General features: G+C 36.8%; 2 protein-coding genes across 7 annotated transcripts in view; both read left to right on the forward strand.

The window, feature by feature from the left end:
- Positions 1-7,251: 7,251 nt before the first annotated feature.
- On the forward strand, positions 7,252-99,948 carry smoc1 (SPARC related modular calcium binding 1). 6 transcript variants are annotated; one of them, XM_030126702.1, is made up of 15 exons: positions 7,252-7,628; positions 36,557-36,722; positions 37,630-37,707; positions 45,474-45,580; positions 45,846-45,945; positions 50,410-50,460; positions 51,075-51,122; positions 54,917-55,006; positions 55,668-55,748; positions 66,439-66,631; positions 68,015-68,097; positions 75,629-75,734; positions 78,205-78,449; positions 82,344-82,397; positions 96,690-99,948. In XM_030126702.1, the coding sequence occupies exons 1-15, from the start codon at positions 7,527-7,529 to the stop codon at positions 96,704-96,706; spliced, it is 1,521 nt and encodes a 506-aa protein (XP_029982562.1). In that variant the 5' UTR covers positions 7,252-7,526; the 3' UTR covers positions 96,707-99,948. The 6 variants fall into 6 exon arrangements, with proteins under 6 accessions (XP_029982562.1, XP_029982560.1, XP_029982563.1 ...); XM_030126700.1 differs by having other exon boundaries at positions 82,344-82,377; XM_030126703.1 differs by having other exon boundaries at positions 82,344-82,377; positions 96,693-99,948.
- A 10,747-nt stretch (positions 99,949-110,695) lies between these two features.
- Positions 110,696-114,454, forward strand: part of slc2a1c (solute carrier family 2 member 1c) — a 12,039-nt gene continuing 8,280 nt past the window's right edge. The window contains exons 1-4 of the mRNA XM_030127449.1: positions 110,696-110,710; positions 112,056-112,154; positions 113,493-113,653; positions 113,736-113,976. Of these exons, the coding sequence (XP_029983309.1) occupies positions 110,696-110,710; positions 112,056-112,154; positions 113,493-113,653; positions 113,736-113,976 (516 nt within the window). The remainder of the gene's footprint in view (positions 110,711-112,055; positions 112,155-113,492; positions 113,654-113,735; positions 113,977-114,454) is intronic.

The raw sequence follows: 114,454 nt of genomic DNA on the forward strand, positions 1-114,454 counted from the left end.
CCCCCGGCTGTCAGATCTCTGGGTGGCCACGGTCCGGCTCCGTCTGTTTCTGCGTCTACAGACACCTGCTAATTTTCGGCCGTATGTAGTCGCTGTAAGCCGGCGGGGAGGGGTTGGGGGTGGGGGACAGCGGCCGGGGGCATCTTTGGAAGAGCCGCTGCAGTAATTGGGAAGTACATTTCCTTTCAGCATACCCATTCATTCCTTTTTTGTTTTTGTTGTCAGGGGTTTTCTTTCATGCACGGCCAAATGACAACAGAATTAAAGTGTCGAGCCATGCTTTCCCTACAACAGCTTTACACCCCAGAAAACTTTGTCTTCTTTGTTAGGGGTGGAGGGTTGAACTGAGAGGGAGTGGAGGAACAAAAAAAAAAAAAAAAAAAAAATGGAAGAACAGATATAAACTGATCTCGTTAACATTCCAAGAGACTCTCCTGTGCCCCCTCTCTGCTCCTCATCCTCACCTCCCACAGCATTTCACAGAGGTGGAAGTTACGGACAACAAATACTTCATTACTGTACTTAGGTGGAATTTTCAGGTATCTGTACTTTACTGCAGTAGTTATTTTTCTTGCAACTTTGCTTTGACTTCCAACATTTTAACACAACTATCTGTACTTTCTACTCCTTATATTCAGCCCACTTAGCTTACTTTTAACCCATAAAGACCCAAAATATCTACTGATCTAAAATGTTTCATAACTTCTGATCAACTAATCCAATCAATACATGTAAATAATTGGTGTAAATGCAGTTTGTCATCTTTTCATGGTCATCAGATATGACCTGTTTGGACTCCATAGCCTCCGTAGTGAACGTGGAAGCACCGTCATCTTCTACAACATTGATTCACCAGTAAAACCCATGGAGTTGGATCAATGACAGCGGATGGAGACACTGGGTTTATGTTCAGTTAATGATAAATTTTGCTGAAAAAGTCGCTTTTTCTTCAGTTTTCTTTGTTTTTGACATAGTAACACTCAACTTTAATCTGAGCTTTAACGAACATCTACATCAGGGGTGTCAAACTCATTTTTTTCCGGGGGCCACATTCAGCCCAATTTTAATTGAAGTGGGCCGAACCAGTAAAATAATAGCATGGTAGGCAATAAATAATGACAACTCCAAATTGTTTTAGTGCAAAAAATAAAATTCAATTATGCCAATATTTACATTTACAAACTATCCAAACAATAAGAATGTGAATAACCTGAAAAAAAATGAAATTTGTTTAGAAATATAAGTACAATTTTATCAATATTATGCCTCGACTTATCATTTATACATGTGCATTACAGATGAGATCTACAAAGGCACAAAACATTTAGTAACAGGCAGAATATTGTTAAAATTGCCCTTAATTTTCTTTAGACATTTCAGGTTGTTCATATTTGTTCAGGTTATTCACATTTTATTGTTAAAGGACACTTTGTTAATGTAAATATTTTCATAATTTAATGTTTTTGCACTTAATCAAAGAGAAAAAAAAATGGTGTTGTCATTATTTATAGGTTATTATGATATTATTTTTGAGTTCGATGCCCTAACTTGCACTTTGCAAATTCATCCCGCGGGCCAGATTGGAAAATTTGGCGGGCCGGTTTTGGCCCCCGGGCCGCATGTTTGACACCTGTGATCTACATGATCAGTAAATTATTGTTCATTGATTGGTTTATTTTGAGCTTGTGCACTCTATGTACAATGTTGTTTCAATTTCACAACAAGACAGAGACAACACAACATCCACATATTATAAACATATTACCACATGCAGACAAATATACATAAATATATACAACAATTCACGACTAATATACTCCCCCAGCAGCCGGAAAGGGAGTGAGAAGAAGTAAAACATATTTACTCCCACCCCCACTTCACTTTTACATTGTATGGTTGCAGTTATTTTAGAGAAATTAAATATAGGAAAATACCTGATGTTCACTGAAAAACACAAAATACAGAGGATTTTGTCATAATAAATTGTGATAAATCACTTGAGAAAAGTTATATTAGAGAAAAAAAATATCTTGGAACTAGCACAAAAGCAATACTGAGTCTTTATGGGTTAATACATTTGAAAGGGATTTTAAAAAATCTTCTCAACATTGAGACTGATTTGAACCTAAATAACAATAGTACACTGTTGAACATTAAGTTTAAATAAAATATTTGCCCTCTTCTGATGAAATGATTGCGACAATGTGATTTATTCTTGATAGATAAAGTGTAACTGGGGCTCAGTTTGGAATCATTGCATCTGATTGAAAGTGATTATTGATGTATAGAAATAGGGATAAAAAGAAGAATGTGTCTCAAAATAAAATTATTCCAACTTAACGGGCAACAGAATACTTGCTCATAAGTGTCACAAGAGAAAAATTAAGTCAAATTAATACATACTGATACTCACACCTTAGCTTTATTAATAGTTACTAGTTATTTTTTATGCCAATTTAAAACCAGAGATAAAATCACTCTATTACACAAATACTTTTGTTTTTCTTTCCAGCCCCTTTGCATTTTTACACACATAAAGCAGTTTTCTAACAAATATTTCTACCACAAGATGATGTTGTCTGTTCACCTACTATCAATAAACAAACATGTATGAAAGCTGTGCATGTGTGTGGGACTGAGGCCTATGAGATTGACTCCTCATATATTTAAATTTACTATCATATAACGAGACCTTTTGATACTTGATAGTACAATTCAGTACAATTCAGTTGTTGCCATTAAAGTATTGAAGTTCAGTGCTCAGCCCACATAAAAGAGACTGAAAGCTGCTTTGCATACTGTGGTGAACATGATGATCACAACACCAGTCTATGAATTATTGATTTCAGAGATAAAATATGCTAAACGGTTGGATAAAATGAAATACAAGACAAATGACAAAAGTGTTGGTTGTTCCATATATACAGGGGTTCATGTATATTTAAAGAGTAGATTTAAGTAGATCTTACACTGGAAGGAACCAGAAAAGTGAAGGTATTCTAATGTTTTTAAGTAGAACTGGTACCTTGGAGACAAATATTTCTTTTGAGTAAAATACATTGTGTCACATAATGCATTTTTATTAAGAGAATTTCACATTTTGACTCAATACTGAGTCTTGAAACCTACAGCCAACTAGTACTTTTGACTAATATTACCTCCAAATGTGCTGTTTATTTTACAATACAATAGTTTAACAGGTCAAATTAATTTATATACTTTTGTGCAGAAAAAGCTGATGGAAAAATACTGTACTTTTTACTTCTACACTTCACATTTCAGAGTCAGTACTTTAACATATGCTCCCACTGTCTGGAACAACTTACAGAAGGAGATTAAACTGAAGGATCTGGTCTTTAAATACATACAAAGTCATTTTAAACGAATAGAAAAAGGATAAATTTGGACGTAGAAGTTTTTCTAATTGATCGAATCAGATGCTTTTAACCCATAAAGACCCAGTGCTACTTTTGTGGCAGTTCCCAAATAAATTTAGTTCTATTTTTTAACCTTTCTTAACTGACTTATCACCATTTATTCTAATATTATGCTCTGAATTTGGCATTTTAAGTATAAATCAGGTATTTCCCTATATTTAATTTACTGATCATGCAGATGTTCATATAAAATCAGATTAAAGTTGAAGAAAGTAACATTTCCATCAACACGAAGAGGAGATGTTTGTTGGCACTCGCCTCCTGCAGGGCGTTGAAGATCAAAAACAGAGAAAACTGAAGAAAACACTTTTTTTGTAAAATATATCAATAACTGAAGATAAAAACTAGTGTCTCCAACCACAGTCATTGATCCAACTCCATGGGTTCTATTGGTGGATCAATGTTGTAGAAGGTGATGGTGTTTCCACGTTCACTATGGAGCCTCTGAACGTCCAAATGGGTCATATCTGACGACCATGAAAAGATGAAAAACTGTATTTTACACCTATTATTTACATGTATTGATAGGATTAATGGATCAACAGGTATTAAACATTTTAGGTCAGTAGATGGTTTCGGTCGTCGGTGGATGTTTGGGTCTTTATGGGTTAAGGAACACAGTTGTGTACTTTTAGTACCTTTTGAAATAATGGTGGTGTTTTATATGCATGTTCTTATTTTGGTGTTTCGCGTATGGTTTTAGAACTGACTTATTGTGTTTTAAGTATATTTTTAGTGTGGATGTATGGCTGTATTTTCTATTTTGTGTAACTTCTGCTGCTGTTGTCTTGGCCAGGACACAGGATTTTTTATTTATTTATTTATTTTTTTACTTTTTTTTTTTTTTTAATTGAACACCACCACAGAAAAATACATGTTCCAGTTGTTACATTTGTTTTTGTTTTTCACATTCTGCTAGATCATAAAACAAAGACAACAATGACAATGTAGAAGAAACTATTTTTCACAGTTTCTAGCCCCGATGTAGAGATTGATAGACTTTATGGGTTTTCAACCCTCACCTAACCCCATTCCTCACCTACCACCTCCAGCCATGGTTCCCATCCATCCACAAATTGTGTGTTTTGGAGTCTCAACATTAAAGTTATTTTTTCCATAATGAAAATTCTCCTAACTACTGACTGCCATGCAATAAATGTGGATCTTTTTTAAGCCAGTTTAGAGTAGGACACAGGATTTTTAATCTTAATGAGCTTTTTTCCTGATTAAATAAAGGTTATGATTTTTGATTTTGATTGATTTAGTGATTTATTCCGAACATGCAATGAAATTTAACATATATGCGAACAAGCAAAACATACATAATAATACAAATATCAACAATCATAACAATTTTAGACAGAAAAACAGCACTATAGTTCCATTTACATGTCTGAAAAGAGGTGGGAAGAAGTGCAACTTATTCAACCCCACCCCCTCTCCCTAAAATATTATTAATAATACTTATGTCCCTCTTCCTGATAATAATAATAATATAGAATCTGTGCTTGTACTTGAGTGAAGAATGAGTGTACTTTTGCCACCTCTGGCGTTTCTCCACTCGGTGTGGACTGGCTGGCACAGACCAGGACGTCGAAGGGGGAGGGAAGGCCCACGGGTGGGAAACGGCACCGGAGCCGGGCGCATCCCACCTCTCACAGCTCTGATAATGATACTACACTGACGCTTTGCTGTGAATCCAGATAATTCACTGCTTCTACTTCACTAATTTTTCTCCGACTGCCCCTTCCTTTTCTTCTTCTCCCGTTTTGGCCTGACCCTCTTCACAAACTCTCTCCATCCTTTCTGTGAAAATACCCCTTTTAGTAAAACCGCCCGGTGCACACACAAATCATTAATGCTGACCCTAATTGTGCCAATTCCAGCAGCTCAATAGCTCTAATTACAAGGCTCTTCAATGACGCACTCGAAAAGCTGCTGAACTGTCATTGCCAACAATTAAAAAATATCTATAGGGACAAAGACTGAGAATAGGGGATTGGAGGAGGAGGAGGGGGTTACCCGTTTTACCAAAGAGTGACCGGATGGCCCTTTTCAGCTCCTAAAAGCCTGGTTTCTGTGGATTGAAGGGTTGCTGAACTGAAGCTGGACACCTGCACTCAACATTCCCTCACTCACCCTCTTTGGTCTCGCTCCCTTCTGTTCTCAATAAGTCTCACAATTTATCTGAAAGGAAAAAGATGAAGAACAGGAGTTTGTAGGAAAACTGTAGCGTGGAAATATGAAGCATTTTTGATTTAGATTTGACTATTACCTGATTTTATTCACATTTACTTTAGTTGTTACTATTTTGTGATCTTTTTGGATGTTTTTCTTTTTTCATATCTTGTTTAAATATAGCTACTTATGTATTTTGATGATCCCGATGCAGCTCAAATGAGTTGGTGTAGCTTTTATACACGTTACATGCTTTTTCTTCTCCATGCACTTTGAAAATATGTGAAGTGGTGCCAGAACTTTCAACTTAGTTTTAAGTATCCAGACAAAATGTCTAAGTAATCAACATTTAGTGGATTTTTTCTCAGTGATGTGATCGCAACATGATGCTGTTTTCTAAAATATGTAGCACAGATGTAATCAAACATGAACAAATCTAGTGGTTATTCTTCATGAGTGAAAAGTTGCATCTGATGTAATGGATTATATTAGGTTGATTCAGTGTTAACTGTAATTTTAATACATTTGAGGCATATAAACACCTGTTTTAGAGAGAAACATTGATGCAAAATAAACTATTCTACATGATATCTTTATTTTATTAATTTTTTTTGATTTTATGGTCATTCTTGTATCCCCAGATTTTGATTTTTACTGCCATTTCATTCACTCTGGATACACTTTCTTTCATAATTCTTATGATGCACATTAATTGTATTCTATTCTATTGCTTGCTGCATAAATGCATTTGTATACTTGATATACAGACAATGGGGTAAAATGAAATTATATCTCTTTAGGTCCAAATAGGGTGGAAACAACACAGACTAGACAGAACAGTGTGCTCAGTCAGAATACGACAGAATAAGACAGTAAATAAATGGCAGGATTATTACAATATAAAGTCCGTTTATCATAATCTGATATTATGTTCAAGCTTTTCTTTCTGTCTTGTTGCCAGAGACCAAAAAAGGAAATGCAGGTATTTTTATGGTTTACAAAAACATGTTATTAAACACAGATTAGGACAGAATATAAGTTTTTCACACAACACATCCTCTAAATAATCACCCTCACTTATGAATGAAGTGGTGCAGACAGCTTTCCTTCCCAATCTGCCACTCATTCCACATCCTCCACACACACACACTCCACACACACACTGCAGATCTACAAACCCAGGCCGCCCCCTGCAGTGTCTGTGACAGCTATTGACTTTACTCAATAGATGTTTTCTATTGTAACCCAAGTACACAGGTTAAATGTCACGGCAGCAGGATACTAGGCTATTATAAAGCATTATCTGTCTCTGAATGGGGATGAGAACCTAAAATTTGACCTCACAATTGCTCGGCTATTGTTCCCGTTCTCAAAGACTGATGATAATACACTGTGTGTCCCTGCAGCTGCTGGTTCTGCTGCCTTTCTCTCCTGCTGCTGCCAACTGAACAGTTTTTTCTTGGCTCTGTAAAGTTAATCTTGAATTTTTTTTTTTTTTTTTAAGGAGGAGGGGGCGTGGCTTTAAGGCGATCACTGGCTGCCCATTGGACAGAATTAAGTGTCAATCAATACTGCGGTTCCCACCTTTGCTTTTAAATGAACTTGCAATGGATACAAGCTCAACTCAACCTGTGGAAGCGCAATGAACAGCTGATCCTCCCGCAGTGGATAAAACCAGTCACAATGGTCACAGCCAAGTCATGATTTCTCATCCCACGCGTGGCACTATGTGATTAGTTATCGGAGAATTAGGAAAGGAGAAAAAAAAAAAGGAAAAAAGGAAAAAGGAAAATCACTACCAGGAAAACAGTGGAGAGAGTTTTTGGAGCGTTTCGTGTTTTTTTCCCGAGTGGACCTGTTGATCATCAGTCTACCTGCTGCTCCCTGCTCCGCGCGCACCGACGGTCAATTATGTTATTGTCAACCTTCCTTCTTTTCACCTTCTCTCACTTTTTGGCGCCTCTGTTTTTCTCTTACCTGCCCCACGTCTCCGCACAGAAACCTGGCTCACGGGTGAGTGGATACCTGAGTGTCTGCTGGATCACACTTTGGGGGTTTATTCTCGTCTTAAACCACACGCAGCGTGGAAAAAGCGCAGCGCAATACCCAAAATACGCAGCGCTTGTGCGTAATTTCTCAGATAAGAGCTTAAACTTTTACACTTCAGAAAAAAAAATCTCTCTATCTTTTTAAATTTATCTAGACATAACATTAAACGTTGTCTGAAAAGAAATATAAACATTTGATTTGATTGATTGATTGATAATATATCGACTAATATGACTTTGGCATGTAATGCGTATTAGTGAAGTTGTGATCCAATTCAAGGACTTTCCAAACAAGCTCACTGACTCAAAATCACATGTTGTGGGCGATAAATGTGAATATTAGGCCAATTCAGATATTAAATTCTAATATTATTAGTGCTTGTACTGCTTAAGTAGGTCCAGTGTTGGTAAAATTCATATATTTAAGGGTGCTTATGATTCAGCCTGTTCATTTGTATGTGATTTAATGATTTGTGCTTTTCCTTTAACTCTCAACTATAGATAGATAGATAGATAGATAGATAGATAGATAGCCTGTTTTCTTAGTTCATGAAAAGTTGGCTCTGTAGATATATACTGAATGTAGCTCTTGCAGGACAGCAACACTACAAACATATGATGTTATGGAATATGATTCATTTCAGTAGATAAAACTACAAAGAATATAAGGTAGTTGAGCTGAACCTTAAACATCTACAGTAGTAAAAAGTAACATATCCATGAATGCAGCAGCAATATCTATCAGATAGATAGATAGATAGATAGATAGATAGATAGATAGATAGATAGATAGATAGATAGATAGAGGGTGGGGAAGCAAAATTTACAATGAACATTTAGTTGTTTTTTCTCAGCAGGCACTACGTCAATTGTTTTGAAACCAAACATATATTGATGTCATAATCATACCTAACACTATTATCCATACCTTTTCAGAAACTTTTGCCCATATGAGTAATCAGGAAAGCAAACGTCTTAAAGAGTGTGTGATTTGCTGAATGCACTCGTCACACCAAAAGAGATTTCAAAAATAGTTGGAGTGTCCATAAAGACTGTTTATAATGGAAAGAAGAGAATGACTATGAGCAAAACTATTACGAGAAAGTCTGGAAGTGGAGGAAGCAACAAAAAACGTACCGAAGTTTTTATTAAAGCTCTCAAATCCAAAAGCCTAAAGGATCCAACCAAATCCATGAGAAAAATGGCAACTGAACTGGAGGTAGACAACAAGACCGTTAGAAATGCAGTAAAATATGATTTGAAGTTAACATCTTACACAAGAACACCAAAACACTTGTTGACAACAGCAACAAATCCCAAATCCAACTTTAGCAATTTTTGGGAATCATGTTTATGGCCGCCTTCTAGTCCAGATCTAAACCCTCTGGATTATGCTATTTGGGGCATTTTAGAACATGCTACCAATAGAACATCACACAGCAATGTTGACTTTCTTAAAGACACTATTAAAGGAGAATGGGAGAAGTTGTCACTCGAATATTTGAGGAACACTTGCGCAAGTTTCAGGAAGCGTGTGAAGGCAGTTATTGAGAAAGAAGGAGGACACAGAATAAAAACATTTTCTATTATGTAAATTTTCTTGTGGCAAATAAATTCTCATGACTTTCAATAAACTAATTGGTCATACACTGTCTTTCAATCCCTGCCTCAAAATATTGTAAATTTTGCTTTCCCACCCTGTAGGTAGATAGATAGATGTACTTTATTGATCCCAAACTGGGAAATTACAGACTTCCAGACTATGACTAAAACACTTTCAAAATACTTTAATTTTGCATTTATTTCATAAAATACTGCTTCAGCTGGTTGTAAAAATGGATATCGCGGGAGTTTTGTGGTGTAATTTCTCAATATTTTAGCTGATCTCTTGCAGTTAAGTAAAGAAGAAACTCTAGTAGAACTTAAATCCATTTAATGCTTGACTTTGTTGTCAATATGCAACTATAGTATGAGAAGTAATAAGATGAAATGTTCTTTTCACCAGGTGTTTACTTTGCATTCACTTCACTACATCATCTCTGCTCCCCCTCTCTTTATTTTCCATGGACAGATGTTAGTTACTGTCATGTTAAACCCTCTTAAACCACGCTGCTTCACTTGTTTCGTCTCCTGCTGAAGCTTTACTATTTTGGGACTGTTCAGGCAAACATTGACGTGAGTGATATGAAACTAAGGCGAATGGCATTGTTTTACTGTAATATGTGTGGTCAGAGAGAGAGAGAGGTGGTGGTGGTGGTGGTGGTGGTGGGGGGGTGATGCGGGGGTGATGCGGGGGGGTTGGATATGTAAAACACTCTCACATATTGGAGCTATTTCACAATGAGCACCCCCACCCAGGGCTCTAATCAAGACTGGTTGATGGGAAAGCTTCTAGTGAATTAAGACTTTGCATATCTTTGTCAGCCATTTATTAATTGTTTTCCTCGTGGCCTAATAATACAGAGATCCAAGAGGTGTGTGTTGTTTGACTGTGGTTGTGTTTTCTGGCTGATTTCGACTGTGAATGTGTGTTTCTAGGGTGCTTGTACTGCAGTCACAAAACTAAACACAGGCCTGTTTTCTTAGTTCATGAAAAGTTGGCTCTGTAGATGTATACTGTATGTAGCTCTTGCAGGACAGCAACGCCACAAACATATGATGTTATAGAATCTGATGCATTTCAGTAGATAAAACTACAAACAATATGAGGTAGCTGAGCTGAACCTTAAACATCTACAGTAGTAAAAGGTAACATATTCATGAACGCAGCAACAATATCAATCAGATAGATAGATAGATAGATAGATACTGGGAAATTACAGTTCTGTGATTTCTGTATGTACATAAATTACATACTTTAACTCACATACAGTTTGTATTGTCCTTTTCTTTGACTGATAATCAACCTGACCTATCCAGCTGTAGACATATTTTCCAGTCGTTCTTGTGTGACTGTATTTATACCTCTAATTTGCATTTGAATGAAAAGCAATGGAAACACTCTCAAAAACAAGGAGACAAATCTGCGATCAAGGCTGTTTCTGCTTCTTAAAGAGATGACGCCTAAAAGACAGAAACATCCAAACTTATCTCAGCTATCGTTAATGATGTGAGCATCTTTGTCAGCTTTATAATGTTTCATTATATTCTTTACATGCTGCCCTTGTGGCACAGCCTGGGCACTTCAGAGAAATGGTCACTCTTCCTGCTGTACACCCCCACACACGCCACAGTAGATTCTTTTAACATTGCTCACAGCTGCTGTAATACCAGAATTCACACCCCCACTTTCCACGTTGATATCAGGGATAAAAGCCTGAGCTAACTTCACTGCATAGCACTGCTCCTTTCTCATTTCCCCAGAGGCTTCATGATGCAATGAGCGCTCAAGTCCAGCATTTCTCAGAAGTGGGAAATAGGAGTAATTGGGTGACTAAATAAAAGCTTTAGACAAACCAAACCTCATGCCTCGTGGCAAGGTTTGGCTCATTTCATTTTCATTTTGAGGCTATGGGAAGTATAAATTTCACACCTCATTTATTGTATTCATAATATATTTACCGCACCACTGAAATGATAAGGATGTCTGATAATAGTTAAGGATTGTGATCCCACATTTTATGATGATGTAGTGTTTTTCAACCTTGGGGTCACCTGGAATTCAAATGGGGTCACATTGAAATTTCTAGTAATTGATAAAAAAACAACAACTTACTAATAAAAAATATATGGTGAGTTGACAGAGACAAACAAGACATGACAAACTGAAGCTGAAACTGAAGCACTGTGGTACTGTTTATCTTTCAAATGTTCTTTGTGGTCAGTTTCAGATGCTGCAGCGCTTTCATAATTCATAGTTTGAGTTCTTGTTTGTTCAGTATTAATTGTCAGCCTTGTAAATCCAAGCTGGACTGACTGTACATATCCTGACCACGGAAAATCAAATTCTCACTTTGTGCAGTAATCTACACTTGGATTTTCTGCCTCCATTCATAATAATATACATCATATAGACTAAATGTCGTCTAAAATGTTTAATGTGTATTTGCAGCATAGTATAGCACACTATTACATGATCAAAAACAAATTAATTCTAGCAAAAAAAAAAGGCCTCTGTTTTGATTGTCTGGGGGTCACCTGAAATTTGTGATGTTAAAATGGGGTCATGAGCCAAAAAAGGTTGGGAACCACTGATTTAGTGCAAAATATAGTTATGCAGTTAAAAAATTCCAGGTAGAATTATTTAGTTTGGTAAAGAAAAGAAAAAAAACCCATCTCATTTATTTTCTGTTAATCTTTGTCAACATTTATGCTGTCAACATTCCAAAAGGATTAAATATCACATAAACTGAAGCGCTTAATGACAGTAACTAGATATTATGCAGTTGCTTATTATCGGAAATGATCTACCTAATGAGGCAGGTGGAAGGCATCGGGGCAAAGTCTAGTTTCCTCTAAGTCTTCATTCAAATAATCCCAGATGGTGTGCATGAAAGTAAATGAGGATGTTGTCCACTCGCACATTTATACTTAATCCCCTTCATCAAATCGACGTGTTAGTGCCAGAGATGGGAAGTGATGAGCAGCCGGCTGCATACTTCAGTGACAGCATCAGTGAAGCCTCATAAAGTCACTGAAAAACAAACATAAACTGCCAGACCTGACCAATATGCCGTCCAAAACTGCATACCTTCAGCTTGGGAAAATGGAACCCTGGTTGAAAAGCAGGAAAGCCTTTTTATTGGTGTGAGGTAGATCACAGCCACGGTGCAGGTGTGAGCGGTCTGCATGTGTGATGATGCATGTAACGTATGGCTGCAGGTGCATGTATGCGATTGTTGCACGGTGAGGCAGTGGGGTTTAATTGTGCTTACAATGCACAAAGGGTTAGAAGGTGGCAAGAGCTCGTCTTTTTGGTCCCATTTTCCACGGAGGAACGGAACATGTTTTGTTGACAGGATATAACTTGTGCTTACGTAAAAATATGATTTGATTTTACGCTGCTTTTCACTTGTACTCTATTACATCTCAGATGCAAATGTACTTTTAAAACTGCTACACTTGTCTGACAGTGTTAGTCACTTCTCAGATGATTTCAAAAGATTTTAGAATAGAATAGAATAGACTTAATGTCATATACAATGGTTATACGACAAAACTGGGTAGACCTTACCCTCTTCAGTGCCACAAAATAAAAGGATGAATAGCAATAAATAAGACATCTAATAAAATTAAAACATCCAATTAGATCAAACATCCAATAAAATGAAACATCCAGTATAAACAGACATCCAAATAAAATCGGTGGGTCAGTAAAACATTAATTTTCCACAATGAACAATAAATCAAGCTTCTAAAATATAACATATTTTACAGATATAATGATATATCTGCTCCTTGAATCAAATCCGTACTTTAACTTCAATATTTTAATGACACTTTCCTGCTAATGTGTTTGTGCTGTTACATAAGTAGGATATCTTGAGTGGTTCTTTTACTTCAATAAATGATCTAAATACCTCATTCTATCAGTGGTAATCAGTTCATTTCATTTACCCGGTGGTTGACATTAAATGAGTCAAGGAAATATACAGACATGTAAATCCTAAAATAAAATGTTTGTCCTCTATTTTACCCAGACTCTGTTGAGGTTTAGTTTTTACCTGTTGCATTTTACAGACCTCAGAGGGTTTTTGTCTGTTAAGGAATCCTTATTTGGGAATTTGTTTGAATTATTGGGAACAGCAAGTCCAGAACACCTTAAAAGTATAGTCAGTGATGAAAAGATCCAGATATATTTACATAACATAATCCCATGAAAAATGGCCATATAAGGTTCTCTAAATCCTTTCTGAAATCACTTGAGCAGAATATTTTGGAAAGAAAAAGCCATAATATGAAACATTTCTGCATGAACACACTATGAAATATTTTGCTGTCTTTTGTACTTATAATTATAACAAAAGCTTCCAACAATGTTCGCATTAAATCTGTAATTTCATTCAGTCAACAATTTGTCAATGGTGTCACACTGTTACAAACATTACTTTTGGCTATTTTATTTGAATGAAATGACATAATATGAATACTCCACTACACATTTTGTGAATAAAGCTTTAATACATCATCTCTTCTGCAAACATGATTCTGTTTGAATATTGTAATATTGTCAGATAAATTCTCCTCGGTGGTGGTGAAAACAACAACTTCCATGATGTTATGCTTCTTTACAACTGTTCATGTTATGTCTTTTAATTCTAAAGAAATATTTAAGAATAGGGAGAAGATGCCATTGTCAGGTGACCAGAGGAAATGGGCTGCTACGATGAATAATATTAAAGATTTATATGAATTTGAATATTGTTGGTAACATTTGATATAATGTAAGAATGTAGTGTAAGACAACAAAATATATTAGTTAGGAAAGGTCTGCACAAAAAACTCTGTGAGGTGTAATACTTCATTATGCAGTGATAATATGACATGAAGTCCAGATTAGCTATACAGGTCCTATGTCCTACTATTTAGAGTAAAAAAAAAATCCAATTAATTAATATCCTATTATTTTTACACAAATCCTACAGTGTGCCTTGGAATATTTTTTGAAATCTTGCATGATTATATGGATTTTTTTTTTTTACTCTTAATGGTAAGACACACCAGAAGTTTTCAAAGAGCACCTGTGGATAATCACCAAGAAGACCCAGCAGCACTTCCACTCTTTTGGTTTACAGGTCCTATGTCTGTCTGCTTTTATAGGTACAGCAATAACACAGACCCAAACATTGAACAGCCCATGCTCACCGATTTTAAAAAAAAGTATATTTTCTTATTCATTATGATTTGTTATGCAAGTTTTTTGTTGTGCAATTATCATAGAAGGTCAAGAAAATGTGAGTTATTGATAAGAACTAACACAGGCCTATATGCATTAAGATATTAGCCTCACATAGTCAGACCTGTATTACATAAAATTAGCATATCTTTGTTTAAATAAATAAATAAGTTTGGAGTTTGTTATTTCTTCACATTGTAAGGAGAACATTAAAAACAGTACCATGCAGATACCAGAATTGAGGACGTGCTTATGAAACAGTCACCCAGGGGCAGGGTTATTCCAGCAGGGTACATCCTGTGAACCAGACTTTTAATATGTTTCAATGTAGAATGTTACATGTTATAGCTCTTCTGAGGACAAAGACAGGAGGACAGTGTCCATTGACCTTTAAAGGGGTGATGTTTTGCTTTTTTAAATGTAATTATGGATTTTCAAACATTTCCCTGTGGTCTACAGAAACTTAAAATGCTATACTTGGGTCTGAATTCTTCATTAATTCAACTCCACAGGTCCATCTTCAATCCTATTTCTGAGTAATGACACCAGAAAGGTCATTTTGAGCGCTGGCCCTTTAAATGCAAATGAGTCACTTGACGCCCCACCCCCTCCAGGTTGTTGGCTGTGCTGCTCTGTTCCGTTCAACCAAACAACTGAACATTTTAGGTAATCGGCTCAAAGTTTGGACATATTTTCAGTATGGGCTACAACTGCTGCTGCTGACAAACAATTATGTCGTACTCGGAGAAATGTTCATTGGAAGTCTTGACCTTATATGCGCAAACGTCATGACGTAACTAGTTATAGACGTAACAAATTAAGCAGGAATTGAAACGGGTTGTAGAAATCCACTTGAATTTAGCCAAAATGAATATAAAGATAGCTTTGCAGCACCTGGAGGGTTCAAATTCAAACTTTTTGAACTATTAGGGTCCAAATACACAAATAAATGTACCAAAGACTAATAAAAGTGGGTTTAGCAAAATATAACCCCTTTAAAGCATTGAGGTGCTCAAAGGAGCTGTCGACCATAATCACACAGATGTGCTGTACACATTTCTCTCTTTAGTCTTTATAGGGAAAAAAACATTCTTGGCAATGTAATAAGGTCATAGTTTGGCATCACCATCGTCTGCAAAAAGAAGTCATGAAGTACAAACCTTTTAGATTAACTTTGTCCGGATTTTCTGCTCAGCAGCAGTTTCTAATTAGCTTCTAAAAGAAAAAATCCACCTAAAACAGTTATTGGTAGTGACGCCAGTGGTTTTGGGTTCTTTTGGTGTACGCTGGTGTGATTCTGCATAATGATGCAACACAATGCATATCATTTCACTGTTCTCATAACACTGCTGCCAAGAACCGTAAAATAACACGACATATAGGTCAGGGGTCACCAAAAAACATGAAAGTACTGTTTCACGTGGGAAATTTGCTAATTTGTTTTCTTACATAGTTACATCCACAGATTGGTTTTACTGTTGTGCCAGCAGCCACATATTGTAGCATAATGTAATTTGTAAAATGTAATGCATTGAATTGAAGAAACAAGACAAGTCAAATATAATAATAGTGTCGCTAACTCCTCATTATATGATGTAGTTTTATTGCATACAAGGTTGAGGTACTTGTACATCACCTCAGTATTTCAATATTAAGTTACATTATATTTCACTCATATACTTTTCAGAAGGAAATAATGTACTTTTACTTTGCTGTTAAAGTTACTTGTTACTTTAAAAACATATGATATATGTACAATGCAGCAACAAAGTAGTGGACAGAGTCTCTAAAATCTACACTGACAGACTACAACATTAAAATACTCTTAAATTTACTTGTTAGTTATAAAATAGAATAATATAATGAAATATGAAACTACTAATTACTTTTGATACTTTAAAGTACCCTTTATACATTTATACTATGCTTTGTATAGTGAGGTATTTGTTCTTTTTCTGAGGTAAAGTATCGGAACACTTCCTCGATCCATGTTCACAAACTTGTGTCTTATAAAACTAGACACCTACGTTATTTGACTTCAATTCTACTGGACACTGACAGATGGCTTTACGGGCGTCTCCACCAGCATCCAATCAAATTGCTTACATATGATGATTCCCTCTGATGACTGTATGATCAGCAAAAGGATTTCATGCTCAATTTCGGGGCTTTCTAATCAGTGTAATTAAATACAGTCTGAGTCGAGCTTTGTGATTTCAGGCCAGTGAGCTCCGTGCACGGATCACTGCCACTTCATCCAACCTTTCTTTTCCCCTTCAGATCCTCCTGATAGCTGTGGTTTATGAGGTGCATTTACATTTACGTAACTGTCTAGTCCACTATGTCTACAATCAGTGTGTTAATCACATGCCCTGGCTTTTGTTTCAGATTATTACATCCTGTTAAAGAGTTACTATGCTTTTTAATCCTTCAGATTATCAGGAGAAAGATCCTTTCCCATATCACACCAGCTCTGCAGATTAGCCTCTGCACTATCACATATTTAAACATTTTCCTTTGATATGAACGAGTGTGTGGTCTCTGCATTACGTCTGCAATGGAGGCATGGAATCTATTGTAATGTGGGACACACACACACTTCCTGGGAACGGCAGAGACAGCCGACTGTTCTGCAGCCAGGATGTAGCATTAGTGACAAACAAGGAATGTTGTTAATCAGATTTAGGACCATTTCCGAAAAGGAAGAACGCCCTCCTTTCCCACTAACTCACTCACACTTTCATTTGACTTCTGTAGAACACTTCAAAAGAAAAATAAGGAAGTCTTTATTCTCATTAATCTGGTATTTCATCTCTAATGCTGACTTAAGTTGGGTGTGAAAGCGACGACTCTTTATCAGATTAATTAAATAGCTGTAAATCAGTTTCCTTTTCCTGTTGGTGTTAGTAAACATTATCAAGAATTACAGAAGGGAGCTGATTTATTCCCTCATGAAGGGACTCATTTATTGTTACTCATCTCAATATAGATTTTATTTCTTTGTTTATCTTATCACAGCTGGGACTGTACAGTAGCCACTCCAAGCTGGGCATGTGCTCTACTAATTTGAGACCATAAATTAAATTTGATATCATAATAAACTAAAACATTTGCCAAAGCTGTACTGGTCTATATTTATTCAGAGTAAACAATCACCAGTTGCACCAGAGAAAAAAACAAAGGACATGAGTTACTTCTAACACCACATGTTGACAGTGAAATGCAGTGTCTTCTGTTCTGAGTACAAAAACATTGCTAAAAGTCATCATGTCCAGGTTTATTTAAATGATCAGTTATTTCTTGTCAAGGATGTCATGTTTATAATTGATATCTCAGTAGGATTACACAAAAACTACTGTACAGGATTTAATGAGACATAATGCAAGGTTAAGGCATGTGATAAGTAAGGAAAATGTTGGAGTAAATCCATAATGAAGGGCTCGAATCCTGGAAATCTTTGGCATGCAGGGTCCTTTTGTACATTCCCATGGTCCTTCTACCATTATGCCATTACACCCATTTGATAAATTCTGAATTCCATCTTCGTTGCATACTATATTGTTGCCTTTACGTATTTTATACACATACACTTGAATAAGATGAAGATCCCTTTCGTTAGCATTGGACACTGACTTTAGATTGAAAAAAGAAATCACACTTCTGTTTGCCTCTTAAATGTGACCATGGCAATGCAGTAGTATTTGTTTTTTATACTAAATCCATGATGTTAATGTCAATAAATGATCCAGTATGATCAAGTATGGGGGTAATTCTCCCCTCAGATGCCATTTAACCCAACGTGTCTTCCAATGAGTAGGTTGATTTCCAAAACAGTATAAAAGATTAAGACAGAAAAACAAGTTGATTAGGAACAGATTGTATTTAGAGTTAAAATAAGAAAGTTAGAAATAGTGTAATGGCCTTTAGAATAAGAAACACACATGATCCAAAAGTCACCCCTAACCTCATAGCTATATGTTTTGAGTGTCGCCTCTCTCTCTTGGTTCAATCGTACAATTATTCCCACACGTTGTAAAATACTTACAAAGAAAAAAAAACATGGCTACTCCTCACAGTGTCAGTCTCATTCCTGTGGAATATTTGATGTCCTTCATGTGTATCTGACCTGGTCTTGGTCTTAATTTGGTCTCAACTGGAGCTACACAATTAATGTCAGCATGTGCAATTACATAATTGCAAAAGGCTGCGATTTTAAGGTGAAGTGTGTGTCTGGTGACGTGTTGGAGTCAGTGACACTGAACAGACGTGTATGATGTATGAAATATGCAAAAGGAAAGTCAGGACTTTTTTCAGTTTTAGGGTTTTGGTATTTTTTTAAACAGTATTTAAATATATCTGCATTAAAAAAAGCTAGTAATCACGTTGTCCATCCTAGTCTCAGTCCCTCATAGTCTTGGTTTATGTTTAGGAAGGTTCCTACATGAGAATACACTGGATCATCCTTTACCAAAGAAAAATACATATTTCTCTATAGTTCACTGCAACAGCCAAGTCAGAAAACCAAATAGGTTAACTATGATAATGTTGCAGAACTTGGTTTTAGTTTGCCTCAGTCATTTCCTCATTTAGTTTATTGTTGTTTTGTATCTTTTATCGGTCACTCAGTCTCAGACACATTCATTATATACATAAAAAAAAAAAAAAATCCAAACCTAAACTGTAAAATCTTTAGTGGGACGTCAAATGCAGCCAGAATAAGTATATTAAGGTGTTCGAACAATGTTCATATAATTTTTTTTTTACCATATAAACTTAAGAATGATTAAATGTACAGTTGTAGATTTGTAGCTTTATCTTTATCTTGCATAAACTTTTCTTTCCTGCCAAACTAGTAGTGTATAAACATTTTTATTTCAATAACAACCTTTGTAATGATGTGCTATTGTTCACATTTATAACATTTATTAAATATCATAAGAATGTGTGCAGTGGAGTACTTAAAACACAGCATCTGTAGTACATTCAGAACATCAGTTCCATACAGCAAGCTCATGTTTGACCAACGTAGATGTAGATGGTGATTCCAGGCATCATATCATTTTTTGAGTTGTAATTAATTATCCTTGACCTCATGATATGTGCTATTAGGATAAAGGAAAAAGAGAATATGATTGGATGGACTGTTCAAATGCAACTGTGACCTCGATAAGCTCTGGTTTTGGTTGTTATTACTTGTTCTTGGTTTGAGTCACTACCCAACTCAGCTTGTAAAAACACGAAAATCAGTAAAACCCTCTTAAAACGGAAGCGCTGAAATATACCAGTAATTAGACAAAGAAGTCACATTTGAGAATAGTGGGTTAGAGGGAGTAGAGTGTACTGTTTAAGCTCAGACTCCGCCCCCTCACTAAGTGCCACACACATTTTACACCTTTTGTGTGAAAGTTGTCCGGCTCCTTGTGCGATGCCAGTTCACAACATGCTGCATCCCCGCTTTAAGGGTTACTTTGAAATGTTAAATTACAGGTTTCTTTTTAAGACAAAACCCAATTAGACATTTAAAGGGATTAAGGGGGAGGAGAAGAAGGGGTACATGTTTTCATACTTTCCTTTTTATTTTCTTCACTTTTTTTGTAACCCGGTTAAATAAAGTGTGCTAATTGAAACAGTATGGGGGATGGCATTCGCTTTATAGATTTCCTGAAAACTAATGCTAATTATCGGACAAAAGTGATTACCTCGCCCTGTTAAATGCACATAACAGCACACAAAAGCACACATTTAGCCCTGACTTTGGTGGACAACTTTCATTGGCTTGTTACCTCTGCGGTTGGCTCACTTTTATCCCCCTTGAACTCTTTTTGACTAATCCACTTGCAGGCTAGTGGGGGAAATGCCAAAAACACTTGGTGATTAATGACACAGGGATGTCTTAGATGACCATACAGGCCTCTACGTATGTATGTGTTGGTGCTGGTTGCATTGTTTGTTGTTTTTGTGCCCAAGGGGATAATGAGCCCATCACACGTTAGCATGGAGCTGGCACACAGAGTTCCAGTCTATCGGTTTCACACACATATTGATGTAGTCTGGCCTGTAGTGAATCTCCAAAGGCTTTTCCGTCAGAGCAGTGATGTCATGCATGTCAAGATGCATGTTCTTCTTAGTTAAACAGAGCTGACATTTCTTTTCCCCCTTCATCTGCAGGATTTAATTTAACCATCCCTTGTGATATCAAATCAGGGAAAGAGCTGACATCAGTACCTGTTGGAGAAAAGTACAAGCAGAGCCTCTGTGTTTATTAAATGGAGATTCAGTCCACTGAAAATGGGTGCTTCTATGAAACTGATATCTAACAACAGAACAAGATGTAGACTAATGTTATGAAGCAAGTTTGGAAGCACTTTGGGTCTATTTTAAAAATAAATATTTACTGAGATAAAAGAGAGACTATTTTTCAGATAAAACACATTTTTATATTATTTTTTTTACAAAAATTTGCATGTAGCACGGTAAAAAGGACAGGAAAATTATGCTTTACTATTTTTTCGAATATCTTTTTATTCTCTCACAGGTACATTTTGGGAATCGAACTAATTACCGTACTTTCCGGGCAATAAGCCGCACCTGACTATAAGCCACAGGTGTCCACGTTGTAACATGAGATATTTACACAGAAAGATGGTAAACAGAAATATTATTTAAATATTTATTTCCATACCTTCACTGCTTTTTTCCAAACAGTGCCTGTAACATGGCAGTAAAACGGCAGTAACATGGGTGGTTAAAAAACTCAGAAAAGTCATTGATCACTATCTTCATCTTCCTTCTGCGCATTGAAACCACTGCAGTCGTCTTCTTCAGTGTCGGAATTGAACAGCCTCAGAAAGGCTCCGTCACACACCTTCTCAGTCTGTCTTTCGTTGTCGCTCTCAGTGGCACTTCCATGCAGCAGCTCTATTTCCTTCTTGGACAGACACATCGATTGCTTTTAAATAAAAAGCTGCATCATATGCATTTCTTCGAGTATTTTCCATGATGAGGGTTTGTTCAAAATGATTGTTAAAAGTTAAGCGTAAAACTTCTCTTCACATTACCTCTTCCACGTGTCTGATTCGCTTTTGCGCTTCCTGTTAGAGCGCCCCCTGGAGGCCGTTAGCCTGTAAAAATCTATACTCGAGCTGCATCGTTGTATAAGCTGCAGGGTTCAAAGTGTGAAAAAAAAAGTAGCAGCTTATAGTCCAGAAAGTACGGTATGCAAGGGAGAGTGTTTCACAAAAATGGCTGCTGCTGCAAAATCTCTCGCGATTTATGTGTGTTTAAATGGGCAGGTTCTGCATGTAATGCAATTGGACATGATGGGTTATGTGCAAAACCTGGAATGAGACTGCCGATTCATGAAAAACCTGCATGTCTGGATTAGAAAAAACACTAGGATGGACAAATTTAAGACAGTGTCCTTATTTATAGCCGAATATAAGACCATTTCAAGCCATGTTTTGCAGATCAAATGCATGGACACTTAGGTAGCTTATCATGTCCCCAAGTTCAGTCCCATTTTTGGCCCCAATATTTTATTAAAAATTCATTAATTTTGGGATGGCTCAGAGCAAGAGTATAATTTTTTTTGCAATTATCATTAGGTACATCCTGGGGGGAAATATGTCTAAATTTGATGATATGATATCACATTGCTCCGAGAGTACAGATGTCCACCAAAGCCCCACAGTGCTGTAATTCACCCAGTACACCCAATTTTCATTCATGACGAGACAATTTGAAACTTGAAGGATTGTGTGATATGGGCAAACAATAAGATCACTGTATTTTTTCCATGTTGACTGATATTTATCATGATACATGATTTGATAACACTCTCAGATGGAACAGTATGGTAATAAAGCCAGAAGAAAGAGGGATTATTACTTAACATTTAGAATATTACCAGAAGCCTATATTAAAAATACAGGCAATAGTCTGTGCGACAGATGTAGGCCTCAGTATTACTACTACTACTACTACTACTAATAACAATAATAACAATAATAACATCACTGTTTTAAACAACCTTTGTAGTATAGAGTTCTGAGTTAAGAGATAAACTTGAATAGACCAAGAGGAGCATCATGTTTTCCCATACAAAACCATCTAGATTTCAGATGTACCTGAATGCATCATACACCTGCAGTCCTTGTTCCTGTTGTAGCCAGATACACAGATATAGCCCTTATATGAACACAGATACAGTGGTCGCCTTCAGGAAGTGAAGCTGAAACCTTTCGGTCATAAATGTTAGTTTATGATGTTAGTAAATGTTAGTAACATATCCAATAATTTAATAAGTTGACTGATGTAAATCTATCTGTCTGATGAGTGTGGCCTATCAGATGGCTGTGACTGGACTTTATTTTAACACAGAGGGAAGAGGCAGCATTATGGTATCCATGTTTATGTACAGTTTATGACATAAAGTTAACATCATACCTGTAAATGTTAACAAAATACAGCAGAGACTTTATTCAGTATATAATTATTACAATATAAATATTAACCTGCCAGTGTAGCAGACAGTCTTCCATGATTTACTCTATGTGCACTGGACACTCTGTGGGGTGTAGAGATGAAACATACAGTAGAATACAGTACAAAACATACAAATACATCAACTACTTTAACCTTGATTTTGTTTTGATATTGTTTGATCACCCATCCCTAATCACAACTATTTACAATGTCCTGAAAACCTCCCACTTTACAACAACATGAGGGATGGTGTTCATTAACAGTTTTTAAAGACATTCAGTTCTGAGTAATCCTGAATGATCCTGCAGACAGACACAGACGTGAGTGATCATATCAGTTACTTGGTGGACGGAACAATCCACAGCATTATTTCAGTGTGTGTGTTAACAGTGTGTATCATTACACTTAGAATAGGCAACAAAATACAATGGGCCACTGAAAATTCTCATAATTATTTAAGATGTCAAATCACTTTGCATATAATCACTTTAAAAACCAAAGAACCCCAGTGAAGACCGTACATCCATGAAGGTCTCCATGCATGATCAAGATCAATGAAACTGCTTTTCTTGCAATATTAGAAGCTGCAAAAAATAGGATTATCCTCTGCCCCTTTTCCTGAAACTGCTGTCCCCCAAGGCCATGTAAACATGTAGGCAGATATTTATAGAAACAGATGTCCCAGACTCCATTTTCAATTATAACATCATACACACCAGATCGTTTTCACTATCAGATTGACTGTTATCATGAGTTAGGGTTAGGACGGTCCCACATGTGACGTTGATGCATTTTTTTTTTCACATACTGTGACATTTGGGACCCTAAAACTCCATTTCCCAGTGTCCCCCCGTTTTCCAAAATCTCCACTTTGACTGGAGTTTTTAGAAATAATTGTTTTCAGTGACAGAAACCAGAGTTTTAGCTACGTACAGTATATACATGGCATGAGTTTAATGAGAGTATTTGCTGTCATTTTTGTGTATTCCTGCTGAAAGACAACACTACAAATGCACTGTTAGGACTTATTCTTCCAGTTACATAGAGATGAGAAGTTCTTCCAGTGACGGTGAGATTCAGGAGTACAGACCAGACTCTGCTGTGAAAGAATCGGTGGAGTTTTGAGTTTTAACAGTGGCAGCCTGTTATTTAAATGAAAGATTAAACTAAGTCCCAGTCTGTCAGTCTTGTATTTGTCCACAGTGACCACAGCTGTGTTCTGTCTGGGAAATAAATCATAAGTAGAACTTAGCACGCCTGTTCCCTACCAAATGGTGGCTGGTAACTATAGTAAAGGTGAAAAGAGGATCAACTGTTTATATTCTGTCCAAAGAAATGAGCGTTTCCTGATGCACATAAATCCAGTTGGAAAGCTGCAGGTTATTACACATACTGTAGGAGATGTAATCTGGTAATATTTACTTACATGGATTTGTTTGTTTACTACCTTTGTTCACTTTCACGTAGCCTGTCCTCTCTGTCAGCCTTTTTATATAAAAACAATTATTTTCGAGTCATAATCTTTCCTCTTGTTCCACTGCTGCGGTCGGGCTGGAACTGATTCTCTGCCAGTGACGGTAAATAAAGACCATTTTGTTAATGCTGTAATGGTTGCACAATAGGGGTTGCATTTCACTTATTTTATGAGTGGTGCAGAGAGAGCACAGTCGTATGCTTCTGGCTGAGATGTGTGTGTATATGAGTGTGTGTTTGGGGGAATTTGGCTTGTTAAATGTGAGAATCTCAGTGCTCCTTGTTTCCTGATCAAGATATCAGTACAAAAGAACCGTGCAGTTGTCCTGGTGTTTTACCTCCAGCTCATCCTGGACTTCACCTCTGTGGTGGGCCATCATTCAGACAGGATTACTCTGCCCTCACAACATTAGGGGATTTCAATCTAAGCTGTTTCTTTTTAAAGCTAGGACAATATCTTCTTTCTTGGGCTTGTGAAGAGTTGTTTAAGTGAAACTAGCCAGGTTTCCACTCTAATATACTGCACACTTTAGGAAAATCTGCAAAAGAAAATGATAATTTATGAATGGATTTGGTTGTAGAGTTTGACACTATCAGGGGGGGAAATCTGTGGCTCCAGGGCCACATGTGGCTCCTTTAGTCCTTCTCCAGTGGCTACCTGTGGGTTTCTCCAGGGACAAAAGTAAGCAATAGTCTACTTACTGTTAATTACTTTATTTTGAGTGATTTTACCTGACCATGATGTAAAAAAAAAAAGTTGTGATTGTGTCATTAACTGTCAGACAATCAAGATGAAATGCCACAGAACTGAACAGGACCTTAACAGACTTAAATGAACCTGAATCATGAACAGGTTTAGCTGAAGTTTCAACATGAAGAAAATTACTTAAGGTATTGATTCAACTTCAGGTAAAAGTAGGGATGTAATGATTACCGGTATAACGATAAACCGCGGTAAAATTGCAGACGGTTAGTATTCCCGTTTAAATTCTAATTATCGTGATAACCATGTTTGATTACCACACTTTTAGGGGAAAAAACGCCTATCTAAAGATCTGCTTTTATGTCATATATTTGAGTATTGTTTTAATTGATTACAATTTCAATTTTATATACCTAATATTTGGAACCAATATTCACTTTTAAAGTCTTTGAAAAGGTTCGTTAAGCATCTTTGTGTTATTTATGCAATAAATTACATACATTTTTCAAATCGGATTTTATATATTTTTTTGTGTTTTCTGTCCTTTTATGTTGATATAGTAGTTTAAAGTGAAAAAAATAATAGACAGATGATATAAATGAAGTTGTGCTGAAAAAAAATATCCCAAACATGGGTATAGTAAACATTTCTTTATAGAGCATATGAAGGCAAAATCAAAAGGACTGAAAAATGGACAAAATAGGCTCAGACCCCTAAGGGTTAGTATTTGAATGTTTCTGCCAACAGAAGGTACATTCTGCCTATTATTTTATTTTACTTTATTTTATTTATTTTTTGTTTTAAATACAACTTGGTTAAATTATTTTGGTGTGTGTATTAGTACTTTTTGAACATTTTGAGCACAATTTCAACAATACCGTGATAATAATGATAACCGTGATAATTTTGGTCACAATAACCGTGATATGAAATTTTCATATTGTTACATCCCTAAGTAAAAGAAAGGAGATAGCCTGCACAAACTCTTTTAAACATTTTTAACCCATAAAGACCCAAACAGCCACTAACAACCTAAACCATCTACTGATCTAAACTGTTTAATACGTGTTGATCCACTAATCCTATCAATATATATAAATAACTGATGTAAAATGCAGTTTTTCATCTTTTCATTGTCATCCGATATGACCCATTTGGACGTTCAGAGGCTCCGTAGTTGCCGTGGAAACACTGTCAACTTCTACAACATTGATTCACCAGTAAAACCCATGGAGTTGGATCAATGACAGTAGATGGACACACTTGTTTTATGATAGATTTGCTGATAGTCATTTTTCCTTCAGTTTCTTTATTTCTGATAAAATAACCCTCTACTTTATTTTGAGCTTTTTTGAACAACTACATAATCAGTGACTTAAATATAGGTAAACACATGATTTTTAATTTAAAAAATACCGACGTAATATTATAATAGATGGTGATAAAACACTCAAGAAAGGTTAAATAGACAGAAAAATTCATTTTTGTAATTGCCACAAAAGTAGCTCTGGGTCTTTATGGGTTTAACATTTCAGCTATCATTCTTTTAAGCCATTTTATTAACTTAAGTGTGCATGATTTGTCATCTGTCACTTATACTTACACTAGTTACTGTAATAGTTATGGATAAGACATGTTCATTTATATTTGGAAACATACATAACCACTTTCATTCATTCATTCATTCTCTGAACCTTGTAACCCTTCAGAGGGTCACAGGGATGCTGGGGCCTAGTGTGAAACCAAGGTACACGCTTGATGATAGAGACAAATACTGAACAAACATTTAGTGTCACACTCAAGTCTACAACTCTTCCATTAAGGTCTTTAGACAGTGAGACAATTGCAGTAGAACTCAATTTTAGTGTCAAATTTTCAACTTAGTGCAAAACTGCCTGTAGGCTGACTGTCAAAATTAGAGAAGTACAATTTAATAATGTTTCAACAATATTTATTCAGTCAGTTTCTGCATTGAACTCTGCCAGAATCATAAATATACTGTAAATGCTAGTAAACAGACATTTTTTTTCTCTCATAGTATTCACAGACTATCATGCAGCAGTACTGTAGTTGTGGCATTGCACAAAATTACAGTATTGTGTCTAAAACTCCAAAGTCGGACAATTTTGGATTATCTTCTTTTTTTAAAATTAACAAACATTAGAACATCAGATCTGATAATTGATGCATCTCTAGTTGTTTCACTGAGACAAACAAACTGAAACAACTATTGATTGCTATTAAACTCCTGTCGTTCAATGTGGGTGCTTCTATGAAACTGGGTTCATTTTGGTACCTGGTACTTTTCCAGTTTTTTAGACCCTATGATAAAAGAGAAATTTAGACATATTTCCTCCAGGATGTACCTAATGATGACCTCAGATAAGTGCGACAAAAATTATACTTTTGCTCTGAGCCATCCCAAAATTAATGAATTTTTAGCAAAATATTTGGGCCAAAAATAGGACCCAAATTGGGACATGAAAAGCTACCTATAGGTGTCAGTGCATTTGATCTGGAAAACATGGCTTGAAAAGGTCTTATATTCTGCTATAAATAAAAACACTGTGTTAAATTTGTCGATCCTCGTGGTTTTTCTTATCCAGACATGTAGGTTTTTCATGAATCGACACTCTCATTCTAGGTTTTGTGTGTAACCCATTGTGTCCACTCACGTTACATGTGGAACCTGTCTATTTAAACACAAATAAATTGCGAGTGATTTTTCAACAGTGGTCATTTTTGTGAAACACTCTGCCTTGCATAATTAGTTTGATTCCCAAAATGTACCAGTGAGACAATGAAGAGAGATTCAAAAAAGTAGTAGCGCATAACTTTCGTGTCCTTTTTACCGTGTTACATGCAGATTTTTGTATAAAAATAATATAAAAACATGTTTTATCTGAAAAATTGTTTCTCTTTTATCTCAGTAAATATTTATTTTTAAAATAGACTCAAAGTGCTTCTAAACTTGCCTCATAACATTAGTCTACATCTGGTTGGAATTTTTAGTCCCTCTGTCCTGTTTTTAGGGCCCACTTTCAAAGAAGCACCCATGTTTGATTCATCATTAGTTAATGGGATATGAAACAAATCAACTTCTTGTGAAATAAGGTTGTGTCAATACAAAGCTGGCTTTACATATAGACAGATGACAGTCCTCATCACTATAGCCTTCGATCAAAGTCTTCCACATTTTGTCAAAGCCTTTGGTAAACATTTTTTCCTGCAATTCTTCACACATGGGTGCTTTGCCGCTGTTTTTCATCTAATATGGTATTTATAAGTGTTTCTTGTATTAATTCAAGGAACAATGCAGCCTCCTCCACACAGCAGACCCACATTTAATCACATTTAGTCATCATTTATCTGCTGAATCTGTTTCCATTGTACTTATTTGCACTCACCTTTTATCAATCAACATTTAACCACCTCTCTTAAAGCATAACAACATTTTGCAACATTTCAAGATTTATTTTTTCCTGGCATTTCCATTTTTATTTTTTTTTAAGTCAAAATGTGCATCAAAAACAGCTGGGTGGAAATGCATTTATTGTTCCCTCCAGTGTGCGTTCAATATTCTGTTATGTTGTTGGCACTTGGGCTCTTCTGTAGATCTTTGATGTACAGTTGTGGTGTGTTGTAAAAATGTGTACTGTGTATAATCGTCAGCAGGGCAGAGTCAATACAAGTTTTGGTAATTAATGCTATTCTGAGCAGCGCAGCTCCTGTTACATGTTGAGTTTAGGTGTATTTGTTTGGTTTTGATTATAGGCAGGTCCAGACTCAGCCACTTTTGGCCTTACAGAAGGAACTGTTTTCCCTCAGGAGATGATGCCAGCTCCTGTCACCCTGACCAACATTACAGCAGCTGATTACTGTCAAACAGACCTGGCAGCGACTGAGAATAACTCAGAGGTTTGTTTTAAGCTCCTTCAGCCACCGCATGGGTGGGGTTTACCACATCAGGACACTTTGAGATGCTTGAAACCACAGAAAACTTTAAGAATGTTGTCAAATACTTTGCTGATTTGCCTGAACTAATTTGCCCGGTGCTAAGAGACAAACCACATATATCTGGTTACCTTTCAAGTAGAAGTGATCCAGGGTTACTGTCATTTATTGTTGACAACTGTATAAATACTCAGCTATTTTATTTCGGTTTTTAAATGTGATCCATGTACACTTTTGTTGTAGAAAGAAACTGATGTCAGCTGTTGTCCCAGAGACTTCAGAAACTCAAACCTGAGATGTGTATTCATGCTGATATATTAGAAAGTGGAAATATTATATTATATTGAAGGTGAGTGTGATGCAGATAAGGGAGTCTGAGTCAGCAGATTAGATTAGATAAGGTTTCAGATTCCAATTCTGTCTACGTTTTCATTTTTTCCTCCCTCTTTCATTGTGTAAATTAGATTTCTGGAGTGTGTGTTTTTTACTATGACTCATAAAATTCAGATTACATTGTTGTACACGCAAGACTGAGGTTTGAAAGGGGTTATATATACTCTGTTGCCCATGAAGTTGGAATAACATATTTTTATGTCATGAAATGATTATGACAATGTGATTTATTCTTGGTAGATAAAATGTAACTGGGACTCAGTATGGAGTCATTGTACTTGGTTAAACATGATTACTGGTGTGTAGAAATAGAACTAAAAAGAGGAATGTGTCTAAAAACAAAATTATTCCAAGTGTAGTATTGATATTCCAAACTATCAACAACGGAGTGAAGTTGCAGAACACACTTAGGACTAACACAACCACGAACTACTGATGCTACATAACCACAGACTGTATCACTCACTGAATAAAGTATACAGCTCATTGTTTACATATATCTGTATTATGGTATTATCAAGTTTTCTCCTTTAAACAAAAACTTGTAGCTGATTATTTTGGCAATCTGTCCGAATTACACTGTCTTTTAATCTTAACATGCTGTGTCAGCTGATAGTTTCCATTATAGCTGTTAGCTTAGCTCCGTTTTAGAAAACACCACAGTAAAACCATTAATCACCTCTGTTTTCTGTGTGGTTTGTGTCGTTAGTAGCTGCACTAAAGATCTGTTTGGAATCGTCCAAACAAGGTCAGAACTGTCACAGTTTAGTCTGAACCATGGATCAGAGGAACGCTGCCATTTCAGCATCAAACTCCATTCTTTTCATTCAGAGCTGTGTTCATTGCATAGCTTTTATCACTTTGTCACTTTCTTTGACTTTAAAAGTTGTTTCTTAGTGGTTCTCATCACTTTCTGATGCTTCGGTGCTAGTTTTCCCCACCATAGGGGCCCAGCAGAGTGACTCACTACTCCCTCTAGTGGTCACATAAATCTGCTGGACTGTCAGTGAATAGATTCAGTTTATATCTCTACAATCCACTACTTTGGCATCTTTATTCTGAACACTCTAATGATAATTTTAGAACATATTTAGATATTTTACAGTAGACCTACATATAGCACTTTCAAAATTATACATCACGGTTTTCCTACAATGTAAGTACATTATACAATTTTAAAGGGATTGAATAAGAAATGGTGTCATTAGAAGAAAAGGAAAGAATTAAATAGGGATGGATGATGATATGTCATCTAATCTGCTCACCTTGTTGACTGCAATACACAGTTAAGTGTTTTTAATACTGAGGAATTTTTTTGAGGGCACTTTCACAAGTAATCAATTATTTGATAAGTCAACTTTTTTTTTTTTTTTTTGGAAGAATTGAGTCATTTTTATTTTGAATGGAGGTGGGAGTCAAAAGAGCTTTATGTTTACTTGTTAGAGATATGGAACTAATATTTATGGTGCTGTTGCTGCCAGAGCACTGCATATACAGGGTGACACAAAAAAACGGGAACTTTTTAACAATCCAATAAAACCAAGAGTGATGGAAGAAAAATATTTTATTCATAGTAATTGAAACCTTAAAACATGCCATTTAAGAAACAACGATGGAATTTTCATTTTTTAAAAATTACTTCCTGTAGATGGCGTCCTCCTGTACAAATGCATTCTTGAAATCTGCTGTTGAGATTCCTCATTGACCGCTGCAACATCTCAGCTGGGATACTGTTCCACTGATCCATGGTTACTAAAATGGGGGTGTGTTTACTTGCTCAAGGTCACTGTCTCGCAGTGCTGCCACTTGCTCATGTCTGCCAATACGCACTTCAAAAATTCCCGTTTTTTTGGGTCACCCTGTATATGACGTAAAACATTCTAAAAAATTAAATGGTACACTCGTGGTTCACTCATGTTTTGTTTGGCCTGTTTGTTTTTCATTGTTATTTATTTTGTTTAGGTTGGGTGAATGGCGCATGTTAAAAATGTCTTGACTTTTGTCTCCTTGTTACAAAGTGAGAATAAATAGCATGAAACAAAAATCAGGTATTATTCAGCTGTCAAATTATTATCTTGAACATCTGCAGTGGCACAAAATTTAATTGCATTTCTAGTTATTTATGTCCTATAGGCTAAATACTGTTGTCTGTGTATAGTAATAAACTTCTAAATTGTGGAGAGAATCTGATATAAATGTAATACTTCTGACACTAATAACACAATAACAGTTAAACAAAACATGATGCATGAAACTAATGTGATTCACTGATTACAAATCTATTAAAGCCTTTTTAGAGGCACATGAAGCATTTAAAAGCTCAATAATTAATAGTAATGTTCCCATCAATGTTTGAATCAGTTTTTCCACCACTTTTATAGGGAATTTTAAAATGTTTTTATCTCCATTTCAAGTAAAACAACTCCCAGCTATAAATTGAGAACCTTCTCCTGATCCACACTTTAATTTGCCGGAGTCTCTGGTTTCACCTTTATGGGAGATGAGTCCGTGGGTGGGACGCTGTGACTGAGAACGGACTACGTGGGAGACGTGGCAGGAGTGTTTACTTCCACTAACCGGACAATGCTGCCCCAAAATCTGTGATTTATTGCTTTATTATGACAGCGGAGGTAGAAGGGCTGCATCCATTAGGGTTGTGAGTCAGGGATGGGGAGGATGGGTCAGTCTGTGGGGAGAGGCCAGACTCTGTGGCTCTCAACCTGAAGGAGTCACAGGATAAATCTAAATCACTTGTTTAAAATCGTTTGCTTTGGATACTGATTTACTGATTTAACAGATCATCACAAAGTCAAGACAAACTGCTTTCCATCCACAACACTTTGGCTCAGCCCAGTTACATCTTCATAACTGTTTCTGCTCTGTAAAAGAAAAAAAATGTAACTCTTTTTCTACAGCAACTGAATAAAAGAACAAAATGAGGACATGTTCGTGCTGGGGTGGAAACTAATTAATTTAATACATTCAAGTGTCAAGTGTATTCGACATTCTGAACAGGATTTTTGTGATGTACATGAGTTATATTTATATTAAGGTAAATCATATAAGGTTATTAAGGTGGTAAACTTCTATTCAGTAAAGAAGTGGCTTTATATTTTACAACTTTATACTTAACTTCCACAATCCTAAGGGAAATATTGTACTTTTTAACCTCACTGCATTTATTTAAGTTTAGATGAACTATGATGAAAATTTGATACAATAAATATGACACAATAAATTCTTGCTGCCAGTTCCTCTTTCAAGGCGGCTGCAGGTTAGATGTAGTGGTTTGTTTTCTATCAATCTATCAAAAATCAAGAAAATCCAAGGAATAAATGAAGATTTTCAGTTTTACAAGACTGTGAAGCTTCAACTTGCTGGATTATTTTAAAATAATTTTGAGGTTTGTGGTATTTTTCATGACGTGCATACTGGATTCCTTAGAATCACCTGGAAACAAGATATTTTATCCCAAGTACTATAACAATCAAAAAAGATATGATCCTTTTTTGCCTCCTATGTCTTACTAAAGCAGTGTGTAATGTGTTTCTATTTCATAAGCCTATGGGTTAAGTTTCACCAAATACATACTTTTTTTCATTAAATGTGAAATCATTAAAAGTCTCACCAAAACCAAAGTGAGGAAAACCAAAAACTTAACACACATTTGTGTGTCAGAACTATCTTCTTCTCTCCACCAATTATGAGCCCTTACATTTATATCTGTTTATAAAACTGGATATAAAGTAGTTAGAAGTAGCACCAAATCCATTAAGAAGCTGCAACAATGATGATGCTTCACTATGAATAACCTAATGATATCATATATAATAATATATCAGTGAGAGTGGCCAAACAACTGTTTTAACTGAATTTTGCTGCTAATGCGTTTACACTTATTCATGCAGAAGCTTTACTTGTACCCAAGTATTTTTTTAACTTGTTTTATTGGCGCATATTCTCCGAATACTTCATCATGTTCGTACACTTCTTTACTCTGGAGAAGAAGATACCAATGCTTGGTTTGTGTCTGACAAGGTTGAATTATTCCAGTCCTTCACCTAAGCCAAAAGGAGGACACGCAAGTTAAAACTGAAATGATGTGCTGCGTTTTCCTCCTTGTCTGCACTTTCTCATAAAGAGGCACATCATGATTTAGTTTTATTCTGAGCTGTCTGACATGCGCTTTTCTTCTGAGACCCAGTGCCAAGGCTGAAATCACATTAAACTGTCTGGCTTGTTCTGGACATATTGTAACAGCGAGGGAAGTTGGATTTGTGTCCTATTGTATTATTCCCTTTTGTTTAAATTTCCTTTCACCTTGTTATACAAGGGGTTTTTGTTTTATTCCAAAGGAAGTATCAACATTTCACTGGAGGAGGTAAGGCAGCCAAAAGTGTTCCTCTGTGTTCAGTATTTTGCTGAAAACACAGTGTTTTATTTGGGGATTAAACCTGTGACCGTCCAGTTTGAGGACAAACCTCAGACCACCCTGCCACCCCTGTACCTTTCCTCCTAGGTTTATCTGAATTTACTGTATCGTTTTCTATTTCAGAAAAAAAATAATCGAATCTCTCCCATGGCTCTTTACAGATAACAGAGTATCTGCTTGTGCTGACAGCTGGGACAACTGTGATAATTACTGTAATATTACACCCTACTGTAAAAAAAAAAACCCAGCCTTCACTGCCTATTTGATCTCATATTTAGTTGTAAAACTTTTATTTTTCAGACACTATTATAATATTCTGCCTGGGGGTGAAATAAGTCCACATTTTTTCCATTGAGGCTTTATTGGTTTCAGTTCACCTCGCTAATATCAGCCCCAACTATGTCTTTTGCATTGGACTGCAGTAATATTAGCTCAACAGTTGGCAGATTCTTTTAAAATCTTGAACTGTTTTGATTAAATTGTAGGGATTAATTTAATGTCCATAACTGTCAGTGCTGGCAGCCACTGTCTGGTATCTGTGGATTAAAAACCCACTGTGGACTGTAAATAGATGATTTTCTGACCTGCTTCTCATTTGCCTTGCCACATTTTGGATTTATAATTCATCCTATAACAAGTTTAAACTCCTGTGGCATTTCCACAACTCCTGGGACAAAGATATTAGCCAGAATATGACAAAAGACATTAAACTGTACTAGCATGAATATGCTGCTGCTGCGGTTGAGTTTTCATCATTTTTTTTTCATGCCAAAATTAAAACTGTGTCAGTTTATAGTTTGATCATTTCTCTGTCCAACATATTTATCGACACGCCTTTAACCCAAAGTACAACTTTTCAGTAATGAACTGCGGGTAATTAGTTTTTAGTCAAATTTTCCAGTAAAATAGTGTCACTGGCCTACATTTCAAGTCTGATTTTACTGGCAGCTGTAACAGGACAGGATGGGTGAGAACGCAGAGGATTCAGACAGGATGATTTTTGGGTTTCTGGGAAAAAAAAAAAAAAAACTGGCTGTTTTACAATAATAACTAAAATAATACCAATGCAAAATAACAGATGGAAGTGCAGCGCATGAAGAAAAAAAAATAAGACTGCCATGTAGTTAATCTGTTTAGAGCACTTTAGATGAAAACTTGTGGTGATTCATTTGTATATGCGATCCAGTTGTACACCAATTCATTCATGACATCAGGGCTTTGGCTACGTTACCATCTACACTTTGTTCAGGTCTGTCTGATTACTCTTTATATGTTCAGAGAAAATCTGTCTCCAAGCAACATGTTTGATGTTGTTCAAAATACAGTTTTTTTCAAGCCAGACATTTGAGATGAGAGAGGATGTGGAAAAAAATTGCTTGTATACATGCAAACTCCTCACATGTATTTCTACCGTTTTAAAAATGGCTTCAGATCGTCTGATATGAGTTGGCAAGTGAGTGATGGAAACTGTGCCCTTCATTTTTGGCTGTGTTTCATTTTCCACCACCTTTTTCCTACCATTTACCTGCCCCTAATGAGATCTCCTGTGTCAGATTCAGAGCTCCAACCAGCACTCTGGTAATTACTTGAGGGACCTTTGGTGAGAAATACATTTAAAAAGGATTTACCTACTGTATTTTGTGCTTAGTTCTCATTTTCTCTTTGCTAAACAGGTGTTTAAGCACCACATATGTATCATTTTCAAGATAAAACAAATCAAGTGCTTGGTGTGTTTTGTTAAATAGTTGAAATCTTTTCAACAAGACTTGGCGCTGGTCTTCTGCTGGGACACTTTTCACAGCAGAGGATTCTGGTGCTGCTCAGTGCACACCTACTCTCTTCCCTCACTAACCCACAACTCCATCTTTTTGGCAAAGTTTCTGCTCCCCTGAAATCCTTCAGACCTTCGATATATTTGAGGCAGCTGGAAAGCCAAGAGCCATTACTGCTGTCAGAGAGAAGGCTGCCTTCCAACAGTAGAGCACAACTGAAATCACTAATAGATCACAAGTAAAGATCTGGGGAGAGGGAGAAAAGATGCAGACTGTGGTTTGGCGCCTTTGAACCTCAATCAAGGTTCAACCTGTCTGCAGCCAAAGATCAATTAGATAAATTAGCCTCTAGTTTAAGCTTCAGCACGGAGCAGCTCACACTCACATAACAGTAGCTTTAACAAAGAGAGGCAGCGGCCGACAAGTGTTTAAGAAACATAGAAAGGCTTTGAGCAAAATGGGCAAGTGAACCATAAGTCCAATTTGTATGTTAGTTTGGCATCACCTAAGATTCAGCTGAATGCGGCTTTTGTTCAGAGAAACCAAAAGACAGACAGACAGAAGAGAAGGAAGACAGAGTGAAAGAAAGCAAGAAAAAACAGACAGAATGAAAGAATAAAACACTTAAAATTGAAAGAGAAAGGAAAACAGAAAGTTAAAGACCAAAAAAGGAAAGCCAGAAAGAGCAAAACAAAAGAAAGAAAGAAAGAAAGAAAGAAAACATCTCTGATTTCCCTTATCTTAAGGTATCTCAGTCTGTTATAAACCTGTACCAGACCTTCAGTAACGGTATTTCTAATGTCCTGTGGTCCTTAAACTGACGCTGCTGCTGTGTTTGTGGTTGCAGTGGCTGATAGGAGACAGGGACAGTCACTGTGGGGTCATCTGCTCACGGACACAGGGGAAGCCGGTGTGCGGTTCGGACGGGCGGAGCTATGAAACCAGCTGTGAACTGCAGAGGGCACGCTGCAAAGACAAGACACTGACACTCGCACATCGCGGCAGATGTCGAGGTGAGAACTGAGCGTGCAAGTTTTAGGTTCTTTTCTGTAAAGCTTAATTTCAAGAAAATATTGTACTGTCAAATCACTACATGCATGGACCTGTTTGTGGTATATAAGACAAACAGACATAGAATGGAAGAACTGGTCCCTATGTTTCACAATATACTTCTTTTTGTGCAACATTCTTAAATTAAAGCAGTGTATGGCTTTCATCACCAATTTTTTGTCAAATTTGTAAAAGCTGAGTGATAACCTCATTATCACTAATCCATTATAAACACAGTCTGTTTGTTTACATAACAAACCGAAACATCACTCGGGCCTTTTCGGAAATTTTGTCATGGAGTGCATTGTGGGAAAGGGAATTCCATGCAGCAGCAATTTGGCCGTCTCTTTGTGAGTGCTGAACCCAAATGTCACCTTTACCTCCATCCACTGACTAAACTTATTCTTTAAAACAACCCTGGTGGACTGTATAATTTTATGTTGCAGTGATCTGGCTCGTTTTCTTGGCGAATCTGTGAGAAACTACTATCGCTTCCCACAATGCACTTCACGACAAAATTTCCAAAAAGGCCCATGTGACGTTTTGGTTTGTTATGTAAACAAGCGGACTGTGTTTATGATGGAGTCATCTTAGAAGTTGTTCACTGTAAGGGGAGTGATTCAGGTGTATAAGCACAGAAAGACTAATGGATTAGTGATAATTAGGTTATCACTCAGGTTTTACAAATTTGAAAAATAATGTGTGACAAAAGTCATTCACTGCTTTAATGAAAAACAATAAGCCCATTTGCTGCCACAAATGTTACTGAAAATTATGCCATCAAAATAAACAAAAGCATGTAAAATGTGTGGTACACATTAACCATGGAATCATCCACAGGCCTGACTGTGACTTTTTTTTATCGTTCAGGTAAAAACTGGGTGAGAATTGATCAAACAGCAGTGGCACCGACCTCCACCTCAGAGGGGAGAGACCTGGAGCTGAAAGGTAAAGACCTGGAACAACAAACCCAAAGCAGGGTTCCCAAATCATTATATGTTCACATGTGGAGCAGGATCCTAGTGGTGATGTTTATCCTGGTTTTGATCATATGTGAGACATGGCATTTACACAGAACACAGAAATCCGTCTCCCTGTAGACATAATATCACTAGTATCTTGGCGACCTTAAAATGAACCATGATAACCACGTGTGCGGTTTCATATATAGTGGATTTAGTTCAGATTTACACTGAAAATCTTGAAAAAAACCCAAATATCTCTATACCTCTATTCTGCTCCTCTACAGTGTTAGCATTAGTTTAGAAATGGAATCTGCTTATCTCAACACAAGCTTCACAAAAGCATATGCAACCGTTGCACATAGTGCATGTCTAAATTAATTTGACTGTAGCTGTTGAAAATGAGGCCTTTTTCCCACCCAGTCTCCAAGGAATTTCTAATTCTTTCATTACGTAAACCCTAAACTCTTTATCTCTTCCTCACTCCACAGAAGAGATGCTTTTGCTCCTGCTCATGTTTGTGTTACGTTTCTTGACTAAAGTTACACTTGTGCCAGTAGTCTGCAGTGTTCAGACATCAGGGTAGGTGATAAAATGCAAGGCAAAATTATTCTAATATGATTTATATCATATCACATTTTATTTAAATTATCTTGTCATATTTTTCCTTTTCTTGAAAGCACACAAGGACATTCCATAAAATATAAACAAATAATAAATGTCTCTGAAAACACTGTTGCCTCATGCTGTTTCCAATCAGGGCAATTATTTGATGTAAAAAAAGCCAAAACCTTTTCTTCCCTGGGTCTCAGGAGGATATATTAAAGTACTTTGCTATTTTACTCATGCATTTTTGCCACGACAATCATTTTAATTATTTTGAATTTTCTATTCTTAGATTTCTGATTAGGTTAAAAAAAAAGTTTAAAAGCACAAATAAGTGTCCGGTTTCTTCAACTCTTGCTCAGGACCCAAAATCTTTAAGATTCAAGACCGTTATTTGTCCCCGGGTAGGGGCAATTGTTTCTGCCGCAGTAGCAATTAAAACAAAAACAATGACAACAACAAACAGCAATGACAAAACAAAGTGAAACACATGACAGCAATCCCATTAAACATGATAATTACTGATATTCACTACGATGTATACTATTTGTATCTTCTATTTGTATGTATTGCTTTATTTATCAAAAATGTAAAAAAGAAAGAAAATGTCACAAATAATCCACAACATTTATAATATTCTATTCTGGTTTCTTTCAGCACACTACAGGTAGTATGGTCCAGTTTGTTTATACTGGGATAAGAACATATCCAGTTTATGCCAGCTTGTCATTGTAAATGAGAACTGGTTGACCTGCCTGGTTAAATAAAAAAATAAAAATAAAAGTTTGTGATGCACAAAATAAGAACAGGAAACTCCACAAGCTAAACTTCTGTGTATCACTATGTTAGCATTTTAGTAGAAAATGGTAACATAATGATGCACCCACATCCCCAACAAATGATGTAGTGTAAACATAATGAACTACGTCTACTTCATATAAACCTAAAGAAGTGGTTTATGATGTTGCAGCTCCTGAAGTGAACACCAGAGCAACAGGGGAAAGTGGAACAGAATGAGAAGATGTCTTTCATTTTCCGCCTTTCTGTAGGCGTGTAAGTTTTTACAGACCAGGATCACACACTTCTTCAGTCTCTGGATGCCAGCCACTCAACAACAGCAGAGATTGATAGGTCTAGAGTCAAGGTTGGAACTAGGCATTTCCAGCCCCTTTTCAGCCCTCTGTGTTCATTAGGAAAACAGCAGACCTGCCTAAACCCATTTTTGGAGTGAAATCTGTTCCCTGTATGGTAATACGTGGTTTTGTTTCATAATATGTGTATTGTGTGCCAGGGGAAGGAAAGCCGGGCAAAGCTCACACAATCTGTGCAGATGGGGCAGGCCTGTTTTCTCGTGATGAAAACGCTGGTTTATTTAAGCAGGCAGTTCATGAACTGATTCTTGTTTACGATGACAAAGTCTGGCGAAGTCAGGCTTATTAAGATGTGCGTGAGATTCAGATTAAACATAACAGATAAATTTGACTACAATGCATATAAACTGCTAGCAGCAACAACAAGCAACCACAAACAACAACAGATGCATAACTACAGTGATTAGAACAGGGAGGTCTGTTTGTCCATTATTTAGAAAGAAATCGACAACAACTTGTAACAAATTAGCTCATCATTTAGGCGTTCCCACATAAACACGTTCGGTATAACCTAGGAGAATTGCTTTTTTAGGCGGGTACTTGCGATGTTTGAATAAAATATATAGATTTAGCTGATGCAAAAAAAAAAAGACATGCAGACTTAAGGCCTGTAACAACTAAGAAAAAACCTACACAAGTCACAGGCACAACAAACCCCGCCCTTCGCATGTATTGTAGCTTATTTTGGCATCGATCCAGCTGATGTCATCATGTCTATATGTGTGCTGATGTCAGCATATCAGTTGCCTCTATATATGTGCCACATCTGAAGTAAATTGAAACAAAATTGATGTTTTTATAGACATGTGACATTTTGCCCATTATATGTAAATGGGGGAAAAAAAGATGTAAAAAAAAATTCATAAAAAATTTGAACTTTGACCTACTTTTCCTAAAATGTAATGACATCTATTCTGTGTCACTGGCAAACTATAACCCAATCTGGTATGAATTCAACAAACAGTCTTGCTGCTAAAGTGTGAACAAACAAAGAAAGGAAGAAACCGAACCAAAAACAATTCCCCTTGCCTCCCCTTAAGGGGCAGGATAATAAATTTAACTTTGAACATAAAGCAGTGTGCTGCAACTAAAGATAATTTTCACTGTGAGATTCACCGTGACCTTCCTGAAGTAGAAAATGGTTAAAGTGTTGATCAGTTTTTCACAAAATCTAAGAGGGCATCCTTTGGTTTGCAGTTACAAGACAGAAGAAATCAGAAAATATCCCTTTGTTAAGCCATGATGTCACTTAGTACTTCCGGGTCCAATTCTGCTTATTCCTCTGTGTTTAATTTGCTGTAGTACTGTGTCCCTGATTCCATCAAACACATCCACTTGTCATTCTGTCACTTTCCATGTGATGATAAAGAGCAGAGAAAGTAGATGAGTGAGGCTAAGTAAATAAGGAAAGCTGTTAACTAAAGGTACAAGTCTAAAGCATTAGCTCCACTGCCTCTTCCAAACCAGATCTTGATGGATGCTGTTATAGAATAAGACTTTTATGAGATGTGCAACAACTTCACACTTTGTGTTTTGTTTGTCAGACCTTTATCTGTGTTGTACAGTATAGGGGAAGGTAAACAAACGTACAATTTAAGTCAATACACAACTGAGCATGAGGTGACGCAGTGCACTGTAAATGCACCTGCATCGTAAAACAGAATTTAAGACACTTAAAGTTGTTATCCACACAAGGTAAAAAAAGAAAAAAAAAAGACAATAAAATATTGCTCTAATATCTGTATTTGATTTAAATAGATGAATTTGGTCATTGGAGCAAACAGATGGACCCGGGAATAAATTGTATGTCACTGTGACATCAGACGTAACAACATAAAAATGCTAGGAAACTGAATCTGAACTGGAGCAGAACATGAACTGAAAAATGATCAATTGTCAAACCAGGTGTTGATTAATTTAACTGTTAAAAACGATTTCATTAATTGTTGCAGCTCTATAACGTAAAATCTAACTTAGTTCAAATGCTTCTAAAATTTTACGATTTTCACCTGCTGCAATAGTTCCATCATAGACATATGCTAAAATCTCAGTCTTGTTGGTGTGAAGTTCTTCTGTGGCAGTAAATAGCATGTTGTTTTGAAAGGTGGGACACACAAACGAATTCAACACAGCATTATATTACAAGGCTATACGTTATATAGGGTAACTTGAATAAATTAGACACTAAACACTAAAGTTATCTTGTTGAGAAAGCAAATATAGAGGGTGAGACAGCGGTTATTTAATATAGAAATGTTAAAAGACAAGTATCTACAAAGACAGTACAGTAGTAAACACTGCCTTTTACTGTTTGGCTACAGGAGGTAAAAATGTCCTTGAACATTATACCTCTGATGCAACCAAAACATCTTTTCAGTTTTAGCGTTAAACATATCATTTAGTGCATACTTTGTTCACTAACTTAAGGCAGTGGTTGTGTAAAGCTGGTGCAACAACCACTGATCATTAAGTAGTTTTTACATTTCCATAAATCTTTTCTTTGCCATTTTAAATGTGTAGTTGGCATCTTTAAAAGGACACTGGACAGCTTCTGCACTGTCTCAATGAAACATGAGCAATGCAATGTTTAATGAGCCCTGGTGCTGCATAAAGACTAAATATAGTCAAAGTGCAGGTTTATAAATTCACCTAACCATGTCTGTCCCGCTCTGTGACATCATCAGCCAGTTGCGGCCGTGTCCGCGGCCGCTATGGAGGAGACAACATGTCTGTCTCCTCTCAGGTCCAGAGACAACTTTAATCAACTTTTATTTATTCAGGGACAAGGCTTGCCAGAACTGGAGGACTGTGGTGGCCCCGGTCAGCTCCCTGGTGTGAATGTGTAGACACGAACAGTTGAACATGACGCTCAGTGAGTGGAATAAAAACAGTAGCTGCTGATGGGACTTTAAACTGGTGACCAGCTGGTGTGAAGCCCACTTTATTCTTTGACCTTTCAGCCACTTCCATCTCTGTCCCTGGAGAGCAGCTCTGGCTCATCAGAGCAGCAGGAACACAGTTTCCACTGACATTTCAAAATATCAACATACAGTAAATGACGCACACTTTACAATGAGGTGCTCAGACGGAGGAATGTCTTGTTTTAGCTCTCTGGCATACTGTATCTGTGATGTAAAGGATTTATAAAATTAGTCTGGATGGAGAGTTAGAGGCACCACTGCTCACAATAACTTACAAAAGAGGCAACATTTAAAGCTACAGTAGGTAGAAATCTGGAAAAGAAAACAGAGAACAAAAAGACTGGCTCCTCTGGCAGCTTTTTGTCTTGAGACTGAATATAAAGATGATGTTGTTTCATGTAACTAGTCATTACAGTTGCCAATCACCTCACCCACTCTGAAAAGACCTGTTATTGAGCCAAGAGGAGGTGCAGACATTGAATTAACAAAATGCTGAGAGGGCGTTGCAGGATTTTTTATCAATGACAACTAAAACCCCCCACCCCCCACTCCCTTCCCCTCAAGGAGCCATTGCTCTTTGATCAGGCTGCATTTGTAAATAAGAATCTGTTCTTAACTGTTTGCCTGGGTAAATAAAGGTTAAATTAAAAAAAAATATATATATAACCCATTGAAGCTTTAAAGGGGTCATATTTTGCTAAACCCACTTTTATTATTCTTTGGTACATTTATTTGTGTATTTGAACCCTAACAGTTCAAAAAGTCTGAATTTGAACCCTCCAGGTGCTGCAAAGCGATCTTTATATTAATTAAGTGGATTTCTACAATCTGTTTCAATTCCTTCTTAATTTGTTACATTTATAACTAGTTACGTCATGACATTTGCACATATAAGGTCAAGACTGAACAGGGGAAAAAGGCCTTCAGGTATGCAGCCCCATTCACCTGGAATGAACTACAAAAAGGCCTGAAACTGAAGGATCTGGTTTTGTTGGACACTTTTAAGAAGATGTTGTATGACTTAGAGAGGGAGACATCTGGCTGCAGATGTTTTACCTGACGCACTTTGTCTACATTTCATGAGCACTTTTCGCAAAGTTGACTTTGGAAGGTTTAACTTGTCTATGTGCTTTTTATGTATTCGTTTTATGTATGGAAGTCTGTAACTATTTAATGTACTGCTGCCCGTCTTGGCCAGGACACTCTAGAAAAAGAGATTCTTAATCTCAATGAGGTTTTCCCGGTTAAATAAAGGTAAAATAAAATTAAATTAAAAAAAAGACTTCCGACGAACATTTCTCCGCCATAATTGTTTATCAACAGCAGCGGTTGTAGTCCATACTGAAAATATGTCCAAGCTTCGAGCTGATTACCTAACATGTTCAGTTGTTGGTTGTATTAACGAACCCAAGTGGCTAAATGGGACAGAGCAGCACAGAGGGTGTGAAGTGGCTCAAAACGACCTTTCTGGTGTCATTACTCAGAAATATGGTTGAAGATGGACCTGTGGAGTTTAATTAATGAAGAATTCAGACCCAAGCACAGCATTTACAGTTTATGTAGACCACAAGGAAATGTTTTAAAATGCATAATTCCATTTTAAAAAAGCAAAATATCACTCCTTTAAGGACAAAAAGATATCTGTTGTAGCATAAGACATGGAAGAATCTCCAGTGAGGAAACACTATGTGCAGGGTTCTACCATTAACTTTATATAAAGATGAACACTGAGAACACTTCCAGTTTAGTGCTTTAGTAGTTTAGTACAGCACTTTGGCCACAGTAAATATCAAATCAAAGTAAATCCATGAAAATGACTTGACCATGAAAGGTCTTTGGGATCAGTTTGTTTTCTGTAAGTAATCTGATGTATTGAAAATGCAGCTGTTATGACTTATTGCGTTGTGTCAGAGGTGTGCCCAAGAACCAGACAGGTAGGTTTACATTTCTATTGAGTAGACTCTATTCTGGCAAAAAAACCAAAAAAAAATGAACAATATGACTTTGGTGATGCTATCAGTGTGAATACAGAACAATACTGAGTACTAGGTAACGTGGCTATTTATGGTGGGTTAACATTTTTTACTGCCTTCCCTACAACACGATGTTCAGTACAACTGGCTTCAAATCCATTACTTTCAACAGGCTTCACATGAGAAGTGTGCTGTTCTGGTGTACATATTGCTTACACTTAATTGTAGTTGATAGTGTTAAAACCAAGGATTCAGTGGTCTGTAACGGTCTAAATCTTTACTCCACACTCTACAAAATGAGTTGAAAATATGCTTCCATGTCTCATAATGACGTGACGGATATACCTAATAATGACCTCAGATAAATGCAAAAAAATTATACTCTTGCTCTGAGCCATCCTAAAATTAAGGCATTTTAAATAAAATATTGGGGCCAAAAATAGGACCGAAATTTGGACATGAAAAACTACCTAGGTGTCCGTGCATTTTATCTGGAAAACATGGCTTGAAATAGTCTTATATACAACTATAAATAAAGACACTGTGTTAAATTTGAGGATCCTATTGGTTATTCTAATCCAGACGTGGGGTTTTCATGAATCAGCAGTCTCATTCCAGGTTTTGCGTGTAACCCATTGTGTCCACTCGCTTTACATGCAAAACCTGCCCACATATATACACACATAAATAAATCGCGAGTAATTTTGCAACAGCGGTCATTTTTGTGAAACACTCTGCCTTGCATATTTAGTTAGATTCCCAAAATGTACCTGTGAGAAAATAAAAAGATATATAAAAAAAAAAAACAGTAGGATGTAATTTTCATGTTCTTTTGTTTTCGTGTTACATGCGGATTTCTGTATTTTTGTCATGTTTTTCTCCCTGCCCCATTACCAAAACTTTGCCTATGAGCAAGGCATTTCAAAGTCAGTGCACTTGAGCAGCTCAGAAGCCAGCAGAAGTGAACTGTGGTTATTCTAAGCAGCTCTCAGGTGTGAAAAGGGTGTTTCTGACAAAGAACATACGTGGTCAGTAAAAACAGCGCTGGCAGAGGTTAGCATGCAGTGTATGAGAACAGACTGTCCTGTCCATATGTTACAGATGCAGGTCAGTCCAAGTGTCATGTTGAGAGGACCCAGGCTCTGGAACAAGCCAGAAGACCTCAAGAGTTTATCCCAGAATGCAATGAGGATGGAACATTTGCACAGGTCATTGTTAGATCATTCACAGCTTTTGATCCCTTTGAATCCATCCATCTCCTTCTTAACTCTTCTGTTACTCACTCTTTCATTTTTCTTCATTTCCTTCACACAGTCCAAGTTTTCTTTCCAAAGAGTGTTATTATTAAGTCTTTGGCATCATCTTGTGTTGTTGTTTTTACATTCTAATATACCAGCTAATAAAATAAGTATTATTAGTTACTCATTTTTTTGTATTTTCTTACCTGTTATTATGCCTTTCTTGCCTCTGCAGGTCCAGTGCCATACTATGACAGGTTATTGTTGGTGTGCCAACAGCGATGGAAAGCCAGTGAGTGGCTCCTCAGTGCACAACAGGACCCCAGTGTGTTCAGGTACTGGAGGGCGAATGGCCTGGCAGCCTGTGAATAAAATGTACAGCGTTTTACAAAAAGAATCCTTAAACCTTTGTTCCACACCAGGTTTCTGATGTCTGAGAGTCTGTGGCCAACACAGCCTGCATCTGTCCTTCATTAGTACCGTGAACATTAGTGATTAGAGTTTTAGTTATTTGTGCAATCAGAGCAGCTCCACTTCACAGGAGCGTTCAGCAGGATGTCTGACCAAAACTCAGACCTGGTATGAGGGTAGGATGAGTACTAATGATTCTTTACTAGGATGGAGAAAAAGCAGGGCCAGCATATACAGTTCTGTTGGCTGGATTCGTCTGACTTTGGAGCAAACAAATGCTTGGAAACCAAATTTGGTGTTTGAGCCAATTTAGTGTCATTCACTTTAACATTTGGACTTTCACTAAATTTAATAAAAACAACTGGGAATTGAGTATTTCTAGGCTTCAATTTGTTTTTTTTTATTAAAGAAATGGCTGAGAATGTCTGAACAATCATATTAGTTTAGTATTATATATGGTAAAATGCTGTGCTTTTCACTGAATCATTGTGCATTGTTTGACATATGAATACAGTGGCGGGGCTGCTATTTGATTCCATTGTACTCATGACAGTATACATAAATGGGTCAAAACATGGTATTCGAAATCTCTCTGATGGGACATTTTAAGGACAATTTGACAGATTAGTGTTGCTAAATGACCCACATTTTTACTTTTAAATTCATGTTTGCTTTAGTTGGACCATAAGGGAATAGCCAAAACAATGAGCTACTTTATATTGAAATAAATGTTGGAATGGCAATCAGTTAAAGTTCGCTCTCTTACGGGACATTACTGTGTTTTGACCCAAACCTAGATGTCTGGGTATCTCTAGATGCATAAATACGTAGATTTCTATTTAGTTATGTCTATCTAAAATATCAGCAAATATATGCTATTTCTGAAAAACAAACAGACAAACAAAAAACAAACAAACATGGAAACAATTTATGCTATACAGGTTCATTGTAATAAATGTTAGTCAACAGGTAATAAGGTCATGATAAAGAGGTGAAGTCCTGTTTCTCCTGACAATTTAATGGGTCAACAAAGCTTGAATTTGTCATGATGATAGTAAAGTAACATCTAGTTTAGTGTGAAATGGTTCAGTGGACTATATCTCTTGTCACATGCGATAAATGTCACCAAAACACACCAAAAAGCGTGTTTCACTTAAGTTCTTGGAGAATCAGGTGAAAAGGGACTATAAGAAGTGAAGTTTACAACAAATGTCCCAAGATCTTCAGGCACTCTGTGGATCATAATCTTGCGGATTATGATGATGTCACTTCCATTATTTTTGGTAGTGTAGTCTTTTTATTTATGTATTTTCATAGTCTGATACTTCACCAGTTTTATAGCAAACTGCGACTTTCATAACATGTACATTGACAAACATGTATTGTTGTGACATAATTCACATCAGATCAGAAAATTAATTGTTTCTTGCATTGTAATATGATTGGTTTCTGAAAAAAGCTCCTGACTGGCTCAACTGGAAGGGGTGGGACTTCACCTTATTATAGACCCTCATTAGATGCTTATAAGCATTGTGTTAATTAAACTATGTAAGAATTAATAACATAAAAAAAGCTAAAAAAAACCAAAACAAAAACATTTAGTGGTTACCACTTTAAAGAAGATAATAATATGTTATAAAATTTGTATGAATTTAGTTTAATTGTTTTAATAGTGAAAAAATGTAGGTAAATCTATGAATGTATTATGTAACCGTTACTAAGATTTTTTTCTTTAAATTAAGTTTACACATTTTATTTTGTCTTTAATAGTAGTTATTATGCTCTTATTACCAGTCAAAGATGCTAATAATACTAATAATGTTAATTACAGCCTTTTTACTTAAGACCTCTTACAAGCAGCTTAATGTGAAATGTGTAGGAAGCCTAACTGTGCTGTGGTAGAAGTAGAGGATACAGACTGAATAATACCTTTGAGATACAATTAAAGGCAGTCGGTTTGCAAACAGGGCGTGTTAAACTATGGGCACATGTGCATTAGATGTCATGTGCCATATAGCAGGTGTAAGGTCAACGAGAAGGCTAATGGCCATACATCCAGGGGCCTCTCCGCCCTCCTGCCCCCCCACTCGTCTAACTGCTCTCAGCAGGCTGCAGCAGAGAGAGCACAGGCTCTGCACACTCATCCTGGATGGGAACACTTTATGATAATCACCGTCATTTTCCCTCAGAAGATAATACACAGGGGTCTTTGCCAGAATTGGATTGCACAGTCACTAGAGCATATGGTGCAAATTTTGTGTGAAGAGTGTGGTGAAAGTGGTCGCATGCCCCTCTGAAGATCCTCAGCAGACTGCCAGAGGCTTCCCGATCCTTCTAAATGTCTCGTCCTCTCAGCGTTTACCTCTCTTTGCTTGGGTCTTTTGTTCTCTCTGTGCTCTCTAAATTTCCCGTTTATGCCACTAATCACCCGTAAGGCTTCTTTCAGCACCTGCTGTGTGTCAGCCCTTTGAACAGAGTCAGTAAAGTTCACCAAAGGAGCAGGACTACACGTGCATTTTAACCTGAAAACCTAAACCTGAACGCTCCACAGAAGGAGCGATTGTATGAGGTACCTATCTATAGTCACTGTATCACCTACAGTAGATGTTGGCCAGCATGACCTGACTTTGGACGTGCAGACAGATTGGTTTTAACCACCCAGGAATAAAAAAAAAAAGTCATTTATTTTACCTCCAGACAGCCCTTTCCAACAGGGAACTAAAGAGCTGATATCACTCTGTCCAATGCCATAAAACTCCTACAAAAACAGTCATTTTACCTCATGGTACGCAGGAGTTTCTGGTTATTGTGTTCAGCTTGCGTTTGCTATCATTTGACTGTGATTGTTTAACATGTTACTTCTGGTACAAACTAACTGGTGGAATAATGCACATATTCTGTGAGATAAAATTACTGCTTTTGTTAAAGGATTGTGGTGGTTTTGAAGAAAGTGGTGAAAATGTTAATACAGTGACCACCAACTACTGTAGGTAACACACTGACAGTAGATACCTCATAGCAACCCCACTTTAAAAAATCAGATATAACCCTTTAAATGAAATAAAATGAGTGATATAAAGTTATACAAAACACAGAATGGTGAGATGGGGCATTGCCACAGCTACCACATAGCTCCGTTCAACTTTCTTTGTTTACTCCTCAGTTCAGTCGTTGACCAAGAAAATTTTACTTTGGCTGGTAAAGGTCTTTGCAGGGAGACGTGTGAGGACAGAACGTGGGAATTGGCATTGATATGTAAATGATTCTAGAAAAAGTCCATAAAAATACTTTATTTTATATCATGCATTGTATGATATGAATACTATCGATGCACTACTTAAGTATTAATGCACAACAAGAACAACACTAGTGTTCAAACAAAACAAAACTGTGTATTAAGTATAAATAGCAAATTGAAACTATTCCAATACAGCGCAAAAGTTCTGCTCTGTAAAAAATTACATAATAATTTGCTTCTAACATGGAATGAGGTTGAAGACTAAAACATGTTTTAAACCAATTTTGGTCAAGTTATTGTTTCAATGTGTTGAGAAGCTCGTAGGCATAGAAGCGGTTTGTTTTTACAAGGACAGTTTTAAGGAAACAAAAGTTCAGGGAACAGCTGGGGGGGGGGGGGGGGGGTCGAGACTCTACAGTAGGGGGTGGGGGGTATCCCTGTAGATCTACACCTGATTCAACTCAAGATGGTTAAAGGCAGACAAGTGTAAGTATGAGGTTCATTATTGTTGAGCTCAAAAGTAAAAACTCAGCACAGATTTACTTTACATCTGGAGAATCCACTGATGGAGGCGATTCAACTGAAATTCATTTGTTTCAGCCTGAAGTCAGTGATTTACCCCTGAGTATGTACAATTGAGACTCATTCACATTTTGTCATCAAGTAGACATAAAAAGCTGTAACCAGTAGAGTTGTGTTATTAAGTAACACCTAGGCTGTGCTTTTACAACAGCAAGCAAGCAATGTTTATTTTATATAGCATCTTTCACAGACAAGAGAAGCCACAAAATGCTGCACAAAAGACAATAAAATGCAAACAGTAAAGTGCAGTGAGATGCATTCAGAGTATTTTACCAGTCTTCAGTAGAACACACCCCTAAATAATCAGATGTACAGTAGTTCACAAAACAACAACACAGTGTCTACCTGTCTCTTGCATAAGATCCGATATCTTCATTGTTTCTTGCAAAGGTATGTATGTACACTTGTGACGGCCTCAAACTGATACTGGGACCAGTATCTGATCATACAGCTGCTTAAGGTTCTTCCCTTACAGTCCTCTCCATCTCAGACAGACCTTCCTTTACTGACATGCTCAGACGCCCCTGCACACTGTGACCCAAATCAATCATCTCGCATACATTTGCAGGAAACTTCCGTGAATTTATGGGAACTCATGCTGGGACAAGTGGATTGTCAGGTAGTAAATTTCCTTCTAGTTGCCTTCATTCAAAATGCCTCCCTCTTTTTCTTTTTAATTCCTTAATTTTTTAAAATTCTAATTGGTTGCATTGTCTAATTCTGCTAATTCCCTTCATGCATCCACTTATGACCGATTACCTGCATGTACCAAAATGAATGATATTTGAAAGTGTGCAGCTTGACTTTTAGAATATTTTTCACAGATGTTGCAGATTATTCAGGTTTGCATTAGTCTGTGTTAAGATAATACAACAAGCCAAGTGTGTGTACTATGAAGTACTAACAGAATGTACTCATCAAACTCTAATAAAGCTCAGCATTTAACTCTAACACAAGACATGAGTGGGTTGGGAAATCTGTAGGAGTGTTGTTTTTTTTTTTTTTGTTCGCTTGTCTTTTATTGCACCAGATCATTCTCTAAATTAAAGCAACACAACAGGTTATGAAACTCTTGAAAAATAATGTATTTTCAATTCATCATGTTGCAATAATTACTAGGACTGATCTTAAAAATCAGCTTTCCCTTTACTTCAAGGTGGTGGAAGTAACTCTCTCTCTAAGAGTGTTTACTGTCCAGTTTTTGCCGACATGCAAGTTTTTTTGTCTTCGCAGGGTCAGTAACCGATAAACCACCTGGGCCACCGAACTCTGGTAGAAAAGGTGAGTTGAGATCTGCTGTATGACGTGTGTGTGTGTGTTTGTTTGTGTGTGTCTGTGCATGTGTGTGTGTCCAGCTTGTGTGTTTGTGTGAGAAAAACAGAGCAAAAGTTCATAATGTCTTTTGACCTGGTTTTGTCATCTGATCTGTGCACAGTGTACAGTCAGAGCAGAGTTTATGGTTACGACAAGACTTTGGATAAACAATAACACAGATGAAAAAAGAAGTAGAATCCAAAACAAGCATATGATTTTCTTTCCTTTTTTTTTTTTTTTTTTTTGCATGTTTGCATGATATTGAGCTTCCTAATGAAAGCTGTGTTAAGATATGATACAACCAATCCTCAGCTGTCTGTTAAAATAACACTGGACAAAAAAATGTCATCTGCCACTGATGGAAATATCATCTCATTTGGAATAAATCAAAATCTGGAACCAGAATTTCTCCAGCCTCAGGACTTTGAGTTACTTGAACAACAACAACAACAAATCAATCTTATGCCAGTCTTATTTGTGATATTCTTCTGATGCCTTTACACTGACTTGTCCATAAATCAAAATCCTGACATGCTGACAAAATTCTGATTTCATATTTGGAATCATTGTGCCTGGTTTATTTAAAATCAGGCATTTTTTTTCCTGATAGCAAAATCATTGCTGACCAGGGTTATACATTATGTTAAGACATGAAATTATGTTAGTATTTAGTACTGTACTTAAATAAACATAAAGGGCTTCATGCAAGAACATTTTTAAATTTTAGTTGAACTGTTTTTTAAAATGATGTATGATGAGCATTAGCGTAACCATGCATAACCATGATGAATGCAACTGGTACCATTAATTTGTCACAGAGAATGTCAATAAAGTATGACATATATCAGTAATGAGTTACGAAATATGCAATAAATCACTTGAATGAGGCCTTATGATTAAATCCGGTTGCACGTCTTTGCAGTTGTGTTATATGTAACTATACCCACAGATGTCAATCACACCAAAAAATAAAGAGGTATTCAACATATTTCTCACTTAGTCAATTAAAGAATTTATTTAAATTAGATAAAGATGACCAACATCTCTGTGTTTTTATGATAAAAAGTAGTATAGTATCTGCTTGGTGGAGGTTATATAGTAGAGAGCAAGGGACCGGTCTGGTATCTGTGTTTAACATGTTTGTACCATGATTGATGAAAGTCACGGCACAAAGTAAAAAAAAAAAAAAAAAAAAAAAAAAGAAAAAAGGAAAACATTACAGTACATAACTAGCTTGTGCTGAATATTCTGTTTAATGGAATGTATGGTTGGCAGCTGTTTCCCTCCTGCTGAACCTACATATAACAGATATATTTTCTCAGACTTTTATAAATATACATATAAATATAAATATATAAACTCACTGATCATCGCGCCTCAAAAATAAAACTTAAGATTTATTTTGTGTAATCATGTAAACTACTGATCTTTTCCTATTTCAGTGTCCTTCTGTTTATTGTTCCCTCTGTCTTTTGTCCCTCATCAGAGTTTTACCTTCCCTGAGTTTGTTTACATGCGCACTAATACTTCACTATTATTCTGACTTAGGCCTGTTTCTGAATGAAGAATTATCCAACTGGGACATGTGGGATATGCTGACATTGTTCCAGTTTTATGAGGATTCTTTGGACATGTATGCAGTACATTAGGAATATGCATCTCATTTGCGGGTTTTACCGCAGGTTACAACACAAGGCCACCGTTTATGGTGAGCTGGGATAGACACAAAGATCCTCCCTGGTAGAGAGGTTCAAAAGAAAAGCCCACATTTCCAGTGGGAAGAGTACACACAGATACTTTTAACATTATGAAACAGGATATCAGTGGGTTTTTGGATATGCAAAAATATCAAAAAGTTAACCTTTACAAAAAAAACAAAAAAAACAAAACAGTGTTTGATGGAATGAAAGTACAGATGAGTTTGCACAATGGGATGTCTGCCATAGTGGAAAAATGTTGAAAACTCCCATTTTTTAGAGCAGCTGCATGTAAAAATTAAGATATTATTCATTCATTCATTTTTTTAACCCGCTTTATCCTCACTAGGGTCAAGGGGGTCACTGGGGCCTAAGTTAAGATATTAATGGAATAATAATTTTCATTAGTCATTATCACAGCTTTTAAGGGATTTTTTTCTTTTTCAGAAAAAAAGGCAAAAATCTGAATATTCTGCACATGTAAAGATACAGTAGTGATTTTCAGCTTTATATTTACAGTGTCAACTCTCTTTTTTTGTATTGTTGCAGTTTTGACACAAACCCCTTGTTCTCACCTATTATTGCCTTGTGGTCGTTATTAAGTTACACCTTTGGTCGACACAGATACAGATACTACAACGCTGGGCATTCACTACCAGTTTACCGACTAAACAACAAAACATGTTCTCCAGTACAAACATATGATCAATGTGTACAATCTATTAATCCTTTAGGAATCAAGTAAATTTAACCAGTGAGTATTGAATGGTCATGTGCCACTGAGTTGAGTTTTATTGTCTAGAATTCTTAGTTTCGTGTGGTATTTTAGAAGTGTAGAGGTTGTGTTTGGATTTGTTTTTAGTCTAGTTAGATCAGATCATTTTGAGCTCAAGTGCTGCTGAAATGCCATCTGATTTCAGTAATCCAACTCCTATCAAAGTTCTCTGTGGCTTGCATGTGATTTGATTATTTCCTAAGGAATGTTCCAGATGCTACAAAACTGCACATGGGTGAGTATTGTAGGTACCGCATTCACATTCAATCACCTAAACAGAACCACGATTCTTTTCTGTCCCTCAGAATATTTTCTTCAAAATTTTTCATGAATTTTTTATTTATTTATTTTTAAATTTTTGCTTCTTGATTATTTAGTAGTATGGATCATTTTCTGACAGGAAAAGTCTCCCTTCCTTCTTAATATAAATGTTTTTAATCCATTTATTCTGCTCATTACAAGAAGTGTCAGGAATCTAACCGATTACTTGACTGTTCATTTTCAGTGAATTTTTTTTTTATCAATTCAACAATTTCTGTAAAGCCCTATTAGGTGACTTTGCTGTGATATTGGGCTCTATAAATAAAATTGAATTGAATAACAGTAATCATCACAAACTTAACTTTTTAAGACTATATAAAAAAATTAATCTTATTTCAGCTTTTATGATGATTTTTTAAGAGTCAGTTGCTATTGTTTTAGCTATGACAAGACTGCAGTACATGAAGAATATGTTGTTTTCTCTTAAATGTATCCATTATTCTTTAAATTTTTTAACAATTTGATACTTTTCCACAAGTAACTATATTTTTAAGTGACTTTCACCTGCCAGTTGAAAACCACCCGACATATTCATAGCTGAATATCATGATTTATAAGAATGATGATGTTTCTTTTGTCTAATCGGCTCTGATTTTGGATTGCGGATGTTAACGGGCCTTTCTATCCCCATCAACACATCCTTCACCTGCACTTCATTCATGTGGGCAGGAGTAAGAGGATTCTTGATGGGAGGAGGGTCTTCTTGTGTGACTGTGAATATGGATGCATGTTTTATTTATATATTTTTTTACTTTTTACTCTTAACAGTATGTTTGTGTGGGAATGTGCTAAACGTACAGCCTGATGTGGGTGGTGTGTGAGATGTCAAGCCACATGTAGGTGGTCATGTTTCTGTTATTCACTCTGTCTATCTGCCTGTTTTTCTATCTTTCTTGGCCGGGCCATGTGCAAATCCCAACCATTCAACAGTTCTGGAGAGTAGATTGTATTAACCTCAATAATGGTAGTCTCTTTCCGTTTCTTTCTCACTCTCAACCCAGATGATGGCTCCAAACCCACACCCACCATGGAGACTCACGTCCCCCCTGAGGGTGATGGTAAGTCACCTGTAAAAGTTAAAAACCCACCTGTCAAATGGAAACTGTTCCAATTGGCAAATATGCACAATATTTATTCATGTTTACTATTATGGGTTAAACTTGTTGATTTTTAACCTTGTTGCACAGACTACTCTAAACCACAGCTTCATCATGAAAATTAAATTTTTAAGTGTTGTTTTTTTACATGGCTACATGTGTCATCTACACAGGTCATCTACGATATAGGACTGACTCTCACATCACCCAGCCGCTGTCTAAAGCATCAAAATCAGACTATTTGTCCACCACCACTTTTTCCTTCACAGTATTATTTGCTTGCGTTAACACATTTAAATGTTGAATGTAATTGTAAGAAGTGGATTTGTCCAATATTGAATATTCCAACCAAAGATCTCATTTCTTAATAATTTACCATTACATCATATGGAAAAATCCAGATGTCAAAAATACCAGATGACATATTTCATATTTTTAAAAATACTGGCATCTTGGTTTGATTTGTGGTAAATCTTGGCTGTGCAAGTATGTTTGAAATATGCATCTACAAGATGATCCAGGCTGGCTGACAAGACTAAATAAACCTCAACTGTACTAAATTATCTGGAGATCATCTGAAGTGCAAAAGCTGCTGAGCTATTCTGTGTGCTTGTCGTTGCAGAGATAACAGCTCCGACGCTGTGGATAAAGCAGCTGGTTTATAAGGAGAACAAGCAGAACAGCTCCTCGTCCAGGAAGCAAGGTAAGACAAAGAGGAGATGCATCATAAATGAACACTTTCTGTTGCATAGCTCGCTGTCATCAAAAGTAACCGCCGACGTCCAACCATCTGTGCACCTTGATAAGTTTTCTTCTGTTCAAGCACCACAGATGGAGATTGAGTTCCTGGCTGTGGTTCTGTTGGTTTTGTGGTGAGCTCAATCAAACACATACTGGCAGTGTTTGTGAGTGGGAAGCCAGCGGTTGATCATACAATCCTTGACCGTGCTTCTGATGGGCCCTTTCTTCCAGTGTGACTCAAATATCACCGCTGCACCACAGAGTTTTCAGGATGCAGTTTTTGACAACATACTGAAAAAATTACTCCTGAGATGAAAACTATACCGAATAGTAGCTTGTATCCTAAATGCAGTGTAGACTTTGGAAGTATCAACTTGGCTTTAGTATAAGTGATTTCAAAGCCACTAGTTTCAAATGAAATGTAAAACATTTCCAGTTTGAAGACAGTCCTGCATTGCAGGGATTATGTTTCCTGGTCTCTTTCCTTTGGTGTAATTTGTTTAGCTTTCTGAGTCTCCTTTCCAATTACTCTTCGACATGTTTCACTACCCTCTGGGCAACTGACTGCTTTCACGCTTCTGCAGCTAGTCGCTCAGTAAATGTGATGGGGGTGTGTGTTTGTGTCTGTGTATAAGGGTTGGATGGACATCTTTCATGATACATGAGATGGATGTTTGTATTGTATTGACAGTCAGCTTGTTCAGTTACATGCATGGGAGACCACATGTGGAAATGCAATGGAGAGTATTAAGCTTCACCTCTTGTTGTGTAGAAGTATTTCTAAAAATATATGAAAATCCACCTTTGGGACAGATTTACTAAGGAGGGCAGAGTAGTGTGATGCTGCCATCCTAAAAAGCATCAATAGAGCAGCTATTTTTGCATGTAATCTTTGAAAAACACAGACTTATGAATACAGATGTAGTCAATGCAATGCAGTCAAATATGAAGAGCGACAGTTATTATATGGTTGCAAACAAGAAAACCTGATGAGGATGTTGGTGTTCTATCACAAGGTGTAACTTACTGTTAAGGTGCAAAACGTAATATGCTATGGAGCACATTCTACACATGCATTTCTCTCAGGAAACAGCATGGTAACACAAAAAGAAGTCGGTGGAAAGAGTTTATTTGAGGTACAACCGGTACAATTTTCTCCATTTTATTGTGTTGGTCTTAGCGCCACTGCCATATCAAAGGCTTCATTGGTGTCATATAATGTTGCACTCAGCAGTAAATTGATTATGTGTCATCATGAGTTTTTTAATGCTTAATATTTCAATGAATCTCATGCCCAAAACATTTTGGTCTGAAACTCCTTCAAATACATATGCACTTACACCAGCCACAAAAATAACTGTCCACATCTTTCACACACCCCTGGTTTTCACTGAAAATGTAGTAGCAGATTCTGGTGTAGTAGCAATATAATAGTGATTACAGTCACCCTACACAGTGCTCATGTTTCTACCATGCATGCCATGGTGCGTTGAAGAAATGTTAGAAATATGGACCTTGTATTTATTCTTGACGGATGTTGACTCAAGTTTCTCAGGGAGGATAGAATGAGCAGGGAGTCAGATAACCTTGACAATGAACATATCAAAATACTGATATGAAATAATTATGAGATTACTGTATCCATCCCTGTTATTTCTAACCTAACTTAAGTGTATCCACTCTGTCTACAAGGATACAACAACAGACCAAAATAAAAACAAACCATCAAACCACTGAGTCTACTTTTCTATGGTAGCAGCATAAAAATCAAACTACTAACAAAAAACCTACACAGGACACAGGCACAACAAACCCCGCCCCTCGCACGTGTTGTAGCTTATTTTGGCATCGATCCAGCTGATGTCATCACGTCTATGCATGTGGTGATGTCAGCATATCAATTACTTCTATATATGTGGCAAGTTTGAAGTAAATTGAAACAAAATTGATGTTTTTATAGACATTTGAAATTTTGCCCATTATAAGTAAATGGGAGAAGGAAAAATATTTGAAAAATTCATAAAAAGTTGAACTTTGACCTACTTTTCCCAAAATGTAACCACATCAATTCTGGGTCACTGGCAATGTATAAACCCAATTTGGTATGAATTCAACCAATATTTTTTGCTGCTACAGACATTTGAAATTTTGCCCATTATAAGTAAATGGGGAAAAAAAGATTTAAAAAATTGATTAAAAAAAATGTAAACTTAGATCTACTCTTCCCAAAATGTAATGACATCTATTCTGGGTCACTGGCAATATATAAACCCAATTTGGTATGAATTCAACTAACAGTTTTGATGCTGCAGACATTTGAAATTTTGTCCATTATAAGTACATGGGAAAAAAAAAAAGATTTTAAAAATGTATAAAAAATTTGAACTTTGACCTACTGTTCCCAAAATGTAATCAGATCAATTCTGGGTCACTGGCAATTTATAAACCCAATTTGGTATGAATTGAATCAATAGTTTTGCTGCTAGAGTGTTAACAAACAAAGAAACAAACAAACCCAACCAAAAACAATACCCGTTGCCTCCCCTTTGGGGGGCAGGGTAATAAAATGATCAAACTTTTAGCAAATCCCGACAGTAGAGTTTTATCCAACAGCAGATTTTTAAAACAAAAATAGCATTTCTGCTTCTGCAATCTTAGTGTTTTATCTGGTTCTTTATTTTAAGATCATATGACCCCATGTTTCCTCTTGAGGGCATTTTAAGAGTACGACTATTTGAAATTCACCTCATACACTTATTTTATATTATATAGTCAGGCACAAAAGAGCCAACAAATACTTGATTGCGGCATGAGGTTTCTCAGAGTTTTGACTGATGGTGATGTGGCAGGGGAAACTGTGGTCAGGCAGCAATGAGGGTTATATTTGACTGGAGAGAGATTCACTGTGACAGTTCTTTGAAACCTCTGTGGAAACACCAGCTTCCTGTTTCCAATTAGCATCCGGTGTCCTCAAAGGACAAGCGACAAGGCCGAGGCAGGGGGAGATGTCATCACGTAGGAGTCATGAGAGATGTGTGTGTCTGAGTGCATCTGTATGTGATTGTGTGTTCATGAAAGCAGTACAGTATGTTGTGTGTTCTGTGTTTGATGATGCATGTATTTAGTCAAGTACATACAGTATTCTTTTCTCCTATACACCTCCATAGTACTACAGATGGAAGCATATTTTATTGTGCTACTTCTCCATTATAACTGTGGTTTTTAGTTTCAGCACGATACATATATGTATATATACTGTATAGGTACACTGTCTGTACCTGTTTCTACCTGTCTTCCCTTTTCAAGTATGATTTTGATCACGTTTAAGTCTATATCATGGACGACATTGAATGCTAGCATGTTGTTTCTTTCTCTTTCTCTTCTCTGGTTTGTTGATTTTAGCGGATAGTGGCTATATGTTGTAGGTCTATTACTCTATAGAAGTACAAGAGAGACCTTGAAGATGTGAGGATAAGGATTTTTGCAAGAAAACTAAAGGGCAAGGGTCTCAGCTCCAAAATGAAGCTAATGTAGAGCCAAAGTTATAAGACCACTGGTGGCTGCTGGGTTGGCTCCAAAAAAGTCCAGGGTCCAAAAGATTTACATTGTACTCGTTTCTAAAAAAATCATGCCAATATTTTTTTTCCACAACCTATTCTAGTTCATTAATTCTGTTTGGATCCTTTAATAAGTGATGTGGTGGTCCATCTTTTAATCGTTAATCAGACCTTGCAGGGCTTTATTTAACAGGTTGGTATGGTAGCTTTCTAGCCTACCTAGGTGGACTTCTAGAGTTTTGGTTCATTTAATAAAACAAATATTTCTGACAGCTCAAGCTGATAGCTGATAGCTCAACTGATGAATAGATTCCACTAACAGGACTGAAAAAAGACTTTGTTATGCAGTGCTTGTTGAAGTTTTTACTGTTTTGCTGAGTCAATAAACTGTCATTGAACATTAACTCACCTCTGACCTGTCATGTTCCACCAGCTGACCTTCTATTTCCTAGACATGCTCACTTTCAGCTGCAAAAGGTCAACATGGCGATGGCTAAATCAACAGCTGACCAGCTCTTGTTGGCTGTGCCTAAAGCCAGGCTCAAATCTAGAGGAAACAGAGCCTTTTCTGTGGCAGCACCCAGACTGTGGAATAGCCCCCCTCTGTCTATCAGGTCCTCTCAGTCTTTAGAAGAATTTAAGTCGAGACTGAAAACCCACCTCTTCACCCTCACATTCAAAAACAAGAAAGGCAGGATGTCTTGGTTTACTTACTATATTAGTTTGCATACAAGTGTATTATGTTTTACCCATTTGATATGCTGTTGTGTATCACCGATTTTCATTGATGTGTTTCTGGAAAGCATTTCAGTCAACAGAAGTTGTTTTTAAATGAGCTATGTAAATAAACTTGAATTGAATTGAATTGAACAAACAACTGGCTTTGGAGCAGCAGTTGAGACAAAAACCAATGTGTGACGTCAAAGTTCTTCCATCGACTGATTATTGAGCAAACATGCCCGAGTCCTCTAAATCAGAGAGACAAGGTCCTTGTCAAGGTTCATGTCCAGGAAGGGGCTATCCCCAAACTGTTCCCACAAACTTTGGACCATGAAATTGTCTAAAATGTCTTAGTTTGTTGAAGCATAATGAGTTCCTTTCACTAGAACTAAGGAGCCAAGCCCAACCCCTGAAAAAACATCACCACAGCATAATCCCCCTTCACCAAACTTTACACTTGGCACAATACAGTCAGGCAAGTACCGTTCTCCTGGCAACTGCCAAACCCAGGCTCGTCTAACAGATTGGAAGACAGAAGATCACAATTTGTCACTCCTGAGAACAGTCTCCACTGCTCTATGGCAGTGCGCTTCATGCCACTACATCCAACACTTTGCACTGCACCTGGATGCAGCTGCTCATCCATGAAAACCCATTCCATGAAGCTCTCTATGCATTGTTCTTGAGCTAAACTGAAAGCCACACAAGGTTTGAAGGTCTGTAGCTATTGACTCTGCAGAAAGTTGTCAACTTCTGTGCACCTCAGCATGCACTGACCCCACTCTGTTATTTTAACTGGCCACTTAATGGCTGAGTTACTGTTGTTCCAAATTGCTTCTAATCTGTTACGATACTAACAGTTGACCGTGGAATACTTAATAGTGAGGAAGGTTCATGAATGGACTTATTGCACAGGTGGCATCCCATCACGTTACTACACTTGAATTCACCGAGCTCCTGAGATTTGACCCATTCTTTTACGTGTTTGTAAAGGCAGTCTGCATGTTTAGGTGCTTCATTTTACACAGTTGTGGCCACTGAAGTGATTAGAACACGTGAATTCAATGATGTGGAGAGGTGTCACAATGCTTTTGGTAATATAATGAATGACGAACACTGTCAATCTTTTAAAATCAGCATATATGTTTTTTTGAAGCAAGGTCCCATGGGACACACGGGAAGGTGAGGGGACTATGTCTCTCTAAACAGGTTGGTTTCATGTAGGCAACTATAAAAGCTGCTTAGACATGAAGTTAGTTAAGGTCAGCAAAGGGCCGGTTACCAGCACAAAACAAACCCCAACTTCAACTTTATGATACATGAAAATCTAACCTATTAAGACTTAAAGCAAAGACATGAATTCATTAGTCTCTTACCATATAGTATGATAAAAGTTTTATGTTAAAACTTAAGGTGTCTGAATGTACTGTATGTGCTGCTTCCTGAGATTGTTACTGAGATGATTTGGTTCTGCAAGTCCTCCATTGTAAGAATCAGAACCCCTCTGTTTCTCTCTCCCCTCTCTGGAAAGCCTTACTGCTTACGTAGCAGGCCTCCTGTGTGCACATACACAACATAATTTATTTACTGGCTCTCTGTCTCTGGATACCCCATAATCATGATTTAAAGTGATGCGGCGATTGTGTTAGCGAAGCGTGTTTGCTTAGGCACAGCGATGCAAAGTCCATTTTTCAAAGGAATGCTTTGTTGCCAGGCTTTGACGTTGTGTTGTTCAAATGTCGCAAGGAGGGGGAAGCGCTCTGTCATGCAGCTCATTTATAAAAGTGTTTGCAGAACCAAAAACTTGCAAACCACCGCTGTTCCCTTACGGTGAGGCGAACAATAGAGAAGCGAAATGCTGAATGGGTATAATGCGATCATGTCGTCTAGAGGCATGATTTTGTATAAAAATCTGCAGCCATAAATTTGCCTTTTTTGGGTGTCTACTTTGGGGCCACATGCACCTGTAGTATACTTTACAACACGATAAGTGATGACAATAATGAACGATGTGTTGAAAAATTGATTGCACAATTCTGTTGAGATGTGGGTTGATTATGACACACCGTATCCCTTTTATGAGTGAACTCTTCAGTGTTTTTTCATTTTAGTTGCACTGCGGGTCATAAATACACACACATGCACGGACATACCTTCTCACAGAGTTCCCCTATTACTAACATTTCCGCTATTTTAACTGCGGAGAAGGCGTACTAGAGACAATATTGCAGTGATTACCCCACAGCTGAAAGCTATTGGAGTGAAGCGAAGAGGAGAGGGAACTGGATGGGGGAGGTCCAGAGAGGAAGGTAAAGAAAAAGAAGGCAAGGGAAAGGAAAAGAAAAGTGAATAGGCTGGTGGAGGTGGATTGAAAGAAAGAGAGTATTAGATTAAATGAAAGAGAAATAAAGAGGAAAAGATGTAAAAATATTTTCTTTTGGCTGGCAGCCTGTAGGACAAAGCACCAAAGTAAAAGTAAAGAAAAAATGGTGCAAGTCTGTTCTCGTCAAAGATACTATGGTCGGTCATCTTTTGTCTATTATCAATCTGCCTTGAACAGAATCACCACAACAATGAGCAAATTGTTACGACTGTTCCTGACATCCACTTGTGTGGGTTTCTATCCTCTTTTTTTTTTTTTTTTTCCAGAACAATATTTGTTTTCTAAGGGTTTGGGTTTCAAATCATTCACTTCCTGCCAAGGAGGATAAAAAATAAAATTGTAAAAGAAACAAAAACAGAAAATAAATAGAGCACAAATGTAGATATCCAAGACAGGCAAAGAAGTCATAGATTGGATTTCACATTGACACAAAACTGAGAGGACCACATTGCGTCCAGCCTTTTTCCATTTACATGTATAAAAACAATTTTCTTTTGGGAATCCTAGTGCCTGGCGCCAGTATAACCTCTGTATAATAAACAGTGCTAAATAATTTGGATGTGAAGGAACTTTGGCGAGGACCAGAGGCACGGTGCAGCTAAGAACACTTGAGAATGAGTCTTCACAGGAGAAAAAGTTGTTTAGTGCAGTGACACATTTAGCAGTCATGCTCAGAAAAACACAGCACCTCTTCACACACAAACCAACCACTGCAATATTTATCATTATTTTTCAGTTTTTCTAATTAAACCCTTAACCTTTTCACTCCAGCACAGTGGTGAAAGAAAGAAGTATTCAGATGCTTAAGTAAAAAAAAAAAAAATCGCACAGAGACTGTTCTCCACTACAACTAACATTTGTACAATGCAACTCTTATTTAAGTAAATGTATTATGTGTTAAATGCACAGCAGTGATTGTCTATGTTACTGTTTAATTATTAGTGATGTTTTTGGATTCATATTTTTACTGTAGATGTTGATCATTTCAACTACTTCATATGCTGTCAAGTGATTTCATCTATAGAAATATAACATATTCAGTAACATCATCATATGTTGGTTGTGTCAGTTGGAACACAACCAACATATGATGATGGGGTCAAAAGTTGTGAGCTCATAAAAAAAAGGCCAGTTTTCAGCTTTGTAGCAATATTTTAATAATAATTTTCAATTTTCCTGCAAATTCAGGGGAGTTAATTCAGTTGACTCAAGAAGAGGGAGAATTTTCTCAAACAACAAAGTAACTTTTCATCCGTAATTTTATCACAAACATTCAAAATCAGCAAATTTTCACTGAACAGTAACTAAAGCAGTCTGACTAATGTAGTGGAGTGAAATACCCAAGTACAAGTACATCAAAATTGTACTTCATTTAGTACTTACAGAGAGCCAACATATCACTCGCTCTGGGTTTACCTCATAGGACCTTATTTTAGGAAAAAAATCGTATTACAGTGAGTGCCATCATTGACACATATTTGTCAATTTAAAGGATAATTCAGTCCATTGAGCAGTTTAATACAAAACTAAATTGTTCTTTACCATCTGTCTATATCACAAAGTTCTTGGCTCGTAAAATTATCTTTTAATTTCTCGAACATCACATAAATGTAAATGGTGGCAATACTATGCCTCAGCTTATCATTTATACATGTGCATTATGACTTATAGATCACAGTGGATTTACAAAAGCAGAAAACATTTAATAACAGCTATAATACTATTAAAATTTTGGAGTTTGGAACTAAAATGAGTTTCTATGCTTTACGTGCATGTGAAAACAGATGCTTCTATTTCAAATGGTGTAAAAGTCATGACCTTTATACTTCCAAGTGTCCATTGCATTAGAATGACAGCCTACTAAGTATACATTTGAAGGACAGAATCTTTAGACATATGAATAAATAATGCAGCAGTACATAATAAGATAGATTTGGTGTCTCAGATTATAGCAACATCTAGTTGTTAACATTTTCTCTGGCACTTTACTTCTACTTTTGAAGGATCTAATGTAGGTTAGAGGATGTGTGTACACTCCCAGATCTAATTTCACAAGCTCTTTTCCCAGTTTTTTTCGTGAACCATGCAACAACTGGCCCTGTATTTTCCTAATTATCCATCTGGATCTGTGGGAGCGAGGCTACGTCTTGACTGGGCACTAATCAGCTCCACAAAGTGAAAAAACCACATGTCATCACAAACGGTTAGCCTGACCCTGTTGTAGTAGATTAATGCCTCAATGTGCACTTGAATTGTAAATGAAGAATGGATCGGAGTGGTACAAGCACACTTCATCACCACGGCAACGGGCTTAGCATGAAGCTCTGTTGTAGTTGACTTAAGAGTGAGCATGGACTAATGGATGTGAATGTAATACAGTGTGGAGAACAAGGTTGTTGCAGCAGATCTTTTAAGGACGACAGCGCCTGTGTTGAACGGATATTGAGGAACTTGGTGCATAAAGACATACTAATATAACCGCAGGAAGAGGTCTGGACATAGAGTCCTGGAAAAAGTTTTCGGACACCTTTAAATTTTACACAATCTCAAATATAATAATGAAATATCTGCGGAAAAATCTTTTTGGTTTAAAAGGTGAAGGTGCATAAACAGACACAAACAAATGCAAATTATTCCTTTTGTTCATTGTTAACAAGAAAAAAAAACTCATCAAAATGTCATGCCCTGGATGTGTTTCATTATCTTGCTGAAATATCCCAGTTTATACCTCGAGGAATAGAGCATGTGGGTTTTTGGAGAATGGTATAATACTTGGCAGATTTCAATGACTTCAGAGTGATTCTTAAAACAATATATCACAAACGCATGGGGTGTCCAAAAACATTTTTCCATCTCTGACTCTGACCACATAACATGCTTTTCTGCTTTTACATACAGACATAGTTAGTTACTCTTGAAGTATAACAAAACAACAGCCAAGTCAACAACATGCATAGTTAAAACTCTCAATATGCAACAGTTAACATGCGTTTATAATAACATGGAATATCAAATAACCACATTGTGAAGCTGCAAACCATAGATGTGTATAATGTCAATGTTTCTGAATCAAAAGAATATTTAATGTCAGCATTTCTAGATAGTCTACAGTATGTGTGTCAGTGTTCTTGACATGAATGTAAACTGTTCATCGTAAAGATAGACTATTATATCAGTATTAGCAGTTGGCTGCCCGACAGTAGCTGATATCTGGAAGCATTGACTCTGACTCAAAAGGTAAATATTTTTTTCTAAAGTTAACAGTAGTTTGATTTATTACCCTTTTTTTTTTTCTTTGCTTGCATTATTTGGTTTATAATTAAGTCAGATGCTGAGATGCATAATGCGTTTCCAGTGTCGTCAGGTTTGGACGAAGGTAGGGATGAGATCAGAAGATTAACCAACTATTAGCGTTCGCCTTCTCCAAACTAATGTTATTACATCAGCCTTTAAAAATCCAGTATCAGTCATCCTCTGGTTCATAGACAACAGGTTGCATTTCTTTTCCACCAAAAGAACTGTCAGGTTGATTTATAACAACAGGAGGTAGTGACAACAGTCATAGGTTCGGGGAAAGATTCCAGTACTTGGTTCAATACAGAAAAACTCCATGTATTTATGAATATTTAAAGCAAACCACAATCTTTTTTTGACTATAAACAAAAGACTTATTGAATGAACCTAAAAACTTACAGGAGCCGGGATGTGAACTCTGCTTTCTGGTTGCAATATCCTGGATTTTGTGAATGAATCATCCACCACAACCTCTTCCTGTCTATTGAGGGAAGGCAAAAAAAGCAGATCCTTCAGTGATAAATGATGTTCATGTTAGTTGGAAGTTGTAAAAACTCATCCACACCATCACCCTGAATTAGGATAATAATGATAATAAAGTGTGCGACAGCCTCTCCTCTTGTCACTTATTTAACCTCTTGTCAGATTATGTGTTTCTGGTTGTGTTTCCATATTGAGTGTGTTTCTCATGGTTTTAGAGAAGGTTCCCTCTTGTGACCAGGAGCGACAGAACACCCTGGACGAGGCTCGGCAGAATCCTCGTGAGGACATTTTCATCCCCGACTGTGGACCTGGAGGCCTTTACAAACCGGTCCAGTGCCACCAGTCCACTGGCTACTGCTGGTGTGTTCTGGTGGACACGGGTCGACCCATTCCTGGGACCTCCACCAGGTAATCTCACTGAAAATACTGTTCCTAAATGGATTTTGTATCATGCATCTACAATCTCTTGTCTGTTTTTGTCATGGTGGATATTATCATTTTAGAATTTTGTAATGGTCTACTTTCTTGTCCCCCCCCCCCCATGTTAAAAAAACAACAAAACAGTACTTTAAGTTTTTTTCCATCCAAATGTCAGCAGCAAATGACTGGATTTCAGATCTGTGGCTGTAAAATCTCTGTATTCTACTGTTATAAACTACTTTTGTTGGAATCTAAGTTTTCTTTACAGTTCACTTTGCAGAACAATTTTCTCGAAGTCCTGATGGAATATCGGTTAGCTGGTGATAAACACTCAGCGTTTGGTATGAGCTTTGTTTTTAGTGCAGTCGCTACTGTTTATATTGCTCTCAGGGAAATGGAAAAAGCAGAATGGATCTTTTTTGCCTATTGCTCAGGTTTGTGGATGTTTAAAAAATATTCATGACTTGTATTTAGAACATGAATATTACATCTTGAAACGCAGTGCTATAAACAGAGACAGAGATTGGATGTTTAAAAGAATATAAACATGGACCAGTCATCAGATGAATCGTTTTTGCTCCTAAAAGGCCATCATCGTTCTCTCTCCAGTGGTCTTACACTTTGAAGGATGAGCTTTTATCCTAGAAAATCTTACGACAATATCAGAAAAAAACAAACAAAAAAACAACAATCTATAGTTCTGAGACAGTGAATCATAAAAATAAAATCTTGAACATTTTGGACAAGATCTTCAATCCCTCAACCCACGTTTTCCTTCCGGATAAAAATGTGCAGAGTTGTGTATCAGACATCCCGTTTGGGATCAGTGACTCTCCAGACTGTGAAAAAAAAAAAGATAATTTAGTTTTACTGTGAAAAAAAAGAGGCAAATGAGAGACACATGCTCAGTTTTCCATCCCGTTCAAGAAGCACTGATGGAATAGCCAGGAGAAAACGAGTCATGCCACGAATAATGTCAAACAGTTTATGTCTCTGAAACAAAGCTTTGTGCATGTCATGTTATTGAGAGCTTAGAAAAAGGTTAAGCACTTTCAATAATTTGTTACAGATCATCAGAAACACAGCCTAAAGCAGTCGTTTTTGCATATTTTCACTGCTCCAGTAGCTCCTGGTTTTCCAAAACTGCATTTCTTAATAAGTCTTCAGGTTGTTCCAAGGCCTTTTGTGCTGCTTTTGTGTTTTTGACAGCTTAATTTTATAAGGTCGATTTGTTAACATTTTTATTGGTGATTAAATTTATTCAAAATACAGACGCTCCTCATTACAAACTGTTGCGTGTCTTGTGCAGCTTCATATCTTCTTAATGTGTCATACACCTCATTGTGGTGTCGTTTTGTCTAAATCTAACAGGTACCAGACGCCGGAGTGTGACGGTGCTGCACGATCTCGTATCTCAGACATAGAAGATCCCTTCCAAGGCAGAGACCTGACAGGTTGTCTTTACTTTTTTTTAAATTAACTGTTATGCTTATATAATGCTTAGTCTGATTAGAAAGTATGATGGCATGATGATTGACTGATTTCCACTTATTGCATACAGTGAATGTTAATACTGACAGATTAACAGTGATGGAATAAGTCATTTAAAGTCTAAAAAGTTGCAGTCTCTGGTAAAACTGTTTGAAGTATCAGATGGTGAAATAACTTAATGCAATAACTACACACCTGAACATCACAGAGATGTCGTCATTGTAACTGTCTCTACACAATCTACTCAAAGTCACTTAGGATGTTTCTGCAGCGTCATCATGACGAAACTCACCTCTTCACCTCTCAACACTTCACTCTCAAAGAGTGAAAAAAAAAAAAAAGTGTTAAGATAGCTGTCATTTTTGTGTTAGTGATGTGTATCGCCTGTGATGAGAAATGCAGTCCATTCAGCTGTTTAACATAAAACTAGAACTTTCTTTACCATCCTTTTAATGCATCATATATGTGAATAGTAGCACAATATCGCTCTACATTGACTGATGTTCATATTTTTTCTGATGTTCCCATGGGGCACAGCAGGAGGGGTGGGACTCTCCATAGTTCATCCTTTGGAATAGAATAGAATAGAATAGAATAGAATAGAATAGAATAGAATAGAATAGAATGGATCTTTATTGTCACTGTCACAGGAACATTGCAAATCAGTTTAGCAGCTCTGTTCTGTTAAGCAGCAAAAAACACTTAATGCAAAAAAAGACTGTATAAAAATACCATGCAAAATACTAAAGAAAAATATAGGCATGTGCAAAAAGCTACAGAATAAAATATTAAATGTACATATACTACTAGAGTACTACTAAAACTGCTGAAATATACAAAAGCTAACTATGTACTACAGATGGGAAATATGCACAACAAATAAGGGTATATACAGGCAGTATAGGACATGTACTGGTAAGATTAATAAAAATATGGTGCATGTGTTGTGATTATTGCACTGAGGTAGGATGAGTATTACACTGTCCATTAGACTGGGGGCGGTGGTTGTTCAGTTAGTTAGTTGTGAGATTGTCACAAACATCCAAAATAAAAACATTTGGAACTAGAAGCACTCGGAGAGCGCAGACCTCCGCCAAGGCAGATTAGTGCCCCGGATTTGGATGAAAATTTCAGAAAATGTTGATACTAGCACACGGAACAAATGATTAAATTTTGGTGGTGATCGGGGGTGGGAGGGGTGGGGGGGCAGGCACTGATCTGCCTTGGCGGAGGTCTGTGCTGTTGTTTCTATAAAAACACTCGTAGAGCACAGACCTCCGCCAAGGCAGATCAGTGCCCCCACCCCCGACCACCACCAATATTTAATCATTTATTCCTTGTGCCAGTATCAACATTTCCTGAAATTTTTATCCAAATCCATCCGTAACTTTTTGAGTTATCTTGCACACAATCAGACAGACAGACAGACAAACAGACAAACCAACGCCAACAAAAACATAACCTCCTTGGCAGAGGTAAATATCTGGTTTTCAATTGACAGTCCAGGGATGAAAATTGTAATCTGAAAAGGAATTACAGTGGTGGATAAAAAAGTTTTTGGACACCCTGTGCATTTGTGACATATTGCATTAAGAATCACTCTTAAGTCATTGAACCAAATATTGTTCCAGTCTCCAAACCCACATGCTCCCTTCTGGAGACAGTCAAAACTGAGTATTTCAGCAAGATAATGCTCCTTGACATGATGAAATTTATTTATTTTTTTTTTTGTTAAAATAAACAAAAATATTATTTGTGTTTGTGTCTGTCTGATGCAGCTGTACCTTTTGAAACACAAAAAAGATTTTTCTGCAAACAAGTCATGATAATATTTGAAACTGTGTAAAATTTTAAGGGTGTGCAAAAACATTTTTCCACTACTGTGTAAATAAGACAAATACAGCGGAGCAAAATGTACAATATCTGTCTTGAGATATATTGAAGTAGAAATCTGCATAAAAGGAAAAACTAAAGGAAGCGTTTCAAATCTGTACTTAAGGGGTCATATTTTGCTAAACCCACTTTTATTAGTCTTTGGTACATTTATTTGTGTATTTGGGGACCCTAATAGTTCAAAAAGTTTGAATTTGAACCCTCCAGGTGCTGCAAAGCTATCTTTATATTCATTTTGGCAAAAATTGAGTGGATTTCTACAACCTCTTTTGATTCCTTCCTAATTTGTTGGGTCTATAACTAGTTACGTCATGGCATTTGCACATATAAGGTCAAGACTTCTGACGAACATTTCTCTGAGTGATGGAACAGAGCAGCACGGTCAACAACCTGGAGGGGGTGGGGTGTGAAGTGGCTCATTTGCATTTAAAGGGCCAGTGCTCTCAAAATGACCTTTCTGGTGTCATTACTCAGAAATAGGGTTGAAGATGGACCTGTGGAGTTGATATTAATGAAGAATTCAGACCCAAGCATAGCATTTATAGTTTATGTAGACCACAGGGAAATGTTTTAAAATGCATAATTCCATTTTAAAAAAGCAAAATATGACCCCTTTAAGTACACTTTGCAATAAAAGTACTCAGTTATGTACATTCCACCACTGTAGATTGGACAGAAAAAGAATTTCCCAAACTAAAGGTTGTGGTGTTGGATTCCTTGGCAGCAGATCAGAGAGTCGGCTCCAAACCAAAGGTCGTAACCTCAGCTCATACTCCTCTGCCCTGTTACTGCTCACTAACTTTAGTTGCCCCTCTGTTTCCCCATCATTTAGGGCTGCATTGTAACTCTTATTTAATTCCCCATCTGGTGAGTTTACAGAGTCAAGAATGACTCCTGACTGTGCAGCAGATGTGTGGTATGTTTTATGGAAGGTGTGAGTGTTGTGGGGTGTCGTGCTGAGGCTGTGGGGGGCTGCTGAGGGTGTCAGAGACCACAGGGTGCTGAGTGGAGATATTTTTATGTACTGTAGTGGGATGTTCTAAACCACCACAACAAAGCACAATATATCAGGGGCGACACATCAAGGCCAAAGGAGAAAAGAACACCAGATTTAGTATTTATTTATTAACACAAAGGAGCTGCAGGTTCACATTCCTACTGTGGCCAAAGTGACTGTACTGAAACACTAGTCTGCCAAACAAAGGAACGACTACTGTCCTCACCATGTGACAGTGGTAAAGTGGCAGATCAACAACTAAAGCCGCAACTATTTTTTAATCAGTCAATTAATCCAGCAGTGGTTTTCCTCATTAACTTGTTGATTATTTTTTCAATTGGTCATTAATCTTGTAACCTTTTATTCAAGATTATCATAAAATAATTACTCACACATAAAATATGACAACAAATTCCAAGGTTTAAAAGGCATCTATCACAGAATTAATTCAGCAATCAAAGATTTCTGCAGTATAGACGTAAGAATGGTTTTATTCGCTGCCACAGCGTTGGGCGTCACAGGTGGCCAGCACTGTCGCCTCACAGTAAGAAGGTCCTGGGTTTGATTCAAACACCAGGAACCTTCCTGTGTGGAGTTTACATGTTCTCTTTGTGTTTGCATGGGTTCTCTCTGGGTACTCCGGCTTCCTCCCACAATCCAAAGACATGCACTAGTAGGTTAACAGGTTAATCTAAATTACCCATAAGTGTAAATATGAGAGTGATTGGTTATTCGTCTCTCTATGTCCAGGTCGTTATTGAAAATGAGAATCAGTTCTCAACTGATTTACCTGGTTAAATAAAGGTTAAACAAGTGGTGCCAGGCACAACAAACCCTGCCTCTCACATACTGTAGCTTATTTTGGCATCGATCCAGCTCATGTCATGTCTATGGATGTGCTGATGTCAGCATATCAGTTGCCTCTATATATGTGCCAAGTTTGAAGTAAATTGAAACAAAATTGATTTTTTATGGACATTTGAAATTTCGCCCATTATAAGTAAATGGGAAAAAAAAAATCAATTTGAAACTTTGACCTACTTTTCCCAAAATGGAACCACATCTGTTCTTGGTCACCGGCAATCTATAAACCAAATTTGGTATGAATTCAACCAATAGTTCTGCTGCTACAGACATGTGAAATTTTGCCCATTATAAGTAAATGGGGGAAAAAAAAAAAAAAAAAAAAGATTTTAAAAATTCATAAAAAATTTGAACTTTGACCTACTTTTCCCAAAATGTAATGACATCTATTCTGGGTCACTGGCAATCTATAAACCCAATTTGGTATGAATTCAACCAATAGTTTTGCTGCTAGAGTGTTAATAAATAAACAAACAAACAAACTGAACCAAAATCAATACCCCTCGCCTCCACTTCAGGGGGTGGGGTAATAAAGTAATCTACTTTCTCACATGAATTACAATGTAATATTAGTGGAAATTTCTGTTTAGTTTTGGTCTAGGTTTGTTCTATATTTGGTAAACAAACTTGCATATGTAGTAGAAACCAGCAATTATCTATTAACATCTGTTCTAAGGGGTTCTTGTGAATGTATTTCCTATGCTTTAGGTAATCAAGTACCAGTTTTTCATCTGATTTTTGCATGTTTTGGAGCTGGAGATGAGGGATGGGTGTGAAAAGTGCAATGCGTCCACACATTAATGTGACTTAAACACTCCAAAGCTTTATGCTGTGTAACATTAAACTGTACACTCAAGCCACACTTTATGTCCAAAGTTTACAGACTTTATGTCCATACAAATACACAAACTCCTTACACAGTAAACACAATGTACAGGGCTGTTTGTGTGTTCTGTCTGCTGTCTGGTTTCCTTATCCATGTTTGTTTTGGGATTTATCAGGAACATAATGTTGACCGAACCAGCTGGTTTGTGATCAGTTCACACTCAAGAATGAAACAATATTGTAGACTTAATTTTCTATAGTTGATAAAGGCCAAACTTAGCAAAACATCTTAATTTATAATAATTTGATTAAATAGGTAGATATATTTCTTCTGAACAAAATTCTATATTTTAATCTGACTTTCTCTTCTATTTGCTTTTTAAATTCATGTACTGCATCTCTAATTAATTCAGGCGTTATAATCTTGGATGAAAAATTATGTTTAGTTTAACCACTCAGATTTTAGAGACAGAAAACAATGGGAATTAAAAAGAGATTTCAGTAGTTTTAATTATCTGTCATCCATCCACCTTCTACCAGGTACAGAGAAAATCACAATTTAAAAAAAGTCAGTGTAGTAAGGACATACTGATATTTTGTTTTTGTTTTGTCAACCTTTTTGTTTGAAAATGGCAAGGTCATATTAGGACTCCATTCAACATTTGTTATAGGACACTCACTTAAAATGATCAGAGCCGGTTTCTTGATGATTATGATCATCTTGTGCTGATGCAGAAAATTAACTTTAATGTCACAAGATATTCCAGTTGTCCCCATGTGGCTCACTGCTCTTCTGAGTCTTATGCATTTTTTTTTAAAGACAATATTATGAAATTCTATGATTATGACTTTTTCTCAAAATCTTGCTTTTTCATCATTGTTGATCTAATATTCTGTTGTAAATGCCAAATGAGGCGCCACAGATCAACATTGTTAAACACGGCAAGAACATTAGTAATCACTGATAGACTGATGTGGAGTTCTTAGTAAAATAGATGAGATATTGTACCACGGGGCCATAAGGGGGTGAAAAGTAATGACAATTTTAAGGGCCCCAGAAAATAGTAGAACATTAGTAAATTATTCACCTTGTCTCACACTGTACAAATAATCATATGTTTTCTTTGTATTAATTTTGTTTGTTTTTGGCAAAAAATAATATATTCCAGTCAGCCTCCCCCATCCCCCTCCTTATTTCATGATATGGTTTGATCCAGATGTGACAGCTCCTAGCTAATGCAAGTAAATGTATTTCCATCCAAAGAGTAAAACTGTATTTTTTTTGTATTTATATATCAATGAGAAAAAAATGTAATACTGTTATCATTAAAATTATCAAAGATGGCTTGCATCTTTCTCATCAATCTTGCACAAAATCATAAAATATTTTGTAAGCAGAATATTGATCAATTTCTGCATAGCGTTAGATTTTTAAGGTGTTTTTTCATGGGGTTTTAAATTGCTTGTGCTCCCCCTTGTTGTACCATCAAGGTATCTGAGCAATTTTCAGTGTGATTTTTATTTTTTTGACTATTTTTTCCCACAAAGTCAGTAATTCCAGTTGCTATAGTTTGTGAAATATCCCATGATTTATTTATCCCTAGCTGACGTTCTTTACAGTCTCAAGATGATAAAATATGTTCAAAAATCATGGTAAGGGATGCTTCTAGGGCCCAAAAAAAAGAGTTTATTTGAGGTGTTTTTTGGAAAAGGGATTCATAAAGTAGATAACAAACAGGAAGAAAACTCCAAGGCACTCTCTTTAAGCATTAAAATGCATTTATTGTCACGCCATGGTAATGTGTAGACCTTAAAAAACACTTTCAACGCGTTTCAGCTTCAAGCCCTCATCAGGAAGTCAAACCTGACTTCCTGTCTACACATGACCATGCCGTGAGAATAAAGGCATTTAATACTTACAGAGAGTGCCTTGTAGTTTTCTTCCTGTTTGTTATGACAAAATGTGTTGTTTTGGACAAATAAAATAGCCTGTTTCTGTTTTAAAGTCCTTCAGAGTAATGAGATGAAGGCTCAGTGGCACAAGGTCTCGCACCACACTGTGCCCTCAACACCTCGCTACATAGGCCACATACAACATAACGGTTTGCGCTTCATAACATCCCAATTTAACACTTGGATTAAGGCGCAGCAAGGCAGTGCTTCTCTGAGCTTGTCGTGTTGTAGGAAATGCTAATTGGATTCACCTGGCAAGGGCAGCGGACCACCTCCCACAGCATCGACTGAGCCAGCACAAAAGAATGAAAAGAAGTGAACAGAGCAGAGGACAGGGAGGGCACCGACGCTGGGAAGAAGGGGAGGAGGGAATCGGCTGAGAAAGCTTGAGAGAAAGTGAGAGAGGGACTGAAAGAAAAAAAAAAAGACAGAATGAGAAAATTAGTTTACTATGCAGCTGTGTTTGAAGTTTCCCTTTAAGAGACACAATTAGGAGGGAAAAATTTGCACTGGTTTAGCATGCTATTAAAGGCATACATCTGGGCAATTAAAAAGAGCTACCCAAGGTGTTCTGAATTGTGTCATAAAAGTTAACAGGTCTGCACTGCTCAACAAAGCGCTCTCATCACTGCACACTTCTGTTCCACCTCTCACCATGTGCCTCGGCTCTGCTGGTCTGAACCCTTACAAAACAACAAAACAATGTATTTTCTCCTTTACTCCCACTTTATTCACAATGATTCACCTGTTTTACTGAACATTCTTTCAACAGATGCACCTGGTTTGTCATTAATCTTTGGACAAAGTTCACAGTTTGTGTTCTAAACTGTTTAACAGCCCTTTTCCGTTTGCCATCTGTCATTGCTGAGGTTTTAGTGGTACTTCAGCTTCACTGTGCCGTAATGACTCAAATTAGTTGTGGAAGGTAATTTCGGTGTGCTTTTTTGTCTGATTTGTGTCAGGCTGCCCAGAGGGGAAGAAAGTGGAATTCATTACAAGCCTGTTAGATGCCCTCACCACAGACATGGTCCAAGCCATAAACTCACCAGCCCCCTCTGGTGGAGGGAGGTAAGAACCGTCATTAACCACAGACTGTTTGCACTGATGATTATTTGTGGGTTACTTATGGTTTTGTCAGTTTCTCAGTCCTCCCACATTCTGATATTTATCACTTGGGATTTTCAAGTTAAGCTGTTGAAATGTCATGCAAGGCAGGTTGTTCATCAGCCAATTTCACTTCAACACATTATCCTTCCTGTCTTTATGTAAACTTCCTCTGCATCTCCAGCGTACACTAAATCAGAATGTGAAATAGAAGATGAAAAATAGGGGGGTGAACTTTTTCTCCAAGGCATAAGTGCAGTGCAGGTGTGTGCCTCATTCTTACAATCCTCACAGTATCTTCTTTAAAATATTGGCTGTGGTCTGACGATGATGATCACCAATTCTGGGGACACGTACCACACAACCACATTTGTGTTTAAAGTGTCTTAGACCAAAACTGGCAGCAAATCAGATGTAACATAATAAAAGCAGAATACAGTTGGACTGTTGTAGTTTAACAGGAAGAGCTGATAGCTGATTCACTGGCTGATATCAGCAAACAATAACTGTTAAACTGAACAAGTCAAAGCAATAAATCTGGAACAGAACATCTGTAAAAAACTATAACTGTAAAAAAATTGTGTTGATTCATGGTGCAGTTTTAATTTTCATGTTAAATATTTTTCCTAAATGTCAGTAATTCATATTTAGAAGACTATTAGCCACAATAGGAGTCAAATTACACCAAAACTGATAGCTTGTCAAATCTGTTCAGATAAATATCTCTATCTTTACAGCAAACCATCATTTTGACTCATAGATCCACACGAGAGCCAAAAAATATGTGCCTGAACTACATAAAGGCACAAACTCAATACATTTTTTATATTTGTCAATTGTTTTCTTACATTGATGACAGTGGAATAGTAAAAAACTAAACTGAATCAATATTCTACATGGCACATCATGTACTTCTTCCAATACCAAAATGAATGGATGTAATTGGACATGGACTCCTATGTATTCAATGGAAAGAAGATATATATACCTTGAGAAAATGCCGTAAAATATATTGTAAAGACAAAAAAACAGCAGACAAATGAGGTTGTTGCCTTTAAGTAGTAGCTGGGATAATGTGTCAGTACAATAGCAGCCTAATTAACACATGGATGTGAGCAATGACTCCGCAAACACACCCAATGCAACATCAATCAATATTCAACTAATACTAAGATTAAGAAATTGCCTAGTTCATCTTACTGAAATTGTATTACACGATTTTTTCAGGAATAAATATACAGAAAAAAATGAAACATGTAGAACTGGGCAATTGACCAAAATTAAGCTCTTTACTTCTTTATATTTTTGCAGATTTTGTGTCCAATGAACACAAGACAAAACATGATTCAGAATTGTTTACTGTATCGTCTCATTCTCCAAACCCACATGCTCCCTTCTGCACATGCTCTGTTCCGTTGAGGTCAAAACTGGATGTTTCAGCAAGAAAATGAAACAACCAGGGCATAACATGTTAAAACTGTCAAAAGTTAGTTTTAGTATTTTTTTCTTGTTAATAATAAACCAAAAAACAAAAAAATACGCATTTGTTTGTCTGATGCAGCCATACCTCTTGAAACATAAAAACTATTTTTCTGCAAATGTTTCATGATAATATTTGAGATTGTGTAAAATTTTAAATGTCTGAAAACTTTTTGTTGCTACTGTTTGTAACAGCAACAACTAGAAGCACTCGGAGAGCACAGACCTCCGCCAAGGCTGATCAGTGGCCCCCCCGTGGGCCCCCCCACGCCAAGGAGGTTATGTTTTTGCCAGGGTTTGTTTGTCTGTCTGTTTGTTTGTCCGTTAGTGTGCAACATAACTCAAAAAGTTATGGACAGATTTTGATGAAATTTTCAGGGTTTGTTGGAGATGGGCCCCCCCGTGGGCCCCCCCACCCCCGATCACCACCAAAATTTAATCATTTCTTCCTTATCCCATTTCCAACAAACCCTGAAAATTTCATCCAAATCTGTCCATAACTTTTTGAGTTATGTTGCACACTAACGGACAGACAAACAGACAGACAAACAAACCCTGGCAAAAACATAACCTCCTTGGCGGAGGTAATAACAAAGATAGCACTTCCAAGGGTGTTGATGTGCATTACTTGAAAGTGGCTGGAGACACACAGTCATAATGAATATTTTGCAAGAAACAAACTGGTTGCAAATAATTTTTTAACTGATATGTTGCTTAGAACTACGGATAATATAGATAAATGTTTTCAGCCCTAATCTCTTGTTTTTACCTATTTGGGGGGTTTTAGTATGGTCAGATCCACCCTCTTTAATTTCAGCCCTGCACTCTTTCCTGTATTTCTGTGTTTCTATTGTGAATAATAATGATTTTAAATTAATTCTCACTGGCATGTATCAGCTGTTTTCCTCCATCATTGCAGTTTTCACTCATATGTGTCCGTTCTTTCTTTTGTCAGGTTTGTTGAGCCCGACCCCAGTCACACCTTAGAGGAGCGGGTGGTGCACTGGTACTTCGCCCAGCTGGACAACAACGGCAGCCACGACATCAACAAGAAGGAGCTCAAACCTTTTAAGAGATACCTGAAGAAGAAAGCAAAACCCAAGAAATGTGCCCGCAAGTTCACCGACTACTGTGACCTGAATAAGGACAGGGCCATTTCTCTGCAGGAGCTGAAAGGCTGCCTGGGCGTCAGCAAGGAGGGTAAGACGGGAAGAGGGAGGCGTATGGTGGAGAGTGAGTTAACAGGGTCAACATGCAGGGTCACGACCCCAAAGTGAACCTCAGGCCAGCTGGGAAATTGTACATGTATAGACTCCTTTAAGAATTTATTAGCGTGTAACAAATTAATGAAGAATGAAAGTCGTTTAGCTGTGTTAGAGTCAGTACTGAGACACAATCATGACATTAATGCTCAAAAATATTTTCAATTACAGTAAACAGCTAACAGTAGACTTAGACTTTATTTGTCATTCCAAATTTTACATCAAAAATTAAGTTTCAATACAGTTGGCTCAGCAGGCAGCAGCAATAAATACACTATATATATATAGGATAATATATACAAGATAGAATGAATATGCGTAAAAACTGTAGAATATCAAAGTTAGAAGAAATATGCATATAAAAACTACAGAATATACAGGATAGACTAAATAAGCATATAAAAACTATAGAACAGTGTTTTTCAACCTTGGGGTCGGGACCCCACTTGGGGTCGCCTGGAATTCAAATGGGGCTGCCTGAAATTTCTAGCAATTGATAAAACTAAAATTAAAAAAATACTAAAAAAAAATATGGTGAGTTGATAGAGACAATCACAATCCATAAAAGACATGACAAACTGTGAGTCTGAAACTGAAGCACTGTGGTACTGGGTATCTGTCAAATGTTCATTGTGGTCAGTTTCAGATGCTGTAGCTCTTTCATAATTCCTAGTTTGAGTTCTTGTTTGTTCAGTATTAATTGTCAGCCTTGTAAATCCAAGCTGGACTGACTGTACATATCCTGACCAAGGAAAATCAAATTCTCCCTTGTGCAGTAATCTACACCTGGCTTTTCTGCCTCCGTCCATAATAATATACATTATATAGACTAAATGTCATCTAAAATTAAAGTTTATTTGCAACATAGTATAGCAAACTATTACATGATCAAAAACAAATTAATTTTAGCAAAAACAAAAAAAAAGTCTCCGTTTTGAATGTCTGGGGTCACCAGAAATTTGTGATGTTAAAATGGGGTCACGAGCCAAAAAAGGTTGGGAACCACTGCTATAGAATATAGAGGATAGAATAAATATGCATATAAAAACAAAAGAATATAGAAGATAAAATAAATATGCAGATAAAAACTAAAGAATATAGATGTTAGAATAAATATGCATATAAAAACTATAGAATATAGAGGATAGAATAAATATGCATAGAAAAAACTATACAATATAGAGGATAGAATAAATATGCATATAGAAACTAAAGAAGATAGAATAAATATGCATATAAAAAACTATGTGAGTATAAAAAAAATATTGTTCTTTGATAAAAAACAAACAATCAAGTATACAAGTAAATAAGTATTAACAACTATTACTTTTTTTTTTTTTTACATTTAATTCAGTCTCTTAGAAAATTCTGCAAGCATGTTCAAAAAAAGTCAAATATTTTGTTCATTCTTTTGCTGAGGGAGCACAAAACTACTGCAATAATCTTGGATGTTCAGCGTTAGTGTTTGTCCAGGTGAGCAACTCTTAAAATGTACTTAAACTTTAAAGGACTTAATTTATCGGTGCAGGTGAGCACCGAGCTAACAGTTGGCAAAGTCATCAATAGCTTTTTACACAATAGACAACGCTTAAACCATGTAGGAAAAAACAAAGCCTTTAGTTCCTGTGTTAATAGACTTTTCATTTAATCCAAATTCCAAATCCTGGACTTGTCCATATGAGAGGAAAATGTAGTTTTACAGACTATTCAGTATATTTCTATAGTGTTTGACTCTAATATCAGGTTTCTCTAAAGGAAATATTGACTTTGATGGGAAAACACCAGCTAATAAATAAATAAATAAATAAATAAATAAATAAATAAAGTTACACTGAATTGGCTTTTTTTTAACAGTTTGATGTTCAAGTTTGGATTCATGTACTGAATAATTTATTAATTTATTATTTAACAGTCATTACTCAACAGTTAGCATTAAAGTTAAAAATATTGAAATTCCAACAGCAACATTGGCCGATTTATCAGCTAATGGCTTTTTCTTTTTGGAAACTATCACTATTGTATAGGTAAATAAAAATGCTTTATTGGTGCAGGTTCAGTGGTTTGGTCCTGAATGAAGCGGACGACAAGGAATAATTAGGGAGGTCGTCACTGAATTCAGATTAACTTGAGGAAAAGGTGATTTAAAGCCAGTGTTTATCTCTGATATTCAGTGAGGAAAGTCGAAAATATCATGAATTATAAATGAACTGAGGTGAGTTTCACAAAGTAACAGCATCCTTTTTTTTCCCCAGAAGCCATTTTACTCTGTTTTTAGCTCTGACAAGCACTAAAGGATTTGTTCATCTTTTTATGAACTGATTCTGTTGTCAGTAGTCGCTGCAATTAACTGTTGGCTCTTATGTGTGTTACTGGATTTTTTTTTTTTTCTCTCAAACTGTGCATATGACTGTGTGCTCTTTATGCTATCACAGTTTCCCAAAAAATAGATAAAAAAAGAAAAAAAAAAACAGAATCACAATATGTCACTTGTCTAGTAGTATCACAATGTACTGAACTAATACATAGGCTATACATATACATATATATATCCATATTCATATACATATGCATAGGGTTCGTACAGGTGCTTGAAATCCTTGAAAACGGTTGAATTTCAATGTTGTGTTTTCGAGTTCTGAAAAGTGCTTGAATTTTAGTTTAAGTGTTTGAAAGTGCTTCCTATTTTAACCAAAGCTTCTTACAGAGAGGTGATACATTTTGAAAAATAAAACTTTATGCCAAAAAAGAAAATTAGCGGGTGTTCTCAAGAAGAGTCCAGGGACATTTTTATCTTAATCTTTGTCTCGGTGCTAGTGTGTCTGAACAACACAAAGTAGCTTCCCTTTTTTGGATAAAACGTTGTGTTCTCCTTTAATTTCTAAACTTTTTGCTATTATGAAACATAATTTTAGATGTTTATAGCATAATACAATGTACATTATTGTGATAAAAAGTGAAAAAAAAAAAAATCATGAGTATATGTTTTCCTGTAGATATGTATTTTTTAAGGTGCTGTGCTGGAGAAAAAAAAATGAAAATGACCCTTAAAAGTGCTTGAATTTGACCTTGAAAAATCTGTATGAACCCTGTATACATAATTCATGCTTCACAGCCACATTCACACACAACTCTTGTATTCACATGATTATTTCCAAAGTTTTTTAACAAAATGACAAATGTAAACATGTACTACAATATCCGTATATTCCTTTTTTACTCATCATGTCATAAGTTTTAAAAAGTAAAGTCAGTCAAAGTCAGTCAGCCGTTCAGAGGAAGGAATGAAGTAAATGCAGCGCATGTGACAAACAGATGTGTTGGCAGTCTAAACAAGGTACACTGCTGCTGTCAGCATTCACTGATGAATATTTATACAAGCCTAATATATTAATGGATCCTAGACACTGTCTGCACCGGAAAACTGTAACTACTCATCATGTGTTCACAGACTGGTCTTAATAGAGAGCATTAACAACTGTCAAAGGGCTTCGCTGTGAGAGGCGGCTGCCAGCTACAAGCCACATATCATTCAGCAAAGAAAAAAGATCTTACTCGTGTTGAGAAATAAAACTAGGCTTTAACGGGTTAGGAAGAAGCAAAAGGTCATGGAACTAGGATTTATTACTTTGATGAAGTAAAGTTTTAGTTCAAGACAGAAAAATGAGCTTCAAATATTTTACCTACGGCCGTGAGAGAAATCAGTTTCAATGATGAATCAGCTTCACTGATATAAATGATTCTAAAACATACTCTTATAAACAACTACTCCTAATATTTCATGCTAATGTGAAAAGGCGAATGAACATTAATTGTGTTTTCTTCTGTTTTTCAGGAAGTTCAACAACAAGTGGCAACCAAGGGACAAGGCAAGGGACAAATTTGTTCTGTAAGGCAAACTAATCCGCTTTCACTAACCATGCCTCTGGCTTTGAGTGCTGTATTGTAGGTGCTTCTTATATAATCCATTAACATGCACTTTAGAGTTATGTGTTAGTTTGGCAGAGCTTTACAGAAAGATGTGAATACCCTCTGATCTTAAGTGCCTATCTGCATATGTGCACCTTTGTGGTCTGTGTGTAAATATGTGAGGGAGTTTATTACCATCTGCACTACTGATGTTTTAAGGAGTATGAGTGAGATTATGCAATGAAATATTGACATCTTTATGTTATGGCAGCAGAGATGCAAAGTGTTTTATTTTAATTAAGATGAAGCTAAAATATAAGCAGATCTAATTTTTGTGGAATTGTAACTGATTCAATATCAGTATTAGTTGCCTCATGTTGAGATAATTCACTCATCAAATATAAGACGAATATTATCTATCCATTAGCTAATTCAGATTATGTGGGCAGAGCAGGACTGTGAATGCACCCTGACAAAAGTTGAGGCAGTCTGCAGCAAAGTAAGCAAGTAACAGTGGACTAACTCAACATGTCCTTAGTTTAGAGATATTTTTAGTCTCAAAACACAGACAAGTAAGACAGCACCTTGTAATGTCTGTAAAACCACAGTTAGAGAGGTGCAACTCCAGGTCGACCCTCACTGATGCATTCCAGCAGATAAGACTAAAGACTTTTGGAAAGAGGAGTGTAGAGTAAAGAAAAGAATTCACAATCCAACAAATGAATATCAGACACTGCTGCATCTGAACTTTAGAGGCATATCAGCAGATATCCACAAAAAAGGGAAGTTTTTTCTGATGTTGGCCTACTTTTACTTGGACAACATACATCTGAGATTATTGTGCTGTTGCTCAGACTACCAGCCTTTAGTGCAAATGGAATCCAAACCACATTTGGAGGTGGGTTGACATGTGATTCCAGTCAGATGTCTACAGATGCATCTCAGTCTGGATGCTCTTTACACAAAGATCAAAAGTCAATGTGTATTTTGCGTCATTTTTAATCCAACTCACAATGACTCCATCACAGTGAGGATAAAGGAGGTGCATGAACAGTCTGTGGGTAGACACTGCAGCTGTCTGCTGATCCTTTGTAAGGGCATGAAGCCTTGGAGCTGTGTCCTCAATGTATCTAAGTAGTTTATGATGTCTATAACACTCAGATATGGTGCTGATGTATGGAAAGACATCCGATCTGATCACTTGCAAATGAACAGTGTGAACAGAACAGTGTCTGAAAAGATCTGATCTGAGTAAAAAATCCAATTTGTCTGTAGTTTGAGTAACGCCTGAGCCACTGAGTATAACAAAGACGTTATCATGCTGTTTTGCAAACTGTCTTAATCTTTTAATCCATCTCACTGCTGTTTAGTCATTGTGTACTCTGCATCCCTCTCTTGTTCAATCTGATGGATTCCCCATTGAGTCATATTGGTCCCGTTGGTGCTGTTGACTCTGGCCTATGGACCGGTTCAGCGCCACTTAGTGCTGAGCTCATGTGTTTATCCTGGCACTACCACACCGTGCCTGCAGAACAGTGGCTCGAAGCGGGCATAACGTCAGTCGTCTCGGCCCTCGGGCACGGCTGCCAGGATAAACAGAGCTGGTATTGGAGGAGCAGAGAGGAGGCTCGGCCGGTTGTTTTTGCTGTAGTTACTGAATATCTCACCTTCATGCTTAAGAGCTGGAGGTAAATTGCTTGACAGTTTTATATAGTTTCTTTTGCTGCCACTCAGTGAGGTATGTAAAAAGAATGAGACATGAACAAGAGAAAGCCTGCATGAAAGAAGCAACAGTCTGCAACAACATATGGCACCATTCTGCCTTGACTAAGATAGACGGCAATTGTGTTCAGGTATGACGAGCTGATCCTCAATGGCCTGGATCCCTTAAGTCAAGCTGCCTTTGCCAAGCATTAAATCTTATCATGCTCAGTTGCAGCTTTGGCTCGTCACTAGAGTGTTGTTGGACATATTTACAGTTTACAGTACGTGCTTTTTGGTGAAGAATTGTAGTCCTCTGAGGCAGTGGAGCACATCTGTAAAATGCTCCTCACTCTCAACACATTGCAACAGCGAAGGAAAACATCTGAATACCTTGTGTGAAGTTTTGAGGTGCTGGAGAGGGTGGCATCCATCCTCGGAGGAGACTGGAAACCTCATTATAGACGAGATATGTAACAGAAGCCCGGGTCAGGCCATGAGCGAAGAGCCAGTCTGGTAGATCAGATGCTGGTCTCACTGACTGTAATGAACAAAACACAAATATGTTAGCAGCAGGGTTCATGATGTTCTTTTCTAAAATCTTAATTTCATTTAGAAAGACGTAAACACACATTTGTATAAGTGCAAACACATGGGGTGGGCAAGGAAAAATAATTGCACACACAGAAACACACATTCCAAACAGGGACAAACACTATTACAGGATATTAGAGGAGATTATTATGAATGCTTACACAGGTTTTTAGTATTAGAAGGCATCGCCTGGTTATGAGAATGTGGATTTGATAAGGAGTATCAGGAGCTACGCAGTATATCAACATGTTAGCATATACTGCAATGTTTTTAAATGAGATATAGAATCAGTATATTGTATTTTAACGTTGTATTATATGTCCAGTTCCTACTGTGAAGCCATGTCTCTGCAGCCTGCAACAGTTTAACAAGGAACCAAAACTATTTAAGCACTTCTAGAACTAATCTAAAAGAATGTGTCTTTTGTTTGACCAAACACCAGTTTAAAACAGGAATATTACACTGTCAGACATATGCACCAGTAACAGCTACTGAAAGGAGACAATCTGTGGCAAAAATTCACAGATTTTACAGAATCCCACAGGTTAAAGTGGACTAATCAAACATTTTTGACTCAAAAAAAAAAATTTACTTTAAACAGACTTAAATACACTTGCTGGCCTAGAAACATTAATAATAGACACTATTCATGATGTAACACATGATGAATTACTTTGCAAATTTATAAAAATGATAAATGAACAGGAAAGCCACATAGAATCTAATTCTGTGGGACATATACTCCTATTGTTTATTTAATATATATAGACTTTATTTGCATTTTGCATCCGTATACTTACAAACACTGAAGAAAATCCTTTCTTTTATCTAGTTTATATTTTAATAAAAGTTCTTGTGACATTTGATATATGGGTTTAACTTACACTGAACATTTGAAGCTTTGTGAAAAAAAAGAGAAAAAAAAGAAGATATATGCCATGTATTGTGATTTGGTATAATTATTACTGACAGGCCCTACAAATATCTGTGACAAAGTTAATTTTCATCCCGTTGACATAGTCAGATGTGGGCACAGCGGGACATCTGCTGTTTTACGTCCTCCTCTCATCCTTACTCATCTCCTTTCCTGCCTTCTCTTCTTCCTCCCCTGTCTACACTGGCTGGCAGTGTCCGTCATTAGACAGGAATGAATGGAGGGCATTATGAGGCAGGCCTGGCACCGAAGCGACATGACCATTAGAGAGCCCAGAAGTCCTGTCCTTTCAGAGCCAACAGCAATTACTCTACACCCACTTGTGTTTTAATTACTGTGACATCAGCTTTGCACACAATTCTGTGTTAAATGTGAACGAGGTCAGCGGAGAGGACAAGCAGTTTCACTCCATCTCTACCTGTTGCTCTGGAGTTTAGCTTCACTACAATAATAGCAGAACAGGACAAGGGGTAAATGTTTCCCCAGGGGTATTTGTTCTGTTGCTAAGGGCTACTTATAAAGGAAACTTTGTTAAAAAAAAAAAAAAAAATCACATAAATTCACATGCATTTGTTAAGATGGAAAAATAGCCAAATATAACAAAAAAAAAAACCCCAAAAACTAAAAGACACAAATAGTAAAAGCTAAATAATGAGTCTTTAAGTTAAAGGCCCTTTAAAACCATGGGCTGGAGATGAAAGTATGTAAAAACTGATTTAGATGTATTGTATATGCAATTATTGTGCACCTACAGTCGCGGAAAAAATTATTAGACCATCAACAGTCATCAAAAACCATGGTTATGCAATCAAACACTAACTCCTGTGTGTATCGTGTGACTAAAACAGACAGAAGATAAACATCGGAATGCCTAAAAGTACTGTTTTTGTCAGTACAATGCCATAGATATTGATGTAAGAACCGAAGTGATTTTGGTTATTATTAAGAAAATCATGGAAAATGGCTAGATATCAGTTCTGAAATTAAACTCTAATGAGCTATTTTTGTTGTTATCATTATATTTGTCCAAATAAATGCACTTTTAGTTGTAACAGGCATTAAAATCAACAAGAAACTGAAGAAAACAAGGGTGGACTTACAATTTTTTCCGCAACTGTATTTTTAAATGCAGATAAACTTGTTTAAAAATAGGTGAGTTCATGTAGTTTGTTTTCTCCGTATAACAATCAATGTTACAAATGCAACAGAAAACAGAGAATAGTCAAAAGTATCATGGACGTCAGTAACAACGTCATGTACTCACAGCCTTATATGTTTCACTTAAGTCCCTCTTTCAACCCTAACACTAAACAAGTTTTTAGTGTCACTTAAATGAAAGTTGTAGTTGATAACATGCATCATAGCATTACAACACAGGAGTGAAAAAATAATATAGACCTGAATGTTGCGCTTCCATTACCAGAATCTGAATCAGCTTTATTGGCCAAGTTGGTGCACACAACCAAGGAATTTCACTCCTAATTTTTAAGTTATACTTCCTCCCACACTTTTCAAATGTGCAAATGAAGTCATACTTTGTTTTCATGAATAAGTACAGGTTTTTGTATTAAGTTTGTTTGATTTGTTTTCTTATAATCTGTTTCATTTGTAAAGACTAAGTAGGATTACTTTGTTTTGTTGCCTATTCGAAATAAACTAAACTAACCTAAAAACGTAAAAATATATGTATAAAAATATAGAATAAAGAATAAGATTTTTTCACAAATCTACAGGGTGTCCCATAAGTCTCTATGAATAGGAGACATAATATAAATGGTTCTAACATGTATTTCTTTATATTTCTTCTTTATAGTTCTTCAGCAGTGGAGGACATGCATTGAAATGTGTTACCGACTAAACGGCAGTCATATAGAGCATATTATATAAATAAAAATGGTTTATGTCAAGAAATGTTTATTTTTCCTATGTATGGAGACTTATGGGACACCCTGTATATGAATAGTGTGAGACCAAACAGTAAACAGTATAATAGTGCAAGTATACAATCCAATTGTGCAGTATAAAAGGACAATAGTGCAATCCAGGAAAAATTCCAAAAATACACAAAACCGTCAAAGTAAAAGATAGCGAAGTACAGAAGCGGTCATCTTACACCATTTACACCGCAGTGTCATTTGGCTTGAAACATAAATACCCAGTTTTAGTTAATGGATCAAAGATACAATAATGTTTCATCCAACAAGGTAAAAGTAACAGACAAATAGTACAAGTGTAAGCCAACATGAACTGAAAAAATTGTTGAATGTATCTTAAACTGTAAGTAGATAATAATAGTTGATATGTGTAACAAATATAACAACAATAGCTACATTTATATTTGTACAGATGTCAAAAACATTTAATTTGTGGTCCATATGAGCAGTCTTTAGCCGGTCAGTAGAGGGGTACTTGAGCTTATCTAATCGTGCTCTGGGATACACCAAACAAAAAAGTTTGGGAACCGCTGAGTTAGACCACCTTCCCTATTTTATGGACAAAGCTAACAGTAAACTCAGCCATGTGGATCTGTCCTCTTAGCCAAGTCCCTTTCCCTCTTTGCCACCATGTACAGGTATACCATGATTCCCAGCTCCTCAACCAAATGCCTTTATTGGCCAGTCCCAGGTGAGGCAAGGCGATTCACTGCTAGACGGGATCTGCTTTCAGCTCTTTATCACAAGTGGGGCCAAGGTGTCCAGGGAGAGGCTGAGGGGCTTTGTGTTGTTAATGGCTCAGACAGTGTCCTCAGTGACTGGGGAGCAGAGCTGAGAGAGGACCATTCCCTCCTCTGGAGCCGGGTAATTACAGAGCTGATTCATCACTACTACTGCAGCTCAGTTCCTTACAACAGACACTTTTATCCGCACTAAAGGGACGAACAAAATGACTTCACTGCAAAGAGGTATCACTAAATCTTGGGGGTGCTGCATCACTTAACAGGTAGAGCTAATGATGCCAAGGTCAGTGGTTTATCACAGTTTAATGTACACTAGATATTCAAAGTACAACAATTCTTGATATTGAGCTGTAAGTTTGTGCTCAATTGTTACTCTAAATCCATGAACCTCAGCTTTTCATTTTAAAATTAAAGTATTTTCCAACGTCTGTTTTCACCGTAAGTTACTGTTTGTGCATGTTATGTCCAGGATGAAGGAAAGCAGTCTTTTCTTTATTGTCTGTAGAGGAACTGTAATATAATTTTATGTCCTCATGGCATTCCCTGCTGGGACAAATAGACCACGTTAAGGAAGGGAATTGATAAAACTTTTCTGCAACAAATACCACCAGTAATTCTATGTATCATTCAGATAGTTAATGGATTCTCTTACTGATTCCTGTTGTTTTCTGTGTGGAATAAATTAATCATATACAGGTTTTCTTTGTCAGTTTTGCAGACATTAAAACTAGCACTCTTATCATTTGTCATTGTGAAATGGAGCCACACTTAGGACAGTTTTTTTCCCCACTCCACCATTATTCTTGCTTCATCTTAGTTTTCAGCAAGGTTATTATCGTTAACGAAAACTAATGTAATGACAAAAACTATGATTGAAAAAATATATTCGTTAACTGAAATAAAAACTATAATTAAAAGAAAAAAATGATAACTAATTGAAACTGTATTGTGCGCTTTCAAAACTAACTAAAACGTATAAAAATTATGGATAAAATTTCCTTCGTTTTCGTCTTTGTCAATGTCCGACTGATATGAAATCGTTTTATTTTGCTCGAACAATTTTAGCTTGTGGCACCATACAGCACTTCATGGTCCGTCACTTCTTGTCACTTGTCGTTAGAGTCGTTTTCCTCGTCCCCACTCTACCTGGCAACATGGAGACTAAAGTTGGGAGAAAGCAGCAGAGTCCTGTCTGGGATTTATTTGAATACAACGGTGAGGAAGATATAAGATATGAAAAAACTAAAAGTAAGCATTTAGAAAAAACCCAAAAACTAATAAAAACTAGCAAACCTGCTGTAAAAACTAATTAAAACTAACTGAATTAAAGAAAAAAAAAAGTCAGAACTAAATAAAACTAAACGATAATAAAAAATCCAAACCTATTATAACCTTGGTTTTCAGCAGCTTGGATGCTTGAGTTTTATATCATCTTTCTGCAATGCACCACTGTTAGAACAGCCAGCACTGATAAAAGCAACTGAAAATTTTGGAAACATATGATTCTGATAAATCAAAAATCAGACTCCCATCTGTACTAACCGCAGCTTGCACTTAAACATATCAAGATCAAATTGTTACAGTGGTATGTTCACACTCCACAAAAAAAAGTAATGATCCATTTTTACATCCATATGTTTTGGTCTTACTGTCCAATCCGGTCTAGTTAGCAGTAGCCTAAGTAGCATTATTTTATTTATTTTAATATTCTTAACAACACTGTAAATAGTGTTAAAATTAAGAGTAAATATCATGAATTGACTACTGCTTATTTATAAACAAGCAACATAGACATGTAAATTAGAACACTGTGCTCTCTGACCAGCATTTAACCCTTTCATGCATACTGGTCACTACACTGGACAGTTATTCTACAGCTGTTCTCTTGTATATTCATGGGTTTTTGTTGTTTTAGTTACATATCAGCCAACAGAGTGGACACTTATGCATCATCCCATACACTGACATTCAGACCATTACTGTAACTTTGCTGTTCTAGATAAACCTGATCTGCACTAACATGTTTGGGTGTAAATCAATTGTTATTTGTAAAACAGAAAGGTTGTTTTTTTTTTTTTTTGCATTTATCTACATGAAGTGAGTAATAACTAGCATTAGAATATGTTAAAAGGTGAGAAAACATCAGATTAGCAGGATTAAAATGTTTTTATCTCACTTTCTGATTTTGGGTTTTAAACACGTTTCTTTACTTCAAAAATTAAATGCATGGACATTTTTGTAACTGCATGAAAAAAAAACAAAAAACTCAATCACAATTTTTTTTTCATGCCTAAGGAGGAATAAAAACACTCAGGAAAAAAATCTTGACAAAGGTTCTCATAATTCATGCATGAAAGGGTTAAGCAGCTTTAAGCAATTTCTATCATCTTAAACTGTCCTTATAGAAACTGCAGATCAAACATTCTTTAATTAGTATCAGTGATCCTTCAAATCTGTCAGATCAACCAGATCGCCCTTACAAATATCATAGTTTGTGCAGCTGAAAGTTTTCAATTAAAATCCTTTATGTACTCTGAGGGCACAAATGTTCAACATAAAATCTAAGAACTGTTATTTCCTGGTCACAGAATGAATAGCTGGTTGTAATATTTTATTTTATACCCTTAAAGTATATGTGAAAACATTTACTACTGGAGTCACTGAGCTTGGAGTAAATCATGATTTATGGAGCTGTGACGGGATTGTGATGCGTGACACCCTGAACAGAGAACTCGACTCGGGGTTGAATGCATCGTCTGACACTACGGAAGCTTCCAGAGTGTGTAGTGAAATCAGCTGGATCTCAATTTCATGGCTAACATAACCAGGTCCGACAGACAGCACACCTGCACATCTCCACCCCCACCCCCACAGACTGCCGCTTTCACACACACACACACAACACAACACACAGGCTGGTAGAGTCTAGACACACACTCATGCATTTAACACATGTATACACGACCTTATGTTCATGCACTTAAATGCCACATGTACATACAATGCGCAAAAACACAGGAAGATGCACTAACTTTCAATGCCGTACACATCCACACACACTCGTACAGACGTGCACACACAATACCACACACTCTGAACTCTCATAGGGCTCAGTAGAACCTTTGCTCCCCTCTGACAGCCATCTGTAAGCAATCTAAGCTCTTTACCCATCTCCTTTTCTCCCAGGCCTCTCCTTCTTTCTTCTTCTCTCTCCTCTGCTCTCATTTTACCCTCAAACTCACCCATCTGATTAATGAGCGAGCGGCCCATGCCTTGTTCGGTGCAGTCTCAGCACAAAAAACAATGGACTTAAAGAGGAAATATTTATGAAAAACATCTTCAGAATATGGGGGTTTGTATACGTGTCCTGGCTTCAGTCTTTAACCCTTTATAGGGCATTTGTAGAAATACTCTGAAAATTCAAACTTTTAACCTTAGTGTGTTATTCCAGGACATAACAAGACTTTATCACTTTTCCAAAAATAATATTATTATGTAGAAAATCAAAGTCAATGAAGTTACCATATTTGGTTTCTTGACCATAAGTGATAACAAAAAAATATTCAAGAAATAAATATAAATAAAAGAAAAACACAGGTAATGGGAAGGGAACATGTATTTTAGAACATTAAAACATTACAACAACATAAGTGCTGATCCAGAGCCCTGTCCACATCCACATTCTCCCTTTGAACATCATTCCTTACATTAGTACCATTACTTCATGGTACCTAACAAAGCAGGTACACTCACTGTTCATGCAGAGGTGGACCTTAAAGACCCTGTAGACCACATTGGACCTGAGATTGTTGACTGATTAGTTGCTTTTCCATTGACCCTCAAACTGCACAAATATAACTTATGCATAAAAATTTGCCTAATGGAAAACAATGACAAATTCACCAAAACTCTCATTTTTCGATGAGAAGTTTTTGCACTGACAAGAGGTGGTTTTTCAGGCGTAGTGAAAACTGCAAAAGAAAGATCTTTTTCTGCAACTACAGTCACGTGAATAAAAAAAAAAAATGGATGTTGACAGATGTTACAACAAGCGAAGAAGAATAGTTTTAAAAGAAATATGGCGCGGTATGTGTGGACACACCAGGAAACCAAATCATTTTTACCTCCACCAGGAGGTATTGTGATCACTTTGCTTTGTGTGTTTTCGTGCGTGTGTTTGTTTGTTTGTTAGCAAGATAACTCAAAAAGTTATGGATGGGATTTTCATGAAATTTTCAGGAAATGTGATACTGGCACAAGAAGAAATGATTACATTTTGGTGGTGATCGGGGGGGGGGGGGGGGGGTGTCTGTCTTGGCAGAGGTCTGCGCTCTCCGAGTGCTTTTCTTGTTTAATTTAGTACGGGATAGAGGGGTAATATACAGTACAGGCCAAAAGTTTGGACACACCTTCTCATTCTTTGCATTTTCTTTATTTTCATGACTATTTACATTGTAGATTCTCACTGAAGGCATCAAAACTATGAATGAACACATGTGGAATTATGTACTTAACAAAAAAGTGTGAAATAACTGAAAACATCTCTTATATTCTAGTTTCTTCAAAGTAGCCACCCTTAGCTCTGATGACTGTTTTGCACACTCTTGCCATTCTCTTGATGAGCTTCAAGAGGTAGTCACCTGAAATGGTTTCCTAACAGTCTTGAAGAAGTTCCCAGAGATGCTTAGCACTTGTTGGCCCTTTTGCCTTCACTCTGCGGTCCAGCTCACCCCAAACCATCTCGATTGGGTTCAGGTCTGGTGACTGTGGAGGCCAGGTCATCTGGCGCAGCACTCCATCACTCTCCTTCTTGGTCAAATATCCCTCACACAGCCTGGAGGTGTGTTTGGGGTCATTGTCCTGTTGAAACATAAATGATGGTCCAACTAAATGCAAACCGGATGGAATGGCATGTCACTTCAGGATGCTGTGGTAGCCATGCTGATTCAGGTTGCCTTCAATCTTGAATAAATCCCCAACAGCGTCACCAGCAAAGCACCCCCACACCATCACACCTCCCCCTCCATGCTTCACGGTGGGAACCAAGCATGTAGCATCCATCCGTTCACCTTTTCTGCGTCTCACAAAGACACAGCGGTTGGATCCAAAGATCTCAAATTTGGACTCATCAGACCAAAGCACAGATTTCCACTGGTCTAATGTCCATTCCTTGGGTTTCTTGGCCCAATAATCTCTTCTGTTTGTTGCCTCTCCTTAGCAGTGGTTTCCTAGCAGCTATTTGACCATGAAGGCCTGATTCACGCAGTCTCCTCTTAACAGTTGTTGTAGAGATGTGTCTGCTGCTAGAGCTCTGTGTGGTATTCATCTAGTCTCTAATCTGAGCTGCTGTTAATTTGCGATTTCTGAGGCTGGTGACTCAGATGAACTTATCTTCAGCATCAGAGGTGACTCTGGTCTTCCTTTCCTGGGGCGGTCCTCATGTGAGCCAGTTTCGTTGTAGCGCTTGATGGTTTTGCGACTGCACTTGGGGACACATTCAAAGTTTTTGAAATTTCTAGACTGACTGACCTTCATTTCTTAAAGTAATGATGCGCCACTCGTTTGTCTTTACTTAGCTGATTGGTTCTCGCCATAATATGTATTCTAACAGTTGTCCAATAGGGCTGTCAGCTGTGCATCAACCTGACTTCTGCACAACACAACTGATGGCCCAACCCCATCAATAAGGCAAGAAATTCCGCTAGTAACCCTGACAAGGCACAGCTATGAAGTGGAAACCATTTCAGGTGACTACCTCTTGATGCTCATCAAGAGAATGCCAAGGGTGTGCAAGGCAGTCATCAGAGCTAAGGGTGGCTACTTGAAGAAACTAGAATATAAGAGATGTTTTCAGTTATTTCACACTTTTTTGTTAAGTACATAATTCCACATGTGTTCATTCATAGTTTTGATGCCTTCAGTGAGAATCTACAATGTAAATAGTCATGAAAATAAAGAAAATGCGAAGAATGAGAAAGTGTGTCCAAACTTTTGGCCTGTACTGTATAATAATAATGAATATATTTGTAAATCAACATGATATTTATGTTCGTCGCCATGTTTATGGAATGACTTCTCATGTCATCTTGTGATAATAAACAAATCATGGCATTTGTGGTTTAATGGAAAAAAACGACATTATGCACTTGTTTTTTTGACATTTAGTAATATCAGTAAAATTTTGTACAGATGTCCAATGGAAAAGCCACCACCAAAAATAGTCATTGCCTGACAAAGGGTTTGAATTAAACAATGACTGAACAGCTTATTTCACATCTTATTGACTTTATTTTAGTGTGTAAACTGAAACCAAAGGATAAGCTGCAAATACTTCCCCCCTTCTCCCCCAGTCTCTATCTCTATCACTCTCTCTTTAACCCCAACTGGTCAAGGCAGACGGCCATCTTCCAGGAGTCTGGGTCTGCTCCAGGTTCTGCCTGTTAAATGGAAGTTTTTCCTCACCACTGTCACCACTCACAAGTGTTTGCTCCTGGAGGATTCTGTTGGGTTTCTGTAAATTGGCTTAGAGTCTGGTTTTGACCAAGTCTACGTGTGAAGTGTCACAAGATAACTTTTGTTGTGATCTGGCGCTATATAAATAAAATTTGATTGATTGATTGATTTGATTGGTTTTTCCCTGTAAGTCGCTTTGGAAAAAAGCGTCTGCCAAATGCATAAATGTAAATGTAAATTAAAATAGACTTAATCAATATGAAATTTCTTTATTCCTGTAATTTATCATGGGAAGAGAACCAATACTAATATACTTGTTCCAAAGTTTTAAACTGTTGTAACAAATACTGCAAACTAGAAGGACAATTACTTCCACCGACAGTCCAGTCTGCTATTTTAGTCCTAGTCCATAAATGATAGGAAAAAAAATAAAACAAAAAATAAGGTTCAGCCCCTTTAAGAGTGCTTACAGATGAACATGCAGACAGTTACATTACATCTTTGGTGGAGTTAAGAGAAATCATGGACTGGACCGTTCAAATTTCTGCTCATATAGTTCTATCAAATATAGTAAAGGAACAGTTGCAGTGGAAGAGAAACGCATCAGCTGCAGAAAACAAAATCTGCTTTCCACATGGGCATTCAGACAGGAAAGTATTTGTCTGGCAAAGATGCAGCCTACGCACACACATGTCACATGAAGAGCACATGAATGCAGCATTTGAATGTAGAGGAAATCTGAGCTGGAACATTGACAGTTTATGTCTTTAAAATACACCGAGAACCATCATCCATCAAAAGGGAAAGTTTTTAACTACAGAAAAGGTTACAAAGTGCTTATGTACTAAAAGATGTCTGAATGTGGCTTTCCATGTTTTGCTCGGACTTGTTTTTACATCAGTTACACATGGGTGAAACATTAAATGAAAAACCAACATAAAACATCTAAGGACATGTCGGGCAACTATATTTACATGCATGTAGGGAAAAAAAAGACGATTATAAGAATTTTATTTAGTATTTTCTGCTTAATGTGCTGATGTTATTGAGGTTTTAGGACCATTCTTTGGACATGTAAAGTCACGGAAAAAATTATTAGACCATCAAAAGTCATCAAAAACAATGGTTATGTAATCAAGTACTGCCTCCTGTGTGTATCATGTGACTAAAACAGATAGAAAAGAAAACATATTTTTGGCAGTACAGTGCCACAGCTATTGATGTAAGAACTCAAGTGATTCTGGTTATTATAAAAAAAAAAAAAAAACATGGAAAATGGATAGATATCTGCTCTTAAATTAAACTCTTATGAGCTATTTTTGTTGTTATCATTATATTTGTCCAAACAAATGTACCTTTAGTTGTACCAAGCATTAAAATGAACAAGAAATTGAAGAAAACAAGGGTGGTCTAATAATTTTTTCTGCGATTGTATACAGTGCATTCAGTATTCATGTCTCAGCTGTGGTTCTTCTCCATAAACAGTCAGTTCTGTGCACTTTAGAGCAACCACCTTGTTAAGGTGGGAGTAGAGAAGTGGAAATCCCACATTTCAAGTCAAGTTCATGTACAATCAAACATTCATGGATCAATTTTAACAGGCATATGACTGGAATATTGACTTATTATCTATGTAGAGGCTTTCTTTTACAAAATAAAAGCAAAACCTGAATATATTCTGCTTGTAAAGTAGTCAGTCATTCAATAAATTTGTGAAATTTATTGGTGGGATGCACAGCTAGTGTTTTGATTCCTGTAGCATGTCCATAATCCATTCAGTGAAACTCCTTTGAATATTGAGGGTTTTTCCTTTAATTTGTCACCCACTTTTCTGTGTTTAAACACTAGATACCAGAACATACCAGTCAGTTGACTTTCCTCCCTCTCTCCCTCTTCTGTTTTTTTGTTCCCAGTAGGTCGTCTGGTGTGAGAAGAGGATTCAGAAGCTGAGAGGAGAGCAGAGGGCACAGAGGGAAGGCATGTGTACGCTTGCTGATGGGAAACAGAAAGATGGAGCAGAAAAAAATAAGAAGATCCTGAGATTTAAAAAAAAAAGAAAAAGAAAAAAAAAAGAACAGAAAAACAAGAAAACGAAGCGGCGCCAAAATATTTGCACTTTCTCCTCCCTATGTCTGACATTTTATCTGTTTGTATGTGTTGTTTTTTTTTTTTCTCTTGAAGTGACTGAAAAGGTCTAGATAAAAAATGAGAATATATTTGTAAAGAGAGGACAGGCTCACCACTGGAAGAGCAAGTATGTGTATGGTACCACATTCCCCTGTGAGTTCAGTCTGCTGTTGTCATTTGTGGCTAATAAATAAAATGTACATTTCCCCTGTTACATACAGTATCAAGGCCAGTTACAGCCCTCCACAGAGAAGTTTACAAATTGTTGCTTGATACATAAATCCTCCTAAAAGAAAAGCTATGGCAATGTAGACCAGTTCAAAGGAATGTGTTATGTTTTATGTGAACGATTTTAAGTCAGTGTCAAGTATTAGAATTAAACTGTGGCCATGGAGTCTAATTTATCAGCAAAGTTAGCGGAATGAATCCCCTTGCACTGTGCAAAACCCTTTAGAATCACTGACATGTTGGCTTAAGAATCAAATGTCAGATGTGCTCTGTAAGTTATAAGCTTACTTTTTGCCATACGGTTTCTGAACTATTTCTAGTGCAAATGTTTGTTTTCTGAGCTATCATCATGTTACCTGCAGAAAGAAAGTTTTTCATCATGAAGATTAGCCAGCTAAGAATGAAATATCAATACAGGAGCTATAAGCCTACCGGTCATCACAGAAGACTATTGAAGTCACACAACCCCCAACCATGGTACATACATTATCTAAACTAAACTAATATAATGTTTACATTGTAACGTGCAGCACACACAGCAATTCTACATACATTCGTTCATGTGACAGAACATGATGCGTAAAGCTGCATCAGTTAATGTTTGACCACTAGGGGGCAAAAAAACATCTAAAAGACATGTCGCATCACAGTCATGACATTGTGCTTTTGTCTATAGACATTCATTTCCTTCCCGCTGCTCACTCACTAATCGATAGCTTTGTCTGTTCATTTTGTGTTGGACATGTAACATACAAAGTGAATTATCTTCAGCTGGGTGATATCGAACAGTGCATGTGTTACAAAGACAATGAAACCCCCTTTAAACATCTGTACATATTTCATTGACTGATATAATGCAGCCTTATGTTCAAAAGAAAGTTCTTAATTAATTCTGAAGTTTTTAACAGCCTGCCTAAAATTAGGCTGAGGTTCCAGCATAGCTACTGCTAAATAAAGCGATCCATAAGATGTGTGTTTATATGCCCCAAAGCATTTAATCAGAATCAAACTTTTTTGACATGTAAAAACTTTTACGTTTTCAGAATAATTCCAAACAACTTTTGTTTTGCTACTGCCAAGTTTCTGTCCCCTAATGTTACCTCCATTGGAATAACATAAGCAAACACGAACAATATATTTATATTTTTAAGGTTCAAAATGGGGCATTTTTATGGATATTAGGCAATAATATTTCCTTGTTCAATGACTCCTTTCAACCTGATCGAAAACTCCTTCTGATCAGGTCATTATCTTCTGAATGAGGTGGTTCCGTGATGGATTTTTATTCTGACTGAACTATTATTACGATTGTAAGTGGAATATTAGGGCCCATGTAAATACAGATAATGAAGTTGTTGTTCTAAATGACAGGTTTCTTTGTGTGAGGTCATAATTCCTTATTTTATTAAACCAAGTTCATGTTTCTACACCATCTAATCTAAAAACAGCGTACAACAGTGTCAGCTCATGCTATTTTTGGGGATATTAAGCATCTAATGTTGAAATGTACAAAAAGTATTTTGCCCCCTGATGGGGATTCTATTTTTCCAAACCAGATTACAATTCAGAAATTGTGTTTTAGATCTTCCTAACAGTAACAGGGTCAGAGATGTCACACAAACCAATGAGTGGACTAAAGTGTTTACTCAGTGTGTAGCTCATTTCAGTCGTCATATTAACATTTATCACCGGTTACTGTAAACAACATGTGGCACTTACAAATGCCAGTTGCTGAAATAAATATTTGAGTTTCCCGGTAGTATTGGAGTACAATTTGTGTACGTAAACATATTCATTCTTTGTTTTCCAACAGTTGATTTAAGTTGTGCTTTGTGAAACACTTTACCACCACACAAACTTGGAGAAGACAATGCATGAAGTATTAAAATCCCCCCTGCCCCAGGGTCTGCAGTTAATAGGAGGGATGAAAAAGCACAAGGAAATAAGCATATGTACAAGTTTTGGAATGCAAAAAATAAAATCCTCACATTTGGGAGCAATTTGATTTCAAAATTGGATAATTGCTATTGTGGTCTAAATACTAATGCTTTTGTTTTGTGTATTTCTAAATATATTCCCAAAGTCACTGCAGTGGCTGATGAAAAAGGCTCCTATTGTAAATATGTACAATAATCTTTATTATTTGTTTATTTGTCTTACTAAATTCCGCATATTTTGGGGGGACATTCACTTACTCTACTGTCATCCTGCCTTACTGTAAAGTATAACTTTTCACTGTGTTATATCATGTTAAACATTAGGCTATTCCAGTAGCTACACAACACTGAAAAGCTTAGAACAGACTGAATGTTATCTGCTCTGAGCACTGTTTATTTTATCTACAGTGGGCTTATTTGACCATTTCAGCTTGTGTTTTATTATTCCTGTCATCATCACTATGCACAGTCAAGTATGTATACATCGTGTCATGCCTAATGCAGTACAATCACAAGTCCAGTCATTGTTAATTTGGATGGGATAGTTATGTAAAGAAAAAGAAAAGAAAGCTCTAGTTCCAAGGAGAGCAGTGCAGCCTCTTATGAGAGTCAGTGTGTGTGTGTGTGTGTGTGTGTGTCTGCTGAAGTGCTTCCAGACACTGCAGGACTACGGATCACGAACAAGATCTAAAACAAACCCAACAGCCAGTAATCACAGCTAATCATGAGGGGTTGATTTATAGTAAAGAGGGCTTAAACCTGATTGGCAGTTTGACCAGAAGAAGCCAGAACCATCTCATTCCACTAAAAGTCTCCAACAGCCATTGACATGTTTTGGCAATATTCTTACTCATAGGGTTAAGAAATTAGATTTGCTGGGAAAAAAAAAAAAACAAGATGGTGTTGTTTTTGGTCAAAGTAAGGTTTGTGGTAGCTGTTTGGCAAAGCATTGGAAACTAAAGTTTGACTGAAAGCTCTTTTTCAGCCTTTGCAGACACTTGAACAACAGCCTTTTCATAAAGATTATAAAGAACTCTATGAAAGAGCATTTATCTGAGCTGTATAGTTGTACAGTTGTCTTTGTTTCCCATCACAAGTGTGACATAAATACAGTGGTCTTATTAAGTAAAAGGTCTGATTATGTCCTTCATCTTGCTGTGTGATATGACCACACTGTCACAACCACATAACAATGCATGATATAGCAAATTCAAGGAATAAAAAGTTTACATTAAAAAATCACATTTAAGAGCCTATTTTTTTTCTTCCCCAGATATCTTTATTCATTTTAAAATTTTGAACATTAAGAAATACAAAGGACAGGAAAGAGAAAAAAAGAGGACAAAAAAAAGGACAAAAAACCAAACCAAAACAAACAAAAAAGAGCCTATTTCTTAGTGCATTTTGAATTATATATTGAGCAATTACTCATATTTCATTAGTTTCTCCTTTAAGTTCGAACCTTGTGCAAATTGTTCAACTAAACCTGTGAAAAAAGAAAAAATATCCATGTATGAAATGTAAAAAGCATGGTTTTCCAAACTTTTTATATCAAAATCAAGCTCCTCCTTTTGTCCTCCCTGGTCAGAATACTTCTGTTCAGTGTCACCTCATTTGGTGTCACGTTCACTCTGCCCCATGTTTGTTTGTGATGATGGGAAATGTTAACGTGTCAAACCAGGAGTTCAAGTTCACATTTTGATTATTTTGTACATGAGTCAAAACTATCACTTGCTGAATATACTAACCTGTAAGTTTAGTTAAAAAAAACCCAACATATTAGTAGACAGGATTTGATTGTCATGCTTATGAGACATGTTTATCTAAGCACACATGACTGGTTGGAAAGGCGTCACGTGATAAGGTGTGCTAACACAAATTGAGAATCCCTGCTTTTATTTTGATTGTCAATGGAAATTGATTAACATGATTACAACAAAATAAGTGTCATAAAATAACTGAATGACTGTATATTGAGGGCATAATTATCACCGCCTTCATGCAAATCTCTTCCCTGTAGCTATGCTGAATCGAGGAACGCAAAGTGTTGACTCTGACAAAAAACATCACCACTGAAACAATAAGTTGGGACACAACAGGACAAACAAAGGAACATAATATGAAATGATAGATGTGTTTACAGTCGTGCTAAAGTCATAATAAATATGATCATATTCCATAGCACTAATCTGACTTATGTCTGTCCCGATGCCAAATGAGTAAGGTGTGCTTCATATAGAATTTGGTTGCTATAGCGACAACATCATGTTAGAGATGCCCTTCATTCCCTGCAAAAGAGAATAGAGGGCAACTAGAACAGTAAGGTTTGATATACCCCAAACAGAAATATTATATCATAGTGTTTTAGAAGAGCAATAAATGTTCAATTATATCATGTTCACGTTTAGATCCTGTTACAGGGTGGGGAAGCAAAATTTACAATATTTTGAGGCAGGGATTGAAAGACAGTGTATGACCAATTAGTTTATTGAAAGTCATGAGAATTTATTTGCCACAAGAAAATTTATATAATAGAAAATGTTTTTATTCTATGTGTCCTTCTTTCTCAATAACTGCCTTCACACGCTTCCTGAAACTTGCGCAAGTGTTCCTCAAATATTCGGGTGACAACTTCTCACATTCTTCTTTAATAGTATCTTCCAGACTTTCTCGTAATAGTTTTGCTCATAGTCATTCTCTTCTTTCCATTATAAACAGTCTTTATGGACACTCCAACTATTTTTGAAATCTCCTTTGGTGTGACGAGTGCATTCAGCAAATCACACACTCTTTGATGTTTGCTTTCCTGATTACTCATATGGGCAAAGTTTCTGAAAAGGTATGGATAATAGTGTTAGGTATGATTATGACATCAATATATGTTTGGTTTCAAAACAATTGACGTAGTGCCTGCTGAGAAAAAACAACTAAAGGTTCATTGTAAATTTTGCTTCCCCACCCTGTATAATATGGTACAATCACGCTAGAAAACCTAAATCCTAATCTATTACTTCTCCTAACATGCATTATTATCCGTCTTTCTTAACTATATTTACTGTAGACACTTTCTCTGCAGAAATACTTCTTAACTTGTGACTAAGACACAGTTGGGGGGAGGGCGATGGAGTTTAATAGTGACCCCAGTTGGTGAAGATGATTTACTGCAGCTGTTCACATTGAGAATCGTTACCCAGGTATGTCATAAGCATTCACACATGCTTTTAACACAGATTTCCGAAGAACTGAGTATAAATATTTTGCAGAATATTTGATGTAATTCAGTTTTGTATTTGACTATTACCGATAGCTCAAATAATCCGAGTTCTTTCTTGACAGCAAAGATGCACTCTGTTTGGCCTGCTGATTTGTGTGTGTTCTGAGATGTTCTGATTTACTGATGAGACTTCAAAGGTGCGGATGTTGTCAGTGCATGATGGGAGGCGGAGGGCTCTGGGGGTGAGGTCGCCGGTGATGGGGGCGGTGTGGAAATGGGGGAGGTGAGGGGATGGAGAGCTGTATCACAGATGAAATTGGAGCCAAAAGGCAGCTGCAGTACATCTGTCTTGTACTGACACATGTGGCATTTGACTTCCAGTGTGAAGTTCAAAAGAGTTTTATAATGACGCAGCTGCTTTGGGATGTATGTGCATGTGTGCTTGAGACAGAGTGTGTTTTCTCCTTTGTTACAGGTGGGGTAGATCGTAGGTGATTTGCCAAAGGGATTTCATACGTAAAGACTGGAAATTGGAGTTTTGAAATGACATGTGGGAAGGAGGCGAAATGACGGTAGCATGTTCAGAAATACCTGCATTTGTTGAAGGAATAAAATAGGTTTACAGTACAAAAAGCTTGTATAACACCCAACAGGCATATGTCAATATAGGATCATATGTAATGTCGATTGTTTTATTGTATTATGTTTTTGGATTCACATTACCATTGTATACTGCTACAGGTCACAATATCATAAATTTGCCTCTTTTTACTGCTGATACGTCTCATTTGAACTATTTTATATGGTTTAATCTACAGCAATTCATCATATTCTATAATATTATTCTGCTTGTAGTGTCTCTGAGCCAATGCATTTTCTAACTAATGCAAAAGACTTATTTTAGTTTAAGATGTGAGTGCATTTTCTTCAACCCATCCTTCAGTTTATCACAAATATTCCAAATGGAGACGTGGTTTTCACTGGATAAGAAGTATAGAAAAATCATTAGAAAATAACTAAAAGCTGTCAGACAAATATAAAGAAATAAAATGTAAACTATTTGCCTCTGACATGTAAAATAGGGGTATAAAGCTGCATAACATCAGAGCTTAAACAGATGTACTTATCATCATTGGTCATATATACATATATTTAGGGCTCACAAAACAGATCACAGCTTGAACAAAATCATGTAGAAGTTACAGCCTAAACAATGACCTATTATTGCACATTTGCCACATGTTTTGGTAGTGATGAGTAATTTCGTGTGTTTTTTCTTCCTCTTTTGTGTGCATTGAAACACTTAGAAACAGATCAAACACCATTACAGGTAATTGGAGAGGGCTATTAGCTTGTGTGATAGCTAAACATTAGCAGTAGGGGGATAACGGCGCACACTGCTCGCCATTTGTTCCCGATGCCCTCTGTGCCTGCAGCAGCACCTGCCCGGCAGCCTGAGTGCAGGGTCAGGGGGGTTGCCTGCCAGGAGGCTAGAGCTCGGGGTCAAAGGTCATGTTCCAGACAGGCGTATCCACACGCTGATTGAGAACTCAGCTGCAAGAACAGAACTTGCAGGTGGATGACGCATTTTCACCCCCCACCCTTCTCTTTTGTGCTCAGACTTGCTGTAGTTTGGTCAACATCTGAGGGTCTTAAGGATGAGTGTGAAATGTAGTGATTTTGCAGTGATGGATTTTTATCACAAAAACAAATTGACAGCTTGCTGTATCTCAACTTAATTCCACTAGATTAAACAGCAAAAGCCAAGTTTGATATAAGACCTTTATGGTTTTGAAGTTAGTGGTAGACCTATTAATTGGTTTGGCAGTTTAATTAGCAGCAATAGAATGTTTTGCAATCTGTAAATTTCAGAGGAACTGGACTCCATTAAACTTCTCAAATGGAATTTCTGAGGGACAATTTAGGGAAAATAATACCTCAAAACATACCTACTTTGGATTTCATATTCAATGAGCTGGATGTAATAAAGCATTTTAACCCATAAAGACCCTGTGCTGCTTTGATGGCAACTCCTAAATGAATAGCTCTCTCTATTTAACTGTTCTTAAGCGATTAATCCCCATGTATTATATTATCTTCTGTAATTTTGCATTTTTCTGTCAGGCATTTTCAAGTATTTAGTTCACTGATAATGCAGATGTGCATTAAAACAGAGTAAATTCAGAGGTTATTATATCAAAAACAGAGAAAACTGTACAAAAAAACAGAGAAAACTGTGCAAAAATTTACTTATTCCAGAAAAAATATCATTAACTGAACATAAACCCAGTGTGTCCATCCACTGTCATTGATCCAACTCCATGGATTTTACTGGTGAATCAATGTTGTAGAAGATGACAATGTTTCCACGGTAACTACACAGCCTCTGAACATCCAAATGGGTCATATCTGATGACCATGAAAAGATGAATAACTGTATTTTGCACCAGTTATTTACATGGATTGATAGGATTATTGAATCAAGAGGTTTTAAACATTTTAGATCAGTAGATGATTTTGGTCACCAGTTGCTGTTGGGAACTTTATGGGTTAAAAATCACAATATCAGTCTAATTGGTTATAGGTTTGTTTTTGCTGCACACTTTCATCGTTACCACATATCAGTCTTTAAAAATCCCTCAACCATCAGTTATCATCTAAAAATATGAATATTTCACAAATGAAATTTAAGTCCTACTGTACAATAGAGTAATATGGCCAATAATGTTAAAACATTTTTATCTGTGATAAATGGCAAATCATTATTCTTTTGCCTCTGGTACTGGGGTTCAGGGGTGTCCTAAGGGGGAGAAAACTGTTGATGATCACTGACAGGGGCCATAGAAAGTTGTTTTTTTGCAAATTTTTTTAACCTATCAGCATAAAACAATGTTTGCTTCACAAAACACTAATAATCACCTTTGTACTTTACAGTACCTTAGTTTTGTTTTTGGCAAAAAGGAATAAAATCCTCTGACCACCGCCTCCCCCCTCCTTATTTCAAGATATGGTTTGGTCCAGAGCTCCTTGATGATGCTAGTAAATATTCATCCATCTAAAAAATAAAACTATTTTTTTGTATATCAATGAAAGAACAATCTAATACTGTTTTCATTAAACAATATTATTAAAATGTAAAAGATGACTTGCACCTTTCTTGTCAATCTTGCATGAAATCATAAAATCGATTGAAAGCACAATATTGATCCATGCTTGCACAGTGTTATAATTTTAGGGTTTGCACTGTCTGCAGCATTGAAGTGGTGGGGCCCAAAGCGATATGTTTTCATGGGCCCCAAAATCCCCACTTCAAATTTCTGACCAATCACAAAATAGTTGTCAGACACCACATGAGAAAAAAGTTCTTCTCAGATGATGTGCCAAGAACAGGTGGCGAAAACTCCCAAACCAGGGGTGCAATAAAATGATGACATTATTTCTTCTTGCTGCACTGGGAGAGAAAAACAAGCATGTCAGCTAAAGAAAAACAATTACGGGACAACAGAACAACAAACACTTAAATGGGTAAATCTAAAACAAGTTAAAAGTCCAAGATCAGTGAATAACATGAATAATTTCATAAAACAACTGATGGCATTCACATTGACAAAAATAGTCCCATATTAAAAATACCACTATTTAAAGGTCCTGACTGCAACTGAAATGCAAGTGTTGTTGGTTCTATTATACTTATGTACATGGACTTAATATGACAGGAATTCAGTCAAAATAAGCAAACAAACAAACAAATAAATATGTAAATAAAGGTACTATTTGGGTTTTAGATATTTTATACCTGTTAAGGCATAAAATGTCTAAAACTCTAAAACAACTTTTTTAAGGAACAATAAGAAAATTGTAAATTGTTAAACATTTTATTCCTCATTTTTCTTTGGACTGCAGACAGATACGTGACTTCTAAGTTTTATAGTTTTCTGTGTTCAAGTATTTCACATGAGTCAGTGCTACTCAGGTTTTTCTGTGGATTAAATTATCTGTTTTTCATTCCCTCTAGGCCCACTATATACTTATTTGTACATGTTTTACTGGAGTTTTATTTTTATGCACAAATGATGTGGTTTGTGGTGAGGATGCGGAATGTTTCTTCACTCAACATTATGATTAGTTTCATCTTTTTTTTTCTCCATAATTTCATTTGTTTGGCTCATTTTGACACAGGCATCTCTGCAGTGAGGAGCAATTACTGCCCATTTGGAACTGTTCAACAGGCAGGTGTGTGTTGTATTATGTTAGGGCTATGTAAGCTTCTTTAGACAGTCAGATGTTGTGATTTAGCTCAGTTTAGTGGACAAAAGGTTAGAGTTAGAGGTAATTTAGGGTTATGGAAGTTGTGATTGTGGTCATGGTTAAGAGTGAAAAAGTGAATAATGTGTCCTGAAGTGATGGAAACTGTAGCTCTTTGTGCATTTGTGAGAACCTGGCCTAGTCTGGCTCGGAGGATGTTGGAATAAGAACATTTCCATTGCACAGTGGCAGGATTTGCATTCTGCATGTTACTGTTTTGAAAGCCCCCCTTAATTTGTGAATGAACAACAATTGCTGAGCTGCAGCTACACACTGAAAATGAGACATTTTTACAAAGACGCATCTATTTTGTGTGGCATTTTCTTCTGTAGGGATTTAAGCCCAACACTAAAAACATCTGAATATACATCTGGGTTTGCAAGAGGCCATTTTGGATAATTCTGACATTGGGATGGATCGGTAGAGACTCAGGAATTGATTTTATGTTGGTATTATACAATGACTGTACTAACTCTGGTTTACTGGCATCGGCACAATCCTTTCTCCACCCCTGGTTTTATTCAATGGAAAACACCACCAGACACAAGACACACCAGAGCGTTATTAGCCAGCACATTTCAGGACTGATCCAAAAGGTAGTACTTCTGGAAAGACACTCAACCTCAATGTGAATACAATCAGGAGATCTTGCCTCTCAAGAAAGCTCAAACTGAAATTCTTAAAAAAAACAAAACAAAACTTAAACTATATTACTCTGTGTGGGTTAAACACGTGTGGCATCCCATGACATTAGTCTGACTGCAAATATGACCGCCAAGAGGGTTTTTTTAGTTGCTTATTTTTGTTCACTTTATTGCCCCTATGAGGAAATTTGCTCTACTTCTGACCTGTACTAACAGACCAACTCCATATCTAAACTGAACTGAACCTGTAACCTTCCTCCTGTGAGGCGACAGTAAGCCTCTTGACATGACCATAAAAGTCAGATAATGGGAGTAATCTGATAATTAGTGTTGTAACGCCAGTGGATACAACGGGTTACACACGAAACCTGGAATGAGACTGAGATTCATGAAAAACCCATGTCTGGATTAGAAAAACCACTAGGATCGTCACATTTAACACAGTGTTTTTATTTATAGCGGTATATAAGACCATTTCAAGTGATGTTTTCAAGATAAAATGCACTGACACCTAGATAGCTTTTCCTGCCCCAATTTTGGTCCTATTTTTGGTCTCAATACTTGATTAAAAATTCATTCATTTTGGAATGGCTCAGAGCAAGAGTACGAGTACAATTTTTTTTTGCATAATCTGAGGTAATCATTAGGTACAACCTGGGGGAGTAAGATGTCTAAATTTCTCTTTTATTATTAGCTGGGAAAGTACCAGATACCAAAATGAACCCAGTTTCACAGAAGCACCCATATGTATATATATATATAAATATATTCTGACTGTGTGTGTGAAAAAGCATAAACTCTGGATTCCTTCTTGAGGTGATACCAATTTGTACTCAAACAGTGAAAATACCTCTCGTACTACAGTTAACAATATAAAGACTACACACAGATAAAGTATACTTGAACCAGAATGCAGGCATACACACCAACAAACGCGGTTTGTTGTGCAAGAGCCGATAACAATGGTATGGATTAGATTAAACTTCATAGGTCCATGTAAAGAAATGAACAAAGAGAAAACTGCATACCAGCAAGGATAATTAAAGCATGAAAACCATAAAACTAATGTAATTAGGTTTTTAACCAACATCAGCAACAAAAATATGCTAAGAACTGTGTGACTAATTGGAGGGAAATATACGTAGAGTCTGTATCAACAATAGAATTTTCATAAACAATATGAATACGCTAATGGAAAACACATTTATATAAAATACAGGATCACGCAACCACACAAATCATCTACGGGCATGTGAACAAAGTTGCACACAGACAGATAATCACCCTTATTATTCTAAAACACATATGACCTGATGCGAGCATTAAAACACACATTAGATGGGTTTTATTTCTAAATGCGCCTCACATCCAAATGCAGTAGTATACCACTCTGCATCAGTCTGCAAATCCCTTAAAGCCTTTGAATTGTCACAGCATTGTGTGATGGGTGTTGCCACTACACCATACAAGTAAACTCTTCTGCTCATTCACTATCTCACGGCAGCTTTTTCTCTCAATGTTCCCAAATAGTAATAAAAAAGTCACTTAGTTCACCAGCTGCATTTGTAACAGCTACGACTGCACAGCTATTTGTCACATTTTACTTACATATGCAGGTGGAAGAAAGACAAATAGAAAGACATGGTTGTAAAGTTATGTGTCATACATAAGGGATAGAAAGGGAAAACTCCATATATGAAGTTGTTTTTATTTTAATACACTTTCACATGTTTATGTTCAGTGTAAGCATTTTCTACTTCTGAATAGGTTACAAAACAGAAATACAAGGAAATGGCAACCCCCCCCCCAAAAAAAAAAAAATAAAAAATTCTTAGTTCTTGGAAAGAGATTTGACAATACAAGGTTTTCATGTAATAGCTAAATAATGTGACACTTTGGATGTCACGTAAACACACAAACACGCAGTCAAAGCATCCAGCTGTGTCATTGCTAAAAAACCTACATTATTTTAAATGGAAAAAAATCTACCATTTGATCTGATCCAGGAACAGTTCTGTGGTTTTCTACTGAGTTAACGTGCAGTGTGATCCAAGCAGTCAACTGATCTCCGGTCAGTTGGAACTCAGGATGTAAATCATCTGGTCCATGAGAACCAAAGGGGGCCCGTGGCTGCCATTTTGTCAGGGATGCCCCAAATTCACCAGCTTGGTGCGACTTCATCAGTGCGCTCACGGGTCTGGTTTTGTGTGTGCATAGAAAACTTACACAGTCATATCTGGAGCTCAGAGATGTTGAAGGGACTGATGTACAACTCTAAGGAACAGTGGTGAGAACATGAATATTATTTGTGTTAATAACATAGTGTTAATTTTTAAGTAGCTCTATACTGTTTTCAGGCAGTGTTGTTGATGTAGTACCAGTATTATCAGTATTTTTAACCCTTTAACCCCTGAGACATTATTCCAGGTAAACGTGCTGGTGTGAATTTGCATCTGTAGAAGTGTCAGAAAAGCTGCTGTGAGAATGTGCTTGTGTTGTGTGGTTTTGTTATGCTGTGTGTTTTAGGGTCAAAACAGGGAATTGAAGTTTGACAAGTTTTTACTAATTAAGGCACTCAGAATGTACATAAATAAGAAATTTAAGATGTTTAACATGAGCTGGAACACACTGAATAACAACAAGTATTTGAATTTTGGTCCAGTAGTTTTCATTTTGGGGCTTTTTTTTTTTTTCTAAATCAGTCCAGCTGGTTTTTGGCACCTGGTTGAACTCCAAAATCCACTAACGTGGTCAAAACTTGGTAAAAATACAGTAAAAAAAAAAAAAAAAATCAAGGAGAATTGCGACAACACTGCAAACAACAGTAAAAACAAAAAATGACAAGGAAAATGGTGTTTCAAAAAGGCCCAAACTGTCTATTTTTATAGTGAGTCAGTCTCAGTCACTGCTCTGTGTTTTGGCCCCCATCACACAGGCGGCGGGGAGTACACTGAGCATGCTCAGATGTCTATGGAAAGAACAAGGTCTAATCTATCTGCACGTTTTGAAATTTTTCCTATTGAGCAAATGGTAAAATTTTTATGAATATTTCAAATAAAATCATACATACAGAACGCTCACCACAGACATGTGAGGGGTAAAAGGGTTAAGATTACATACCTGGGAAAGTTTTTAGTATTAAACTTTCATGCACAGTATATTTATTTATTCAAACATCAGGGATTTGCAGTGAATCTTACTTTTAGCTATTTTCTGACATTCACAAATTCTTACAAATAAGATTCTTAATTTTATTATTCTACTCCAGCCATTTATCATTCTTCAGTTTTATTAATGACTCCAACACCTTATTATGATTTCTACCTTTTTCAGCTCCTTTTAGTTTTTGTTTTTTTCTTGTTCTTTGTAAAGTATTTTCTAACCTTGTTACAGTAGAGAGAAAGTCAGAAGAACATAAATGCACCTACATCTTGACGGAGCGATAACCTGTCTCACCCAAACAAATGGCATTCCAGGAGGTAAGTTTGTTTTTGATGTTCTTACATAGAACAACAGAAGGAGCTCTTATACTCCCATGTGCCAAATATTCTGTGTATCTTGTCAAAGTGTGAAAATACTGCAGTCCCTGCCATTCCACATGCAGTCAGATGGAGGCTTATGTGGGAGAACTGTAGGGGTCAGTAGACAGCCTATGTGAGGGGTGTCAAACATACGGCCTACGGGCCAAAACCGGCCCATTAAACGGAAGGAAGAATTTGCAAAATGCAAACATGACATGCACGTACTTGAAAACCCTCGGCCTTCAGTCCATGCCAAAGTTTTTGCACATACAGACAGACGGATGGACGATGAACTGATGACAATACCCTGTGGCGAGGGCCGAGGGTAAAAGTCGCACATAAGATATTGTGTCAAGAGTGTTACTGAGTCTTGAGAAGTTGTTTTGATCATAAAGTTAAATGCTATATTTCTTAGTAATGACACTATAAAGGTTGTTTCGAGCGCTGGCCCTTTAAATGCAAATGAGCCACTTCACACCCCACCTCCTCCAGGTTGCTGACCATGCTACTCTGTTCCATTTCTCTGTACTCTGAGAAATGTTCATCGTAAATCTTGACCTTTTTTGTGCAAATGTCATGATGTAACTAGCTATAGATGCAACAAATTAAGCAGGAATTAAAACAGGTGGTAGAAATCCACTCGATTTTTGCCAAAATTAATTAAAAAAATAGCTTTGCAGCCCCTGGAGGGTTCAAATTCAAACATTTTGAACTATTAGGGTCCCCAAATACATAAATAAATGAACCAAAGACTAATAAAAGTGGGTTTAGCAAAATATGATCCCTTTAAGAACTTTCAGGTTGTTCATGGATTTTCAGGTTGTTCCCATGTTTTGTGAAAGGACGGTTTGTAAATGTAAACATTTTCACACTGCAATTTGACTTTTTTGCACTAAAACAAAGAGTAAAATTTGGAGTTGTTATTATATCATCAAGTTATGTTATTATTTTACTGGTCCAGTCAGTTTGAGATCAAATTGGGCTGTATGTGGCCCCTGAATTAAAATGAGTTTTACATCCATGGCCTGTAAATTTGTGTGTAAATTTAATGAACTAATGTTATTCAGAAAAGATGCTGTGAATTTGATCTGAGTCTTAAATAAAGCATTTCAGACCTAATCAAATGGTTAACAATTATGCGATTTTTCTGTTCCATTATATTTTATATTGATAATGCTATACAACACTTTAATACTAATATAGTCAGAAGTATACAAATTTCGCCTTGTAATGGAGTATTTTTACATACTGTGTAATTTGTACTATATCCCACAAACATGTACCATTGTTCATTTTTCTGCAGAGCCATATGACTCCCACACTCCTGACCTCCATCCTGGCAGCAGTACTCGGCTCCCTGCAGATCGGCTACCACACTGGGAATGTCAACGCACCTGCCAAGGTGAGAGAGGGAATGACTGATTATATTTCATGAACTACTTCTATTTAATATTCAATATGTGTTAAAAAAAAAAAAAACAACAAAAAAAAACGCAGCTGGATCATGATGTAATGACCCATTGGATCTGATCTCTCTTTTCTAAATATCTTGCACATAAAAATCCAGACATAAATACATGTATCAAAGAATCATAATGGTCTCAAAGTGCAATATGTAGTTATAGAAATAGACTATAAAGAAAAACAAAGAACTGAGTAGAGAGAAGATAATCCAGTAAGGAAAAGACAAACCAAGTGCTACTGTCGCTACACTGGTCAAACAGAACAAGGTCATGCTTCATACTGATGTCTTTTCAACATTTAGCCTATTTCTCTCTCTCCCTTGAAGGCACCATTGAAAGACACTATGAAAACTATGAAGGAGCACAAATAATAATAATAATGAATGCATATTACAGTATCTGAATGTCTACATGCTAATGCCAGGTAATAAACGGGTCCCGACATGCCAATATAAAAGCAGATGCATTCAATAAATGTCCAATATAAAGTCCAAAACACATCACGGTGTCCAACTAAGCACATAAAAATATTAAATACAGCATAAACAACAAACATCATGAACCGTTTTGCACCTCTTGAACCATGTGTAGAGTTAATATTGTCTTGGAGCTGTTGTGTCTCTGACCTTATCCATTTGTATTTCACTCATTTCTGTGCTGATCATGTGATCCACACATGATAAAACATTAATTCCAAACCAAACATTGTTGTGCAGGTATATTTTTAACTCAAATTTACCAGTTTTACTGCTTTTTATGATATAATTTATGACACTTTAAATCCATTTAAATTGACTTCACTGATTTTTCCAAAAAATTAATTACAAGAAATGCATAAAAATAAACTTCACCAAAAAAAAAAACAGTCTCTCTGACAGTTACAGCCACTGTTCATGTGAGAGGAATGCCAAAAAATCTGCTGACCATCAGACAAATATTTCACAGCTTCTATAAAACACTGAATAAACTAACATTTCCCTGAAACTCAGGCTCAGCTCTAGGCCCAGCTCCCTCTGGGTTTTCACAGGTAGTCTGAACTGAACTCTTACAAACCTTTGACACTTGACCTTCTGTAGCAATAGGACTTCTTAATTTGTAATCATTTTAATGAGTTTCAGCTCAGTTTCCATCAACTAATGAAGGTGTATTTAGAGTGGAATAAGAGATTTTACATTCAAGAAGGCAAAATGTAGTTTTCCAACAGTCTTAGCATGTTCTTTGAGCACAAGTAATCACACACAGACACACACTGATCTCATATTTTTCCAACTGTCCAGATTATTGAGGAATTTTTTAACCACACCTGGAGAGCCAGACACAACCAGACGCTGCCAGATCACAGCCTAACCCTGCTGTGGTCACTCTCTGTCAGCATTAAGGACTTTGGAGCCTTGCTTGGTTCATTGGGAGTCAAACACCTTGCAGATTCCTATGGCAGGTAAGATCCAAAAAAAGCACCAGTTTATCTTTGTCTAGCCCATAAAAGCTTTTCATCTGTCATCCCTGATCTGTTCTTTCAGGCGTAACTCTATCCTGATAGTGAACTGTCTGTCTGTGGTGGGAGCATGTCTGATGTTTGCCTCTAAATCCAGCGAGTCATTTGAGGTTCTCATCCTGGGAAGGCTGGTGTTCGGTCTGTTCTGTGGACTAGTGATGAGTCTTAATCCACTCTACATCCAGGAAGTATCCCCTACCAACCTGAGAGGGGCCTTCGCTACACTCAACCAGGTCTCCTTTGCCTCAGGGATCCTAGTGGGAATGGTGAGGACCAATGACGTGTGTAACGAGTTTTAAAGTAACGTGCCACAGTAACGCAACTCCGTTTATCCGTTTACTACCGTAAAAAGTAGTGTAACGTGTTACAATTGAAAATTTGGTAACAAAACGTAATTCCTTTTTCAATTCGGCACAACATTACTTTTCTTAGGGATTGATTTAACCTTTAGGGGTCCACGGTCAAGGCCCCGTGTCTGAATCACATGACATTTCCAACACATTTTAACGTCGGAAGTTGGTCACATGGACCACTGGGGATAATTACATTCGAAAGTGCGGACTTCAAACACTCTCTCACTTTTTATTTGATGTTGATAAAGCAAATATAACCGGAGTTATGACGCTGTGAAACCGGAGCAAACAAACGTGAGTAAAAGTATGACAATTAGGTGAGGAGAGCGTTATATTTCTTACCATAGCTTCGTCAAAAACTGGCCAAATCTGCGGATTCTAATCCCCAGAC

The sequence above is a fragment of the Sphaeramia orbicularis genome, chromosome 22 (assembly GCF_902148855.1).
Source record: "Sphaeramia orbicularis chromosome 22, fSphaOr1.1, whole genome shotgun sequence".
Taxonomy (NCBI): domain Eukaryota; kingdom Metazoa; phylum Chordata; class Actinopteri; order Kurtiformes; family Apogonidae; genus Sphaeramia; species Sphaeramia orbicularis.

Bases quoted from the DNA above. Each gene is read 5' to 3' on its own strand.
- smoc1 (XM_030126702.1), top strand. From the start codon at position 7,527: ATGTTATTGTCAACCTTCCTTCTTTTCACCTTCTCTCACTTTTTGGCG. The intron at 7,629-36,556 runs GTGAGTGGATAC...TTGTGGTTGCAG, and splicing joins CACAGAAACCTGGCTCACGG to TGGCTGATAGGAGACAGGGA. The intron at 51,123-54,916 runs GTGAGTTGAGAT...CAATAATGGTAG, and splicing joins ACCGAACTCTGGTAGAAAAG to TCTCTTTCCGTTTCTTTCTC.